This window comes from Muntiacus reevesi, chromosome 20 (assembly GCF_963930625.1).
Source record: "Muntiacus reevesi chromosome 20, mMunRee1.1, whole genome shotgun sequence".
Taxonomy (NCBI): Eukaryota; Metazoa; Chordata; class Mammalia; order Artiodactyla; family Cervidae; genus Muntiacus; species Muntiacus reevesi.
In genome coordinates, this window is record NC_089268.1 from 44,927,877 (window position 1) to 45,072,055 (window position 144,179).

The following is a 144,179-nucleotide window of genomic DNA, read 5'->3' on the forward strand; positions in this document are numbered from 1 at the left end:
TTTTGCTGACTGGATAGAGTTTCTCCACCTTTGGCTGCAAAGAATATAATCAGTCTGATTTCAGTGTTGACCACCTGGTGATGTGCATGTGCAGAATTTTCTGTTGTGTTGTTAAAGGAGGGTATTTGCTCTGACCAGTGCATTCTCTTGGCAAAACTCTATTGGCCTTTGCCCTGCTTCATTCTGTACTCCAAGTCCAAATTTGTTTGTTACTCCAGGTGTTTCTTGACTTCCTATTTTTGCATTTCAGTCCCCTATGATGAAAAGGACATTTTTTGGGGTGTTAGTTCTAGAAGTTCTTGTAGGTCTTTATAGAACCGTTCAACTTTAGCTTCTTCAGCATTACTGGTGGGGGCATAGATTTGGATTACTGTGATATTGAATGGTTTGACTTGGAAATGAACAGAGATGATTCTGTCATTTTTGAGACTGCATCCAAGTACTGCGTTCTGGACTCTTTTGTTTACTATGAGGGCTACTCCATTTCTTCTAAGGGATTCTTGCCCACAGTAGTAAATATAATGGTCATCTGAGTTAAATTCACCCATTCCAGTCCATTTTAGTTTGCTGATTCCTAAAATGTCGATGTTCACTCTTGCTGTCTCCTGTTTGACCACTTCCAATTTGCCTTGATTCATGGACCTAACATTCCAGGTTCCTGTGCAATATTGCTCTTTACAGCATCAGACCTTTCTTCCATCACCAGTCACATCCACAGTTGGGTGTTGTTTTTGCTTTGGCTTTGTCTCTTTATTCTCTCTGGAGATATCTCTCCCCTGATCTCCAGTAGCATATTGGGCACCCACCATCCTGGGGAGTTCACCTTTCAGTCTCCTATGTTTTTGCCTTGTCATACTGTTCATGGGGTTCTCAAGGCAAGAATACTGAAGTGGTTTGTCATTCCCTTTTCCAGGGGACCATATTTTGTCAGAACTCTCCACCATGACCCGTCCATCTTGGGTGGCCCTACACGGCATGGCTCATAGTTTCACTGAGTTAGACAAGGCTGTGTGTTCATGTGGTTCATTTTCTGTGATCCCAGGGTTCTCTGCAATGCAGAGGCCCTAGGAGGGGTGGTGGTGATGCCAGATCGGGAAAGGGAAATGACATTGGAGAGACAGGTTGTGACTCAATCAGAGATGGCTTTAAGTGCTGTACCAAAAAAAAAAAAAGCAACAGAGAGTCTTCTAAGGATTTAGGGGGAACAGTGGCTTGAGCTGGGGTTACTGTGAGGCTCTATCCAGTTCTCTTTATGTAGAAAGGTCACAAGGGGATGCAAGAACCATGACACTTACTGCATAATTGTGCTCTTCTGTGCCTGGCCCTAAAATATATCACTTTATTTAATCTTTAGACTTCATTTATTTTAATAATTTATATAGGATCCTGGCAAGGTAGACTTTCTCATCCCTATTCGCAAGATCAGAAAACTGAGACACAGAAGGTCAAGGAACTTGTTCCTCTTCCCCCACCTAGCAGAGGTAGAACCAGGTACCTAAGTAGGTCTTCCTGATTTCAATGTCTGAACACCTCCCCTCTGTAAGACTGTCTTTACCTGTGGACTGAAGTGTAGAGATGGGAGCCCTACAGCCAGGAAAATTCCAGGCTGACATCTCTTTGCTTTCATTCATTTATTTATTCCTTCATTCAACACATCATTAGAGGTTATAGGTTAGGCAATTCAGAGGAGATTTGAAGGGCACTATTTTAGCATGCCTTCAACTGTCAATCTTCAGATGCAATATTTAACTTGGGTTCAGGTGAATCAAACTCAGTTATAAAAACTACTGATCTGATTGTCATTTGCTCTAATATTTAAACTCTAAGAGGGTAGGGTAGAACGTGTCTACCATATCCCCAAGTGTCTGTGTATGTTAGTCCCTCAATCATGTCTGACTCCTTGTGACCCCACCAGGCTCCTCTGTCCTTGGAATTCTCCAGGCAAGAATACCGGAGCAGGTTGCCATTCCCTTCTCCAAGGGAGAAATCGTCCTGACCATCACCTCATTTAGAGCGAGTCACGCCTTCTACTGAAATAAAGGACACCTTGTTTGTAACTGTCTTCCCATACTGCATTTTGATTAGGTATTTCCATGTCTAAGGCCCCCTAGGTGTAGAAAGAGCTCAGAAGTGATAATTTATCTTCGCATAGCTGACTCCTGGAGAGGTGGCCAGCATGTCACAGGTGTTCAGCAACTGGTGGTTGGATTAATGAGCTTATGGAGTCAATGGAGGGAGGCTTCTGCTTGGCCACCAGCCTTTGGTCCAAGCTTCTTTGCCTGGCTGTTCATTCTGGTTACAGATGGTTCCAGGGCCCTGTATCTGTCACTGCAAGCAAAGGAGAAACTGTTCCTGGATGCTCAGTGTGTATGTTATATCTTTTCAGCCACAAAACCATCCTCTGCTGGTGCTAGTAACCTGGGGTGGTATTTTGGTGACCAGGAAGGAAATTATCCTCTGGGTTAAATCTGAGATGCTAGCCTTTGCATCAGTCTGACCCACTATCACCCTGGCTTTGCTGCTTTGATTAAATGGCCTTGCTGTGCAGGCTAATTTATGAAAACAGAAAACACACAGATGAAGACTCTGTGAAACTGGTGACTGCATGCCATTCCATCAAGGCGCCGTCTAAAAAGGGGGCAGAAAAGATGTTGCTGTTTTTAATGTCCAGAGACATTGAGGATATGACTAGACACATTTCTCCCTTTCAACTGAGAAATACTCCCCCTGTCCTTTGCAGCAAATGGAAGGATGACAGCAAACTCTCATCTTCCCCGACAAGATAACTCAGACGTTTTCCTCAGGGAAAGGCAGCTGATCACTTGGCTCGACTCAATGAGAATGTGGAGTGTAATAAAAGCACTCCTGGGCCCCGCTCCTTACAGCTGCCTCCTTTGAACACATGCGAGACACACAGGATATTCTTCATTAGACAAGGAGCACACTTATGATTTTTATTCCTAAAAGGCTCTTGAGTCCCGGGAGTTCCGACAAGAGGCCATTTCTGCTCTATAATGCAGACCAAAAGAGCTCTTCTCCAGCCCCCAGACGTGACCCTAACCTACCCACTCCGGTCGACATTCATGTCTCTACTCTGAACTCTTAAAAGCTCTTCCTGCCTGAAACATACCGCAGAACATCATGGATTCTATTGAGTCATGTGCCCTCCTCTCATGATTCATATTGTTTCAGGTAGATTTAAAACTTCTGAAGGACAAAGGACCCACCATATGCTTCTTTGGTAACCCCTAGAGTGCCTAGCGCAATGCTGAATACGTACCTTATGCTCAATAAATAATCTGATCAAAACATTTCCAAGCACCAGATATGTAAAGTTGTGTGGGAGAAGATTAATCATATTATGTCAGCTTCTTTTTAGGCAACTTCACAAGAAGCTATCACTGACTTATAACTTCACAGTGTCTCTTTAGGAGACCTAGATAACAAACAGTGTTCCATGATCAATGACTCATACAGTTTTCTGTCAGCCGGAAGCTGGTACCCTAGCTTGGGCTAACATGGTATTGTTTTCAACAGTAGGATTCAAGCAGCATCACATTCTTGAATCTAACCAGTACACATCTACCTGAGGAATTCTGTGTATCACTCTGTTGTCATAACTTAGGAACAATAGTCAGCAGGAACGGACTTCTGTGAGAAGGCATTTTCAAAGAGTAATATAATTGGATGCATTCTTTTAAGAAAATCAGTTGACAAACTACAATTCTTTATTCAGACTACAAAAACGACAATTACATATACAAACTTTCAGTTCAGTTCAGTCGCTCAGCCGTGTCCGTCTCTTTGCGTCCCCATGGACTGCAGCACAGCAGGCTTCCCTGTCCATCACCAGCTCTCAGAGCTTGCTCAAACTCATGTCCATTGAGTCAGAGATGTCTTGTTTTTTGAGTGTTGAGTTTTAAGCCAGCTTTTTCACTCTCCTCTTTCACTTTCATCAAGAGGTTCTTTAGTTCTTGTTCACTTTCTGCCATAAGGGTGGTATCATCTATGTATCTGAGATTATTGATATTTCTCCCAGCAATCTTGATTCCAGCTTATGCTTCTTCCAGCCCAGCGTTTCTCATGATGTACTTTGTATATAAGTTAAATAACCAGGGTGACAATATACAGCCTTGATGTACTCCTTTCCCAAGTTGGAACCAATCTATTGCTCCATGTCCATTTCTAACTGTTGCTTCTTGACCTGCATACAGGTTTCTCAGGAGACAGGCCAGGTGGTCTGGTATGCCCATCTCTTTCAGAATTTTCCACAGTTTATTGTGATCCACACAGTCAAAGGCTTTGACATAGTCAATAAAGCAGAAGTAGATGTTTTTCTGGAACTCTCTTGCTTTTTCTATGATCCAACAGATGTTGGCAATTTGATCTCTGGTTCCTCTGCCTTTTCTAAAACCAGCTTGAATATCTGGAAGTTCTCGGTTGAGTCCTGGCTTGGAGAATTTTGAGCATTACTTTGCTAGTATGGCTAGTTAACTTTCACATACAAAGTTTACCAAATCACAAAAATAAAAATGGAGTGACCACAGGATTACCTATCAAAAGCTGTAATTCTATTAATACCATTGGAAGGACTGATGCTGAACCTGAAGCTCCAATACTTTGGCCACCTGATGCGAAAAACTGACTTATTGGAAAAGACCCTGATGCTGGGAAAGATTGAGGGCAGGAGGAGAAGGGGATGGCAGAGGATGAGATGGTTGGATGGCATCATCAACTCAATGGCCATGAACTTGAGCATATTCTGGGAGAGAGTGGAGGTCAGAGGAGCCTGGCATGCTGCAGTCCAAGGGGTTTTGAAGAGTCTGACACGACATAGCGACTGAACAACAACAACAAAGACACTAGACAAACCGCAGGCTTGGAGAACCCCTCGTTTAGGGATCATAAGATTAAAAACATAAAAAACCTTAGAAGGATTGGAATCAATTAATGTTGCACAGAACCACAGCATATTATTTAAGGAAGTCAGGGATACTTGAGGTTCTGGTGCTGAAGGCCAAATTACCATGTTTTCCCACAAAAGTCTTACTCCCTGGCCTTCTCAGACATATAATATGGAGGGGATGGAGGATATTGTGTTTCCCTATTATTATATGTTTTATTCTTTATCTCCAATTTGAATTTTCTTTCCCTGGATTCCTACAGAATTTTACCTATACCAGCAATATAGTAAGTAATCCATATATGCTGTGCCTTCTATAAATAAATGCATGTCATTTGCTCTACAGAGTTCCTTAGTGACAGAACTAATGATGATAAGGATGATGATGATATAACATAAGATAGCATTTATTCTACTGTTACTGTGTGCCATACTTTAGTGGGTTTCATTGATTCAGATTCATTTAATCACCATGCACTCAGCTTTGCATGTCCATTAGCCCTGACAGTACTAAAATAAAATTATCTGTGAAATCAACAAATGGTAAGTAAGTTAAATTGTTTATTTTCCCTTCAAGTAACCTGGGAACATGGGCAGATTTGTTTGAGATCCAAATACATGACTGGCTTTTCTCCTTTAAAATGTTCAGAAGCCTCTTCTACCATATCCTAAGGGCCAGGCCTTCTGAAGGTACGTTTTCCTCCAAGTCCCTACTGCCACATGGCTACCTGACAGGTTCTCAGAAAATGCCCTTAACTTACTTATTCCACAGCAACAATTACAGTGACTTGGCATAAGCAATGATGATCTCCTGAGGCCACTGCTATGGACTATAGACAGTGAACATGTTACCACTTCAAACCTATAAGCCAAGAAGATCATGAGGGATGTAAGTATACATATGTTGTTTTGGCCATAACATTCACTTGGGTTTTCCCATAACATCTTACAAAAACCCCGAATGAACTTTTTGGCTTACATGTTTCAGGTAAGCCCTGTGATGAGTTTGAGAGGTCCCTGGATGTTTCTAACTAATTTGTTTCTAACTAACTAATTCTAACTAATCTTTGTAACCAATTATGGGAGATAATGAAGGACAGGGAAGCCTGGTGTGGTGCAGTCCAAAGAAATAGTTGGACAGGGCTGAACGACAACAACAAATTCTAGTCAATCCAAAATGTTCTAAAATGCCTGGGTCTGAAACCTTTTAATACTATGAAAATAGTAAAAGAGAAACTGTGTGTGTTATTCTAACACTCTAAAAGGCTTAAAAATAAATTGCAAATATCTGAAAGAAACTCCCACTCTTGGGGAAATTACTAACTTGTGAGTAATGTGAAGACATTCTCAATAGCTTCCTAGTTGCATATCCTATTGCCTTCACTGTTTACTCTTTAATTAAAGTGAGTCCATCCTTTTATCTCTCATGAACTCACAAATACACACAATGGCTTGATAAAAATAATCACTCTCCCTACTCCCCTTTCTGCCCCACCCGTCCTCCCTTCTAGCACTCCTGGGATTAGAGTCTCCTGAACCAATGGAGGTTGGCAGAGAGGGGTGGGGGGAAAGGAAGCCAGGGAACCATGGCAACCGTGAGCTCCCTCACTATCCTAGAAAATTCTGAAATAGCCTATCTTAGTAACAATCTATGGAATTTGCCTCAAAAAGAAAGCTGGAGAGTTTCCTCCTTTTCTGATGAGGGGAATCTTAGATCCTGGCCTCAGAGTTTATTTTTTCTTGGTGTTGGGCGGGAAGTCAAGTGGCTCAATTCCCAAGCCTTCTGGATCTATGTGAAAGTTCTCAGCCTGTACCCAAGCCTTTTTCTCTGCCAAGCGGTGCAATGAAACTTGTGAGAACAGGTTTTTCTTGCGAGGTAGCTGAAGCATCTGCACCCATTTCTGGCAGAAAACCAAAGTAAAAAAAGATTTGGAGAAAAACTTACAAATATCGAAAGGGGCTTGATAGGAATTTGCTCTAGAAATTTAATGACTGCTCAAGGGAATGTGATTCTTGTCTGACCTTTATCTAAGCGGTTTCTCTCCAATCATGGTACTTACACTTAGCAGTAATTCAGCTTTACCAGCCAGGACTTAGGCAAACCACATTTATTTAGATGAATTATAAGACTTCTACTAGTTCAACATGATTAGCATGTGGTCAAGGAAGTCTTTTTCAACAATGACATTCTACAATAATAAAGCCTTAGAACTGTATAAGCACTGGAGACTTCAAAGGCCTTTGACATGAGTTATCACTTTTAATCCTAGGAGAGAATTGCCCCAACTGTCCAACAAATTCATTGATTCTAATACCTCAGTTAAAGAAATATTTTCTGTTTCCTATCTTTTCTCTTTGATAAGAAAAAGAATCAAAAGAGAAATATGTATTCTTGTTCTTTTATTCAGAAATGCATAGGGACACAGCTAACTGCTGCATCTCCTAAGCACTGGGATCTCAACCAGCCCTTGGTGGTGTCAACGGAATCGGTTTTAACTTTTGCTTCCCCTCCACTCAGACTCAAGGACAGTCAGTCACTGAGAAACTGGGCAATCCCCATCATCCTCTTCTTGGTTCTGCTGTAAGAAGGCCACCGTTATCCAACACACACTTGGTGAAGAATCCAGGTAAGCCTCAAGATCACCAACCAATAAGTTAATAAAGACTTATAAAGTGCTTAACTGGTTACCACATTGAATTCTTAAAACAATGCTTTGGGGCAGATACTATTACTTGTCACTTTACAGACAAAAAGTCAGAATTTTAATGAGATTAAAAGTAATGTGTACAGAATCATATAGAGCTTGGACTGAATCCATGTCTCACGGCTCTTTGCTGTTAGGATAAATCCACCATGTCCTTCCTCTTCAGAACATATTCTGGGGATCAGCGGCAATTGTATTACCTGGGAGTTTGTTAGCAATGCAGAGTCTTAGGTCTTCTCCAGAACTGCTGAATCTACATTCCATCTAGATCTCAGGTAGTCTGCATGCACATTAAAATGTAAGAAGCACTGCTCCACAACATGACTATCTCCAACCAGGAGAGAGTTCAGCTGAAGTTCAGGGGAAGTTCAGCTGAAGCTCCAAAAGCAGAATAACCAAACAAGAAGGATGTGTCCTTAGGAGGAACATTATGACCAGCTCATGCTAAGGCTGTATTACTTATTTGTTGCAAATTCCAAGATTTGAATCTTTCCAGCTTTTCTAAGTCTAGTGAAACAGAATCTCCCTTTCTGTGGGGCAGGCGCATCTCTGCTCAATGCCTCTGCTCTAGGGTGGGGGTGGGAGTTGGGAGAGGATGGAAAGCATCATTTTCCTGTGAATCCTTTTGAAGCCCCCCAATGGAAAGAGGCTCTTCTATTAATGCTGGAGTCCTAGCTGATGTAGATTTTTTTTTAAAAATCTGCTTAGTTTGAATGCTATTGAAGATATTTATAGACAAACAATGTTGATTTCTGTTTGAACGAAAGTTAACTGGTAGTTTCAGGGAGTGGGAAAGGGTTGAGGGGAGAGGAAGAGCCCCGGGGATCAAGGAGGAAAGCTGCCTCTGACTTCATTCCCTTGCCCACTGAGCAGCTCCTACAAGACAGAGCTGAGTAGGCTACTTAGGGCCCGCCTTTGTATGAGTGTATGTTTGTTGCTCAGTCATGAGCGACTCTTTGTGACCCCATGAACTGTAGCCCGCCAAGCTCCTTTGTCCATGGAATTCTCCAGGCAAGGATATTGGAATGGGTTGCGATTCCCTTCTCCAGGGGATCTTCCTGACCCAGGGATCGAACCCACGTCTCCTGCATTGCAGGTGGATTCTTTACCATCTGAGCCACTGGGGAAGCCCCAGGGCCCAGCTTTAAGGTGTCATAATCTAAACAAAAAGAGCCAGTGCTTGCCCGCTATCACTTGCATACTTAGATGTATGTTTGAAATGAGAATCCTATTAGAATGGAGCTCCCCAAAGTCTACCTAGTCACATACTGCTGAGAGTCCTGGGAAGTTGGCTTAAATCTATCAAGAGTTTAACAAACACTTAAATCATTTAAGGAATCACAGCTCGTCTTGCTACAATGCTTCAAAAAGGAATGGTTAGTAGAACCTGATCTAGGGTGAGGTACAGACCCTTATTTTGGGGGAAGGAGTCATAGTAGCAAGATCAAATTAAAACCGGAGGCTACGTGGGTGTTCAGAGGAAGAAGGCAGAATCTTGAGGATGTTATCCAGGCACGTGACTCCCAATTGCCTACCTCTTATCCTTACAACCTAGTGTCGAATGATGCATGATCTGAACCTGAACATAAAGAATATTTTCAAGCATCTTATTACAATAAACTCTGGCAAGAGCAGAGCAGGCACTCTGTACAGTAATCTGAACATTTTTTATCAGAGTACAAGACTATATAGGATCTGTCTGTTGGCAAAATACAAAAATACAAAAATGTATTTAATTATGTAATGTCTTATGGTAAGCATTCTTCCAAGATAGGGAAATGCTCCATGTCTCCAGATTCGTGGAGAAGGTTTGTGTGTGCATGCTCAGTTGTGTTTGACTCTTTGCAACCCCATGGACTGTAGCCCGCCAGGCTCCTCTGTCCATGGGATTCTCCAGACAAGAATACTGAAGTGGGTTGCTATTTCCTTCTCTAGGAGATCTTCCCGACCTGGGGATCAAACCCATATCTCTTGCATTTCCTGCACTGGGAGGTGGAGTCTCCCACTGAGCCATCAAGAGGGTTTCCACCTTTCATAGATATATAATAACAATGAGATCTGATTCCTTGAACTTTTTGATATAGAGTGTCTAGTACAAGCTTTCTACTTGGACTAAAAGGTCACCCTTGGGTGTCCTAACTCGTGTGAGAGCAGCAAATACGTAAACATTCAGCAACTGCTACTGAATGAATGGTTTCGTGACTGGAACAGACAGGACAGACTCATTGGATTTTCCAGGTCTCACCACCTGCCCTGAGCTCCCATCTTACACACACAAACCTACCATTTGAGTTGCTTTCAAAGACCCAAGAGACTATAAGCCGCTTCGGATTCTGAGGCATTTCAATTCAAAAGTATAGTAAATATTCCTCAATCTGAACCGCACAGACTGCGTTCATTCAGTCTACTACTTTGGAACAGTTGTTTTCTGTAGTAAGACGCTCAGCAGTTATAAGTAAGAAATAGGGCTCAAGTGGAAAATATTTATAAAGGGAACAAAAGCAAATGGTGTTGTGTTTGCCAATGACATCTTGGAGAACCAGTGGGTATTAAAAGAGGGAAAACAAAGAGGCCTGATATTATAATATGCCTTTCTTTCAAGCACAGAGATACACACAACCAAAATAAGGCAACCCCCTTTCAGGCTCTGAAGGGGGGAACACTTCTGGCAGAAATAATTGCTCTGTACTTACTGCTGCTGGAACTGTGGCCCAACAAGGGAACGGAAGGTACAAGGCAATGAAGGAGAGCTGCCCGGGGGACCAGTGCGCACGGAGCAGTTTACAAAAGGCTCGGTCTGTTCTACCTGGAAAGAGGAGTGTGTATTTTAAAATATCACATTTAATTAACACTTGAAGAGAGGAACCTAATGGCTCACACCAGTAATTCTAGGCAGCTTTTGTATGAAACAGATGAAGGGGAAAAAACCTGATTAGGCACTGGCCGTAAGCACAGTTTCCTTGGATTTCCTTTTTCCTCCTTACCATATAATAACACGGCTGAAAATTAGTTCTGACAGCTAATCAGAGTGAGTGGTTCGTTCTTTTCTTGGAGTGGTTAACAAGTACTGTGCACTATGCCAACATACTGCTGAATGGATGTAGGAAGGAAAGAACTGATTAGTTATTTCACTGCAGCTCTAAACCTCCGTTCAGTTGAATCAGAGGGATTCTGTGTTCCTTGGGTCTGTTATGTGTCTGAGGCCAACCTAGAAGTGTCAGAAGCCACCTCTGCTAATACAAGCAGCCCCTCCTCCCGCCTACTGGCCCCAGGCCCCACACCACCCTTCAATGCCTCCCAGTCAAAGTTACTTCTGTTCCTGATGGCACGTTGGAAAGCTGAACTATGAAGATGGAGTGCTGAACTAAATTTAGGCTGTTAAATGATAAAACAGGAATTAACTAAAGACAAAAGAAGCAGATCAAATCCAACTCCCCCTTTAAGAGAAGAGCTTGGAACCCAAGACGCTGGCTCAGACCAGGCTCAGAATTTGCGTGTAACGGGCAGATGTGAGCTAAGGCCATCCCAAGTGAATGGGCAGGAGTTTCCCTACGCAAGGAGTGTCCTTGAGTTGGCTGAAGGGAGTCTGCTTGCCTAACCAAGAATTTTGTTTTTATAGTTTGGAATGCAAAAGAAAAAAAGAAAAAGATTGTTGCTAAAAAGGGCCGTGATAGAATAGAATAGTGGTAAAGAGCTTTAAGATTTTCCAGATGAAAGCTGTGCAAAGGGGTACAGTGATTGCCCCACCAATTAAAAATAACAGCAACACCAAAAGTGGCCCAAGGGGAGGTGTGTGGGCCAAACAGCCCACAGGATTCCAAATCCTGCCCCAGAGTTGGGTCTCATTTGAAATCCCAGAAAAGATGCCTGAAACTACAGTTCCTGATATGTCCCCTTCCTAGGGGAGGAGCCCAGGGAAAGTGTTATGAGCTTAGCAGGACCACGTGATAAACCAAGGCCTGAATGTGGCACCCCTCGCCCCCCACGAAGCTGAGAGTAGCTATGTCCAGGGAATCAAGCTGGGGTGCTCGGTCACAACCCAGTTAGGCTCTGGGCCTGGTTCCTGGAACATTTCCCTTTTAAGCTGTCTCTCAGGGGTGGAATGGGCACTCATATTCTCCAGGTGAGCTTCCCTGGTGGCTCAGAGGGTAAAGCATCTGCCTGCAATGCGGGAGACCCAGGTTCCATCCCTGGGTCAGGAAGATCCCCTGGAGAAGGAAATGGCAACCACTCCAGTACTCTTGCCTGGAAAATCCCACAGACAAAGGAATCCAGTCCATTGAGTCGCAAAGAGTCAGTCACCACTGAGTGACTTCACTTTCACTTTCATTCTCCAGTTCAGTTCTCCTTGGCCCTCTGGAGGGAGGCGAGCCCCTGAAACAAGAATGAGTCTTCTTTAGCACCAATGTCCTGGCATTTTAGGGCTGTGTTTTGCTATGTGTATGCCAGAAGGTCAAAGAAAAAAGGAAAACCAAAATCACTTCAAACATGCGCAAGTTGGTATTTTGGCTAGATAAATATTTGTCCTTTTTTTTTTTCTAATTGTGATAAAATACACATAACAGAAAACTTATATTTTAATCATTTTGAAGTGTACAGTTCAGTGGTACCAAGTACATTCATAATGCTGCTCAACCACCAGCACCATCTGGTTTCAGAACTTCTTCATCACCACGAAAGGAAACTGCTACCCACTGGCAGTAGCTCCCTCATTTCTACCTCCCCCAGTCCTTGGCAGTCGCTCCTCTGAACACTATTGCTATAGATTTGCTCCTTCCTATGTTTCGTATAAATAGAACCACACTGGCCTTTTGTGTCTGGCTTCTTTCACTCTGTATAATGTTTTTAAGGTTCTTCCATGTTTCGGCATGTACTTCATTCCTTGTTCGGATGAGTAATATTATCATCCATATGAGATGGTATGATGTGGATACCATATCATCCTATATTGTATAGATATGGCCCATTTGGTTCATCCACTCATCAGTGGGTGAACATTTGGGTGGTTTCCACCTTTTGCATGTTCTGAATAATGCTGTTGTGAACATTTGTTGACAAGCTTTTGTTGGAACATTTCTTTGCAATTCCTTTGAGTATAGACCTACAAGTGGAACTGTTAGGTACATATGACAAGTCTATATTTAACTTCTTAAGGGACTACTACACCTTTATATAGATGCTGCACCATTTTACATTCCCATCAGCAATGCAGGAAGTTATCAATTTCTCCATATCCTCACAAACACTGGTTATTTTCTGTTTTACCACAGCCAACTTTGTGGATGTGAAGTGGTATCTCATTATAGTTTTGATTTGCATTTCCCTAGTGACTAAGGATGTTGAGCATGTTTGCAAGAGCTTGATGACCATTTGTATATCTTCTTTGGAGATATACAAATAACTACTCAAGTCATTACCTATTTTGATATTCTTTTGTTGCTGTTGAGTTAAAAGAGTTTTTATATATTTTGAATATTAGACCCTTATCAGATATGTAATTTGCAAATATATTTCTCCCATTTGATGTGTTGTCTATTTACTGTCTTTACTGTCCCATTTTCAAAGAGGGAATACCAAACAAAGCATTCAGATGCTTTTAAGAAAGGACTGCCAAATAAGATAGTAACAATCGTAACAGTTCTGAGCTAAGCAAAGTCTCCCTGCTGTCACTCGTTTACTCTCCTGGCCACAACCCAACACTCCCCGAAATAACTAAACCAAATCATGTAAAGAGCCCATGTGCCAGACTGGGCGCCATGTGCCTTAATTGCATTTTCTGCCATCCTTGTAACTACGTACGCGTTATGACTCCCATTTTACAGATGAGGAAACTGAGGTGCAGAGGTATTAATGAATGACCAAAGGTCTCAATGATCACAAATAGCAGACTCAGTATCTAAACACAGGTCTGCCAGACTCCTTCCTACTCATCCACGTTTGTTAAATTCTTTCTGGGGAGGTTTAGGGCCTGCATGTGGGTGCCTCTGGGGCTTTCCTGAACACAGAGACGGAGATAAGTGAAGGGTTTGGGTCTCTGAAGCCAGCACCCACTCCAACCACAGCCCCTTGGCTTTGATCTCCTTTATAGTTTGGGGCTCAGGTATAGGACTTTGCGGAAAAAAGAGGCTTCCTGTGTTTTAAAAAGAAATGTTTGAAAACCACTGCTGAATCATGCTGTTTCATGGAAGGAGAACCCAAAGCTCTTGCAACTTCTTGTAAAATAGAGGTTTAGTTAAAGGAAAATCAGTTCTAAATGGGGAGCTGTTGTTCGATGGGTATAAAGTTCAGTTATGCTAAATGAATAAGTTCTAGAGATCTGCTATATAACATATGCCTACAGTTAGCAAGACAGAGTCATGCGCTTAACATTTTGTTAGGAGTGTAGATCTCATGTTAAGTGTTCTGATCACGAGAAACAAAAACAAAAGGCTGAGGAATACCAGGAAAGGTAGGGAGATTTCGGAAATGTCTGCTACCTTGATTATAGTGATGGTATATACATCTTTGCATATATCTGAACTCACCAGTTCGTACAACTTAGATATGTGTGTGCATGCTAACAGGCGTTAGTCATGTCTGACTCTCTGTGACCCTATGGTCCGTAGCTTACCAGGCTCCTCTGTCCATGGGATTTCCCAGGCAAGAATACTGGAGTGGATTGCCATGCCCTCTTCCAGGGGATCTTCCCAGTCCAGGGATCAAGCTCGTGTCTCCCATGTCTCCTGCATTGGCAGGCAAGTTGACCAATCTGGGAAGCCCTAGATATGTGCAGTTTTCTGTATACTGATACTTCAATAAAGCAACTTAAAAAAAGGGGGAATTCAGTTTTTGGCTTCATTGATAGAAACCTTTTGTGCTGCATTCACACACACACACACACACACACACACACACACACACACTCACGCATACCCTCTCCCTCCACCGCCCTATTTCTGTACATTCCTCCTTCAGGTGGACAATGCCAGCTCTGCAGGGAGTTGCCTCTGAACACCCACTCACCAAAAAAAAAAAACAAAACAAAACCATGGCTCTTGCCAGCAACTGCGCCCCCACTTTCTGGGAGCCACAATCATCCCCATTCACCAGTCAGGTATGCTGCCTGCTCACCTTTGAGAGCATTCTCACGAGCAGCCAGCCGCAGGGACTCCCCAGACCAGAGTTGCCCTTCTCGTTCTTCTGTTTTGCAACTTAGCATGTGATGACCGTGGTTGGGAACAGAGCCATCCGTGTGGAAACCACACAAGGTGAGGCTAAGTCTTAAGAAAAACAGTTTGCAGGTGAACATCCTACCAGACCGGCGACTGGCTTGGACGGGGAGGTGGCTGCATCACCAGGTAAGGGGCGAGGGCCCTGCCCGGCCCACTCAGCGTTTCTGACCTCTGGGGAAGAGGCAGCCAGTGGCCGGCGGAGCTCTGGGTTGGAAGACCCCTGGCACACAGGAAGCTGGCGGGGTTTCCACTCCCTGCCTTTCATTCTTAGGAAACTCGGGCCGCCGGAGGTGGGCTCCATGCCTGGGAGTTGGCATTTGAGCTTTATCAGGGTGTGAAGATGAGCAGTTGTGGAGAGGGCGAGGGGCCCTCCGGTGGGTGGGCAGTGACGTGGAATTGTGCGGCTTCTTACAACTCCAGCTGGGGTTTCTGAGCATTGATTTTCTGTGCCAGTCGAGTGTTGCCAGATGTCTGCTCAATTCCAGTTCTCCTGTGAAATCGCATGGAGCGGTCTAATGCCTTTTAAACTGCTTTGGTCAAAGATGACGGAGGGGTGAGGGATGAGGCGGTGATGAGGAACCTCCCTGCCCACTGGATACATTGAGATCTAAGAGCAGGATGCCACTTCCTCCTCCACATGTCATTTTCTCCAACTTGAACACTACACAGGGCATCTTGTTTCCCTGTGTTCTTAAAATACCCACTGATAGTGAGTATCTATTATCAAACTCCTATAGGGTAAATGTCAGTGGGGTGTCATCCAGATGTGCTTTCCAAAACCCTGAAAGGCCCTCCTCAGCTGCACATCCTCCCCGATGATGTGCTCAAGGACTACTCCTCCTCCTCCAATCTAGTGAAAACTTTCCTAAACTTTAAACCACTAAGTCACTATTATGTTAGCCTATCAATACGGCACTGCTGCCGCCGGAAGGCCCCTGGCAAGTACGCCTGTCATTGCAGACCTTGTGCTTCCAAGTGGCCATCTCTGGAAGGTCTAGACCGTAAAAGCCCAATGAGGCAGAGAAGAGCAAGCTAAGGTGTGTCCTGCCACTTGCTGCTTTGGTGTCCACACCAACGCTAGGCCACACCCGACCCACCTCGCCAGCCAGGCAGTAGTGGGAGGGCCTCAGGCTCCCAGCATCTGAACACTCCCTGAATCATCTCTGCAACATTGAGTGCATATAAGTTGAGAAAATGCCCCTTTCCTTCATCATTCTTCCTTTCAAAGCCTAGGGGTCAAGCTGTAATTTATTATCTTCTTTACAATCAGAAAAGGGCTTCCCTGGTACCTCAGTTGGTAAAGAATCTGCCTGGAGTCCAAAAGATCTGGATTTGATCCCTTGCTCGGGAACTTGCCCTGAAAAAGGAAAGGGTGACCCACTCCAGTATCCTTGCCTGGAGAATTCCAAGGACAGAGGAGCCTGGCGGGCTACAGTCTATGGGGTCGCAGAGAGTCAGACACGACTGAGCAATGGACACTTTGACTGACAGAATCAGAAAATGTTTCCCCTATACCCTGAGAAAGAAAAAAGCTAAGAGGAATTTAGCATGATCTAGCCTGCCTTATTTCCCGACGTCCCAGGTATTGACATGCACCATGGTGCCTAGTCTTTTGTTCTTCTATTTTTCACCCAACAAGATGAGTTACCACCAATGAGCCAGGGAAACCTGTTGGTGGCAAAGTTTCCAGCTGGGAGCAGCAGAGGGGAAGAAAAGGACACCCCCCCACACACACACTACTGGCCCCTAAGTGCCACTCATCAAGCCTGATGCGATCCACTGCACCCTGTCACAGCTCTTGGGCCTTTCTGCTTACAAGGGATGAAACTGCTAAGTTCTTGAGAAACACTGAAAAAGTCCTGAAGGCGTATGAGAGAGTAGGGAAGAAATCTGTTGTGGCCCCAGAGGGAGGGCAATAGGATGAGGTGATAAACTCACGTAAACCCTCTATATCACCTTGCTGGTTGGGGTGAGTTGTGGTACCTCTGCTGTTAGATTTTCCTGTTGAACTAAATCAGCAAATCTCAGGGATTTGATTTAGAATGACACCCAGAATACTTTTCTCTCAGGACTGATATGCTTTCAATGAGCAGCAGATCATAGAATTCTGCTTGAGGATGTGACTTCTGTGGGAAAACAAGAAATAAAAGACCTTCCTCTCTCATAGCATGAGGGTCTCCCTAAAGCCCTTCGGCAACCCTGAGCCCTCAAAACGTAAACTTTATGCAGCATTTCAAAGTAATCACAGGATGCAATCTTATTCAGAGACTAGATACACAAAATAAGGTTTCTGCAAACACTCTTGCTCAATTAATTGCAGCTTGCCAAGTTAATCCCTATAAGCAAAGAAAGAAGTTCATATTCTAGTGATGCACATTGACTTTTCAAGATCATGCACGTCTCTAAACAAAGAAAAGAAAGGAAAGTGGTGAAAGTGAATATTGAATTGCAAGAAGACTTTACAAAGAGCCTGAATTTGAAATGGTGTTTTATTTCTATTTCAACAATAACTACCATTCTCTTAATCAGCGGGCATACGTAGAATCCTCTCTTCAGAACCATGCCCTGTGTTCATGCTGGTACAGACAGGCCTGGATACGCTCAGAATCTGGGGATTAGGCTCATCTATTTAGGGTCTGCACGCTTACTGGGCTTAAGAGGGTCCTAGGAAGTAAATGATTCAACTGTCTCTGTCCTCCTGATTACATTACCCATCTGTGGCAAAAAGTGAAGTGTACAGTTGGATGTCATAAGCTGTTTGTGTTCTTTTAGCATCTTTTAGTTCTTCTAGTGTGTTCTCTTAGTGTCCTAGTGTCTGACCTAAGACTCACTGCGAACCACAAATCAAGATATCTGATTTAAGCAATTGTTTTGGGGGCGCTGGTGGGGGTGTGTGTGGCACAGTTGTTAATGAGACACGAATTTGCAAATACTTCTTTGGAAGCTTAAGACTAAAAAGGTATAATTTCTAAAGGATTTAGCATATTAAAAATGGATGCATTCAAAACAAGCTTCCTTCTTGAGAAAGAAAATCAATTCTAAAGTGTTGTGTCATAGATAGAAACGCGGTGTTGCATCTGCACACGTCTACCGTCTACACCCACATCCACACACTCCGCCCCTCCGTTTCCCCATTTCTAGCAATTCTGTGACAAAGATCACGCTTCTGAGCAGTTGTCACCATGTTATAAAGTCAAGACTGTTTTACTCACGACTAAGGGCGCCTTGGTGATCACCCATTCCCTCTGTCTCCTCCAGTATTCCTGGAGATACGTGAAGTGAAGTGAAGTCTCTTGGTCGTGTCCGACTCCTTGTGACCCCATGGACTGTGGCCTACCAGGCTCTTCCACCAGGATTTTCCAGGCAAGAGTACTGGAGTGGGTTGCCATTTCCTTCTTCAGAGGATCTTCCCCACCCAGGGATCGAACCTGGGTCTCCCGCATTGTAGGCAGACACTTTATCATCTGAGCCAGATATGAGTACAGCCCAATTACGGACTGCCTGAATGGGAGGGGCGGGGAGGGGATCTTATTCCAAAGGCTGATTCTTCCCCAGACCCATTGAAACAGAATCTCTTGGGTTGGAATCAGAGGGTAAAAAAGATCTCTAGCTAATTCTTATGTACAATGAAGTTTAGTGACCATTGACAGCAAGACTGCAAGTAAATTGATCTATAAAGGAGCCAGACCCAATGCCTTGATTTCACTCTCATATGTATCTCAGCAACTGTAGCTCCAGGTCAGCACCATCCTCCAATGGTCCAGTGATATGAAAAAGAAATGTACAAGAAAGGTTTCAATGTGAAGGAGCAAAATAAGAGAAATAAAACCTAAGTAATTCATGCTAAAATGTGAAACAGGATAATTTTTAACTCTTTTTAATGACACCAAGACATCTAAGACATAATTACTTTCAAAGCCTTTGTGATTCAGGTAACCAAGATGACTGAAATTACAAACACATTTTAATATGCATGCCGATCTAGAGCAAATGAACTAGAGACATGAGAATGGCAAAGCAAAGCAAAATAAAGCAAAATAGAAAGTGGGGTTTTTCTTCAAAATATTTTTATAAATTGCTTTATTAAAACATGTGGATAGACAGTAAAATTCTTAGTTGCTTAGTCTGTCTAACTCTTGGTGACTTTATGGATTGTAGCCCACCATGCTCCTCTATTCATGGAATTATTCAGGCAAGAGTACTGGAGTGGGTAACCATTCCTGTCTCTAGGAGATCTTCCAGATCCAGGGACTGAACGCTGGTCTCCTGCTATGCAGGCAGATTCTTTACCATCTGAGCCACCAGGAGAGCCCTGGGTAGACAGTTCAGTTCAGTTCAGTTCCTCAGTCGTGTCCGACTCTTTGCAACCCCATGAACCACAGCACACCAGGCTTCTCTGTCCATCACCAACTCCCAGAGCTTACTCAAACTCATGTCCATTGAGTCGATGATGCCATCCAACCATCTCATCCTCTGCCATCCCCTTCTCCTCCCACCTTCAATCTTTCCCAGCATCGGGGTCTTTTCAAATGAGTCGGTTCTTTGCATCAGGTGGCCAAAGGACTGGAGTTTCAGCTTCAACTTCAGTCCTTCCAATGAATATTTAGGACTGATTTCCTTTAGGATGGACTGGTTGGATTTCCTTGCAGTCCAAGGAACTCTCAAGAGTCTTCTCCAGCACCACATTTCAAAAGCATCAGTTCTTCAGTGTTCAGCCTTCTTTATGGTCCAACTCTCACATCCATACATGACGACTGGAAAAAAACATAGCTTTGACTAGCGGACCTTTGTTGGCAAAGTAATGTCTCTGCTTTTTAATATGCTGTCTAGGTTGGTCATAGCTTTCCTTCCAGGGAGAAAGCATCTTTTAATTTAACAACTACAGTCACCATCCGCAGTGACTTTGGAGCCCAAAAAAATAAAGTCTCTCACTGTTTCTATTGTTTCCCCATCGATTTGTCATAAAGTGATGGGACCAGATGCCATGATCTTAGTTTTCTGAATGTTGAATTTTAAGCCAATTTCTTTGCTCTCCTCTTTCCCTTTCATCAGGAGGCTCTTTAGTTCCTCTTCACTTTCTGCCATAAGGGTGGTGTCATCTGCATATCTGAGGTTATTGATATTTCTCCCAGCAATCTTGATTCCAGCTTGTGCTTCATCCAGCCCAGCATTTCTCATGATATATTCTGCATGTAAGTTAAATAAACAGGGTGACAATACACAGCCTTGATGTACTCCTTTCCCTATTTGGAACCAGTCTGTTGTTCCATGTCCAATTCTAACTGTTGCTTCCTGACCTGCATACAGATTTCTCAGGAGGCAGGTAAGGTGGTCTATTATTCCCATCTTTTTAAGAATTTTCCACAGTTTGTAGTGATCCACACAGTCAAAGGCTTTGGCATAGTCTATAAAGCAGAGGTAGATGTTTTTCTGGAACTTTCTTGCTTTTTTTGATGATCCAGCAGATGTTGGCAATGTGATATTTGGTTCCTCTGCCTTTTCTAAATTCAGCTTGAACATCTGGAAGTTCACGGTTCATGTACTGTTGAAACCTGGCTTGGAGAATTTGGGGCATTACTTTGCTCTCATGTGAGATGAGTGCAGTTGTGTGGTAGTTTGAGCATTCTTTGGGATTGGAATGAAAACTGACCTTTTCCAGTCCTGTGGCCACTGCTAAGTTTTCCAAATTTGCTGGCATATTGAGTGCAGCACTTTCACAGCATCATCTTTCAGGATTTGAAATAGCTCAACTGGAACTCCATCACCTCCACTAGCTTTGTTCATAGTGATGCTTCCTAAGGCCCACTTGACTTTACATTCCGGGATGTCTGGCTCTAGGTGAGTGATCATACCATTGTGCTTATCTGGGTCATAAAGATCTTTTTTGTACAGTTCTTCTGTGTATTCTTGGGTAGACAGTAGTTACCAATAAATATATATATATTGGGGACAGAGTTCAAAGTTTTTCTTGATAAGAAAACATAATCAAAGGTGTTGGGAGGCTACTGCTTTATTTCATTCCTTCACAATCTTGGTAGTTCAGAGCACTAATAAATTTTTGAATTACAAAATGATACTAATATATGGTCCTCTGTGACCCCTCTTAGAAGATATCTGTATTTTAACAGAGGACAATGCTTACTCCAGAGGAAGCCACTGAAGGTGAGTTTCAGGCTTGCTGGCTGGCAGGTAGATGAGACTTTGGGGTAGAGAAGACTTTCCCATGAAAAGCATATCCAAGGAGAAACTTCTAAGGGTTCTTAACCCTTCCCTTGGCTGGGATGAGGAAATCAAGACAGGTATGGTTTTTCAGTGAATTCACCAGTTACCTTTTATTTTCCCACCTGAGTGGGCTTCAAAATATGCTCACGTAGGTTACTGGTGGTGTCCTCAGGTAGTCTGAGGACAAGTGTCTTGTTGGTGTTTCTGATATTCATATTTTTATTGCAGTTTTACATAGGCTATTTCTGTTTGAAGAATCAACTCCATGATCACATCAATCCCTTCATTTGAGGGAATATTTTATTTGTGTTTTTCTTGGGAAGGAAAACTCAGTTCTTTATATCTTGCCTCTGCGTTTCTCTCCCTTTCAGCCTACACTGTAGCCAGCACATGTCTAATTCACGCTTCCAAAAATGCCAGACATACAAAGGGATCTGCTTTAGAGTGATCAAGTGTCTTAGTTTGCCTGGGATTGTCTTGTTTGAATATCGAGTGTCCTGCATTCCCCGAAGCCCTCAGTCTTGTTCACCCGGAACTACACTACCCAATATGATAGTCACGCTGTTGTTTAGTCGCTCAGTCATGTCCGACTCTTTGCGACCCTATGGACTGTATTCAGCCAGACTCCTCTGTCCATGGGATTTCCCAGGCAAGAATACTGGAGTGGGTTGCCACTTCCTTCTCCAGGGGATGTTTCTGACCCAGGGATTGAACCCACATCTCCTGCATTGCAGGCAGATTCTCTACCACTAAGGCTCCTGGACTTCCGCACTAGCCACATGAGGCAAGTTAAGTCTCAGTAAGTTAAAACAGATAAAACAGCTCCTCACTTGCACTAGCTATAGTTCAGCTACATGTGACTTGTAGTTACCTTATTGGCCAAGGTAGACGTAAAAATCTCCAGTGTTGCAGCAAGTTCTGTTGGGAAGTGCTGAGCTAGAGGGTTTTTCCAGCAATTACCGAGAACTAACATCTTTGAAAACAGTACCCTGGTCAGGCATCACCAGTTGGTTTAGCAAACTCATGTGATGGGGCCTGCCGTCTCAGTGAACTCACAGAGTGTGCTAGCTCAGCAAAGCCTCAATGAAAACTTTTGTTTTTCAGAGTTCACATTTCCTGATGCATCAGGCTTCTGAAACCATGCCCCTAATCTTCCCGGCTCCTGGGGATTCATAAACAGTTGTTGGCATTTAGTGAAAAGGGGAACATGGCATATGAAATGAACATGACAGCAAGAAAAGACAATCTGACTCCTTTTAAATTGTGTCCATGAGGGATGAGAGAGCATACCAATTGCGTTCCCATTTGTGGGTTTTCCCCCAATGCACAGCACAGCAGAGAGGGGAACTGGACCTGACTTAGAGCCAAAGGAGAACATGCAAGAGGAAAACCGTCTTAGGAATAGGTGTCTTTAAGTCAGTTGCATCCCGACCCCAAGCCATCAGCTGGCTGGAGCAAGGGTACTTCTCTTACAAAGTGGCCAAGAGTCGTGGAGGACACAGCACTTTGACAACACCCCTGCTTCCCCAGGTCTAAGGAGAAGTAGAAACAGAAACAGGAATAAACCACCCCTTGATCAGAAGAGTCTTTGCTGCAGAATTAGTCTTTGCTAATTGCGAGCACAGGGATGTATTTGTTTTAATAATAGGTTAAGCACCTCTGTGGGCCCTACTCTTGAGTCGTTCACTGTCTAGTAGGGACGATTAATATGTTCGCTGGCTTTTAAAATATTAAGTAACCAATGGTTGTTTGTGAAGATAATGATGATGATAATGATGACGGTGATGACTGACATTTATCGAGAGCTTTCCACGTGGCAGGCTCTACCCTGAGTCTTTTATGTGAAGAAATAAAAGAAGAACACTTTAGGAATGTAGATGCTGGAAGGACCCCCAGGCGAAGATGTAACAGACTTTCAAAATTTCCAGGAAATTTAGCCAATAAGCAAAGCAAAACTCTCACAAGTTGCTTGAAAAAAATAGCCTAGTAAATCGATTTAGACAATGGATTTTATTTTTCAAATAACCTTCTTTATTTTGAAATGACTTTAGATTCACGCAGTAGTTTCAAAGAAAGCACACAGAGTTCCCATATGATAATTGGTTTCTGAGTCAGAGAGAAATGCCTTTAAGTCCCAGTTCTGCTATTTATTGTTGTGCCCTTGGATAAGTTATTTAACCACTCAGATCCTCAGATGTGGCTTCCTCAATTGTAAAATGGCACAATAGAAGCTACTTTGGGGGGCTGTGGAAAGGAAAACAATGAGAGAATTCATGTAAAGTGCTTTGTACTTGCTTGGGCCACTGATGTGCTTACTAAGCTGTGCATTATTATTTATGTGGATCAGATCTTTGTTCTAATGAGTTAATGAAAATAATATGTCATAATAATTTTAAATGGTCAATATTTAATAGCTGTGGTTTCAGCTGGGAAAGATTGACAGCAGAAGGGGGCGGCAGAGGATGAGATGTTTGCCTAGCATCACCAACTCAGTGGACGCAAGTTTAAGCAAACTCCGGGAGATAGTGAAGGACAGGGAAGCCTGGTGTGCTGCAGTCCATGGAGTTGCAAAGGGTCAGACACGACTGAACGACTGAACAACAATAACCGTGTAGTTTCTGCACTTCAAAGGACATGCTCTATTTCCTCATCCTGTTCCTTTTCTCGGGCAGTTGAAGAGGCTCTCACTCTACCCTTCAACCAGGTTCAGTCCACGCCAGGCCAAAGGGATGCACCACCGCTTTGCCTCCCATTGTAAACATGTCTCTGCCCACCCAAAGAAATGGAAGGGGGACGCAGTGTGTGTACCCACCGTCCTAGAGAGCTCAGGCGGATATAACAAAAACACTGCAGACTGCGTGACTTAAATACAGAAACTTACTCCACGTGGTTCTGGAGGCTGAAAGTCCAAGATCAAGGTGCCAGCAGACCCTGTGTCTGGTGAGAGCCCACCCTGTGGCTTGTAGATCATCGTCTTCTTGTTGTATCTTCACAAGGCAGAGAGCAGGGACAGGAAGCAAACTCTCCCGTGTATTCTTATAAGAGCAATAACCCCATCTTGAGGGCTCCATCCTCGTGACCTAATTACCCCTCAAAGTGTCTCCAAATACCCTCCAACTGGGAACTAGAGTTTCCACATTTGAGTTCTGAGAGGACACAAACATTCAGTCCATAGAATCCATGCAGGATGGGAAGCTGAAAAACCCTCCTCTGGTCTGAAATACCCTCCTCCTCCCTGAGAGGGCTCACACTGCATCTCCTCGGGAGCTCTAGGCATGGGCCCAGGGACCCCTTCTTCTGTGGGCTTGGGGGAAGTTCCATAACTCAGCGTCCCGCTGTCCCCCTGCTGGGCTGGGGCTGGAAGCGGCAGGGCAGAAAGATGGGAGGACCTTTGCAACTTCTTCCTTTTTCTTCCCATTCTACGATCTCTGTGGTCCTGAGAGCTGTTTCTCTGTTTCTCAAACACAGAGAACTCCCAGGATCCTTGGGCCCCTGTATAGTCTATTAGAGCCACACACGTGTGTCCCCATCCGAGTGAAGGAACAGTCACTCCTGCTCTCTGATTTCTACGAAAGAAAATACTAACTAGATAATATTTGAGCTATGAATTCAAAATCAGTTTTCAGAGGCTTCAGAATTTGGTAAACAGTTGAACACACTTGAATTTTTCCATATGTCACTCTGTTAGGAGAAAACTTATGATTATTACTTACAATCCCCCTTGATTAAAGCAAACACACCAGGTCAACACTGAGCATTTACTTTTCTTCTTACCTACCCTTGCCCACATGAACCTGCCCCCATTACACACACACACACACACACACACACACACACACACACACACACACACACAAAGAAAGAGTTGTGATAATCCACAAACCTTGGACTTGAAGTCTATTTCAGTTGCTCTTTTCGATTCCTAAGAAACTACTCAGGGGGCACTGGGAAATTCTGAGTTACAGACTTAATGGAAAGCCCCAGGTCAAGAGTAACAGCTCTTCTACAGTTTAAAAGTTAATATTGACCTTAAGAGAATTCTAAAATATGCTTGAAAATTGTTCCCATCAAATGTTTCCTGGAAAGAGTTCAGCCTTCTTGCAACGAAGAACCTATTGACAGATTTAGCACCTCAACATGCCCTTCACCAAAGATACACCGTGAAAGTTGTTCCTGCTGCCTTCTGCTCCTGTACTTTCTAGCGGTGGGGTACTTGTCAGTTAGAAGGACAGTCTGACCAGGTGGCAGCTGTAAGCACAGACAGCCTGGGAGTAATTCCCATCGTAAAACCTAACACTTACTGAGTACTCACTACCTGACAGGCTCTATCCTTAGCACTTCACATGTACTGTCTCATTCAACCTGGGATGAGTTGGGCACTCTTATTATCCCATTTTACAGTTGAAAAAGCTGAGATTCAGAGTTTCATTCACTTGCTTGCTATCACAGGGGTGAGAAGACGTGAAACTAGAATTTGAAGAAGGGCACGCTGACTTTGGAGCCCACACTCTGGGCCATTAGGTGACCAGGCTTTGCCTCACTTCACTCTGGAGAACATGATTCTTTGGAAGTCAACATTTAGCTGCAGCCAGCAGCCTCACCAAACAGAAAGCAATCTGAGGACCACCCAAATCATCCAGCATCTTGCAAACCTTTCCTCAGTCATCCCCTCTCTCTCAGTATCCCCATGATGATGTCACTGATGGTAGAAAAATGGCAGTGCTGGGACTGAGCGCCGGGTTTTCCCGTGTGGCATTTTTCCCAGTGGCTTCTAGGCCCAGTGTATTCTCTCTTAGCTCCTGAGATGCTACTCACTTTGAAAGCTACAACTAGACTCATGGAACCAGGGATGCTCACGTTAACACCATCAAAAGAGCCAAAACCTTTGTAAAAGCTGTTCTGTGTTATTACAACAGTTGGGAGTCAATAGGCCTGCCGTGAAACAATCATTGTTCCCGAGAACATAAAAAAAGTCACCTCCTCAGCACTTCAGGTAGCTCATTGGCAAAGAAGCCTCATGGTTTGAGGTCAACGTTGAAGACAAGTGGCTAGGCTTCATCTACTCCCTACGTAAGCCTTTTCCATATTATTTTAACATTATTCTCTCTGAATCTTGGAAGGTGGACAGGGAAGGGGAAAAGGCAGAATATCATGAAAAAAGTTTTGATGGCTTTGAAAACGAGTATAGAAAGGGTTGATACTGGAGGAGAGGGTCAGGAAGAGATCTTACCTCTGACCAGCTGAGAAGCAGCTATACTTCTGTCAACAGTAGCTCACAAGCTAGAAAGCATTCTCATCCTGAGAAGGCCAGGCTTCAGAGAAATCTACTGCTGTTGAAGGGAAGAGAGAGATGCTGAGTTTATTGTGCATTGGCATGTGATTTAGTTTTGGCTCCAATAAAAACTGGACTCCCTTTGAGTAGCCCAAAAATGCCATGAACCTTCTGGAGGAGAACGACGGAAAATGTACCTCCGCCAACCAGATAATGTGAAACATTCTAGATGAATAATTGATATATAATGATTCAGACAGAGTTGGCAGACAGAAAATGCCAAAGGAGCCTACAGATTTGACCTTAAACTTCAGCCATTTTGTAAACAAGTGTTCTGGGAGGTTTCACTTCATTTTCATACAGGTCAAGTGTGGCATTTCTATTCAGGGGTCAGTGGAGTAAATTATCAACCAGAACAACTCCTTTTGACCAAATGAGTCAACTTTGCAATAAACAATTTGGCAGTTTGCGTGTGTTTTTGGATCTTTTTGTTTACTTTTTTGTTAAGGGGATTTAAAAAAAAAAACACACACAGCAACCTTTTCCTTGCTTTTATGAAACACTGCCCTATGTTTCCAGGCAGAAAAGCAAAAAAAAAAAAAACTTTCAAAAGGTCGCCTGGTGTCATTTCAGCAATGCAGAAATAAGTAGAAGACCAACTAACATGAAAAAAAAAGATTTATCGGATAACAATCTTTGGCAGATGTCTTAAAGCAGAATATATAAACATGCCTGCCATAGACGTAATACTAAGAGGATTTCACCTTGAAACTCGATAGCTGTAATTCCTTAATAAAGACCACTTGTTTTTCAAGGGCTAGATTAATCTCTGAGCTGGGTTCTACAGGAAATCAAATTCTGGTCCTTTATAGGAGTCTTTACAATATCCTCCCTGAGTATACATTTGAGATGGAACAAGAGGCAAATAAAGCCTTTTCTCATCCCAAGCCGAGGAGTCAGTGCATGTAAACACAGATTGAGATGCTGAGGTGCTTCTGTAAAGCTTCAGGGGAGAGCAGACTCCCGTCTCCCCACAGGATCATGGCCTGTTCCGTATGGAGGACATTGAATTCTTTTGGCTTCTATAGAGTAATGGTCTTCACTTTAGGGGTAATTTTCTCCCCATGAACTTTTGGTAATGTCCAGAGATACTTTTGGTTGTAATATTGGGACCCCTGGTGTCACCAAATACACAAAGTAAATCAAGGTAGCATTACAAAGACTCAGGAAATTAGGTTGTCATTGGAACCATGGTCTACGAAAGTCATGTCAAGACCCGTGTGCTAACCCTAAACAGGGTGACTGATTGCTCAAATAAAAGACTTAAATAGGACTCAGAGAGTCTTAAGATAATAATCAAAATTTCTAGGATGCAATTGAAAACCCTGGCCATACCAAGAACCAGAAAAAGCACAGCTTGAATTCAAAGGGACAATCAACTTCTGCCAACACAGAAATGAATCAGATATTGGAATTATCTGATAAGGAGTGTAAAGCAGCTTTACATTAATTTAATATGAAGCATGAAAAAATGCTTTAATGGGCGATTGAAAATTCTCTTGAAACAGATGAAAAAATAGAAAATATCCACAAAGAAGTAGAAGCTATAAAAAAGAGTCCAATTAAAATTATATAATTGAAAGATACAGTAATAGAAAAAAACCAGAAAACCTCACTGAATGAGCTCAGTACCAAAGTAGAGATAACAGAGGATACAGTCAATTAGCCCCTTTTTAAAAAAAAAAAAAAAAAAGGAAGCTCCATTTATTTACTTATTTATTTTTTAATTGAAGCATAATTTTTTTTTACAGAATTGTTCTAGTTTCTGCCAAACATCATTTCTGGACCAATGTACTCAAGTCAAAAACCAGAGAGAAAATAGACTGGAAAAAACAAAACCTAATTACAAGAGCCTTTGGGAACTATGGAACAACAACTAAAGATCCAAAATTCATGTCATTGGAGATCCAGAAGGAAAATAGAAAAAGAGTTAGATTGAAAGAGCATTTTTTTTAATGGCTGAAAATTTCTCAACTTTGGTAAAAGGTATAAATCCACAGACTTAAGAAACTACACAATCTCCAAATATGGGAAGTCCAAAGAAATTCAAACCACAACACATTGTAAATGCACTTCAGAAAACTAAAGATAGTTTTCAAAACAACCAGAGAGAAATGAAGCATTAACCATAGCGGAACACAGATTCAAATAAAAGCATATTTCTTACCTAAAACAGTGGAGGCCAGAAGGAAGTTACACAGTGTTTTCAAGTGCTAAAAGAAAAAAACTGTTAACAGTGAATTCCGTATCTTAGAAAACTATTCTTTAGGAATGAAAGGGAAATAAAAACATTCTCAGGTGAAGGAAAATTTAAAAGAATTGTGTTACTAGCAGACTTGCCCTTAAAACATGGTTAAAGGAATTACAGTCAGCCCTCCATATCTATAAAGGCCCTGGTGGCTCAGATGGCAAAGAACCTGCCTGCATGCAGGAGACCTGGGTTCAATCCCTGGGTCAGGAAGATCCCTGGAGAAAGGAATGGCAACCCACTCCAGTATTCTTGCCTAGAGAATCCCATGGACAGAGAAGCCTGGTGGGCTGCAGTCCATGGGTTTGCAAACAGTCAGACATGACTGAACATGTCCATATCTATGAGTTCCACATCTACACACTCAACCAACTGCCGGTCAAAGATATTCCCCACCCCCCCAAAATTCCAGACAATTCCAAAAAGCAAAAGTTGAATTTGCCAGACAGAAATTATTAACGTAAAATTTTTTATTGTATTTATAACTATTCATAGACATACCTCATTTTATTGCACTTTGCTTCATTGTACTTCACAGATAATTGCATTTTTTTTTTTTTACAAATTGAAGGTCTGTGGCAACCTTGCATCAAGGAAGTTTATCAGCACCAATTTTCCAACAGATCTGTCACTGTGTGTCTCTATGGCACATTTTGATAATGCTCACAATATTTCAAACCTTTTCATCATTATTACATTTGTTTGATGTTCTGTGATCAGTGAGTTGTGATGTTTCTACAATGACTCACCAAAGGCTCAGATGATGGTTAGCCTTTTTTATTAGTAAAGTATTTTTTAATTAAGATATGTACATTCTTTCAGAAATAATTCTACTGCACACTAAATAAACTATGCTGCTGCTGCTGTCACTTCAGTCAAGTCCGACTCTGTGCGACCCCATAGACGGCTGCCCACCAGGTTCTGCCATCCCTGGGATTCTCCAGGCAAGAACACTGGAGTGGGATGCATATAGAAGGTTGTAAATACAGCTTTTATGTGCCCTGGGAAACCAAAAAATTGCAAGTGACTCACTTTATGATGTTATTTGCTTTATTGTGGTGGCCTGAAACTGAACCTGTAATATCTCCAAGATCTGCCTATACATAGCATTTATTCTATATTAGAGATTATAAGTAATCTAGAGATTTAACATGTACAGGAGGATGTACCTAGCAAATGCTACACCATTTTATATAAGGGACTTGAGCACATTTGGATTTTGGATCTGCAGGAGGTCTTAAAATCAATCACCCAAGGATCTTGAGGGATGTTTATAATTCTAACTGGAAAACAATGACAAAAGGATGAAGCTTGAAGGATGAAAGGATGAAAGAACAATGTAAGAGCAGATATGCAGTATAAATAATAGACCAACTCTTTCTCATGAGTTTTAAAAATTATTTAATGAGTAGAACAAAAGTTATAACACAATCTGATTTCCAAGATGATGATATTTAAAAGTGGGAAAAGTAAAGAGACTAAAATGGAAATAAGAAGTCCAAGAGGCAAACTGTAACACCAGTAGGCTATAATAGGTCACATATGTATATTGTCACACCCCGAGCGATCCTTAAGAAAACTAGACAAACAGATACACTCAAAAATACTATAATTAAACCAAGACAGAATCTTAAGAAGTATTTAATGAACACACAACAGGCACGAAAGGAGGAACAGTGGTTAAAAAAAAACAAACAGGAAACAAGGAGAAAACAAGTAACTAAATGGAAAACTTAAGTCCTAATAAACTAAACACTACCTTAAATGTAAATGCCTAAATATAACTATTGAAAGGCAGAGACTGGCACAGTGGATTAAGAAAAACCTCACAACTAATCTATGATATTTATATGAAACTTGCTTTAATGTCAACAAAATAGGTAGGCTGACAGTAAAAAGATTAAAAATATGTACCATATAAGCATTCATTTCAAAAAGAAAGAATAATAATATTAATATCAGATAAAGTAGGCTTTATCTGAGCAAAGAAACTTACTAGAGACAAAGTGATACATTACAAAATGTTAAAAGGATTAATCACCAGGAAGATAAGTGATTCTGAAGTTGTATATACCAAATAATAGAGTCTTATACACATAAAGGAAAAACTGTGAGACTGGAAAGTAGAGATAGCCGAATTCATAATTATTGTTAGGGCCTTCAATACTGCTCTTCAACAAGTGACATAATTATTAGATAAAAAATCAGCAAATCAGAGAGCAGTTTCTATATACAAATATACACGACTCAAACATGATACTGTACAGACTGCTAAAATAAGGTAGCCAGAGCCTTAACTGCCAACCTTCTTGTGGTGAATGTCCCAGGAAAATAGGCATTCACATGAGTTTGAAAAGGCTGAAACTGGACTTGCTGATTGGCCAATGTTGAATACATTTCTCAACTTTGCTGATGAGTTCAGCATAGAAAAGTCTACCTGAAATATCTGAGTTCTTTCATGTGAAAACTCACACATTTCTGATTAACACAGTTTTTCAAAACATGAAATCTGACATGGCATTTAAAAAGTCATGTTTAGGTACACGGTTTCTCTTTAATAACTTCATCAGACCTCACATAATCAAGTGATAGACTAATTCAAGCGAAAGAAATACACTTGACAATTTTAGAACTTGGGTACAAAGCAAAGGAATCCAAGAAGTAGTGAAAACTCACTGGCCTGGTTGTTAGGACACTTGTGTTCTGGTCATTGCTTCCCCCATTGACAGCTGTGTGATTTGGGGCAAGTCCCTTACCTCTCTGAGCTTTAATTTCTCATCTGACCTCAAACGGTTCTTTCCTGCTCTGAACCTTCAAGACAATGTGAGTCAATTTCATGCTTGTAAACAGGAAGAGTTCTTTGGCCTGGCAACTGAAAATGCACCATCAAAATTATCAAGAGAACTCTGCTCCTTTGAATGGGTCCAAGCAGGTTAATACAGACACTGCTTTCCACTGCGAAAGCAGACCTGGAGATCAGAGAGTAAGGTAGATCTGGATTGGGTTTCCCAACACAACAGCCAACATGGAAGGCCAGGAAAGTTCTCATAGATTGGAAAAGGAAAAAAAAGAAAAGGTTCTGATGCCTTTCAGAGTTGGCTTGGTTTGGTGGTTGTAAACCCACACATGGTTTCACCAAACAGACTTCAGATGGAAACCTTTAATAAATGTTCTAGCTTTGAAAAAGCAGGGCAGTAACAATGACCTCCGAGAGAAACAAGTGCTGTTAGATGGGACAGAAATAACCCAATGGGTGAAACACTTCATTCTAACTCAGTTCTCAGCTGCTTGTATAGCAAATGGATGAGGGACCCTAAGGATGCAAAGTCCACTAGATGAAAGATCCTAGTCTCCCTGAACCTGGCTACAACTGGGCGTGACACACATCTAATTATTTCCAGAAACACCTACTTTTTATTAGGGAAAAGCGCCATTAGAAGACTGTGGGGGTGATATTGGTTCAGAGGCAGCAGGGCTTCTAGATAAATACAAACAGCTCTGGGTGATGAGAGCAGTAATGATCAGGAAATCCAAGGGTAAGAGAAACTTCCCCTGCCCCAGGCAGATATTAAGAAAACCACAATACCAGAACTGATCCATGCAAACAGTTTATTGGCATCTAGAATTTACCTGCTACCATAAACAGTGCTGCCTTCCCAGGTGGCTCAGTGAAAAACAATCCGCCTACCAATGCAGGAGATGCGAATTTGATCCTTGGGATCGGGAAGATCCCCTGGAGAAGGAAACGGCAACCCACGCCAGTATTCTTGCCTGGGAAATCCCATGGACTGAAGAGCCTGGCAGGCTACAGTCCATGAGGTCACAAAAGAGTCAGACACGACTTAGTGGGTAAACAACAAAGTGCTGAGAACCCAGAGGTGTATCAGATACCCCGGGAGGAGCTCATATTCTGATTGGCTCCCCCAGAATTGCAGCAAAAAGAGGTAGCCCTCACTCAGCTGGGAATTTAATAATGGGACTGTTCACTAAAGGGTGGATGGAGCGAAGAGAGCCTGTGAGGGCTGTGGAGGCATAGATCAGCTGTGAAAGGAATGAGCCAAATCGAAATGGCTCTATATAGGTTAAGAGGGTAAGTGGAATACAGATAAGTCCCACCAACTTGTCTTGAAGCTTAAAGGGAATGAGATTTAGTTAGTTTGCTTAGCATGATCAGCTGGAGGGCTTCCTCCTTTGTGCCAGAATGAAACCATAACCCTTCAACCTTTTCGCCATAACCTGAAGAATTCTGAGCTCCACGGCCCTTAAGTCCTGCTCACCACTGTGCTAACTGCAGCCATCTCTGTGAAGGGCCTTCCACTAACCCTTCCACTGTGGTTGGTGCCACGGTATGCCTGGGAGTGGGTGTGCATCAGTGAGGGTGTGGGGCTTCCCTCCAGTCTCTTTACAGGCTAGCCCTCTTCCACTACTCCTTTAGCCCAGTAGACATCCTGGCTTTAGGAAGCGAGACAATCAACATTTCTTAATTGACGGTACTAACCAACACCCCAATGGAAGCCAATGTCTGACCAGCTCAAAGTCACGTAGTAGATGCAAGCCCAGGTTTGAGTCCCTGCCCTTTGCACTTCGTCATTCTGTGACTGGCCTAGGAATGGGTCATCACTTCTGTCAGACAAAACTGTTCCCTGTGTTGGTGGCCATGACAACTTTGTTCGGGGAGATTACATTAATTCTTACTTTCTCCTGCACAACCTCCAGAGTCTCCTCTGCTTTAGTCAATGCATTCATCTTTAACTCTGTCTTCTGTATATTTAGAATGACAGAATAATTTGCAGGCTAATTTAGGCTCCATTAGTATGCTATGGCTGCCTCTATTACAGTACTTATCACATCGTGCTATAATTTTTTGTTTACATACCTGTCTCTGCCACTTGACTGTGAGTTCCTACAGGGATTAGCCTGTGTCTTCCTCACTGTAGTATTTTACCTCCTCCCCAGAAGCCAGAAGCTGAACATTTTGAATGTAGTAGGTTTTTAATGAATGAAACAGCTTCATAGTAAGGTTCAGTAGACAAGGGGCTTTCCTTGTGGCTCAGCTGGTAAAAAATTCACCTACAGTGTGGGAGACCTGGGTTCATTCCCTGGATTGGGATGATCCCCTGGAGAAGGGAAAGGCTACCCACTCCAGTATTCTGGCCTAGAGAATTCATTAGACAAGCACCTCTAGTATGCACATATTCATTTATTCAATAGATATTCATTAAGTTCTTACTGTGTGCTTAGCACTATGCTAAGCTCTAGGAATCAAAACATACCACCTGTGTGTGTTTGAGAGATAATGGGACATTAAAACAATTCCTAATTGCTATAGATGGTGTTTCTCCAAAATTCATGAGTTGAAATCTTAACCCCAAAGTGCTGGTATGGGGAGGTGGCATCGTATGAAGGTGATTACATCATGAGGCTGGAGCACTGGTGATAGGATTGGAGTCACTACAAATGAGGCCCCAGAGAAGTGCTGGCCCCTTCCCACACATGGGCAATGTGACTGTCTGGGAAACAAGCTCTCATCAGACAGGATCTACCGGCATCTTGGCCTTGGACTTGCCAGCCTCCAAAACTGAGATAAATAAGTTTCTTTGTTGATAAGCCACTCCGTCTGTGGTATTTTTGTTACAACACTAAGGTACTAATCATCATGCAATTTGCAGAGATGCACAGGGTATTGAGGAAGACTGGAAGTGGCTATTCAACATGGCCTGGTTGAGGAGAGGCTCAGGTACGGGTTCTAAGAGAAGGAAACTGCTGATCTGCATTTTAGAAAATGGTTATGGGATACCAAGTCAAAGGCATGTTGGGAGGAGGCTACCATGGAGAAGAAACAGTAAGAGTAAGGGCACAGGACCTGACATAGCTGGGTGTGGTTGGAAACTCTGCCAATTTGGTGTTGTAGGAGGAGCATTGAGTATGAGACAAGAGTGAGGCAGGAAAGAGCATCAGAGCTAGGTGAGAGGGGCCACTTCATCAAGTTATGGGACTTGGATATTATTCTATTAATGATACTGACACAGTAAAGGAACCTGAGTTGGGGAGAGATGTTGTAAGGTTGGCGTTTTAGGTTGAATCACTCCCTGACCGTGTGAAGAACACAGTTGGGAGATGAGACTAGAATTAGGAAAACCAGTTAGAAGAGTGTTGCTGTAGTCCTGGAAAGAGATGAAGAAGACTTGAACTAGGGTAGTTGTAGAAGAAATGGAAAGAAGAGGACTCAAGCTGGATTTGGAAGATGAAATTGGCATCTTGAGAGAGAGGAAACAAGGAGGACTCCCAGGAAGGAAATGGGTCCATACTCATAGAGAATGAGTGAATAGCCAGGTTTGGGGCAAGGTAGTGAATTCATTTTATACATCTTGAATTTGGGATGCATCCAACTTATTGAAGGAATATTCAACATGTAATCGAAGATATGTTTGAAGCTTGATGGGGATGGGTAGAGGGTTGGGACTAGAGGTAGAAAATTTTGGTCATGAGCTAGAAAGCAGTGGTAGAGACCAAGATGGTGGCAAAATCACTACAGTCAGTACATAGTGTGAGTTGGACAAAGGGCTGGACCAGCTCCCTGGAAAACGCTGGGGAGATTGAGGTCTTTGTTTCCTCTCTTTTCCCAACATTTCTTCAAATCCTTACCCATCTGCAGACCTGTGCTTGAGATTTTGTATAAAGAGATAAAAGTCCCTCAATCTATGATGATGCTTACTAGGAATTCACCCTGGGAGACAGCACAGGGACCCGCATGTGCATCAAGTTTTAAGACACATCTGATCCTTTCCTGAGAGAATTTTCTGATGGAAGAAGTAGAGGATTAAAGCAGGCTTAATGGGAAATAGAGAAATATTGCAAAGGGAGACTGAGGGTGTACAGAGCAAGTATGGTTCCTCTGTGGTCAGGCATGATGGCTCAGATGGTGAAGAATCCACCTGCCATGAGGGAGGCCTGGGTTCCATTCTTGAATTGGGAAGATTCCCCAGAGAAGGAAATGGCTACTCATTCCAGTATTCTGGCCTGGAGAATCCCCACGGACAGAGGAGCCTAGTGGGCTACTGTTCATGGGCTCGCAGACTTGGACATGACTGAGCAACTTTCACTTCACTCTGGTTAGGGTTCAGACTACAACTCAACCTGCCTCTTACTTTCTGGTGAATGCATTCAGCTTGGGCTTCACTTTCCTCATCTGAAAATGAGGATTACAATAGAACGTACTTCATAGTAGTGTTTAGAGTGTTAAATGAGTTAATTTGCACAAAGCACTTGGAACAATACCTCCCACATGGTTAAGTACTGGATTAGGCGATAGTGTTATACATGGCGTTAACTTAGGCTGTGAACCTGTGTATGGGGTTTTATATCTTGCATTTCCCAGACTATCCTTTCCTTTGGGAATGGTTCCAATGCAGACCCTATACTGTTGGCTGAGGCTTGCTCTTCCCTCGTGGTTAGCGCCTGATGTTTTGGAGCCAGTGATGCCCAGGAGGTACGTTTCCTTGTGTTCTGTGCTCCAGGTCCAGCCTGCTGTTCTTTCCCCAGTACCTGTGAGCTCTGGAAATAAATCCCCGAGCAACACCCACTCCAGACTCACTAACCACAGCAGGACCACTTCCCTTAGGGCTCTGCTCAGAACCCTCAGAGCCAGTTGCCCGGGGGAAGCGAGCTGGTGACGTCACAAGGTAGATGCTCCCAGACCTCTCTGAGGTCCCCTCTGTCGGGCCTGTGTCAGGACCCCATTCTGAAAACTGTGCCCCGTCTAAGCATACTTTGTTCACTCCAAGACAATGCAGAGACCCTCATTTCCTTCCAGTGGTGTCCGAACCCAGGTATGTGGGGGTCACGGACATAGGTCTCTTCCTGGTTCTCTGGCTACAGACCTCTTGCTCTACTTCGTCCCTCCCAGGGACTAGATATGCCTTTGCAAATGGAGTGTGTGGGACAGCTCTCAGTAACTCCTGTTTCTCTAGTATACAGATAAAATCTTGGAGGTGGGGGCAGTGGGGAGGCAGCTAAAACCCTGGGGCTGATCAATAGAGGACCAAAGGTTATTTCAGATTTCAGAGGGCCTCAGAGACCTTCGGAGCAAGATTGCAACACCCTTCCCATGTCTAGTTACTCCCCTCTGTGCTAAACATACCCGCAATCTCTTCCACCAGGTCTGTCAACCTCATTCTCGTTGTCTCCCGATATATTATGGCAACTTCTTCATGCTGTCCCAAAGGAAAGGGTAGAAAAGAGAATAAACAGCCATGAGGATATTTCACTAGACTTGACTTACTGATGAGGTCATTCAATCACGCTCCACCCTAGTCAAATAGTGCAAAGGGCACTTCTTGCATTGCTCCCTGCCCTCTTCAAAGTCTAAATGCTGAAATTCACAAGCAAAGCAGCAGATTCCCTGCCATTTTCTAAATGAAGGCATCTGAGACTCAGCAATAATCCTGTCTCCCACGTTTATTAGGACAGGAGCCTATGAGGGAAGCAAACCCAGCTGTGTTGGAGTTGTCAGTCCCAGAGGGGTGTGTTTTACGGCGCTCCGTCTCCGGCCTGCCTTAGGACTTCAGCTGTGACAAGGACTCTGGAAGGAAGCTGCTCACAGCTCTCTGCTCAGACCTAGCCATGACGAGGATGTCTACGTGTGTATACCACTTGTTTGTCTTGAGCTGGTATATCTTCCTCAACTTTTATATCTCACAAGAAGGACAGGATCCGCGGAAATCCCAAATCTTTCTAAATGGGGGACAATGGAAGTACTTAACATTCCTTAATCTGGTAAGTACGCATCAGGAAGCAAGCTATTTATCTCTAATATCGGCACCTTTGATTTTATCCAGTACAAAATTCCATTATCTTTCTTCTTCCTAGTGTGTGAGTTTGGGCATTCTCTTTTACTTGGCAATTTGCTCTGAGAAACCCACTTTGGGAGTTATCCATAGCTACCTCTTGTGCTGGCTAATTGTGAAACGCTTTTTAAATTCTTTTTAAAAGAATCTTATCTCTTTTTTTAAAAAATTATTAAAAATGGTTATTTTTTTAAAAAGTTTAACTGGAGGATAATTGTTTTACAATGTTGTGTTGGATTCTGCCATACAGCAGCTGAAATTAGATATCAGTCAGTGAGTCAGCTCAGTCGCTCAGTCATCCACTCTTTGTGACCCCATGGACTTCAGCACGCCAGGCCTTCCTGTCCATCACCAACTCCCGGAGCTTACTCACACTCATGTCCACTGAGTCCGTGATGCTATCCAACCATCTCATCTTCTTTCATCCCCTTCTCCTCCTGCCTTCAATCTTTCAAAGCATCAGGGTCTTTTCAAATGAGTCAGCTCTTCGCATCAGGTGGCCAAAATATTGGAGTTTCAGCTTCAGCATCAGTCCCTCCAATGAATATTCAGGACTGATCTCCTTTAGGATGGACAGGATGGATCTTCTTGCAGTTCAAGGGACTCTCAAGAGTCTTCTCCGACACCACAGTTCAAAAGCATCAATTCTTCGGTGCTCAGCTTTCTTCACAGTCCAACTCTCACATCCATATATGACCACTGGAAAAACCATAGCCTTGACAAGATGAACATTTGTTGGCAAAGTGATGTCTCTGCTGTTTAATATGCTGTCTAAGTTGGTCATAACTTTTCTTCCAAGGAGTAAGTGTCTTTTTATTTCATGGCTGCAGTCACCATCTGCAGTGATTTTGGAGCCCCAAAAATAGTCTGCCACTGTTTCCACTGTTTCTCCATCTATTTGCCATGAAGTGATGGGAACGGATGCCATGTCTCTGGAATCAGATATATGTATACAAATATCCCCTCCCTCTTGAACCTGCCTCCCACTCCCCTCTGTATCACCCTTCTAGGTCATCACAGAGCTCCGGGCTGAGCTCCCTGTGTTATAGAGCAGCTTCCCACTAGCTACCTGTTTGGCAACTGATAATGTATATGTTTCAATGCTACTGTCTCAATTCGTCCCACCCACTCCTTTCCCCTCTGTGTCCACACGTCTTTGCCCCAATTTGATGTTTGTTTCTCCTCCGCTCAAGTTCCCTCATGAATATGCATGTTCCCTTAGCTTAAAACTTCCCCAATTTTGGTATTTGTGGAGACACTACTTGAGGAGAGATCCCCAGTGTTCTCTTTATTTGCTGCAGGTAATAAATCCTTCCTTCTCAGGGGAAAAATAAAAAAAAAAGAATTTTACCTTGAAGTGCTTTCAGATGAGCCTAAACGAGGAACTAAAGTCATGGTTTCATGGTTTCATTATGAGATTGACAACATATGCAGAAGAGATTTTGAACTTTGCTTGGGGAAGTCTGTGAGGGAAGGCAGAGTGGCGTATGTTGTGTAGGAAGTGCAATTTCCAGTGGAGGAATAATGCCATTTTACAGCACAACCAGACTAACAGATTTATCTAAGAAAAGCAAATAAATTTTGCCATGTTCAGATCCCACTTCAATTTTTTTATAGGCTCAGGCATCATCATAAAGGACAAATCACCCAACTAAATGGCAAATGCACATTTTCAACCATCCACAAACCAATCACATCGCTTGCTCCTTTCTTCTCTTCCTAGCCCAGCTGACCACAATGGGATGAATGAAATGATGAAGTATAAGTGAACGGGAGAAAAATAGATTTCTAAAAAACATTTGGGGAATATGTAAAATTATTTTTAGAGTTAAAAGCTAAGAATGCTGTATCCTTTGGGGATGCTAATTTAAGTTTTGAAATTTTTTAACCTAAATGTAGGGTGCAATATAAGTATCTGATTCCAACTCTTTGGTATCATAATCCAGGCAGAAGTAATGCATGGTAAGAAAAAAAATAAAAATGACTCTCTGTAATGCTAAGGAGAGGAAATTCAGAAAGCTCAGTTCACAGAGACCTGGAATTTCAGCTTCCTCCTCACTGGTAATCTGACTTTGAGACCTGAAATTTGAGATTTGAGCTCTGTGTGCATGCTAAGTCGATTCAGTCAAGTCCAACTCTTTGCAAACCTATGGACTGTAGCCCACCAGGCTCATCTGTCCATGGGATTCTCCAGGCAAGAGTACTGGAGTGGGGTGCCATGCCCCCATCCAGGGGATCTTCCCGACCCAGGGATCGAACCCTTGTCCCCTGCATTGCAGGCGGGCTCTTTACCGCTAGTGCCACCTGGGAAGCCCGAGTAGAGCTCTACCGTGCTTGAAAAATGGCAAAGTGACTGCCTATTTCCATCACAGAATTTTATGAAAACAAGTTAAAAAAAAAACAAGAACTGATTTTGTGGAATTAGAATAATACAGCAAAAGTCTCAGCTTTCTGTATCGATTTGCTTTATATTAAGAATGGTCAATGTAAAGGGAGCAGGGTCAGCCAGCACTGATGATCTAATCAAATCTAAATTCTAGTTTGGCTGTCCTATCTCACTCTCAGTTCAGTTCAGTCGCTCAGTCATGTCCAACTCTTTGTGACCCCATAGACTGCAGTACGCCAGGCTTTCCTGTCCATCACCAACTCCCAGAGCTTACTCAAACTCATGTTCATTGAGTCCGTGATGCCATCCAACCATCTCATCCTCCATCGTCCCCTTCTCCTGCCTTCAGTCTTTCCCAGCATCAGGGTCTTTTCAAATGAGTCAGTTCTTCACATCACGTGGCCAAAGTATTGGAGTTTTAGCTTCAGCATCAGTCCTTCCAATGAACATTCACGACTGATCTCCTTTAGGATGGACTGGTTGGATCTCCTTGCAGTCCAAGGGACTCTCAAGAGTCTTCTCCAACACCACAGTTCAAAAGCATTAATTCTTCGGCACCCAGCTTTCACTCTAAGTGTGGCTAAGAGCGGATTCATCACCTACTCCCTCAAACCAGCTTACTGACTTCTAGCTCAGTTCCATGTCCCAGAGCCATCACATTTTCAAGAATGAAGAAAGACACTCATCTGTCGAAGACATATTTCCTAGTGCTAATTCCCTGAGTAACAAAAGGAAGACTTTTCTGCATTCCTGAACAGTATAGTCTCTTTGGACGTCTTTGGGCCCTTTGAAATGGGCAGAGAGGGGCTGACCTGTGGCTGTTTCCTTTTTGTTAGGTGTCATCTTGAAAGTGTAACTTCATGAAGATTTTCCAATTGATAAAGATGAGTTAAAAGTGTTTTTAGAGGATTAATTTAAGGTCAGATTTTAAATATGTGACTTCATGTTTGAGCCACGTATGAGTAATGAGCCACCAAACCCTATGTTGTGCCTCTTGCTGGGGTCTCCTCTTCTTCCCGAGTCGTATCGCCCCTCTCACTGCTGCTGCTGCTATGTCTCATCAGTCGTGTCCGACTCTGTGCGACCCCATAGATGGCAGCCCACCAGGCTCCCCTGTCCCTGGGATTCTCCAGGCAAGAACACTGGAGTGGGTTGCCATTTCCTTCTCCAATGCATGCAAGCGAAAAGTGAAAGTGAAGGCGCTCAGTCGTGTCCAACTCTTCGTGACCCCATGGACTGCAGCCCACCAGGCTCCTCCGTCCATGGGATTTTCCAGGCAAGAGTCCTGGAGTGGGCTGCCATTGCTTTCTCTGCCCTCTCACTGTAGTTGCTTATTAATTGGTACCTAGTTGACCAGATCATCTCTTCACTGTCCTCTCACTATCAGTCCAACCATCCATCACTCAGGTTTCAGATTAATCTTCCCGACAAATGGTTTTGGTTTTATTTTGTTTCCAAATTGTGAGCCTGATTGAGAAGTGTGGTCAGCTATTCAAGAAACTAGAGTGGCTCCTCCTACCTCACAGGATCAATCAAAAGTCCTGATCTAGGAGCTCACCTGCCTACTTCGCTCTCTTTCTGGCGCTCCCCTCCCCAGTAAGTCTGGTCCATTCTCCAGGAAGCCCTGCGTCTTCTCCAGTGTTGGTCCCCAGGCTTTCCACAGTCACGCCATCCTTGAACGAAAGGCCCACCTGCTTCTCCACCACGTTGCTGCTTTCCCAGACCACCTGAAATCTCAGACCCTCCTTAAAAATCTCTGCTGAGTCACTTTGTTTTTTCCAGATTTGTTTTTTCCTTTCCCTGAGTTTTTCCAGCACCTGTTAGTCTCTGCTTATTTATGTATTGTTTGCACGTCTCCACCCACATGTGATTCTTAACATTTCAATCAATTTGTAAATAGCTCTAGAACAGGCATTTGATCTCTGAAGTCTTCAACAGCCATAACATTCTATGATTCTACATTGTATTTGCTATAGTGATGGGCACAGATTATCCCTGTAATAAAAACTCGGTGCGTTCGTATATTGACTGGACTTGACCTCAGACTTTTCTGCATTCCTGAACAGTACAGACTCTTCGGACACCTTCAGGCCCTTCAAATGGGCAGAGAGGGGCTGACCTGTGGCTGTTTCATTTTTGTTAGGTGTCATCTTGAAAGTGAGACTTAATGAAGCATTTTCCAATTGATAAACATGGGTTGAATATGTTTTAGAGGATTAATTTAAGGTCAGACTTCAAATATGTGACTTCACGTGAAATACTGGGTCTTAAAATTTCTAGTTCTTGAGGTCTTAAAGGATTGTGTTTCCTAACAATTAGTGTTAGCAAATGACTAATTAACTAATGATTGCATTTATAAAGTCAGGGAGGTCTCATAACTTACTATAACACTCTTGAATCTATTTTACGTAAATTTACTGAAGTCAGTACCCCATCCTGCTTCCAGGAAATTTACACCCCTCCCCTTTAAATGAGGCTTCCCAGGTGGCTTCTTAGTGGTAAAAAACTGCCTGCCAATTTAGGAGACATGAGAGATGCGGGTTCGATCCCTGGGTCAGGAAGATCCCCTGGAGGAGGGCATGGCAACCCACTCCAGTACTCTTGCCTGGAGACTCCCATGGACAGAGGAGCCTGGCGGGCTATAGTCCATGCGGTCGCAGAGAGTCAGACAGGACTGAAGCGACTTAGCATGCATGCACTCCTTTAGACAGCCTTAATTTCTAGTGGGCTGAATATCCATTATGGACCCTGAGGACAAAGTCCAACTTAATACAAGTCAGCATTCTAAGAGTGTCCCATTTCTTTCTGAGGCCAGTTCAGGGGATTCAAAGGATTGATGCCTGGGGCGTGAGGTGATTTATGGGGATTCCACAGAGAACTGGTCACCATGACCGATTCCTGCCTGGTGCCTAAGGAGAGGAGAGGAAGGAGAGAGATGTGAGTCTCCGAGGGAGTAAACTGACCCCAGGGAAGAGGCAGCCAATTCTCCGTGTAGAGGGAAGGCAGGGTTGCCTAGTGGTTATCTGCATGAGCTCTAGGATCACGGGCTCTGTGGGTGGTTCCTCAGTTCTAGCAGTCCTGACCCGGGGCTGGGTATTTCTTTGTCTTTACCTTCCACATCTGTCAGACAGAAATAAATATAGCGCTTAGCCACAGGCTGACCGTGAGGGACAAAGGGCCTGACATGAGGGAAGCGCCCAGAATGGTGTTAAGCGGTGGACAGTGGAATGATAAGATGGGAGAGTGCTGGAGAGTTTCCAGTCATCTCAGCTAGAGCAGGCGAGGTGCAGAGGGGAGGGGGTCTTGCGGGACGTCAGTCCCTCCCGAGCACCATGGGTGGTGGGTCATGGATTCAGGCTAGGATCACCTACCTGCCTCATCGCTCAAGTATCTGCCTCCACGGGCTTCGTGCTCCAACTTCCCAGCTGGCGAAGGCCCACAGTGGAGTCACTGCTTTCTCTACATAATTGCTGCCCAGTGGATGCTCAGGGGACTGGGGTGGGGGGCGCTCTAGGGGAGAGTCTGAAGGCTTAAGGAGAAGGCAGTGAATCCGACCGAATGGGAAAGCTCCCAGAACCTGGGCGTGGAGAACAGGCAGTGCTGTCGGACACTCTCCGGGGGCTCCTGTTGGCGAGGTGTCCAGAGCCTGGATCTTCCACAAATATTACATTCCCTCCTCTTTATCCGCTCCACTTCCATCCAGTGGCAGTCCTGGATTCCCCAGGGAATGCAAGCTGGGGAGAGGAGATAGAGGGAATTTTCAGCTACAGTTTAAACTGGCTTGCAGAATTCAGAGTTTGCTGGATTTTCCTCTTTTTAAAAATAAACTTCCTTCTGAAACATGGTTGGAGGTGGTGCCTCATAATTGGGATCTCCAGGGGAGATTTTGGACAAGCCCCTCCCTGTTTCCCTCGCCTCACTTCACCAACAGAGGCATTGACATTTCTCTCCGCTCTTCATATAAAATTGCCCAAGTCAGGCAGCTCTGCCTCGAATATCATCAAGCTCTCTGGTTCTTTGGCTTCCTTGGTGGCTCAGATGGCAAAGAATCTGCCTGTCAATGCAGAAGACCCAGGTTTGATCCCTGGGTCAGGAAGAACCCCTGGAGGAGGAAATGGCAACCCACTCCAGTATTCTTGCCTGGAGAATCCCATGGACAGAGGAACCTGGTGGGCTATAGTCCATGGGGTCACAAAGCACATGATTGAGTTACTTTCACTTTTGCTCTCAAGCTCTCAGGATGACAACAGCAACTTCAATGCGTAGGTCCTCAGGGATGGCAGAGCAGGGCCAGGGGAAGAGAGATGCTTGGGGACATTTCATCATCCAAAGTCCAAGGTAGCCCATGAACAGTCAGAAGACAAGGATTCATTTACAGTATACAGAGCCCACTTCCATGCTGGGGACCAACCTCTGATTTCCATCATCAGGCTGATATATTCACTCTCTAGCTCAACAGAGTCAGAAATACAGTTAACTGTCTATTCCACAAAAACACTTGAGATCACTGCTTTTACCTTTCAGAGAGTGGAAAGAATGAGGGCTGATAGGAGGGGAGAGTCCGCAACAGCATCCAAATAAAAGAACTGCAATTTATTGAGTAACCACAGCCTCTTGGAAGGTTCACTCTGCACAGTATGAAGACTAGGGGCTGAAGGAAGGCCTGGGTACCCCTCACTTGCTCTGTGCTCCTGAGTGAGTTACCTCCCTTCTCTGAGCCTCGTACATAGCGGCTGTGTGGTGTGGCGCACGGACTCCCACCCTCCCCAGCCTCAAGGTACCCAGTCCCCAGCTCCTGGGAGGAGGGTTGACTGTTGATGTCTCACAGGCGAGCGCCTGTCCCACAGCTGTCCTCGGCAGAAGGGAGCCGCCGGGACCAGGGCTTAAGGCCAGTGACCGGCGGACCTGGGGTCAAGAGCCTGGGCCCCAGGACAACTCTGAAGGCAGAGCGAGCTCCAGAGCTCCTTCCCGGAGTGCGAGAGTAGCTGTGGCAGGCAGCTGCCCTGCCCTTCCGGCTCTCCTGGCTCCCTCCCTCTCTCGGATGCTCCGAGAGCCCTGCTCTTTCAACACTCAGCAGGTAACTCTCAGCATCGCAGATTCTGTTTCTCCAGGAACCCGACCCACAAAATGTGAAAAAGTCAATGTACAGAAAAGGTTCCTCCTCTGCCGCCTCTTTCTTCTTCTTCCTAATAAAGACATATTAACGTAGAGCCTGCCTGGTCTGTATCATGTCTAATTTCTGGCACCTAACAGACATTCTGTGAATGTTGGCTGCCCGAATAAATGATTAAAACATGACTCCCACCGGTAAAAGCAACTTTCTAGAGAAGCCCATCCCACTGGTAAGACAGTCTACCCCACGGCCATCCTGTCCCTACACGGAAGACAGCTGTGATCAGCTGCACAATACGGGCCAAGTACTCTGACAAATACATCTTCCAACCTGTCCCTCAATGCTCTTAATTCCTTCTCTTTGTTTCTTTTGTTCGTATCATTTCTTTTTCCATGTATTTTTTAAATCTCATTACTTTATCTGTTTCCTAAGCTAAATGCACATAAATGAGGACTGAAATAGCATATTGCATGTAATACACACCACACACACACACACACACATATATATATAGGTTGCATCCCACAGTAAGTGGGATCTTAATTTCCTGACCAGGGACTGAACCTGTGTCACCAGCAAGGGGAATGCAGGGTCTTCACCACTGGATCTCCAGGAAAGCCCCAACTCAGATCCATCTGGCAAAGGCTTCCTCTACTTGCCCCAAGCACCACCACCCTGACCACCACAGTTATATCTTAATAAAACTCCTCACAACTAGTCCCCATTTGCTGTTTTGTTCTGGATTAACCTCCACTGTAAGTGTTGCATCATTCTGAAGGCGAGACCTGAGAAAGTCCCGGCCTGTCTGAGTCAGGCAGGGAGCGCTGAGCTGGGCGTTGTATTACTTGACTCATTCAATCAGAGCTGTAACGTCTTGCTCAGGAAACTTGTGGAATCTCTCTCTGTGGAATTGTTTTTAAATGAAGCAATTCTCATTTCCTGGGATAGGTTAAGAGGGTTCTGGCTTAAAGCAAGGAAAATAAACTTGATGGCTTAGAAAGGTTAATAAGCTTCTGTGCTCTCAAGATCTCTGTGAATCTGGTGACGTACAAATGTAAAAACGGAATATCCTTTAGCTGTGGTTTCTTAAATTGCACTAGTTATAAAAAAAATGTAAATTAAGCTCTCCCAGGTGGTTAAGTTTGTCAGCTAGCAACAAAAATGGAAGACTGCGGACAAACTTAGATCAGCAGCATTTTGGGAGAAGGCACCAAAAAACCAATGGAATTAGGGAAGAAAGGATAAATCAGAGGGCAGCAACTCTGAAGTAAACCCTGACTGAGAAGATACCATCAGCTCTGCTTTTCTGAGCAGCCGAAATAGCTGAGGAATGTAAACAACAGTAGTTTTGTTGTAACAGCCATAAAAGGTGGCCAGTTGTTCTATCTTCTTTGAATGCTACTGTATTAATCTGCTGCTATAACAGCCCACGACAGGCTGGGGCTCTTGAATAGCAATTTCCTCAGAGTTCTGGAGGCCAGAGGTCCACGACCACGGTGTTAGCGGGGTTGCTTCTAGCAGCCTCTCTCCTTGGCTTGCAGATGGCTGTGTCTCCCCCTCTTCACGTGGTCTGCCCTCCGTGTGGCTCTGTGTCCTTATCTCCTCTTCTCATAAGGACACCGGTCCTAGTGGGTTAGGGTCCACCCTCCCGTCCTCATTTTAACTTCATCTGCTCTTTAAAGGCCCTGCGTCCAAACACAGCCCCTTTCTGAGGTACTGAGGGTTATAACTTCAACATGTGAATTTGGGTGGGGGGGTGGGTACAGTTCAGTCCATAACAGTTGCCGTGTTCCCCCTTGACTATTCTTTCTGTGAGTGTCTTCTCAACATTCCAGTGTATCGTCCTTGGAGAATGAGCAGACCAGTGTCCCATTTTGCGAGCTGATTCAAACCTGGCCTTGAGGCCCTCCGTGAAGCCTCCCTCTCCTCGCTCCCAGCTCTGCTGTGGGCATCCGCCAGGCCCTGTGTGCATACTCAGTCACTTCTGTCCAGTCCAACTCTGCGAGCCTGTGGACTGTAGCCCAGCAGCTCCTGTCCATGGGATTCTCCTGGCTGGAATACTGGAGTGGGTAGTGATGCCCTCCTCCAGGGGATCGTCCCAACTCAGGGATCAAATGCGTGTCTCTCATGCCTCCTGCATTAGCAGGCAGTTCTTTACCTTTGAGGGCTTCCCTGATAGCTCAGTTGGTAAAGAATCCACCTGCAATGCAGGAGACCCCGGTTTGATTCCTGGGTTAGGAAGATCCCCTGGAGAAGGGATAGGCTACCCACTCCAGTATTCTTGGGCTTCCCTGATAGCTCAGCTGGTAAAGAATCCACCTGCAATGCAGGAGACCTGGATTCGATCCCTGGGTTGGGAAGATCCCCTGGAGAAGGGAATGGCTACCCACTCCAGTATTCTGGCCTGAAGAACTCTATGGACTGTGTAGTCCTTGGGGTCGCAGAGAGTCAGACACGACTGGGTGACTTTCACTTTCTTTACCTTTAGGGCTACCTGGGAAACCCTCAAGCCCTCCTTCTCCCTTATTTATTTCTCTTGGCAACCCCCTCTCGCCTGCCTCCTGGGCTCCTCCGCAAGGGCCCCTTAGAGATTCCTTGTTAATGCAGACGGTGGCGCATCACTGCAGGTGGCGATCAGTGGAGACGAGGCTGCCTCACGTCCACAGTGGGCATCTCTCCAAGGCAGCGTCCGCCTGCGAGCTGCGGGGAGAGGGAGAAGGGTTGGCGGGTTTGTGGCACGGACTCAAGTTGTGTCGGAGAAGGAGGAGCCCCGGAGGCTGTGAGTAAGAGCCGGCGAAAGCCCAGTTTCCACGTTCCGCGACGGAAAAGGCAAGAGAAAGTCAGGACGCGCCTGACGTGGGATGACACGAGGAAGGTCCCGCTGCGGAAAGTGGTCACATGGACTTCACATGCTGGGCGGAGGCCGCTCTCCCCGAGGAGGGAAGACCTGGCAGCCGCTCAGCGCTCAGCGCGTGATGAATTGCCGCGCTGACAGACGGTGCCGGCCTCCTCACCGGGGCCCAGGCCCCCCGCCGGCCCTCCCTGACGCCAGCAGCTGCCTGCGCTGTCCTCGGGGGGCGAGCTGAAGGCCGCTGGGGAAGAAGGAGGGACAGGCCCCCGCGGCCAGCGTGCACAGGCAGAGGCTGCCCCCCGCTTCTGCAGCCCTGCAGGGGCCAAACAGCAGGAGTGGATGACAAGTACGGAGGGGTGGCAGCCTCTTTGTGGCCTTTAAAACTGTTGCCCACGGGGGTGCTAGTGGCAAAAAACTCGCCTGCCAATGCAGGAGACTTAAAGAGACACAGATTCGATCCCTGGGTGGGGAAGATCCCCCTGGAGGAGGACTTGGCACCCCACTCCGGTATTCTTGCCTGGAGAATCCCATGGACAGAGGAGCCTGGTGGGCTAGGGTCCAGAGCGGTGCAAAGAGTCAGACGTGACTGAAGTGACTTCCCACGCTTTGTCGCACACCCACCCTCGCTGGAAGGACCCCTTCTGGCTTGAAGCTTCCTCCTCAGGGTCAGACAGGGGTTCTTGCATGTTCCTGCTTTTCTACCATCTGATCATTCTTGGCTACTTTGCGGCCCCTCCTGCCCCTTAGAGGAGGGCGTTTCCTTAGCCTTTGCAGCCCACTTCTCTCCTCTTCCCTCTGTCGTCTCTTCAGAAACCTCATTCCACTGTGGAGCTTCACTTTCTGCATCTCCACACCCCCGCCTCCCTGGAGACCTCCAGGTCTGCATTTGCAAAAGCAAATTCCTCTAGACAAGTGATTCTCAACTTTGGCTGCTCTGATTAGAATCACGCGAGAGACGAGGTTGCACCCCCAGACTCATCACCTTAGAATCTTTGGGGGCTGAGAATCAGACTTTGGTATTTTTTGAAATCATTTTTAATTCTCCCACCTGGAGATAGTGGTCTCTGTTCTGAGCTCCCAGGGTGCTTTCATCTTTGTTCTTAGAAAACTGACCCATGGTTTGTATGTTTGTTGATTGTGAAGTCTGGCTCGGAAAACAAACTTTGGGTTTCCCGGCCTTGATATTTATCAACCATGAGACTTCAGGCAAGTTTGTTCAGCCTCAGTTTTCTCATCTGTAAAATGGGGTGCAGAGAATAATAATACTACTTACCTCATAGGGTTTTTACAAGAAATTGAAAGCTTCGATCAGTGCCTGGCATAAAGCAGGAAATCAATAAAAGTCAAATATTACCCCCCAAACCTGTTATCATAGTTTTGAGTAGTCAGTATGATTTGTAAATGATAAATTACATCCAGTGGTTCTAGAAGCTAAGCCTTTACAAAGATCACCTGAAGAGTTTATTAGAAAACTAACTCCTGGCCCTGTCCCCAGACTCTGATTTTGCAGGCTGGGGGCCGGGGGGTGGGGAGGGGCTGAGCACCCACATTTCTAACAGACCGGGAGGTGCTTCAGGTCTGAGGACCCAGGTGGGAGCGTCCCTGGCCTCTTCCCCCAGCGTCCTCTCCTGCTCACCCCGTCTGCCCGAGGAGTGGCAGGAGGCCAGCTCGGCTAGAGGTCTTCTAGGGTTCCGGACACAGAGGTTGTTTTCCAGCTGCCGACGTGGTTGATCATTAGTCCAACTGCCCAGGTACCAGAACTTGCCTGACTCAGACTTGGAGCAGAGTCCAGGCTGTTCCTTCCGTACCAATCAGAGCTCTCGAGGAACAGGATGGATTCTGAGGCAATAACTCAAAACCAGCTCCTATGCTGTACAGTCATGACACTTTTTAGAAGCTGTGGGTTTGTGGCAAATTGTGAGAATGGACAGAGTCTGCTCCGATTGTGATCTATGTCCTCGAAAACGGCCCTGCTTCTTTTAAAAAAAATGTATTTTTAATTGAAGGATAGTTGCTTTACAATATTGGTTTCATTTCTTTCATACATTAGCGAGGGCTTCCCTGGTGGCTCGAATGGAAAAGAATCTGCCTTCAATGCAGGAGACTCAGGTTTGATCCCTGGGCTGGGAAGATCCCCTGAAGAAGGGAATGGCAACCCACTCCAGTACTCTTGCTGGGATGGTTCTGCAGGCAGAGGATCCTGGTGGGCTACAGTCCCTAGGGTCGCAAAGAGTCAGACACGGCTGAGCGACTGACCCTTTCACTTTCACTGCCAGATAGCAGCCTGAATTCGCCATAGGTGTACATATGTCCCCTCCCTCCTGAACCTCCCTCCCACCTCCCACCCTTCCCCTCGAAGGCGAGGAGAACAGACTTCTGGAGACGGGCAGGGGGGAGGAAGGAGAGGGTGAGACGAACAGAGAGAGCAGCAGGGAAGCACATACACCGCCATATGTGAAACAGATAGCCAGTGGGGACTTTCACTATGACTCGGGGCCCTCAAACTGGCGCTCTGCACCAACCTGCTTCTGTCTTACCCTCAAGGCCCTCAGGGTACTCAGAGCTTACCCGAGCCCACCATGTACTGTAGCCCCATGGATTGAAGTCACTCCCTCAAACAGATAGTCTCTGCAAAGCCTTCAGATTCCCCCTCTTTTTTTTTTTTAATTTTCTTTTTCTTTTAACTTTTTTAAGTTTATTTATTTTAATTGGAGGCTAATTACGATATTGTAGTGGTTTTGCCTGACATTCACATGAATCAGCCCCTCTTAATGAGGCGGGCAGGGGGCACTCGCCTCTTCCTCAGACAGGCAAGATGCCGATGTGTGGGTCTCCCCTGGGGGAGCACAGGGCTCCTTCATGGTGCGCTTGACCCTGATTCTGGCTTCTCTAACCAGATTGCAACACCAGGCACTTAAAGCGATTTGCTTCCTAGGAAGGAGCCAGAATACAGCCACCTCTGAGTCTGGTGCTGTGCCCTTGTGCTGTTTATTTGGTTTTCCCCTCCTCTCTGCAGCCAGGGTATCTATCTCATTACATTCTCCTGGTAAGCTGACTCTATTCTGTTTCCATTTTCGCTCAAGTCCATTACGCTAACTACAGTACACATTATTATCCCCTAAACAACTTCACACAATCCGTTTTAGTGAGCAAGGTCAGGGCCCACTGAGCTGAGAGACCAGCCTTCCAGTTGGCTCCCAACCAGAAGAGCCAGTAGCCCCCTGCTTCTCAAATCAACCCTGCTCCCAGAGGGATGGCGCTTCACGTCAGTGAAGAATGTATTAATTAAAGGAAATGAAAATGTGCTCATTTGTTGTAATGAATTTAGCTCTTGCAGGCCATTTTCTTCGGGGTGGCCTGCCTGGAAGATGTGCTGAAAAGAACCAAAGGGAAAAAAGACATTAAGTTCGTAACGGCCTTCAGAGACCTGCTTTTCACCACACTGGCTTTTCCGATATCCACAGTAAGTTACAAAGACATGCAGGTGATATAATGCACACGTCATATGGACCAAGGCTTCTCCTAGGCAGCAAGAGCCCATTACTGTAATCCATGGCAACTGTATTTGCATAAATGGCCCGAGGACTGCATTGCACTGCCCAGTGTCTTGGGGAAATAAGACACATCACTGCCAAGATTTATCATTAGCGTTGGTATCTTTGTGAATGTTTGATACGAGATCCTTATTATTGTCGGGCAGGGAATTCTAAAGGACCTTTCTTAACCAAAATACAACCAAGATAACCTTGGTTCCATTGGGATGATGGGAATGGAGGGTGTTAAAGAGGGAGATGGGTAACTTACCTTTCATACATCTGTTTTCACTTGAACAGTAAGCATTTGTTAATTTTGCAATTGGAAACCATTTTTCTAAAAAAGGTATGAAACCTTTCAAAGTTGACATTTTGAGAGGAGAGAGACAGTGTCTGAAATACCTGGGGTGGGACCCACAGTGCATTTTGTTGAATGAATGGACATTGGGAAAAAGCAAGACATATGCAAGGGACAGTTGTAGCTGGTACTGTCCACATTTCTACAACATCACTCACAATTTCATTCATTAGTTAGAATTGAAAACAAACTGAAGCCAGGCACACCAGCGGCCCAGCAGGGCCTGTAATGAAAAATGACTATCTCCTTCCACCTGTCATCGTCCTGCTTCCTACAGTACTGAGACTTTAAACTTAAATCCAGAATGAAACTCTCCAAGCACTAACAAGGTCTCAGATAGCAGAGCAAGTACTGGCATTCCAATCTCACTTTGCAGGACACCTCCTCCTCCACCCCCAAAAATCTTCTAAAGGCCAAATTGCTTAACAATGGAGTTTATTCATTTTTTTTTAAGACTTAGAAATTGAGCCTTTGGAATTTAAGGAGATAGGACGATCAGAAGATTAATAGTTTTTTTTTTTTTCATCTCTGCATTGATTTTGTAGCATGGAAGACAGAGACTTTGAAAAGATAGCCAAGGGGTACAAGAGGATGGAGATCAATCCAGAGTTCTGAGCAAGAAAGAGATCCAACTGGCAGTTAGCTAGCTTAGTGGATTATCCTGGGGGCTTGTCAGTTATCCACCCCCCCAAACCCCTCCACCCTCGAGCCCAGTCTTCCTGCTTCCCCTGGCCACACCTACCTAGAGAGTGGGCAAGCCATGCGTAAGCCTTAGCTACTCCATTTGGCTGCTTTCAGGCCTCCTGGGGAAGTTTAGAGAAGAGAGAAGCCATTGGTCAAAATGAAATGACTTAATGGTCTGCGAATCCTGTTTCTCTACATCCTCTCTGCCTGCCACAATGACAACTGATTCCTAACTCTCTGAAGTCCCCAGAGACTGGGCATTGTAATTCTATGATAAATAATTTTTTCCTTCATTTAATAATTCTATATAAGAATGTATCTTTAAAACTGGTATCTATTTTTATTTTGATATGTTTTCTTGACTATCTTAGGAAGCTCTGATTGAAAATAAACCTAATGGTGCTATTTTTCTGTTCTATTTTGCAGTTTGTATTTCTGTCATTCTGGATTCTCTTTCTCTACGACAGAGAACTCGTTTACCCTAAGGCCCTAGATACCATCTTTCCAGTGTGGTTGAATCATGCAATGGTGAGTAAAAGGCAAATTTAGTGAATCCTGAAAAGCAATAGACTCTGTTCTGAGAACTCCAAGTGCCTCGTTTATGTTTCCAAGCTTCTCAGCCCCCAGCATCCCGTTCTCTCCTCCCTCTTCATCCTGTCACTGTTTATTTAAAGAGCACATTGAGAATATGAAATGAACAAAATGGTGCTGTAATCAGAGTCACTGAGAGCAGATGGGATGTCCAGGCAAAATTCTTTGCCAAGTTGCTTATGAAGTCATTGAAAAGACATGAAATCATAAGGACAGGCAACTTCTTGGAGGTTCCAGTCCTGAAAGAGAAGCAACTTCAGCAAATATTAATAACATGTAATAAGATTCCTACCTAGGAATTGAATCAAGCAAGCTTTAAAATTAATCCATCCTGAATGTTAACTAGACTTACTGTGGTGAACATTTTACAATACATACAAACATCAGATCATTATGTCGTACTCCTGAAACTAATATGTAATTCATGTCAATTATACTTAAACACCTCCCCCACCAAACCACCCAAATGTCCAAAGCTTATGTCACAGCTCAGAAGTAATTTATTAGCCGATACCTGATCAGGAACATTTATCACAAATGTTCTGCATAGTTCTGTTTCCCACTTGATTTTTTTATTCACGCATTTATTTTTGAGGAGCTGAGGAGTAAACAGGACTTGTTCTGAGTTATTCAGGTCACGGTATCTGGATACCAGTGACAGTGGCCTGGACAAGCGGAGCTGGAGGCGGACTGCCCAGGTCTGGGATGAAGGAGGAGGTCTGAGTCATGGGCAGCACATGCACGAAGTAATCATTCAGAGTGCTTGCTCCACTTCTCAATATTTACAAAATGTGTTTCCACATTAGTCAGGAGTTCAGAAGGAGGTCCGAGAGGTCTGTGAAGCAAATGACGTTTAAAAACCTCCGGGAAATCACAAGGGAGGAGCGTGTCAAGGCGAAAGGAGAAGAGGGTAGCAGAGGAGGAGACGGTCAGATAGCATCACTGACTCAATGGACATGAATTTGAGCAAACTCCGGAAGATAGTGGAGGACAGAGGCCCCTGGCATGCTGCAGGCCACGGGGTCACAAGGAGTCAGGCTTGACTGAGCAACTGACCATCAGCAACAAAGTATGCCAAGGCTCCTCGGGTTCATAAACTTCCTTCTACCCTCAACTTTTCCACTGTCTCAAAACTTACATGATTAGCAGTTTGGAAAAGCGATTCAGTCCACTAACTCTGCTCCACCACGTGGCCTTCCCCTTAGGAAAAAGAACACACTTTCACTTTAAGTATGTTCTCAGTGAGATACTAATTATTAACTAAGGTATATGATTCCCATCTCATTTAGAGTTCAGGACAAAAATCTATGTATTAAATAAATCCCAGCTCTCAGAGACCCCTCCTACTACCTTCTTTTTGTCAGATCACCTCCTCACCTTCCCAGCTTCCCATGAGAATTAATCTGAAACCCTTATATAGGGAATATTATGAATATTTTATGGCATTTACACTATGTTAAATGGGCTTCCCAGGATGCTCAGTGGTAAAGAGTCAGCCTGCCAGTCTGGAAGACACAGGAGATGTAGATTCAGCCCCTGGGTCAGGAAGATCCCCTGGAGGAGGAAATGACAGCCCTCTCCAGTATTCTTGCCTGGGAAATCCCATGGACAGAGGGGCCTGGCAGGTTACAGTCCATAGGGTCAAAAAGAGTAGGACATGATTAAGAATGTATGCACACACACATACACGCTATGTTAAGCCTCTTCCTCAAATAGGAGCCTATTTAATTCACACAAATTTCTTTGAATAACAACTACAATCCTGACTTTTTTTCCAAATTAAAAAAATACTCAGAAAATTTAAGTGATTTACCTGGGGCCACTGAACCCATAAGTGGGACAGTATTTAAATCCAAAGCTGATTCACACTTCATCGCCTTATATTACAGTAAGTGCAGAACTTTCGGTTCGATCTGGTTTCATAATTCACCAGGCAATCAAAAAGGATGTCACTTTGCTTGATTAACATAGCAAAGTGAAAATTCTCACTTAAAAAAATCCAAAACCCCCATCTGCCTGCTAATAAGCCAAAGCACCACTTAAGAAAATGAAGCTATTTGAGACAACTGACTGAGCTAGACGTTACTGAAATAAAAAGGCAGAGTAGTGAAAGTATCTTTTATCTGGAGCCAAACACATATATCAAATAGATACCTTTTCAAGGTTTTCTTAGCCCAGCTAGTAGTTTTCCTACATCAATTTCAAGCTTCCTACCTCTTTGGGGTACCATTTTCCCACTTGCAAGTAAAGTTAGGTTTCTTCCAAATAGTTGTGATGGTGATGCCCAGCACTTGTGAGCTTGCTAAACAGCCATATGGATTTTTGGTACTTTTGGAAGCAGACAGCTTGATAATGTACATCCTATTCATCATTTAATTAGCAAGGCAGATGCTATACAACAGAGAAGATAAAATAGTTGCACACCTTCACAGCTGGGCGTTTCTTTTGACCCTGCTTCTTGACTTTTGGCCAGTCAGGTAACCTGAATCCTTTAAAGTGAAAGGGCTAGGGTCAAAAAAGGTGGGATGAGAGTGAAAAGGAGAGCAAAAAAGGCAACCTGCCCTGGATCAGACACAGACTCTTCTGTGATTCTGTTAATTTAATTGGAGGATCTATCAAGAGAGCCATTTCTAGTGAAAATGTTGCCGTCAGCAAAACCAGCATTGGGGACTCCCTGTGGGGTCATCCCCAAACTTCCAGGCTTCCTTTTTCATGTCTGATCCACATCCAATGTGCTCTCATCCCTCTCCCCCAACCTGTGACCCTTACTCTGGACATTTTCTGTCCTCAGTATTAAAGTCTCCTGGTCCGTGGCCTCAAGGAATGCTCTCTGGTACCAATTCCTTGGTATTGGTATTTATACCAATACTAAATATTGGTATAAAAGAATACAGAAATGACTGTTACTGGGTTAATTTGTTAACACTTCCTACATTTTAACAGTGTCCTTGCATGACAACTGAAGTGAGTAAATACCCAGAAACCACCACCGTGGTGGCGAAAGTGATGATGGGTAGTCAGACCAGACATTGGTCTAGTTGCCTCCACGTGGGGCTGGGCCTGGCCTTAAAAGGAGCCGGTATTGTTCCTTTTATTTTTCCTTCCACAGTATAAGAATTTCTACTGTGTAAAACCAGTGTTATGCTTTCCTGAAAGGGTCTTTCATTTCACAATAGCATTTATGTTTGCTATTCCTTAGCTTTGGAATATTCTTCCTGTTGCCATTTGCATTGCTGCCCTGGGTTTTATGAGTAATATTTGTCAAATTAAGAAATACTGCTCTCTCTTTTGACACTGCGTTTGAAACCTTTATGTTTCAAGTCTTTGGTCTCTTTCCTGTCTAGCCCCTCTAGTTCATTATAGACTTGCCATTGCAGTAAGACTGTTTGAAGCTGATCATCATCTTTAATTGACATTTTTCTATCCTTGCTGTATATTCAAACCAAACAGCAACATCAGTGAAATGCCTACATCCACCATGGTCAGGCTGCCTTATTTAAAGTAGATAAACCCGACTGTTTTATTGCTAAGCATTCTCCAGTCTTCATGAAAGAAGAGAAAGAGCAACAAAGTATTCCACCAGGTTTTGCCAGGAAAACATTAACTCCTTGGGTATTATCTAAATGACTACTAAAGACAGAACCAGAAAAGACAGATTTAAACAGCAGGAAGAGGACTCAGTAACTGAGAAAACAGTTAGATCCTAACCTGGGCTATCTGGGGAACTTATTTCTCTAGAAATCAACCTACATCATTCAGGTTTCTCCAAATGAAAGGTGGAAATATCAGAGAAGCCCCTCCCAGAGGCCCTCTACATTTGAAAATACCACATGATTATTGAGCATGTGTATATAAGCACCTTGTAAACTACCAAGGGCTGCATAAATGTCAATAGCTGTTATCATGTAAGACACTCCGTCCATGATCACAGAGCTTTAGAACTGAAAAACCTTCATTTACATTGATGGAGATTTCAAAACAATCTGTTCTTATGAGATAGGCCTTATCTTGGCTCTTTAAATTGGAGTAAATACCAAATCCAGCTACCTAGTTATTTAACATGTTGTCATTTATTCGTCTGAAAAAACAATGAAGTAGTAATCATATGGATAACCCCATGATGGATATCTGACAAGAGTTTTGACTTCCGGCACCCTTAAATCCTGTTGAGCCTGGTATACATGCACAAGGCTGAGCTAATAGAGATAACAGTTATACTAATACACAGGTGGTTTTGTGCAGCGGTATGTGATAACCGTCAAGTGGACAAGGTAGATGGGAGGGCTGCTATGCCCCGTGTGTCCCAGCCTGGCTGAGGGTGGGCAACCTGGAAAGCCTTTGAGCCCTGTCTGAGAGCTTGCTGGGGAAGCAAAATGTCAAGGAAGTGAAACTCCAGTCCTTCCAGTTTCCTCCTCATTTACAGCTTGCAGGACCTTGTCCATCACTAAATCCAGGCTCAGTGTCAGAGTTTTCTCTCCCACCTGTAAGCTTGGTGTGAAGCTGTCGGGCTGCCGGGCAGAGGCAGGCGAGTCCTGATGAGTATAGAAAGAAGGTCACCTGTGGGAAGATCAGTATCAAAGAGCCACCCTTTGTCCTCAGCATTACAAGCCCCTCACCCATGCCTCCCTGGTTCCTCACCCCAGCCTTTCTGGGCAGAGGAGACCCACAATCTAGCTATCTCTGGATAGCTCAATGGTTTTCAGCCTTTAGGAAATAGAACCCTTTGTGAATCTGAGGAAATCTCCGAACTCCTTCCCAAGGAAAGCTCAAATAACCACAAAATTTTGTGCAGACTTGTAGAATGCTCATAGACCCTCAAAGTTCCATTTATGGATCTCAGATTAAAAGTTCCTGATATAACTGAACATATACTTGAAAAGCGGTCAAGTAAAAACGTCACCGTAAGATGATCACTGGATTTGCAGTGGTGAGCTCTGGGGACTTGCACAAGAGAATTTTGATGAAGGGGGCCAAGGAGAGCCTTGGTATTGCTGTATATTAGTTTCCTGCTGCTACTGTGACAAATGAACACAAACTTAATGACTTAAAACAGTACAAATTATTATTTTACAGTTCTAGAGGTCAGAAGTTCAAGGGGCTTCCCTCGCAGCTCAGTTGGTAAAGAATCTGCCTGCAATGCAGGAGACCTGGGTTTGATTTCTGGGTCGGAAAGATTCCCTGGAGAAGGAAATGGCACCCCACTCCAGTACTCTTGCCTGGAGAATCCCATGGACAGAGGAGCCTGGTGGGCTACAGTCCGTGGGGTCGCAAGAGTTGGATATGACTTAGCAACTAAACCACACGTTCAAAACGGGTCTTAAATGGGGTAAACTCAAGGTGTCAGCAGCAGCACTCCTCCTGGAAGCTCTAAGCAGAGTTCGTTTCCATGCCTTGCCCATCTACAGCCTGGCATTCCTTGGTCCACAGTCTCCTCCTCCTTCACATCTTTTGCACCATTAAATTCTTAAATCTCCTCTGAACATTTTGTACTCCAGACCAAGTCCACGTTAGAAAGAGAAGCTGTGACTGCCAACAATGACCAGAGGATGGGGTTGGGAAATAACTTGTCATGTGACTCTGGAGAGGGAAGAGCGGCTCTAGCCAAGCCAAAGACTGGATGCGTCAATGCTGTAACCACAGGAAAGAGCCTTTATCAGAGCCCTGTCTTAAAGCTCCTGGGCAAAAATGAAACTAGAATCATTCATCACACTTTGATATTTACGTGGGTAATTTTTCAGGTTTGATCACTACAGTGTTATTTATAAGTTGTCCTCTTGCTTTAAAATACCTTTTTCTTTCCATTCACCTCCTAATCTAAGGTAGATTAGGCTCTCCAATGGGACTAGAGAAACACTGAGAAGTTAAATGAATGCTTAAAGCTCAGCAGTGAAATCAGAAGCTAAGCTGGGATTAGAAGGCAGAGTGAGTCGAGTAAGGACAATGAAGCCATCTTGCCCCTCAGGAAGTCTTAAGGTAACCAGAGGAGATTCTGATAATGAACTTCCAAAGGATTACCAGTCCACTTAAAGGTTTATATAACTAGAACCAAGCAATCACAGTGCCTGCTTTCTTCATCACTTGAGAGCAGGAACCAGAATGGTGAAAGTATATCTTTTTTTTTTTTAATCCCAATTCAGAGAACTTCCAATGTGTGCTAAAGAGTAACTTGCTTTTACAATCCAGTGATGCTCTATCAAGGGGCTGCCTTTTAAATAGAAGAACACCAGAAGAAAATACAGGAAAATACATACCAATTTCAAAATCAAGGTCAAAGATTTTTAATGATCAAAAATTATACATGTCTTCTAAGAAGTTACTGGTAATTTGAATAACTGAAATCATTTGGTGCCCTTGAGGGTTTGCTAGCAGGCCTCCCCTCCTGTGTGATATAATTAATCCCTACTTCCATGGCAGCCATGTGCCATACCACCAAGAGGATGTTAGAGAATAACCAGGATGGAGAAACTCACAACAGAAGATCCTAAACCTCTCTGAAATTCCAAGACAAATAAATAGAATCTAAGTAGGTTCAGTTCAGTTCAGTTCAGTTGCTCAGTCGTGTCCAACTCTTTGTGACACCATGGACTGCAGCATGCCAGGCTTCCCTGCCCATAACCACCTCCCAGAGCTTACGCAAACTCATGTCCATTAAATAGGTGATGCCATTTAACCATCTCATCCTCTGTCATCCCCTTTTCCTCCTGTCTTCAGTCTTTCCCAGCATCAAAGTCTTTTCAGACGTGTCAGTTCTTCGCATCAGGTGGCCAAAGTATTGGAGTTTCAGCTTCAGCATCAGTCCTCCCAATGAATATTCAGGACCGATTTCCTTTAGGATGGACTGTTTGGATCGCCTTACTGTCCAAGGGACTCTCAAGAGTCTTCTCCAATACCACAGTTCAAAAGCATCAATTCTTCAGCACCCAGATTTCTTTATAGTCCAACTCTCACATCTATACATGACTACTAGAAAAACTAAAGCTTTGACTAGATAGACCTAAATAACAGGGGAGTGTTAAAGTCCCCTGATCTCAGAACAGAAGTGAAAATGCCCACGAGCAGTCTGCTGGAGGGTGGGAGAGCCTTCTCTGATAGATCTGAATGGACATCCCCTTCCTGATCAGGGAGCCAGCGCAGAAAAGCCCCTTCATGCTTCTAGTTGCTTCGTAACCCGGCAGCAGACACTCGGACAGCTGCAGAGTCCTGTCCTTGGACAGGGAGCTGCTGACAGACTCTCAACCAGCGCCCACATCTCTTTCCCTGGTCTCTTTATCATCTCTGCCTACAGAGCAATCACTTGTGCCTAACTGGGAACTGAGCCTCTCCAAGTCCTCTAATCTTACTCTCACCTCCAGGTCTTTGGATTACCAACCAGGACATGATTTCTATGAGCTTCCTTGGTGATTCAGTGGTAAAGAATTAACCTGCCGGTGCAGGAGATACTAAGTCCATCCCCGGGTCGGGAAGGTCCCCTGGAGGAGGAAATGGCAACCACGGCAGTATTCTCGCCTGGGAAATCCCATGAACAGAGAAGCCTGGTGGGTTACAGTCCATGGGGTTGCAAAATGTCACATACGACTTAGCAACTAAACCACAACAACAACAAGATGATTTCTATAGAGAATTATCTAGTCTATTTGATGGTGATTCCACTTGCCCACATATTATACACCCATCACATGGTTTTCTAGCTCTCACATGCTTATAATCAAAGTTTTGAATTCCCAGCCCTGCCCTCCACCCCTCCCAACCCAATGGGCACATTCGTGTTTATATAGGTACTTGCTTGCCAGCTGCTTCCTAAATCTCAACAGCTCTTCCAACCCACCCTAACTTACTTACCAGCTTCATCCCTTTTCTATCACCTTCATGTATTCACTAGGCTCATTTATTTTCTCTAAAAGTTTATATTTAGAGCAAAGCTGAAGAGGAGTGAGAACATGGAGATGAGAATGAGCTCTTTCTCTAGGGACCTAGGGAGTTTTTGAGTGTTGAGCCACGCGAGACAGGGGTGACTGCCAGAGTCGACGAAAGTGTGAGCAAAAGGTTTGCTCAAAGAGAAGATCCTGCTCTTACTCAGCGATTCTACACTGAGTGCTGAGTGTATATGCAGTCTTTTAATACTGGTCTGGCAGCCAAAACGGCCCAGAGGCCATTAAAGAGCATCTCCGTTAAGACAAAAATCTATAGGCATGTAGTGCACACTCCACCTATTCACTCAAAGAATCAGCTATCTAATTATGAATGTTTAATAACAGAATAAAAACTTGATGTTAGAAATAAGGCTGCTGATCAGGAGCAAGAGGTCATGGCCATTGCTTGAAAATACCGTTTTTGCTGTTGTTTTAGGACATGTGACTAACAGACAATAATATAGTGATATTTCCCTTTTTACCCAATTCGTGCTTGACATTCTTTTGTAGCAGAGATTGGCAGAGATACTAAAATACTTAACCTATCAAACAGTATTTAATAAAAGTCTTTTGTCTCCAATCAACCCAGGGAGTTTAGTTTGAGGCTTATCTGTGGGAACATTTTAATTAATATGCATACTTTTTCTGACATATTTTAAAATACTTTGCAAACCTAATAATGTCAGAGTTAGTGGCATTAAAATATCACAGTGATCACAGACATTGTAAGCTTAGCAAAAAAGGTGCTTAAGAAATATTTGTTGAATGATATTTGACAACTGGAATATTAAGCTGCATATCCAATGGGAATGACACTTAATATCTTTTGAGACAGTGACTTTTAGAGCTTGGTATATACAGTCTAAGACAACTTCAGATGCAGATCATCAGGAAATGTGCCATCTGGTGAACCAAACTCTATCTTCACAAAAGCCCTTTCACATCTGTTAAGGTTCTTCTTGGCCTAAACATTTGGAAGGGATAAATATTAGGAAGAAAGGTGCTGGACCTTGATCCCTAAACCTTAGTGGGAATGAGTGGAAGCAAAATGTCTTGGCTCTGTGTCTCAGTTGCAGAAATGGTTGATCTCAGATCAACAAGTTTTCTACAAGTTAAAGTTTGATTTAATGTAAAGATTTTACTTAGGTACCAGAAAACCTCAGTTCTAACCGCATTTCTGGTATTGTCTTGCAGTGTGGTGTTTGGAAAAGTTAATAGACTTACATTGGTTATTAATTCCTTAAAATAGGTGTGTTTACTCTTCTTAATTCTCCCTGGTGCTGTTGTTCAGTTGCTAAGTTGTGTCTGACTCTTTGTGACCCCACGGACTGCAGCACACCAGTTTCCCTGTCCTTGACTGTCTCCCGGAGTTTGCTCAAACTCACGTTCATTGAGTCTGTGACGCCATTCAACCATCTCATCCTCTGTCGTCCCCTTCTCCTCTTGCCCTCAATCTTTCCTAGCATCAGGGTCTTTACCAGTGTGTCGGCTTTTCACATCAGGTGGCCAAAGTATTGGAGCTTCAGGTTCAGCTTCAGTCCTTCCAAGGAATATTCAGGTTTCATTTCCTTTAGGATTGACTGGTTTGATCTCTTTGTCCAAGGGACTCTCAAGAGTCTTCTCCAACACCACAGTTCAAAAGCATCAATTCTTCAGCTCTCAACTTTCTTTATGGTCCCACTCTCACATCTATACATGATTACTGGAGAAACCATAGCTTTGTTGACAAAGGTGATGCTATTAGGAGCAAATAAAATAATATGTGTGCAACATAAAATGCTAGCAGTGATATGTAGCAACCTATGCCAAACTGTTGTGAACTTGGAATCATCGTCACCCCTTCTCCATCTTCCTCTGTTTGGCAAGGGGTAAACCTGGAAACACGTGGCAGCTCTTAGAATCCCTTTCTCCATATGGTTCCAGGTAAGAGTCAGCCAATGAGAGGCGCACTCGTGAGATGTAAAAGTGGAGATGTTTACATAGAAAAGGAAGCCATTTTTATCCAATGTGCATTGGGAACGGATGTGCAGACTCAAGGTCAGCATCAGCTCCTGGACAGGCACCCAGGAATTGCAGGTTTTATACTCAGCAGCTAAGTTCAAGGGAGGCAGTGCCCCGAGGCCGCTGAGATTTGCCACAGCTTCTTGGCCAGCTCCCTCGGTCCTTCTCTCCTAGGCAACGTCTCCATGACTTTTACTGCTTTACCCTATCCAGTAACTGCCAAAGCCTCTAACACCTTCATGCTTGGACTCCCTCCGTGGGCTCCCCTGTTCCTGAGGGATCCCGACTGATAATGAGAGTGAACGCCTGCATCTTTCCAAACCATGCCCTCAACCCTTAACAAGAGTCATTCATCCACAGGAAACAAGGTCCTGAGTGACGGCAGTTTCTGGCTACAGAGAGCAAGAGTAGCTTGAAACACACACACACACACGCACTTTACAAGACACCTCAAATGTCAAAAAAAAATTTTTTTAAATATTAGTAAACATTTGAATTACAAGAAAATAATGGAAATTTCCCAAAGCTAAAGTAAAATAGAAGAGGAGCTAAGGAAGAGTGATGTGAGGGCAAATATTTGAAGAGAGAATCACTCATTAGTTCTTGGAATTTATGAGAAATTAATCCTCGGGTTCAAAAAGTGACATCAAGACACACAAACACACACAGGACACAGAGCAGACATCCATCTCTTGTATGACATCACAGACACCTTAGACAAAATGATCCTAGAAGTAGCCAGACTAATAAAATGCATCAATATCAACAAAGAAGCCAGAAGAGGTGGAATCATAGCTTCAAAGTATCGAAGAAAAAAATGGCCAACCTGTTTACTCACTGAAAGTACCTTCTGAAACAGGGACAAAGTAAAGACATGTTTAGACACACTACTTGTCACCTGCAGACCCTCAGTCATGGAAAATGCTAAAGGTTAAACTTCAAGAAGATGGAAAACGGCCTCAAATGGGAAGCATGAGATAGCAAAAGTGATGACAAGTAACGTGTTCAGTTTATGGTGATTTAAAGAAGAGTGAACTAAAATCCTGGATGAAAATAGGGTAAGTTGAGAGAGAGCCGATTAGAATTAAGTTATGCGAAGCCTCCTCAATTTCTGGTGGGGAGGGGCTAGAAATAATGATTTATATTAGCCATTACCACATTAAATAAGCATGTTTTAATGTCTAGAATGGGCTTACCTGGAGGTGCAGAAGGTAAAACAATCTGCCTGCAACGCAGGAGACCCAGGTGTGATCCCTGAGTCTGGAAGGTCCCTTGGAGAAGGGAATGTCTATCCACTCCAGTAGTCTTGCCTGGACAATCCCAGGGACAGAGGAGCCAGGCGGGTTATAGTCCGTGGGGTCCCGAAGAGTCAGACACAACTGAGGGACTAACACTTTCACTACGCTAATGTCTAGATTAGCCACATGGAAATGGAGTGTATGAATTCTGCATCAGTAGAAAGAGGAAGAAATGAATAGAAAAGAAAAACTGATGAAAATTCAAATCCATAGTGAGAGGCTCCTTTACGATGTGGAATCAAACATGGGAAGTGGACCCAGTGTAAAGTAGATTCAAAGGGAAGGTCTGTTCTGCAGGATTAAATTCCCCTTGCCCCCGGAAGCTTTGCTACTGTAGTGCTCTTGAAGGCACAGATCTCTAAATCATGTAACCAACTCCTAACTGAGCTATTCCAGTTAATAATGGAGTCAGATATGCTGGGGGGTGGGGAGGTGTGCAGTGGCATTATGGGAAGGTCAGAATATATTTGAAAGGGAAACATGAAGTTTTCAGAGGGGTAGACAAAAGCAAAGAAAGAATTGATGATTAAATCACCCTTTTTGTTCATCCATTTATTAGGGACAAGAGCCCCATTCCCTCAGGCTTATTCCACAGGCTGCTATTTAATAATACTAAATTGTGATTATAGATGAATTTGGTGGTGTGTTCACCTTTCTACTTCGGGCGACTGTCCCTGGAGAGGAGGTCTTGAGAGTTTTCTGGCAATTAAGAAAAGGCTCTTGATCCTAAAGTGATCTCTGGAGGTGATCAAATTGCCTGCTTTTCATACTAGGCAATGTAACAATTAAGCACAGTTTTTTTTTTTAATATTCTGGTACATGCTATGTATTTGTTTGTATATAAAGTTTCAGGATTGGGTTTTAAAGTCCCAGGATTGCCTGATTTACCTTCCTGTGTGAATAGGGGAGTTCTGCACACACACCTGCAGAACAATCTGGACCTACTAGTGAGTGGAGGGCTGAAATGCGTGTCCTACTTGTTAACCCGGATTTCTCCCACTGAGAGATCTGACCGGAAACCAGGCTCTCAGCTCTCCCCTGAAGTTGCCCAGTGCCCCCATATGGGGACTTTACCAACGAGGCGTGCGTGCATGCCAGGTCCCGTTGATCATGTACGGCTCTTTGCAACACTACGGACCGTAGCCCGCCAGGCTCCTCTGTCCCTGGGATTCTCCAGGCAAGAATACCAGGGTGCGTTGCAGCGCCCTCCTCCAGGGAAATCTTCCCAACCCAGGAATGGAACCCATGTCTCCTGTGTCTCCTGCATTGGCAGGTGGGTTCTTTAACCACTCGTGCCACCTGGGAAGCCCTCTGGGGGCTGTGAAAGAAAGTGAAAGTGAAGTCACTCAGTCGTGTCCGACCCTTGCGACCCCATGGACTGTAGCCTACCAGGCTCCTCTGTCCGTGGCATTTTCCAGGCAAGAATACTGGAGTGGGATGCCATGTCCTTCTCCAGGGGATCTTCCCAACCCAGGGATCGAACCTGGGTCTCCTGCATTGCAGGCAGACTTACTGGGGGCTGTGGGGTTGGCTAATGAGGAGTCTCTTTCAGGGCAGATACTGCTATTCCAGCCACACACACTAGGAGCAGGTGTGCCTTTCCGAACAGAGCAGCGCCCAAGAGCACTGCCCCAGACCCGCATGTGTTGGCTGTACATTCTGCTCATCCCTCTTGCTCTGCTCACCAAGCGTTCCCACGCCGCCAAACCCAGGGCTCCTGCATCTGCCCCCATCTGCACTTTGGCCTGCTGCACTTCTCTTTCCCTGAAACTCTGCTTTTTTGGGCTCTACTGATAGCAGACCGACTAGTTCTCCTCCTGCCTCAGCCTCTGACGTGCCCCCTGCCTGCCCTGAACGATGGTGTTCTTTAAGGCCAACGCCCTGGTGACCCCCTTCACTCCTCATCTAGACCACGCGACACCTCCAAACTGGTCTTCCTGCTTCTATCCTCAACCTTCTCCATAGAGCAACGCAATAAACAGGGGACCGTGTCTCTCTCCTAGTGCCTGCAGCGGCTTTCCATTATCTTAGAATGAAGCTCGAACTTCTCCTGGCCCCGGCTGAATGTTCTAGACTCTGGTGGAGCCTGTCTCCCCTGACCCTGTGTTACAGCGGTTTCAGCTCTGCTTTTTTCTGCGTCTGTCAGAGCTCTTTCCCAAACGAGGACCTCTGCATATGCTGTTCCCCGTCCCTGGAATGTTCTCTGTCTGCTCCTCCATGCCTTGCACTTATCATATAAATCCCAGCTTAAAAACAACCTTTTCAGAATGACCTTCCTGGACTGCATTATGGAAAGCAAGCGCCTCCCTCCACTTTCCTTCCAGTGCGTAGAGTCCTGTTTGTTTCTTTAGAGCACTTATCATGACTGGAATCTATGTGGTTGTTTAGTTGTTTATGGAAAATCTTGCTGATTAAACTGTTAGGTCTAAAGGGGCAGGGCTCGTATTTGTCTACGTTTAATCCTAGCACCTCGTGCAGCACGTGGCCTGGGGTAGACATGTCATGAATTCGGCTGCACGAAAGAATGAATGAAGTCTTTCCTTCTTGGCCTGGTGGCTTCTGGGTGCCCTTGACTGACCCCAGAGTTCCTCCTCAGGTACAGGGGGTGTGTGGGGCCAAAGGGCGTTGAAGGCGGAGAAAAAGCCTTTAGCAGCCCTGCCTTCAGAGTCTGTGGCTGATATTGTATGATTAAAACTTTGAGGTGTTCTTTTGTACAGAAAGTTATAAGTGACGAAAGTTCTAGAGAGATTATTGGTACCTTGAAATATCTCTGGTGCTTTTAGTTGTTATATCTGAGATTTAGGACTGATTTATGCTCAAAGAGTTGTACAGAGTCATAGTAATGACATATATTTTATTAAAAAAGTTGATATTTGTTCTAATTTGGACCAGACTGTGGCTCAAAAACGGTTCTGGAGAAACCATTTCCAGGCTTACACTTTCCTCTGCTATCACCATTCTCAGCTGTTAGCTAGGAAACTGAATATTCATGTAGCCAAAGAGAGTTCAAAACGCCATTAAATCAACGAGGAAGGTTGGCAAAGGCTGAACTTAAGAAGAGGGATGAAGGAATGACCACGGGGGTAACCAGATGAAAGGAAAGCGGTCAAAGGGAAGAGGAGGAGAACCAGTTGCAAAAATAGCCTCTCTATTTATTTATTTATTTTTGTAACTCTATGAAAGTGTGTGAAAGGTCAGTTTCCCCTTCCTCTTTCTGGCTGGGCTAGCCCTGGCTCTGAGACAGATTCTTGATAAGATCCAACCAAGGGTTCCTGTTAATGGGCAGAAGCTAGCAATGGGGTGCATTAGTATATGTGAAAAGTAAGCCCAGTAACGTGGAATTCCACCAATAGATAAAGAACAACAACGCAGGTGGCTGCATGGAACCTAAGGTTTTAAGAATGCCATCATAAAGAAGAGCCTTACGTTGAGGGTAGAACAGAAAGTGAAAAAAAAAAAAAAAAAGGAAGGCCTCCTAAAGGCAGGGGAGATTTTCGCATTTCACTTCCCTTACTGAGAACAGAGTTTACCAGTGAAAATTCAGATCTGAAAGCTATAAAAACTAAACTGAAACAAAACAAAAACCTTTGTGCTATTTTCCCCCTGAGTTTGGAAACCAGAAAATGCAAAATCATTTCAGAGGGGCATCCTGGAGAGCTCTGCTAGCACAAACTGGTTGGGAATAAAAGCTCGTGTGTTTTGAGCGTCTCTCTCCAAACGCATCTAGGAACTCATAAAAGCCACATTTTACTATTCCGTGGTAAGAGGGAATTTTGTGACCTTTTGAGAAACTTCGTTTTGTTTTTCCTAAGAACACCACAATAAGGAAGTCAACCACTTTTCTTGGCAACGGGACGCTATTTCAGTCCCCCAGGCTTGCATTCCTGGGAGTGGAGAGGGCTCTGAACAAGCGGACTTGTCATCAGCTTGTTCCACATGTAGGCTCCCAAACATTACACTTACAAACATGTCTAGATTTCCGCCCACTCCTGGGGTCTATAGGACAGAAGGTCATGGCAGCATGAGGCATCCTTATGTTAACCTTCCCCCAGACCCAGGGGCTCCAAGGTCCAAGTCTAACAATACTATGAAGAGGAGGTTGAAACCCAAAGATGCAGGAAACTGTACCAGAAACATGGGAGTCAGCCTAGAAGGAAGAAGGAGCAACCGGGGACATGGTGGCAAGCTCCTTTCTGCTCACCACATGTTCTCAGCCCTAAAAGCAGGGGCGCTACACCTTTCCTTGGCATTGAACCACATCTTTTTCTCAAAATACTCTCTGCCTTTACCTAACCACAGGTTGTCTGACACTCCCTTCCAACTACCTTTGCAAGATGGACTTCTTTTGTCCATCACTTAAATCAGGGATTTTCAACTGGGATTGCTTTTGCTCTCCAGGGAACTCATGGTGATATGTGGAGACAGTTGTGATTGTCACAACTAGGGCTGGGGGTGGGGATGGGGCTCCTGGCTTCTAGTGAGTTGAAGCAAGGACCATGCCACACCTCCTACAAGGCAGAGGCAGCCCTCCATGACCAGGTATTTTCTCTTCTTCAGCATCAGTGGTTCAGAGATTGAGAGACAATGGCTTTCACAGTGTTTACTTCTAGATTCCTTATTATTATTCTCACTCTCACGCTTTCTTTGGTTTATCTCATCAACTACCACTTCAAAGTTGTCCTCAGTCAGATGGCTCGCATAGCTCTATCTCCAGCTAGCTTTCTCTTTTGAGCACCAAACTTGTGTAGCTACTGTCCTACTGGGCTTCTTCCGTTTGCTCTCCTATAAAGGTCCCTTTTGTTTTCACTGTTGGGCTTTTTGATGCTCAGCAAGAAAAATAATTGTTCATAACTGAAAAAGTGGTCTGTGATTACAGTTATCTTCTTTTAATAAAAGAGAATGAAGATTGGCTTTTATTTTGAGAGAACAAGACACAACTTAGTGACCGTCCATGAGACGTTAAGACACAGATTGTCTTCACACTCCTTTTCTGGGATGCCTCAAAAGCTGTTGGGGAGAAACCCTTGAGTCTCTTAGGTGCGATGAATTCTTACCTAGTGTGTGAAGGAGAAGCAGGTGGTCCTTGCCGTGAAGGACAACTTGTTCTCTTTGGTTGTGGACTTCAAGGGCTCAACCCAGTGCCGCCTGCTGCTGCTTAATGCTGTCAAAGCCTCCACGACAGAGAGCCTGCCCAGGTCTACGTGCAACATGCAGTCTTAGAGTCGGTGTAAGTTGAAATTCATCAGTATCTTTGTGAGTTTCAAGACCATATCTTCTGGACCTTTTAATGGTCTGGAATGTTGAAACATCTCTGCTGCTCATGAGGTGGTTGAAGGACATCAAATGAGGGTATTTCCCAAGCAAACTTTTCTTTTGCTTCCAGATCCCACTCCGATCCATCTCTTTCCTATATGGGGGAACCCCCACAGTGAGCCCAGGTACCCCCTCTCATACAGACTAACTTACAGGCTAACCCTCAATCAACCTCTTACATACATCTAGGAAAATCCTCAGTGAGCAGCTCCCATTCTTGCCAAACAGCGGGTGGGTCTCTTTCAGAACACCCCAGTGGGTCAGCAAGGAGAGCCGGAGGCAGGAAGGAGACAGTGTGGAATGCTCCACCGCGGGATCCGTCACCTGAAGAGTTTGGAACTTGGCCCCCAGTGCCTGCGCTCACTGGGTGCTTTGCGGGTTCACTGCAGTCTCTAGGGAAGCCAGCTGCCTCCACTTGGACACCTTTAGCCACACGGAGAGGAGAGAGTCGTCCAGGGGACAGGACAGCGTCCTGAGAGACGGGGGCTCTAAGGCAAAGGCAGATTCTTGCGCCTCTCAAACTCTCTTTCTTGAAAAGAACAGTCTCCTTCCTCCAACTTGGAGCAGCTTTCTAGAGAGCTGCCCATCTGTCTATGTCTTAAAAGCAAGTCTCCGTGTGTGCTGCATGGAGCCCGGCACAGAGGCACGGAGGAAGCATGGATTACAGAGGGACAGAGAGAAGGGGTGCAAGGAGGACAGCGGACAAAACCTGGTGAGTTTCCAGCTGGCCCAGTCTCAGAACAGAGGGCCCCAGCCAGCGGGTCCCAGAAAAAGAGCCTGCTGGCTCAACACCTCCTGACGTCCTACGGGGCTGCAGAGAGGGTCACATCTTTGTTGAGTCTCTGATTTAGTTGCCATCGTGTGGGCACCCAGAGGTTGTCCCCAGGAGTCACATTTTCTTATAGGTGCTCCTGTGACCCACCACATACCCGTTTTCAGGATTTGGGGTGCCATCTATAGCTTCCCTGGTGGCTCAGTGGTGAAGAATCTGCCTGCAATGCAGTAGCTACAGGAGACGCATGTTCGATCCCTGGGTGGGGCAGATCCCTTGGATGAAGGCATGGCAACCCACTCCAGTGTTCTTGCCTGGAGAATCCCAGGGACAGAGGAGCCTGGCGGAATGCAGTCCGTCGGGTCGCAAGGAGTCAGACGTGACTAAGGCCACTCAGCACACGTGCACACACTACAGCCATGGCAGAGGGTAAAGGTGGCCCGCCTGGAGAGGGGTTGATTCTGTGGCCCCGCTCACCCCGGGCACAGCCTAATCTGCGGCTGCCAGGGCCGGCTGAGTCTAGCCTGTGGCTGCTGTCCTCTCGCTCCAGATCACTGTTTCCCCAGGCTATGCAGAAGACCCTTCTTTCTCTTCTGTCCCACTCCACTGTTTCACTGATTCAAGCGCTCATGCCACAGGTTTTCAGGGGCCAGAGAGGTTAAGCCCCGTGTTAGACACTGGAGATCACCTGGAGACAGCCCTCGGCCTTGAGCTGTTTCCATCTCTGGAAGGTCTGGCTAGAACTGGGTGAGAGAGAGTGCGATGCTGTGATGTAGGTGAGCACGGGGTGATCCAGCCTTGCCAAGGAAGGTCGCCTGCCAGAGGTTCGGTTTTGCCCTGGAGGCCGTGATCTCTATCCCGAGCCCTACAAGGGGAGAAGGCGGAGGGGGCTGAGGAAGGAGAGACATAAGTGTGTGTAATGTACCAGGGGTGAGAACAGGGACCGTGGGTGGAGGGCCGTGTAGTCGGGGGGTAAGGGCCGGATGAAGGTCGTAGGACAGGGGCGCAGGGTAGGGAGTCAGATGGGGCAGGCAACCGGATCATGGGGAGCTTTGCAGGCCATATTAGGGTTTAATTCTTCTTTGTACCACACAGGTTCCAATGAGGAAAACCTGTCAAAAAGTATGTATTGATCAGAGGGTGAAAGGGAGTCCTGAAAATAAATAGGAGGTGAGAGCTTTGACTTTAAATTGTTTATAATCTAACTGAGATTAGAAGAAAAATACATGAAATTCACAGTGTAAAAACTGAAAACTGCATATAATTTAGCACAGAAGAGCCTAATGTAAACCAAAAGAGCTGCAGGAAGGGCAGGGGAGAGTCCGCATCTCATGCAGAAGCAGGATGTGTCAGGGGTGTGACACGTCTGTGACGTGGGCCCCAGAGGTGGCAGGAAAAGCTGGGCTCTCAGCTCAGAGAGGCAGGATGGTTTCTGTGGTGAGGCTGCTTATTTGCATTAAAAGAATGTCAGCACCACCACTGACTTTGAATTCCTGCAAGCCTTTAGGTCTCTGCGTCATCGACAGTGTATAATACCTACACTCTAGGGTCTAAACAGAGAATGAAACACTGGCTGTCGTCTGACTCACAGAGGGAAAGCAAAGGCACCCGTGGCAGAGATGCTATTTCTGGAGTCCCGCTATTGCCCTGATCCTTAGACGCCCAGGTACAGTGTTATCCCCTTACTGGCAGAAGCCCCTTCAAAGCATGTTTTATTATTTTGCTTCCAGATTGTATCATTTTAGGGTACTTAAAAGGAGATGTACCTAGGGCCTCTGAAATGTTCTGCTCTGGGGACCCTGGGGAGACCAGTGCCCTGTTACTACAGTCAGTTCAGTCACTCAATCGTGTCCGACTCTTTGCGACCCCATGGACTGCAGAACGCCAGGACTCCCTGTCCATCAGCAACGCCCGGAGTTTACTCAAACTCATGTCCTTCAAGTCAGTGATACCATCCAACCATCTATTCCTCTGTCGTCCCCTTCTCCTCCTGCCTTCAGTCTTTCCCAGCATCAGGGTCTCTTCTAATAAGTCAGTTCTTCGCATCAGGTGACCAAAGTATTGGAGTTTCAGCTTCAACATCAGTCCTTCCAATGAATATTCAGGACTGATTTCCTTTAGGATGGACTGGTTGGATCTCCTTGCAGGCCAAAGGACTCTCAAGAGTCTTCTTTAACACCACAGTTCAAAAGCATCAATTCTTCAGCACTCAGTTTTCTTCATAATCCAACTCTCACATCCATATATGACTACTGGAAAATCATAGACAGATTTTCTGTCATAGACATTGACTAGACAGACCTTTATCGGCAAAGTAATGTCACTGCTTTTTAATATGCTGTCTAGGTTTCTCATAGTTTTTCTTCCAAGGAGCAAGAGTCTTTTAATTTCATGGCTGCAGTCACCATCTGCAGTGATTTTGGAGCCCAAGAAAATAAAGTCTGTCACTGTTTCCATTGTTTCCCCATCTATTTGCCATGAAGTGGTGCCATGAAGATGCCATGATCTTAGTTTTCTGAATGTTGAGCTTTAAGCCAACTTTTTCACTCTCCTCTTTCACCCTCATCAAGAGACTCTTTAGTTCCTCTTTGCAATAAAATGCAACAGAGAAAAGTTCTTCAAGGCCTAATTACTAGTGGAAAAGCTTAATTTCCCCTAGAAAAGGAACTGTGTACCTTCTCTCTCTCTTTTCATTCTGGCTCCGGAATGGAACTGTTAAGTTTGAATCTTGATGCAGCTGTCCAGCAAACCTCTGGCCAGCAAGTTCCTGTTTCAGTCTTCTCCTGGGTCCTCGTGACCTTTCACATCTTCTCATGTTAATGCGTGTGCTTTTGGCTGGGAGTCATCTCAAAGGTGTGTGGGTCTGATGTAGAGGGAAGAGTTGAGAAAAGAGTTAGGTAGATGAGAAGAGGGAGGAGTTCTAGAGAAGGAAACCGAATGGAACACAATAAAGAGGGGCTGGGTTGAGTGGAAGCCTGTTGAGATACTGTGGCAAATGTGAGAGACAGATGAGACCAGAGCAGTGGACAGTGGGCTGAGGGAACAGGGAGCCACAGAAGTAACGTGAAACCTGCCTTAAGAGACTTGGTCTAATTGCAACGCTGAGTATGTGCCAAAATAGCGAGATGATGCTGGGGAAGATAAAAAGAATAGGCGGCCATGGGAAGCATCTGAGGGGGAAAGTGAATCGAGTTTGGATTGAGAAGGAAAAGAAATGAGTCACTGATTACAGCTGGTGTCTGGGGTGTTATTATTGCTGGAAAGAGTCAGCTTAGAGGAAGGGGTTTGGGTGCTTTGCAGAGGCAGGGACAGAGAGGAGGAGAACAGGAAGAGGCAGGTATATTCCTGACTGCAGGGTCCTAAGAGACCAGATCTTTCTTTTGTCTCACCCTTAACTGGATAGAATCTAAATGGGCACTTCTTCACCCGGCTGGACACCATCAGAGCCAACTAGCTTCCTATCAATAGAAGAATGCTGCTTTGAAATGTTGGCTAAACTACTTTTTAACCCAAAGGACAGTAGCGTAGTAAGTAAAAAATCACTTAGGAAGTTCAGAAGATTCAGAAAGTTATCTTTTAACTATAAAAGATTCAGAAAGTTATCATTTAACCACCTGCTCAAGTCACATACAAGTTCATAAATAATGGCATGCTTTTTCTTCCTCAGCCCAATGGAGCATTCATTTCTCTTTCCAGGTCAATAAGACTATTCACATTTCTCCCAACATTTTATTAGGAATATTTTTAAACATAAAGCATAGCTGAAAAAATTTTATAGAGAACACCTGTAACCTGCCCGTTAGGTCCTGCTATTAATCAGTTCAGTTCAGTCGCTCAGTTGTGTCTGACTCTTTTCGACCCCATGAACCACAGCATGCCAGGCCTCCCTGTCCATCACCAACTCCCGGAGACCATCCAAACCCATGTCCATTGAGTCAGTGATACCATCCAGCCATCTCATCCTCTGTCGTCCCTGTCTCCTCCTGTCCCCAATCCCTCCCAGCATCAGGGTCTTTTCCAATGAGTCAACTCTTCGCATGAGGTGGCCAAAGTATTGGAGTTTCAACTTCAGCATCAGTCCTTCCAATGAACACCTAGGACTGATCTCCTTTAGGATGGAGTGGTTAGTTTACTGTATTTGCTTTGTTATAAATCTATGTATCTATCTATCCATCAACTCATCTTATTTTTGGTGCAGTTCAGTTCAGTTCAGCCGCTCAGTCGTGTCCGACTCTTTGTGACCCCATGAACCGCAGCACGCCAGGCCTCCCTGTCCATCGCCAACTCCCGGAGTTCACCCAAATCCATGTTCATTGAGTCGGTGATGCCATCCAACCATCTCATCCTCTGTCGTCCCCAATCAGAGTACATTGCAAACATTACTACTCTTCTGCAATAAATAAAACTATTGTTTTTTAACTTCTGTTCTCTGAATTTTAACCTGACTGGACTGTGTCAGCCCACCTAAGTAGACTTAAGATCAAAGAGAAGCATTTAACTCTTTCCGTGGGTGGCTTATCTTCCCAGTCCCTCATACCCAAGCATTGACTCTTTAATTACAGTAGTGCCTTATCTGTGCACTTGAATTCCTAGAAAGTAGAAAAGGGAATTTTTACAAAACCAATTATCTTCCATAAACTCTCGTATTTAAGATGGAAAACATTCCTGGTTGAAGAGTGAAAAAAAGTCCGTAAGATAAATAAGTAATATAACCTGTGTCTACATACCTAGATTACCATTCTTGCAGCCAAACTGCACCTTTAGTAACATCAGGGCCACAGAGAATACAGGTGGTCTCTGCTTTTGGATACAAAATATTCCCAGAAAGACCATCACCCCTGTCCCAAACTGTGGGATCTAGAGGCAGAAACTGAAGTGAGGGAAGCTGGTGAGGAGTCAGGTCAAGTTTTTTAGCTGGCAAATGGATACTATCAAAACCAGAGGTTGCCTTACTAAGATTCACAAAGCAACCATTGACTGTGTGTTTTTCACTGTGTGTAGTTTCCAAGCTTAAGGAACATGATCTGCCATTGTAATAACAAGCCTGGGTACAATGGTGTTCTATTAAGATTTGTTTTGCCTCCATTTTCATGTCTATTGTTTTATTATGTTTAAGTTTTAATTGATGTTTTGACCATGTGTTTGCCCTGAGGAGATTTTGTGAAGGCTTCCATTTTGAAACACATTTTAAAAATAATATATTTAATATACAGTAAGCAAAAATATTCTTGTGTATGTACCCAGAAGTAAAATCTTACTGGTGCACTAAAACTTCATATTAAACATCTATCCATTAGTATGATAAACAAACCAAAGGCGTGAGCTTAAAGACTCGGGAGAAAGAACCTCAGATTGGGGAGAGCCAACAGGAGGAACTAATTCTCAGATCCAAGTGCTGCCAAACAGAGAGGAAGGAGGGAGAAGACTGAAGCAAATGTGAACTGGGCAATGTTGCATCAGCTCAGGACTAGAAACAGCACATGGAGGAAAAAGCCTCTCAATGACCAGTCTGAGAAGGTGGAGGCTGGCATATTTATATTGGTCAACTCTACCTAAGAGCTGATGTCATAAGGAAATGAAATAGAGGAAAGAGGCAGAGAACTTGCTTTAAAATGGTATTGTCTGGTTTTTAAAAAGTCTCGGCTCTCTAAGTTTCTTTCGCTGAAAACAATTAAGTGCTCTTGGACCTCCAAGAATCTTGGAGATAAGAGTGTGGCTATCCTAGCCTTCCAAAGGAGGGAGATTTGTCGCCTCCGTGGGTTATCTGAGTGATAGAGACTTGTGTCTTTCTCAATAGTCAGGCAAATGCATCCTGTTTTAATTTGAGCCTCAGACACAGAGAAGCTATTTAGAGCAGCTACTTGTCTACTGCTATGAAGTTAGTAAAAATAAGTGCTCATTACTTTCCACGTTGCCATTCATATAACCTTATAGGTTATATGAATATATATATATAATTATATATATATATATATATATATATATAGTCTCTATAGGCTGGCAAATTTTAGCACTTATCTGGAAGGCTACTTTGCAACCACGGAATCTGAAGTGCAATTATTATATAAATAATTAAATCAGTCTTTCATGCTTATAGTTCTGTCTCCAAGATGTTCAGATGGAAGTAGGTATCACACAAAGGATAGGAGGAAAGGTGTAACTTAGTAGAAAAAGATGGAAAAAAAGAACAACACTTGCCTTTTAACCAATGCTCTTGGAATGAGGTATTTAAAGAAAAATCGACCAAAATGATGGCTCAGTTGATGAGTAAAGATAGCTTCCTCCCATCCCCTCTGTTTACGCATACTATTGTTTCAGCCCATGATGTTTTGTTTACTTTGGAAGGAAATATTTTACCCCCTCTGAGATAATTAATTTTTGTCAGCTTCACTGTTTATAAGGGAAACTGAGAAACTGTTAATTGAAATACAGAATGAGTCACTGTTTTCAGTAATTTTTGGCAGCATTCTAATTTGTGTCAATCCCAGCCTAATTATTAGATTTTTTGGAAGCAGAAAGCATATTTGATTTTTCTCTTACTAAATTTCTCTCTTGTTTTTCAAAAATATGTGCTGCCTGACAAAGGTTATGTAATTTATGTCAACATGAGGTGAAATGCCAGTACCTCTGGAATACCGGGAGGTTTATGGTGTCACGCCTGACTCTTCACAGTAGCTCAATATTTAGAAAGCTCACAGAATACAATCTTCCTCTTTTCCTCATTCCTACCCCCCAGTCCTGACCAAACAGTGTGATTCTTTTAAAGACCTTTCAGTTGGTTTTAAGCCACAGTATATGGCCCATCACTAATGACATCACTGAAGCGAACTTCCCAGAAGCCATCATGGAGAATTCATTTGGAAATCCAACTGAATGTCAGATGCAAAGGGCAGGCTCCTAGAAGAGGCAACCACTCATGCATTCCTGAGTTATTTGTCGCAAAAGCATTAATCACTGTGAACTCATTTGCTCCCGATGCAGACGCGCTGCACTGCGGCACAGGAATTCTGTTCCAAGCGATCATTAACATAGAGAACAGAAGCTTCTGACTGTGGGCAGGGATAATAAACTCTGTCAGATCAGTGGCCAGCATAATGGGACTGCTAATGGTTCCTAATAGAAGTCGGACCTTCCTGACGGAGTGAAGGCGGGGCGGAGAGGCAGGCAGCCCCATCTCTGGCCTGCTGGAGGGTGAAAGGGGCATCAGTGTCGGTCGCAGAGTATTGCGAGGGCTCCGAGGTGGCCATCGCTGGGCACACGGGCACCAGTCATGGGTCGGGGAGGGACCCGTGGAGACGCAACCACACCCCAGCCGATCACCGGCCACAGGCGGGGTTGCCGTCGGACGTTTGGCGCTGTGGACATCCCAGAACCTTGAACTCACGCCACTCCACACTGCGTCACCACTGACAGGGGGATGGCAATCACGGGGACAATAGCACAGCCGGGCACCCGAGCATGTGATGCGGCTCTGTGGCATTCCTAAGCCCCGGCCACTGCTGACACGGCCGTCTCGGGGCTCAGCAGTGGGGCTCGGATGGAGCTGGCAGGTGCATCTATGGATGCAAGAGGCTTCCAAGAGCCGAGGAAACTGGGGAGCAGGGATGGAAGAGGGGTGATCGCTCTAAACATAAAAAGTGTAAAACCCTAACACTGAGAGATGTCTGCCAATAAGCACGGAGTACCACAGAGGAACTGAATAAACGCATTTAATACATGAAAGGACGTTGCCAGTAGACTCCAGCCACCTTTCCCAGGTCAGTTCCCAGAAGCCAGAGCCGAGTGGAACACGGCAGTCTTTGTGCCAGAAAACACCACTCATCCTCGATTGTGTCGTTTAGTGAAACCTAGTGTTCCAGAGTTTGAAAGATGTGAGAAAACAGATGGTCATAAAGAAGGAGGTGCAGCAGGGAAGGCGCGGGGAGAGGACAGTTTTCAGAGGAGCCTCTCCCCGCCGCCAGCCCAGCAGCCGGCACCGTCAGCAGGACCGTCCCATGGAGCCCGGTGCCCGCGGCAGGCAGAGACGGGCTGATGGCCTCTCGGCCTCTCCCGACAGAGCCGACGGACACGCGCCGAGAGTGCTAGACTCCACGGCACGGGCTGTCCATGCAGCAGGGAGAGAAACCAGCAAGAGGGGAATTCAGAGACAGCGGCGTGGAGGACGGCGCTGGCTGTGAACAGCGTGGACGAGATGAACCCGGGGGGTGGGGAGGGAAGCACGCTCCACACAGACCGTCGAGGCATGAACAGGAGTGTGAAGGGGGAGCAGACACGCTGAGTGCAAAGAGGGAAGGAAACAGCCTGGGTGGGTGGCGGAGTGTTGCATATGCGCGCGTGTATGTGTGTGTGTGTGTGTGCGCGTGTGTGTGCGTGTGTATGTGTGTGTGTGTGTGCGTGTGTGTGTGTGTTAGGATAGCGGAGCAGCAGGCGATACGCAGGACTAGAAGGGTGGTCGAATGTTACAAAGAGCCTTGATGGCCAGACAGAGGAGTCCGGATCAGTGTGGTGGGCAGTAGAGACCCGCTGTAAGCCCTTGGCCTCTAAGGAGCAGAGCCGAGCCAAGTTCTGGAAAGTTTCATCTGGTGTCTGTGTAGGAGGGGAGGCTGGAGGGGAAGAGAGAACTGGGGGCGCTGGGGGCAGCCGGGGCGCCCTCACTTGACAAGCTCTCATCCTTTCTCCTGCAGCACACGTTCATCCTGCCGTTCTCGCTAGTCGAGGTCATCCTCAGACCACACTGCTACCCGCTGAGGAAGAGAGGACTCACCCTGCTGGCTGCTGCTTCCCTTGCCTATGTCAGCAGGTAAGACTGGCAGAGAGAAAAATCAGCTTGGACTGGTCATTCCAGACTGTGAAGAATATTCCAGAGGCAGCACGCTGTTCTATAAGCGTGCCTTTATCTTGGGACAGCAGGGATTTCACCATCTTTTAATTTGCAGTAAAAAAAGAAATGAATTTTATTATGTGCTTTTGCTGCTCAGGGAAACATCACATGCCCAAGAATATGCAGGTATGCATGCATGCGCACACGGCAGGTCTCAGCTTTCCCACCCCCTCACGAAGAATCCATCATTGTAAAGCTATGCATGTTACTTTCCCTAGGAAAACATTGATCTTTGGTTCCATCTGTAATTAAAGTGGCTAAATGATCTAGGGCATCTAAACACATTCCATCTAAGAAGTCATTTGACAGGTTGAGCAGCCAAGGTGTGGTTCATCCCTCTTGCCTGGATCACTGTGGGCTTATTTGCATCAACATCTGGCACTTGAGCACCAAGAGGGCATTTGGGCAACTGCCCAGGGGCTTGCAGAACAGCCTAGCTGGAGGCCTGGGAGATAATTTAAGTAGCTGGCCTAGATTTCATCATTCAACACCTGGCGACACAATTCTCAGAAGTTTTGCTCAATGTCTGTAATCAAGGGAAGGTGCTTGGCCATGCACCCGGCCCTGGGGACCCCCCCCCTTTCCATTGCACAGCCTTCTCACCCACGGCAGGCTCTGGCTCTACTGGGAGGGGCGTGCCAAGCAAAATACCTGCAGACTGGATGTAAATCTTGGTGTTCCTACTGTAGCTTCGTCTCACCTGAGCTTCTCACATCTGCCAATCTGGCTAACTCCCCGACCCCCACTGGGGGAAGGCTTCACCCAGGGCAGTGCTCCAGTAGAGACAGAAGCCTGAAAGGGAACACAGCCCACAGGACTTGGTCTCCAGCAGCACCTGCTTCCCCAGCCTTCGTCTTAGTGCCCAGAACGCAGGTGCGTTCCTCGCTAGCCTTCCCCTCCCTTTTGCAAGACAGCTTCCTCCCATACTTCTGCAGCCTTCATTCCCTGAAGGCCAAGTCCTTCAACTTTCTCCTGTCCCTAAGAAATCACTCACTCAATAAATCCACCCCAGCTCTCCACTGACCGACACTGTTCACCAAGCCGGGCCTCTGCCTTTTCACAAAGGACAGTTTGAAAGGATAAGGCATAAATTTGGGACCTGCTGGTAGCTGAGATCTGGAGCACAGTGTCAAGGGGGATTCTGGGACCCTAACTGGATCCATAGATGCAGACCCAGGTTCAATCCCTGGGTCTGAAAGATGCCCTGGAGAAGAGAATGGCAACCCACTTGTGCTATCATCTAGCAATATCTGCCAATAGTATGTGACTGGAGAGTGGTGGGACATGTGCTATGTATTTTCCAAGTCTGGCTTAACTAAAGAAAGCAAGCTGTGGTGCATATACACAATGGAATATTACTCAGCCATTAAAGAGAATACATTTGAATCAGTTCTAATGAGATGGATGAAACTGGAGCCCATTATACAGAGTGAAGTAAGCCAGAAAGATAAAGACCAATACAGTATACTAACGTATATATATGGAATTTTAAAAGATGGTAACGATAACCATATGCAGGACAGAAAAAGAGACAGATAGAACAGACTTTTGGACTCTGTGGGAGAAGACGAGGGTGGGATGATCTGAGAGAACGGCATTGAAACATGTATATTATCAAGTGTGAAACAGATCGCCAGCCCAGGTTGGATGCATCAGACAAGTGCTCAAGGCTGGTGCACTGGGAAGACCCAAAGGGATGGGATGGGAAGAGACGGGGACAGGGGATCGGGATGGGGAACACATGTAAATCCGTGGCTGATTCATGTCAGTGTATGGCAAAAACCACTACAATATTGTAAAGTAATTACCTCCAACTAATAAAAATAAATGGAAAATAAAAGAAAATAATCCCTAACTACAGAATATCTAGGACCTGGGGTCGGGTAAACATATGCATAAAAGATACATTTTTTTTTCTCTTGTGTGTGTTGAGAAGAAGCAGGATGGTAGTTGGTTGATTATGCACATGAATTTCCATACTGGGTTTGTTTGGTTTTTTTGGTAGACTTTCAGCTGATTTTATTCTTTCTTACCAAGGGTAACTTTTAGACTTTGTATATAAGATAGCAGTTTTGGTCTATTAATTTTTTTCTGCCTAAGGACTTGGGAGTTGATCATCAATCCTCACATCTACCCTCACTCTTTCTCCTCAGAAACCAAGGAGATAAAAGAGCACCTAAGCCTATTTGGAGAGAACTGTGATGCCCGTAAAGATGAAATGCAGTGGTCAAGAGGGTTTGGCTCGTAGCTGCCCGGGCATGTACTCTGACAATGCAGGGAACGTGGGTGTTGGAGAAAGGAGGTGTAACAAGAAGGCACTTCTCCCTCAGTGCCAGGCATTGAGCAAAGGTATGCGGACACAGAGATGTGCAAGATACAAGGCTGCCTTCAGGGACTGCCTGAGACAGAGGAAAGAAAAGAGACGGTCAGACAGGGTGATGAGACCCTAAGCACAGGGTGCTGGGGAATGGCAAGGACTGGCTTCTCGAGGGAGGCGGTGTCTAAGCTGAGGCTCAAAGAGTAAGCAGAAGTTAAGTCAACAGAGATGTGGAAAGGAGCTTCAGGCAGAAGGAACAGCATACCTGAAAGGCTGGAGGAGCTGAGGGCATGCTGAACTGGAAGACAGGGAGGAATTAGAGCAAGAATTCACATCGGTGAGATCAGACTTCTAAACTGAGGGGGTTTTCTCTGTGAAGTTTCCGCAGACAGGTGAAATAACGTGGCTTGTGGAAGAAAGATGACTAGAAAGATGATTCTGGCTGAAAAGTGTGGACTTTAAAGAGGAACAAGACCGGGAAGCCAGTTTGTGGCATTTGCAGTAACTCAGGAGAGTTGATATTGGCTTACAGATGGCAATATCAATCAATCTGCAAACAGAATCGGAAACGGTGGGTGGTGGAAGGCTCAGTGGGTTAAATGACGTGGCCAAGGTCACATGGCGAGGAAAAATCAAACCTGAGACTTGAATCAAGGACTTTCAGATCCAGGTCTCCTTTCAGTGTATTCAGATGGCCAGGTATTTGTTCACTCCCTGTTTGGGGCTTCCTTGGTGGTTCAGATGGTAAAGAATTTGCCTGCAACGTTCGATCGACATGCAGGTTCAATCCCTGAGTCTTGAAGATCCCCTGGAGAAGGGAATGGCAACCCACTCCAGAATTCTTGCCTGGAGAATCCCATGGACAGAAGAGCCTGGACTAACACTGTTTGTGTAAAACATACACTACTAAATGCTGGAAGGTTGAGAATGCAAACAATCTTATCATCATCTCTAGCATCTAAAAGCTTGCATGAAGTCGTTCTCAGGTCTGTGCTCAACCTGTTCATTACAGTGAAATAATGGAGCAAATGATGGGAAGGGACAGGGCCCTATTACCAGCAGAAATGTAGGCGGGTGGACCCTGACAGGCAGCTGAAGTGATTTGGGATTTGGTTTTCCTTTTCATTACTGAGGGGCTTTCCAGGAGGCTCACTGGTAAGCAATCTGCCTGCCAATGCAGGAGAGGCGGGTTCAACCCCTGGGTCGGGAAGATCCCCGGGAGAAGGAAATGGCAACGTGCTCCAGTATTCTTGCCGGGGAAATCCCATGGACAGAGGAGCCTGGTGGGCTACTGTCCATGAGGTCGTGAAAGAGTCGGACACAATTTAGTGATGAGACAACAACAATAGCAAATCGTTAAGGAAGTATAGAATCAGCCTTCTGGACAGGAGGCCTCGTTTTTGCTGGAATGGAGCAAAGATACCTGAGTGTGGGCTTTCCACGCTGCCCTCCTGTTTGACAGCGCCCCCACTCTGGCTGTTCCCTCGTCAGGGGAGCTCAGACTCATTGCTGCCAGCTGCCTCCACCCTTACATAACACTCTGGGGGCACATGGGTCTTTGCGGCCACAGATGGCCATCAACAAGTCCCACAGACTGTGGATATCCATGGAGATATTTTAGGGTCATCTGTCAGGCGTGTGTGTTTGGATGCTCAAATAGGGAAACTGCGTAGCAGGAATGAGGTAAAGAATATGGTCCCCAGCCAGAGAGAGCGTGGGAAACCAACATGAATTGAAAAAATGGCAACACCCCTGACCCGGGAAAGCATTTCTCTGCTGAAACCATGTTACAGTGACTTAAAAATAGCCCCCGAGACCATGGGGACGGCCTCCTATGTGGCACTTGCTTTTTTGTTATTTTTCAGATTGCAAAATTGGAGGGCTGGCCCCAAAGAGGGAAAATAAAGCTTCGCAAAGTAGTAATAACTGTAAATCTTTCATTTCCTTTGGAAAGCATTAGTCATCTATAAATATGGTAGCTCACTCACTCCTCCCTTCTCTCTCACCCCGGAACACATCACCTAGCTCTCTCTGAGGCCATGCTGAAGAGCAGGAAACAGAAATGTTCCTCCTGCTGGCTTTTATTCACTCTTTTATTGAACAAATATTTCCCCTAACACAGGACTGGTCCTGCTGGGAAAAGCAAAGTTACATGAGGCCAAGCCCCAGCCTGGAGAGGGTTTGTACTTAAGTGGAGATGAGCCATGCATACAAATTATAAGAACACAAGATGGGAAGTGATAAAATGTCATAACAAGTACAGAGGGCCAACAGGAACACAAGGAGGAAGCGGTTACGTCTGGCTGGGCCGTGTGGGAAGGACTTCATCAAAGGTGTCGCTGGATCTGGACCCTCAAGGACTTGGCTGGGTTGAAGCACCAAAAAAAAAAAAAATAATAATAATAAGAGAAAGTGAACACCACAACACAATCGCAAAGCCAAGAGGACACAGATCATCTTAAAGCAATGGCTTCGCTTTAGCCAGACCTACTAGTGAAAGAAACTAACAGGAAATGCCCCTGAAATTGCCCGCTCAGTCTTGCAGATGGCAAGCTGGAGGGGGTTGGACGCCGTATAGACTGTGAAACGTGGCTGTCGCTGATATTTGTTTGCCGTGGCGTTAGGAGTGAGAATTATAACTTGGCCAGAGAGTTATGCTTTAAAAAAGACTATCTTGACCACAGGACCTATAATGGATTGAAGCGGCAAGACGTGGAAAGCAAAATAGAATCAAGCAATATCCGAATAAAAAGTCATCCAGAATACTCTGAAGTCATCTAGCTCAGTCGCGATGGTTTATTCTTCATCCAAGGATATTTCACAATGCCAGCGTCACCCCATGTCTGGACGCTTGGAACATCCTTCTGCAAAGGGGTCTGGTCCTCCAAGACCTCCATCTCTAAGGGATCTTAATAACTCAGTGAGTGTTCACACACGGCCCTGTGGACACTGTCCTGAGCATCCCTCTCCCTCACAGACTGTAAAGTCACAGTAACGATCGCAACCTCCAGGATCCAACACCGTCCCCGGGACCTGCCTTAAGGCCAGTTACCGCCCCATCGCTGTCACGGCCCACACTGCCCCGCCCACCAGTCTCCTCTGTCGGCAGAAGTAGAACGACGCCAAGGGCTACTGCAGCAGCCCCGGCTGGCCCGCAGTGCACCAACACCTTGCTCTTGATAGACCAGAAATCCGCTGATGCGGTCGGTGTCTCTGCCAGTGTGTAAGGTATTCCATGCCAGGTGCAAATGTCACACAGATATGCAGCTATAACCCAGCCTGGGGAGAGAGATCTGTAAAGTCCCTGCTTAACTGCAGTTCTTAGGGGGAAAGAGACATGATTCCTTTCTTTCTTCGGTTCTGTGCTCACTCGGGTGAGGACCCAGAGCCAAGCTGTCTGGTCACTCCAAGTGTAATAACCCTCTAAGTTTCTGCACCCATTTACACATGCAGTTACACACATAGACATCTTACCCAGAGAAGACATTAGAAATTGCCAGAAGGGCGAACTAACCTGAGTTCCAGGATCAGCCTCCTTGTTATACACGCACCAACAGTCCTCTCCCACTCCCACTAATGCACTGTGTGAGTTCCCTCCCAGAGCCACCCTGACCCTTTCCTGAAATGTGACCTTAGTCCGGGCCCATCGAGATGGCACCATTATTTTACAGCCTACAAAGTTGGGGTCAGAATCCTAGCCTCATTTTCCACAGAAGAACTCCTTAGCCCTCATGTAAGTTAATACAGGAAAATAAATATGAAGATGCCACGCAGCTTCCCCTGTTATCAACATCTGGGGTCCAGGCCAGCCTACATGCAAACTGAAGAGGAATGGAAATGGAGGGCTAGGCGTGGAAATGACTGTCTACACTTTTCACTCTTCCTGTGCAAATCTCAGTTCCTGTTCCCCCAAACTGCCTGCTACAAAAGTGAGAGATAAGAAGAGCCTGAAAACAGATATAGCTGTAAATTAGGAATGAGGGACATACCTGAAACACATTGTTGGTGGAACAGAATAGGGTTTTATGGATTGATTGGTGTGTAGTAGTAGCCTTATGAAAAGAAAAAATCAAGGAGAATTCTCAGGATTTTCAGCTGGTGAACTGGGAAGATGGTGATTCCATTAAAAGATATGGAGAAGTTAAAAAACAAATAGTTTTGGGGCATAATGTCAGAAAGTCAGTTTAAAAGCCCATATCTGTGTCCCATTCCAGAAGATTCTAGTTTAATTGGTTCAGGATATGTCCTGGGCATCAGAATTTTTAGAACCCCCAAGGCAACTCTGGACTCAGCCTGGTGGCTCAGACAGTGAAGAATCTGCCTGCAATGCAGAAGACCCAGGTTTGATCGCTGGGTCGGGAAGAGCCCCTGGAGAAGGGAATGGCTACCCACTCTAGTATTCTTGCCCGGAGAATTCTGGCAGGCTACATGCAGTCCACAGGGTCACAAAGAGTCAGACATCGCTGAGTGACTAATGCCCCAAACACAACTCTAAATCTTCAGTCAAAGACGAGCCGCTTGTCTAGAGGAACTTGCAATTGGAAATGCAGACCCGGCAGTCTCCAAGGAGGTGCGACTGTGGAGACGAAGGAAGTGGAGCCCCGTGGTGGGATGAGGTTTCTCAAGAGAAGACAGACGGAAGAGGAGAGAAGTGGGCAGCAAAGGCTGAGGAAACGTCCTCCTCTAAGGGGCAGGAGACGCCACAAAGTAGCCAAGAATGACCAGATGGTAGAAAACCAAGAACATGAAAGAACTCTGTAGCCCTGAGGGAGGAGGAATCTTTGAGCCAGAAGGGAGCCTTCCAGCGAGGGTAGACAGCAGTTTTAAATGCTATTAAGAGGCTGTCACCCCCAACAACTCTCATTAATGCTGATATTTTAAACACCCACCCAGGTAAACTATTTATCTAACACTCTAGCTTCACAGTTTCTTTTCACTCCTTTAAAAAAAAAAATGTATTTATTTATTTATTTATGTTTTTTTGCTTCCCACCTAAGATTTATTTGAAAGTAAATCATGCAGGAAATTTATTTTTAGGGCAACAGTAGAACTTCACAACTTAATATTTAAAAAAATATTTAGCTCTTGTAGTTATTAAAGCTAGGAAAGTGGAAGTGTTAATAGCTCAGTCATATCTGACTCTTTGTGACCCCTTGGACTGTAGCCTGCCAGACTCCTCTGTCCATGGAATTCTCTAGGCAAGAATATTGGAATGGGTTACCATTTCCTTCTCCAGGGGATATTCCTGACCCAGGGATCAAACCCGGGTCTCCGGCATGGCAGACGGATTCTTTACCAACTGAACCACCCGGGAATATCATCCTTCATATGTCATTAGGAACAGAAACCCTGGACAGATAAGTGAACTGAGGCAGGAGTTTCAAAGTCAGTACCAGTTCCACCCCCACGGTAAGGAGTCACCAGGTAATAAGTTCTCAGGGGCATTTTCAGGGCAGGAAGTCCTCTGCAAACTTGTCAAATTTATTCGCAAAATGTAAACGTGGACTGTGCTTGCTTTCTGGCATCTGATGTAACTGTGACCCTCTCACAGGGTTATTTATGAAGACATGGAACCAGAGGATCCTTTTATTCTGTTTATTCTGCTGGTCTCAAAAGATATGACATGAGAATTAAAACGTTAAGAATTATGTGCCTGAAGCCGACCAAACCCCTAGTTATCTGCTAACCTCTAACCCAACAGACTTCCACTATTGATAAGACACAGAAAATACAAATTTCATGATAATCATTTGATGCTACGAGATTTAGGATGAGGAGATTATAAAAAGATTAATGTTTGGCTACCACTTTATGCCCTCCTAGCCTGACTCACATAGATTCACGCGGCAGACAGCTCCACATACAATATTCATTGCTGAACTGAGGGTCAGAAGCATTGGCCTCTTCAAAGTATTAATAAAGTGAGCAAGCAATTAACTGCTACTTGGAAGGCTACTGCTTACACTTCTGCGGTGTTCTTGAGGCAGCAGCAGCCAAGGCCTGCCCGTAGAAGCCACGGTGAACCGCAGTTAAAGGAGACGCTGGTGTTTGTCGGGCCACCTCAACAGCCATTTATCTAAATATAAGGAACTTGGGAAACAGCTACACATATCAGACAAAATCCCCGTCCTCACAGAGCTCCCAGAAAGGCAGGCAAGAAAGACAGGCAAATATGCGGCCAGGATAAATTCATGGTCGGGGAAGCCCGTGGCGTGACAACCTAATCAGATGGGGGTTGTGGGAACTGTGAGAAGAACGGGCAGGAAACTTTTTCTGGAGAAATGAACTTTTAAGCTGAAATGCAAACGTGAGGAAGATTCAGCTAGGGACAGAGTAAGAGGTACGTCCTAGGAAGGGTGAAGCTCAGAGGTGTTCCAGAGACAATAGCCCGGTGCAGAAGCTGCAGGGCTTGGTTCATTCAGCCCGCAATGGTGGGGCTGCGGATCTGAGCGTGGATGGGTGGACGGGTGGGCAGGGAAGGGCCAGATAGGCTGGGGGAGGAGCGGGGCCTTTTCCTCAAGCAGCGTGGATCCCCTGGGAGGAGGGGGAGCGCCGGGAACAGATAGTTTTCTTCTAGAGACGTTATTGAGTTGCTGCGGTGTGGAAAGTGGACGAAACGGAGGATCCTGGATTGAAATCATGAAATGAGTGCACTGCAGAAATACCTAAATAGGATTCTGTGGGATCATATTGGCAGCTAGGGAGGACCTAGGGCTTCCCTAATAGCTCGGTCGGTAAAGAATCTGCCTGCAGTGCAGGAGACCCGGGTTCGATTCCTGGGTCGGGAAGATCCTCTGGAGAAGAAAATGGCAACCCACTGGAGTATTCTTGCCTGGAAAGTCCCACGGACAGAGGAGCCTGGCAGGCTACAGCCCATGGGGTCGCAATAGTCAGACACGACTGAGCGACTAAACCATCACCACCACCACCACCAGGGAGGACTGACGCGGAGGGGGAGGACCGAGACGATTCAGCTGCACACAGGCTGAGTGCCTTTCCCTCCCTCCCCCACGCCTCCCATCTTCCACCCTGTCCTTCCTTCTCTCCCTCCCTCTCTCTCTTCCCTTTTTACATATATTCTGGCAAACCATAAAGAGGTAATGCCCCTGAGCATGACTATCTCCTCACTCAAGCCTCTCTGCAGACCGCCCTGCATTAAATTGACTGCCATCTCCCCTGACACTCTATTTGTATTTACATTACTTTCCCCGCCGCCGGTTATCACACTTATAACTTTCTCTGCACCTTCTCGGGGAAAGCATTAACTTACCTCTGGAACTTTCCTTTACAAACCTTACTCTGGAGGAAACAAAAAGTTAATAAACAGAAACTTGCCAGGCCTCTAGGGGAACGTCCTTACTTGTCGACTATCTTATATAAATGTACATGGAAACTAGGAAGCCTTAACTTCAACTCTAGGAAGTAAACAAAGCAAACTAATTAATGCAACCCGTTTGGAATCTATTTGGAGCTCCTCACCGACCCCACACGCCTGGCCCTGGGTACCTGAGGGTGTTTACTTTCTGTCCCTAAAATGTTCCTTTCTATCCCTCTCTCTGTCCTGTCATGCGATATAGTCAGGCAGGAAAGAGGTGTCATGGGTGTCCTTCTATAATGCATCCACGGGATACACGTGTCACAGAATTCCAGCACTAGTCATAATGCTAATAACTATCATTGTTTTCAATCCAGTCTGCTTTTGAGGACATGAAAGCAGCATCTAAAGAAATCCAGGGCAGCAGAGTGACACCACCAGGGCCTGAATGGGGGACATACACAACATGAAATTTACCATTTTAAGTACACAGTTTAGTGGCATTAAAGACATTCTCACTGTTGTGCAACCATCACCACTATCCTTTTCCAGAATGCTTTTCTTCCCAAACTGAAGTTTTGTACCCCTCACACAGAAACTCCCCATCCCCTCCACCCCTCAGCCCCATTCGGCTTGGTCTCCATGCGTTTGATGACCCTAAGTGCTTCATGTAAGTGGGATCACACAGTATTTCTCTCTGTGTGACTGGCTTATCTTACCTAGTATCCTCAAGTTCCATTCATGTTGTAGCATATATCAGGATTTCCTTCCTTTTGATGGTTGCATACGGCTTCCCCGGTGGCTCAGCGGTAAAGAATCCGCCTGCAATGCAGGAGACTTAAGAGATGTGGGTTTAATCCCTGGGTTGGGAAGATCGCCTGGAGGAGGGCATGGCAACCCACGCCAGTATTCTTGCCTGGAGAATCCCATGGACAGAGGAGCTGGTGGGCTACAGTCAATAGGGTTGCAAAGAGTCAGACACGACTGAAGCGACTTAGCACGCACGCATGCAAGGGTTGCATAATATTTCATTGTGTGTGTTTACCTGTACCACATTTTATCTGTTCATCCTTAAATGGACACTTGGGTTGCTCCCAATTTTAATTATTGTGAGTAACGCTGCTATGAACATAAGAGTACAGATATCTCTCTGAGTCCTTGCTTTCCATTCTTTTGAGTCTGTGCCCAGAAGTGGAATTGCTGGATCATATGGTAATTCTAGGTTTAATTTTTTGAGGAACTGCCATACTGATAGCAATTACACCATTTTACATTCCCACCAACAGAGCACAGGGGTTCCAATTTCTGCACATTCTCTTCAGCACTTGATGTTTCTTTCTTTCTTTTTTTAATAGAAGATAGTCTAATGAGTATGAAGGTAGTATCTGACTGCTGCTTTAATTCATGTTTCCCTAATGATTAGTGACACTGAGTATCTTTTCCTGTATTTGTTGGCCATGTGTATATCCCCTTTATAGAAAGATCTATTCAAGTCTTTTTTCCATTTTTAATTGGATTTTTAAATTTCCTGTTGAGTTCTAGGAATTCTTTATATATTTAGATATTCTGGATAACAATCTTGTATCAAATGCATGATTTGTAAATATTTTCCCCTTTCTGTAAGTTGCCTTTTATATTCTGTTGGTTGTGTCCTTTGATGCATAGAGGTGGTGAACTTAGGTTCACCTCCCTCACCTCACCCTTGTCCTGGCCCTGATATTAGCCCTTCTCTCTTCCAACAAAGCATTTGACAAAGTATTTGAAACAACCAAGAACGCTTGCATTCTAAAAGTTGAATTAAGTGCATAATTTTCATTCCTTCATCTGAACTTCTATGACAACCTGGGATATGCAAATCTGAACATTGTTTCTGAAGCATAACCTAGGCTGTGCTAAGTTTTACAAGGGATGAAAAGCCATAAAGAAATTGCTGAGGCATGCCCACTGTGCCAGCCCTCGGAGAAGAGAAGCTTTTAAACTCTTAAAGAATGATTACGATATGCCAGACACTGTTGTGTGCAATTTGCATGTGTTAAATTAACACCCTTAATCTTTACAATGGCCTTATAAGGTGTATGCTCTGAGCACCCCCAATTTATACAGAGCTTAGGGGGAGAGGAAAGCTTAATAAGTTAGTGAAGGCAGCATAGCCAGTAGGAAGCAGAACTAGGATCTGAATCAGAAGCCTGGTTCCACATTCTGTACTCTCAACCAACTATAAACTGTAGCTGATATATCATCTTCCCCATATTTAAAGAGTTATTTCAGACTCTGGCATCTTCTGGTGCCGCTTGCTTCCAGCAAACTGCATTTTTAGGCTTCACTTAGACATCACGGCTCCTCTCCTAGCATTTCTTTTACTTCTCTTGGCTGACAGAAATGTCTTATAGTCTATCCTCACAAGAGCAAAATCTGGGCCTCCTGGAGATCCATCCATTCCTGCTTAATACTCTACCCGTGGCTATTTCCCCGAGCTGAAATCTAGGCCAACAATGAAACCCCAGGCCTACTGTGTTAGAGTAGTGGTGCTCAGTCTCTGCCCCTCCTCCCCCAACGGGCTTGGGGGAGCTAATGGAAAACCATAGTTAACTCTTAGGTACAGAAAAGCAAACCCCACTTGCCTGGCTGAAAGTGAGCATATTGGGCACCATCTTAGCAAGCTCAATGTCTCAGCAGGTCGTATCTCTCAGGGGAAGAAATAATCCATGTTCTTATACATTTTGTTTAGCTAATGATGTGTACAATGTTTTCCCATATTCGTTTACAATCGTTGAATTTTAATGGATTGGATAAAAGAGCCCAGTCCAGCGCATAAAACAGAAGGTCTCAATGAAACAGTCTAGTTATTCAGGAAATACTCACTTCTGTAGCTTCAGAAAACACCTCAGCTGTTAAAAAAAAAAAAAAGTCCCCTGGGGCATCTTTTCCTCTGCCTGGATTCCAGGATCTCATTGGTCTTGAAGGGGCTACAACTTTCTCCCCGCTGCTGTCCTAACCATAGTGATTTGTCATTTTTTGCAGGGTCCTATGGATCTACTCTGAGACGGGTACATGGGTGTATCCTGTATTTGCCAAACTCAGCCCAGTGGGTCTAGCAGCCTTCTTCTCTCTCAGCTACGTCTTTACCATCGGCATCTACCTATTTGGAGAGAAGCTCAACCACTGGAAATGGGGTCAGTTCATTTCTCTTTTACCTACAGAAACATTTCTTTGTTATGTGTCTTTACTCCTCCTGGGAACAGAAGGAGAAACTAGTAAAGCAGAAGGCAGTAATGTTTGATGCCTTTGTCCAAAGTAGGAAAGGTAAAGCCTGGGGGAAGGTCACACTTTGTCAGAAGACCCCATCAAATTATCTCCCCCACTGCTCCTCCAAACAGCACCTCATTTAACTTTACAGCTAAACGCCATCTACTTTAGAGAGCTTCGGATCCAAAGAGCACCGTGTCACCGTCCCCTCCATGAAAAAATGGACTCAGAACTTCCTTCCCTTGAGTGGGGACTTGAGATTCACAAGCTCTTCAATGTCAAGATTTCCTCTTCGACTGAAATGGGTTCAGATGACCTTCTGAGCTCCTCCCACCCTCTGCGGTGCCTTCCCTGAAGAGTTACCACCCCTCTCCCCCAGGTTGCTTCTCAGCCTTCAGTAAAGTGTCCATCAGGTAAAACCACACCCTGTACTTGAGATCAGAATTCTTGTTGGAGGTTTTAGGCAATGTGAGTATTTCAGAGAGCTGAGTTTTCTAATTATAGGTAGGCAGAACCACGTTGCTTCTTCATAGCAAAAAATAATCTTAACTTAGTTGGTTTTAAAGTGGAAGATTTCATTCTCCTCCCTGCTTCCCCTACTGTGCCCACCCCCGGAATATTTTCTTTTGGAAAAGTAACCACGGAAAAGTCAGGTTGTGAAATATCTGTGATTTGTTACCTACCCCAGGAGAAGTGCAGCAACACCACTCTGATTTCGTACATAAGGAAGACAAGAGTCACACACAGTCCCCCACCACACACCCACGAGCCATTCTGTTCTATTAAAATAGAAGTGGCATCTTCCGCCCAATCTATGAACTGGTGTGAAAACATAAGCCTGTGTATGCAAAAAAATTAAAAAGAAAAACCAACAGTTTCAGAAGGTTCAGTACAAGAGTATGTATTTCTGGGATGAGACTGAGACCCTGGAGAAATAAGCATACAACTTGGCTTTTTCGCATATTTTTGACTCTTGGAGAATTTAACTGGTTGAGAAAGGTTCAAAAGCAACACTCTCCTTGAAAGCAAACACTTTAAAAGAAAAAAAAATGGAATACTAAACATTACTCAAGAAATCAGGATTTCAAATCACAGGAAATTATCCAGGAAAAAAAAAAAAGTGTTGACATTTCAGATGTGCTGACTTCTGATTCTAACTAGTTTTGGCTTCCTGAAGTTCTGGGTAGATTTTTGATGCCTTCCCAAAATCTATATTAAAAAAAAAAAAAAGAAAGAAAGAAACTAATCCATTTAAAACTTGGCAGAAAATGTGCAGAGAAAAAAGTGATTACTCAGAGCTTGGAGAACAATAACTTTTTAAAATCAATTGTATTGAGTTCAATGGGATTAATTTTAAAATTGACTGTCTACAGTGACTTTTAAACATTTTATTGAATTAAAAAAACAAGATTTTCACTGTATTCATATTATTGAAATTGCTGTTTTCAACACAAAGCCCTTTTAATAAGCCTCATTGTTTAAGTACTATATCCAGTTTTCCACAAAAGCCCCAGTGAGCAGACGAGCTAGCGTCAACATGTGGTCGCTCATTTGCATCAGGAATATGTGAATGTTCATCTTAGCGACAGACACTAATATTAGTGGCTATGTGTCTCTCTTCTCTCTAGATTTTTAACTCCTTAAGAATACAATGACTATTATATATGAATTCTATGTAGCATTGGAATAGGATGTGTTATATTCTGAACTGATCTTAATTATAAATGGTTAAATAAGAAATTAAAAGAGAAATTAGATCACATAAAATCCCAATGGCAGTGAACACCAGCTTGCATGTTCATTCACTCTGTCATGTCCGACTGTTTGTGACCCTATGGACTGTGGCCCACCAGGCTCCTCTGTCCATGGGATTTTCCAGGATCGAAACTGCAAGTCCTGAGTCTCCTGCATTAGTAGGCAGATTCTTTACCCCCCGAGCCACCTGGGAAGCTAGCCATGTCCCCAGTGAACACTTAAATCACCTACAACAAAACAGAGCTAAATATGTGAAAACATTTCTCACTTCTTATTCTGCTGAAAGCCCTGTAAAGAAAGTGAAAGTGAAAGTCACTGGTCATGCCTCTTTGCAACCCCATGGACTACACAGTCCATGGAATTCTCCAGGCCAGAATACTGGAATGGGTAGCCTTTCTCTTCTCCAGGGGATCTTCCCAACCCAGGGACCGAACCCAGGGACCAAACCCAGGTCCCCCACATTGCAGGCAGATTCTTCACCAGCTGAGCTACCAGGAAAGCCCAAGAATACTGGCGTGGGTAGCCTATCCCTTCTGCAGCAGATCTTCCTAGCCCTGGAATGGAACTGGGGTCTCCAGCATTGCAGGCGGGTTCTTTACCAACGGAGCCATCAGGGAAGCCTGAAAGCTCTGTAAGCCTTCCTCAACTGACAGATGAAAATCTGAGTCTTCAGAAGGCTCACAAGGGTCTCTGTGAGCCAGGCCCTGCCTTGACCCTTGCTCACCTATCTGTGTTAATGCATTCAGGTCCTCAGTGATAAGATGACCTGTATAAAGGGCAATTGCACATCTCAGTTTGCCCAGGACAGTCCTGGTTAAAGCCTGCTGCGCCCATGGGAACAGAACTTCACCCTGTCCAGGCTTGAACAACACATCCTTCTATCTCTGAGTCCCTCTCCGAACCCTCTGTTCTGGATCTATGGAAACATATAAGTAGCCACCTACTCTGTCCAAATTGAGGGCTAACTCTCCTTTCTAGTCTTTCCCACAGCCTGAGCTTCCTTGGATGAGAACAGAAATTCAGAAGAGTGCTTTGATGATGTGGTGGGAGGCAGTGGTTAGGAGAAAACTTCTGTGCCTGATTGCCTGGGTTCCTCCCTTGGGATTACCACTTACAGACCTGTGACCCTGGGCAAGGCACTCCATGTCCTCGCATTCTGGTTTTCTCTTTTGCATCATGGAGACAATTTTAGTACCCTCCTCATGGGATTCTGGAGGATCAGAAATGACTTGGGAAGTGTCAACTGCCAAAAACAGGGTCTGGCACACAGGGATAGTCACTACTGCCATAATAATTTCATCATTGCTATAATAATTTCATTCTCACCAAGGAAAAATCAGTAACCTTCTTTTCTGTGTGGATATTCCAATCATCTCCTTCAACGTCATCACACATTATCAGTTTTCCCCAGCTGAAGGTGATTATAAGTAGCAACCACCCAACAGAATGCAAATTGACAGAGGTAGTGTAGTTCCTAAAAGAACTTACAGAGTGAAATGGGAGGTCAGGCTAATTGAGGCTAAAATGAATTGGAATCTCTGCTACTGAAATCCTGAGCTACCTGGTTGGGAGTCACCAGCCAATTACCAGGTGATCGAGAAATATCATTTAAGACCCAGGTCATATGCAGGTGTCTCTCTAGTAGTAGGACTCAAATGTGACTATAGATTTACAAAATCACCAGCGGAATTTCAAGAATACTAATTCCCAAGCTGACCCCAGACCAATTAAATCTATCCATGGAGACTGGGACTTAGCGTGGGTATTTTTCAAAACTTCTCAGTTATTTTAATTTATGGTCAGGCTCAAGAACCATTGTCACAGGACAGTGCCTCTCAAACTTGCATGCACCTGCAAATCTTGTTAAAATTAGGCTCTTGTTAAGATGTAGACTCTCCTTCAGTAGGTCTGAAGAAAAGCTTGGAATTCTGTCCTTCCAGCATGTGCCCCGGAGAGACTGACACAGCTAATCTGAGAGCAAGGCCTGGTGTGCACAGGACGCTGGACTCCTCCCAGCTGAGACGTGTATCTACTAGCTTCTCTGTGCAATGTGGTGTTCTCCCAAGTCAGCTGCTTGGATGAGAAGCGTGTTGGTAATGATGGTCATGTCTATCCACCTTCTGCCTCCTCATGTGTCCTGTCAGTGGGTGAAAATGAGGAGAAGCTTTAGAAGGGCAATAATCATGAGTGACACCAGGAATCAAATGTAGCCTTGGAAGTGTGTGACATTTTGCAGGGGCATACAAATGCAGAGAGCAAGCCCTGTGCACCAGGGAGACAGCTGCCATCAGGCCCACGGGAAGGTGCCGCTGGCCTTCAAAAAGATGCTGCTGCAGCTCAGAAAGCTCTCCAGAGGTTCCAGAGGACCAACCTGCTTGAGTTGTTACCATTTCATCCTCAGACCTGTACTAGCTGTTCTGTGTCATGAAGCAGAGGGGTGGACAAGCACTGAGCCAGTTACTGGGGCCAGAAACCCACTGGGTAAGAGTCATTTTCTACGTTGCAGGCAGAGTGAGGTGGAACACAGATTTCCATCACTGATGGAAGCCAACTTTGGTGGATCACTGAAAGCTTGGCTCACCATGTCTGAGCACCTAGAGAGGCTCTAGACAGATTACTTCCACTCTGAATGCTCGGAGACAGGGGCTGTCATGGGGTCCCAACACAGGCCCCCTTCTCTGCCACTTAAGTATTTAACTTTGCTTTTGTTTTTCCCCCTTCTTGATAAGACATAAAGATGCTGACGCCAGGACACAATCTATCAAGAAGAAAAACCCAACAACCCACAAGATATATCAGGCATGAAGGGGGCCAAGTGCCTCCAGGTCAAAATGGAGAGCCTCTTATATGTAGGTGCGGCTGGAGAGGCAGTCAGCTTACCTGTGGCCGATGGTCCCTGTCCTTACACTCACATGAGGGCTACATGCCAGGCGTATCCTTTGTCAAGGCCCAAGGCCACAGATTCTTTCCCCACCAGGATAGTTTATAAGCTGAAAATTCCAATCTGGCCAAGTAACCTTGTAATGGTGCCTTGGACAGAATGATATTAAAATCTTCCTTTAATATTATTTCCTATAGATCAGATTTATGTACAGGAGATTTTATTATTGAAAGCTACTTAGAGGCCATCTAGTATATCCCCTGTTTTATCCATGAAGAGATTCATTATAAGGCCTGTCTATCTTGCATATTGTCCCTGATCATTTCACAAAAAAGAATCCTACCATGAGTTGACTCCATATGCATGTATAAAGCCTAACCCCACTGGGCACCATTTAGTCAAAAAGAAGACTATAGCTCCTTTTTGCATTTCTTATCCTAACTTCATCTCTCTAAGCTCTAAGAGAGTCCACTCAGGATTATTACTTCTCTCTCTTCCTCAGCCTCTTTTTCCTCGAGGATTTCTCCAGCCAGCACTCAATTCCATCTCCTCCCACTGCTTTTTGCACTGTGACTTGTACTCATCTATGTTCGAATCTCATTCTTCTAACACCTCATATCCCCCCAACAATCTGCCTTCTCACCCTTTTCCAAGCCAAGCCTCTGAAACTCAACAAATGTTCTTCAGATTTTCAGCTCTAAGTCTGTCAGTAGCTTTTATGATTGTGGATACATAGGTGTCAATTTTTTGAAATAGTATGATTTTACTTATCCTGTGTTCCAACTATACGAATAATAGGGTATACAATGACGTATGTGTCCATAGTCATGTTGACTAAAGGAGTGGTTTCCTTTACCATGCAAAAAAAAAAACGTTTGAATCTTGCATGAGACGAACATTAAATGTTTGGCTTAAAATATCTCTCCTCCTTGGTACTACCAGAGGATAAAGAGAGGCCTGAGATAATTCAGGAGGGGAGGAGATCAAACTGGGATCGTAGGAGGACGCTGCGCTCCCCTTCCCTCACATCAGAACCACAGCTACATATAGAGCGACTCTCGCTGAAATCAACCTGCGGACCAGCCGAGCAGCTCTTCTCCAAGCCAGGCTGTAAAGAAAGATCCACGCAGACCTGAGGAGGGAGGCAGGGAGAAGCAATCTGCTCAGGGCCGCCCCTCACTGCTGGAGGACACAGAGGAAGGGGAGATATCACGGGCAAAGGGATCCTCCCTGGGAACGAGGACTTTGAACCACGTGTCAGGCACCTCAGCCCTTGGGTCTGACATGGGGAAGATGAGCCCGCCTGGCTGGCTTGAACACCAGCGGGGTTTCCTAAGGGCTGTAAGACTGAGACTCCACTCTTTGGGCGTGCACGCACAGGTCTGCTTACTCCCAACAGCACAGAGGCGACTGGTTGCAAAATGCCTGGGGACCGCCTCGGGGTGCCCCCCCGGCCCGCACCAGGCTCCGGCTCCAGCGCCTCTTGCTCTGCCGGCACTGGTCTCCACTAAGGCAGAGGCCACTGTTGCCAGCGAGAGCGTGCATACTCGAGGGCATGGAGCCAGCCTGGACCCTGGCCCTGCTCTGAGCGGGGTGGAGGCAACCACTACCAGCGCATGAATCCCTGCCCACACCCTGGAGGGTGAGTGCCATCGCAGCAGGACAGATCCCCTCTGGGGGTGCGGGGGGCGGTGGTCAGCTCGGTGGCATGGCACCAGCCTCTAACTGAGGGCACACAGGGGAGAAAGTAAAGCCAGCACCGCAATACAGCCCCAAGGCCCTAGGCTCTGCCCTTGTGCCAAACCAAGATGGAGACTGCCATGACAACCGAGAGAAGACAGCGCCCTCTGGGGTCCTTGCTCCAGCCCCTCGCCCCAGCCTCCCCGCCTCCCGCAGAGCAGAGACAGTCGCTGAGCACAGAAGGAGCCCGGCTTGCACCTGCTTCTGGCTCTCGCCCCTCTACCCCCAGCCCTTCCGCCCACCAAGGCCATGACCACCCGCACACCCTGGATGGAGGCATGCTCACTTCAAAGCCAGCTCTCCGCCAGAGCCAGCGGGGCTCTCCCACCAGAGCTGATGGGCTCACGCGGACGACGAGGGAATGCTCCAACACAGGGCTTGACATCAAGACAGAGGCGAGCATCTGTTTCACCTGACTTCACACAGACGAAGAAAGGTAAACAAAATGAGAAGACAAGAGATGAATGAATCTCTGTCTCTAATGAAACAGAGATGAATAATTTATCTGACAAAGAATTCAAAGACATAGTCATAAGAATGCTAAACTGGAGAAAAGAATGGATGGACACAAGAAGAATTTCAACAAAGAACCAGAAAATACAGGAAAGAATCAGAGTTGAAAAATGCAATGACTGAAATGAAAAATACACTAGAACGCTTGAACAGGAGATTACATAGAGCAATGCATAAGCAATCCGGAAGATAGAATGAGGGAAATCACCCAAGCAGAACATCAAAAAGGAAAACGAACTTAAAAAGAAAAAGAAGAGAATACTCTAAGAGACCTGTGGTACTTTATCAATCATACTAACGTTTGCGTCATAGGGTTTCCCAGAAGAAGAGAGAAAAAAGGGTATAAAATGTATTTGATAAAATCATGGTTGAAAACTTCCCAAACCTGAAGAAGGAAATGGATGCCCAGGTACAGAAGCACAGAGAATTCCAAACAAGTTGAACTCAAAGGAACTTAAACCAAGACATACCATGATTAAAATGGACAAGGTTAAAGACAAAAAGAGAAGTCTAAAGGCAGCGAGAGAAAAACGGAGCATCACATACAAGGGAACCCGCCTAAGGCTCTCAGCTGATTTTTAGCGGAACGTTTGTAGTTCAGAAGAGAGTGACATGATGTAGGTAAAGTGCTTAAAGGAGAAAATTACAACCTAGGATACTCCTCCCAGGAAGGTTATCATTCAAAATTGAGGGGGAGAGGTAAAGAGCTTCTCAGACAAGAAAAAATCAAGAGCTCATCACAGTGCTAAACTAGTCTTCTCAGGTGGCTCAGTGGTAAAGAATCCACCTGCCAACATATGAGATGCCGGAGACGTGGTTTTGATCCTTTGGTAGGGAAAATCCCCTGGAAGAGGACAGGGCAACCCACTCGTGTTCTTGCCTGGAAAATCCGTGGACAGAGGAGCCTGGCAGGCTACAGTCCATGGGTTCACAGAGTCGGACACGACAGAGCGCACAGAGAAAGAGAGAGAAATTGATCTTACAAGAACTGTTAAAGGGTGATCTTTAAATAAAAAAGAAAAGGCTATAACAAAACATAGAATTATAGGAAGGGGAAAATCCTACTAGCACAGGCAAATATATAGTAAAGGCTGTGGATCAACCACTGACATAAGATAGCATGAAGCTTAAAAGATAAAAAATATAAAATAAGCTGTAACTACAATAAACAGGGAAGGGACAGACATGAAGATATGAAATGTGACATCAAACACACAAAACATTGAGATGAGAGGGGAAAAATGTAGACCCTTTAGAATGTGAATATTCATTGGAAAGATTGATGCTGAAGCTGAAGTTCCAATACTTTGGCCACCCGATGTGAAGAACTGACACATTAGAAAAAACTCTGATGCTAGGAAAGATTGAAGGTAGGAGGAGAAGGGGATGCCAGAGGATGAGATGGTTGGATGGCATCACCAACTCTCTGGACATGAGTTTGAGTAAGCTCTGGGAGTTGCTGATGGGCAGGGAAGCCTGGCGTGCTGCAGTCAATGCGGTCGCAGAGTCGGACATGACTGAGCAACTGAACTGAGTTGAACTTTGGAATGTGTTTGAACTTATAAATGACTACCAGTTTAAAATAAATGGATATAGTTATAGATCAACATGTATGAACTCCACAGTAACCACAAGTTAAAAAACTACAATGTATATACAAAAACCAGCTATGCATTGTGAAAACATGGTCAGAGATAAATTCTGAAGACTCAAAGAAATCTAGAGACTATTGAGCCCCAGGAGAATTTGGGACTAAGAACCCATCCTTACCTTCTAGAACCCAACAGAAAAATATGATTGCTGTGATATTCACAGGGTGTGAGTCCCCCCAGAGCTTCGTGGTGTTGGACATGGAGACTCTGACCCAGTGGAAGGAGCCATCTGCCTTCCTTCCCCTGAGGAACTTCCCACCACCACCTCCGCTCCTGGTCCCGCTGTTTCTCTCCAAGCTGTCGTGTTCTGTTGTTATCTCTTGACTCGAGAAGGAATCTCCAGTCCTTGGCACCTGGGGTTGAAGCAGTGAGCTTTTGATTACAGTTAGACTTGAAGTGCTGAGGGTTGGTAACAGCATGGATAAACAGTTTTAGATTGCCTCAGAGAGACCCTGGAAGGAACAACTTAGAGAAGTTTACGATGAACAAGCTCTTGAACACAAGAGAAATAACGTGTTGTTTACCTGAAAACAGATTCATTAAAGGCCCTAAGTGTATACTTCAGAGAAGAGAAGATACTGTGCTTATGTCTACAGACCTAATGCAGAGAAGACCTAACTGGGGAAAAGAGAATTCACATCAAAAATGTAAAACAAGTGGAAGCATCAATGAAAAGAACGTGAAACATGTAAAGCTAGATAAATCAGCAAGGCTTCACTTAAGTTATTGGATGTGGTATGGATTGACAAGAAATTGAAGAAAGAAGACTGTGCTTAAAAATGCTGAGAGACATGAATTCAAAGGCGGCTGTGGGGGCTGGGTGATCAGGAGCTAGCCACCCTGGAAAATCAGTGTGACGACGGGGCTACAGGAGGATCTCATGTCATCAGTCTAAAGCCTCTGAGAAGGGGAGTTCCCGCAAAATGCAATGATGAGCTATTTAAAGTTGACTGTTAAGGATGTAACTGATGGAGGGGTCAGAGTTTGAAGAATAAAGCCTGGAACTGCAAGCTGAGACTGTTGTGGTAATACGAGCCAGGAGTAACAGGGCTCTAGAAGGTCTGACAAGAGGCTGAGCTGAAAAAAGACTGCATTTGGCAACAGACGGGAAGGACAATGAGTTAATGAAGTTTCTGAAGTTTCAAAGTTTATGCAAAGATTTGTGATCATTAAAGAGGGAGGTACCAATTGTTGGCTAAATGGAAGTCATTCTAGAAATCTAATGCTACAGTTTCAGTGTAATAGACCCCTCTAATAAGCTTACTAAACACTAATCAACATGCCAGTACTTTTCTACCCATGCCAATAAACGGATTTGGTGAAAGGTCACAGAATGGCCCCTAGTTAGGTGAGTAGCCACTCTACTATTTCCTCTCTCATTTGATTGATGTGGTCTCTTCATCTTCATCTGCAAAGTCTCAAAATTTGTTGATGGACTGTGTGCAGCCTACAAACACATGCCAAAAGCCACAGCCATCCGTGGTTCACAGGAAATGTGCAGAGCCACAGGAGGCAAACTGCCCCTTTGGTCAGCTGGCCAGCTGTGAGCCAAGCCCCAAGCAGGACAGCAGAAATGTCCCCTCCTGTCCTTGCAGCAGTGCTGGTGGGTTTCAGAGCTCCTCAAGTACATCATCTCGCCTGTGGAAAAGTTTCCTCAACTCTCCACTGTCCCAGGTCAGGGCGGATGTCTACCCACATGAGAATACCCATTAGGGAAGCCCTGAAGGCTAAGATCTCTTTCTGTTCTCGTTTGCGCAGGTGATACAATGCAACCGAGGAAGAAGAGGAAGTGATCAGACACTGTTTTCCAAGAACTAAGAAGGAAGAAAACATGAGAATTTTTTCCCGTCTTTTTTTTTTTTTTTCCTGGTAGGGGAAGGTGGTAGAGCAACGTAGGAAAGTAGAAAGGATAGGGAATGATATATAAATTTTAAAAGAGGGTAATGAAGGTAGGCGATTAATTTGAGGACTTTTGGCTTTCTGAAATGTTTACCCCCAAAACAATTCTTGCTCTCTCAGAATTTGTCACCTTTGTCTGACCTCTGGGGAGGATGGTCTGTGGTCTACGTCTTGCCAAAGGCCAAAGAAACTCGTGTAAATGCGGTATCAGAGAATGTTTAGAGAAATGCAGTGTCAGAGAATGTTTAAGGAGAAAGGAACTTAGGGTCATCCACACTCTTCACAGAGAAGGAGCCTGAGGACCTAGACGGGAAGTTACCTCATGCAGCCAAAGCTTTAGTGTCAGAACCAAGACAACCACTTTTATCTCTCAGACCTACTTGCCAACTCCCAGTCCTGGCCCATTTCTGAATAATCCCAATTTTCCTCAAAAGAAGCACTGTCATAAGCTAGTTATTTTCATGGATTTCTCATCTTTTTTTCTCCCCCGTAAATGGAAATGTAGGAAGATGGCTACTGCTAGAAAAATTAACTGGGGCAATAAGAAAATAAGTTATAAAAATATTGGGAAATCTGTCCCTTTGTGAGCATTTGGGGCAAGTAAACACGGAACACAGGGACGTGGTTAGAATCTCTTAAATGGGAATACTGAATGATTCATCAAATAAATGTACATTTTACTTGGGAAATAATCTGGATGGGAAGTGCTGTGATTGTGAGGACTGCTGAGACTGCTTCGGCACGAAGCACTTTGCCGAGCTGTTACTGTTGCTCAGTCGCTTAGTCGTGTCCGACTCTTTGTGACCCCACGGACTGCAGCACGTCAGGCCTCCCCGTCCTTCACCATCTCCAAGAGTTTGCTCAGACCCATGTCCATTGAGTCAGGGATGAGTCCATCGGACTCATCTCGTGGCGGAGTTAGGTTATGGTTTTAAAAAGCTGATTGTCAGCTGATTAACGAACGTGTTCATAAACCTGCTTTAATTTTCCTAGAGAGTTTTTCTGGGTCTTTATTTTCAGACACCTTTTATAAAGAACACACATGATTAGTGGTAAGTAAACATTTTCGAGTCCATCGATAACACCATCAGACCCATGTGGGTTGGGTGAATTGTACTTGGGTTTTCCAGTCTAACATGATACAGGAGAAATACGGTTAAAATGAACACCAAGGGCGATCTGATAGACTTAGGGAAGAGAGCAGAATATTCCGATAGGGCAGGGAGTCCATGGGAAGATGAGGATAGGCACCGAGAGACCCGCTGGATCTCCACTCCTCTTCAGTTACACAAACACGAGCCTCGAGTCTTTGGTTCTGAAGCTGGGAACACTGCCTCCTTTCCCACACCAGCTGCATCTTGACTGCTGCACACACCTGGCCTCAGCGGGAGCCCAGAAGCAGTTGTCACCGTGGAAATTCTCCAAAGGTGAAGCCCACAGGAGATCACCCAGACTTTCCACACACCCCCGAATGACTCGGGCTGCATATTTCTCAGAGTCGTAGTAAGCTCCTGGCTGGGATGAGCCTGCAGATTTCTATTTGTGACTTCACTGTCCCCAGGACCAAATTAAACTCTGCTAGCTGCATGACTGGCCACGGTGCAGTATCTATTCCAGCCCTAGAAATACCTCAGAAGCATTCCCCACTGAGCACAGACGTAATCACACGGTACTTCCTTGGTGCTGCTGTGGCTTAAGAAAAGAGAAGCTTCAGAACACCCATCATGAACACTGATTAAATGTTCATTAAAAGGGAGATAGTATCAGCCACCTACATAAAGCTGTGTCAGACCCTTAGTGGTTAGAGAACAATACAAACGAAATGATAACGATGAGAAAACTGGCAATAATATTTGTACAGTGTCATCAATTCAGAGCCACTCTCACCTCCAAGACCTCATTTTATCTTGGTTGCTGTTCAGTCGTTCGGTCGTGTCCGACTGTTTGCGACCATGGAGTGCAGTCCACGAGGCTTCCCTGTCCTTCACCATCTCCCAGAGTTGGCTCAGGCTCATGGACTGGTCCATACCCGTGCTTACATTCTGGAGTTGCTATCTCACATGTGACACCAGTTCTGAGTCTGGGGAGAAGACTTACCTTGTTTGCCTAAACAATACATTAGCCCCATCCTCCCTGCGAATGGGTCATTCGTTTCTCAAGCTATTTTTGGCTCCTCTCCACCTACTTGCTTGCAATACTTGTCATTACAGGAAGTCAGTTTCATATACTGTAATCCCCAAACACGTGGGGCCGGCATGTGGAGAGTGTGGGGTGTGGGGGAAGAGAGGTTGAGGAAAGAGTGAGGAGGCCAGTCTCCCAGAAGACTGCCTGGCTGAGCACTGAGCCCGTCCCAAGTCTGGGTGCCCCCACCCCAAGGGCACAGGTGTCAGAGACCTGACTCCATATCCAGACTTCATTTTCCATTCTCATGTAGCTGGTGGCTCCTTTTTTTTTTTTAATAAGAGCGTTTGAGTAGGCAGCAAAGCCAGCCAGAACTGTTTATTTATAGCAGTGGATTTTCAATGCTGTATAAATTAGACATCATTGCTGAATGAGGCCGGCGCCCACTCACACACGCAGGGCCGCTATCTGAGAGTCCTTTCACACAGTTTGACTGTACACAGTCTAAAACGGGAGAAAATGACATGCTCCGAATCAAATGACGGAGTCACAGCTAAACTGCCAAGCAGAAAACCAGCAATTATTTTTCTCCAGCACAATATGGGGAGGACGACAGGTGCAATTATCCAATATTATTTAACAGCACCGGTTCGTGGTGTAGGGAGAAAATAAAGGTTTCTGTGTCGAGAGAAAAAAAGAAAAAGGGAACGAACTTGCCTCCAGCTCCTGTTTCTGTGGATTAAGCTGTGTTATGTAAATTGAAACTGGCCTGGATTCCAGAAAAGGAAGGAAGAAGTACCTGGCTCCCTCAGCCTGGCTCCCCGGAAGCTCTCCGCTTGCATCACCAGGGACTCTTGAGAAAGGCCCTTTCCTGGAGATCCTGAGCCTCCTTCTCAGAGGCAGTGGCTCCAGGTAAGACTGCGTGGAAGGCTAAGCTTCCTGAACTCCTGTCCCTTAGAGGGAAGGCATCTCTGGCGATGATTCCTCCACCCTCAACCGAATTAAGATTCAGTAAAAGAGAAGGCAGACCACAGGAATAATTTTCACTCCCTTAGTCAGATCTCCAGGATTTTGTCCTTCAGCACACTTCTATTTCCACTCGCAAGCCTTTCCTTTCTTGGCCATCCTATGGATAGGTTGGATGGCATCATCAACTCAATGGACATGCGTTTGAGCAAACAGTGAAGGACAGGGAAGCCTGGCGTGCTGCAGTCCATGGGGTCGCAAAGAGTCGGGCATGGCTGAGTGACTGAACAGCAACAGACCTGGAAAGACCTCCCTTCTTCCGGCTTCTATCAAATAAGTCGTCCTTCGTGGCTTCCGACTCTGTCTGAGTGTCACTTAGTTCTAAAAAGCTCTCTTGCCGGTCCAGGGCAGTGGGCTCTTCCTCTGAGCTCCCACCGCGGGCCCCACCCCGCCTTCTACTGCTCTCCTTCTCACCTCTCCCCCTTGGATTCTGTTTCCATAACAATATGGAATGCTGAAAATAACATAAGCATCAGAACCCGGTCAGACCTGAATTTAAATCCTGACTCCACCACTCAGTATTTATGTAGAACCTGGGGAAAACAGTTTACTTTTCTGAGTCTTGGTTCCTTAAAATCATGTGATAATCCCAATCAAATAAAATGACTTAAAGTGATGCATGCAAGCGTTTGGCATCCAAGGTTCTCTCCCCATTCCACCTCGCTTAACTGCAAACTCCTGGAGCCCAGGTAGTTGTCTGTCTCCCCCGTAATGCCTAACTTTATACCACGAGAAAGTACTGAAAATACATGCAGACTCACTTGAGGATTACTTACACCTTCCAAATTTTACAGGCCTAATCACCAAATAGCTTCCTCCTTTTCCAGAAGCTGAGAGTCCCAGCACGGGTTTCACTGTTTCATTGAAGATACTTTCTCCATTGTAAGTCCCAGAATCCTCCTGACAATGATGATCAAATTTTTACATGATACAGCAGTGGAAGGCATATGGATAGAATGGGACCTAGGATGAGTAAATTTTTATAAAGAAACAAAAAGAAAGATGAGGGAAGGCCTGAAGAATAAACATTGCATACAGGTGACTCTCCAGATTGGGCTATCAGAATGACACTGATTAACCCAAGGAGAGCCCATGGGACACTAGGATTCAAGTCAGGGAGATTGACCTTTAAAAGGTGGGAGGGAGGGCATCAAAAATAAATCATGTTTAGCTCTGAATTTATTTTCCTTTAGGTGCCTGCCCACCTCTTCCTTACAGATGATACCTGCTGTCATTGAGGCATGGTCTAGTTTAACTCTTACTTCATCATAACTAAGACTTCTTCAGTCACTCTGTGGTATGAGTCTTCAGGGACCTTGGAAAGGGGACTCTGCCACCCCAAATATCTTGCCAATTGACAAAAAACCTCCTTCACTAGAAATTAAAACTTTTCGTTTTACATGGAGAGACATATTGAACTTTAACACTTATGAGGCCTTACCTGGTGGCTCAGATGGTAAGGAATCTGCTTGCAATGCAGAAGACCCATGTTCGATCCCTGGGTCAGGAAGATCCCCTGGAGAAGGAAATGGCAACCCATTCCAGTATTCTTGCCTGGAAAATTCCATGGACAGAGGAGCCTGGCAGGCTACAGGCCACAGGGTCACAAAGGGTCAGATACAACTGAACAACTAACACTTTCACTTCTTAAGAGAGAGGTAACCTATTGACTTACACTCATCCATGTCCAAGTATCAATGAAGGATATTTGATGATTTAAAAGTAAGTTTTAATATGGCAAGAGGCATGCTTGGAAGAATAAAAATGGGGATATTGTAAGAAAAGGAGCGGTACAGAAAGAGTCAGCCACAGACTCAGAGGACAAACCTTACTAGTCCACAAGGTTTTTACCACGTGGCTGCCAAGAAATGACTAGCTATGTGTGCCGTGACGCTCACCCCTCCTTCCGAGCGCTCATCTATGGTTGGAGTACCCCCAAATAGAATAGACAGTGATCTTAGCCACTGATGGGTCAGAAAAACTCTGCATCCCTTTGAGGAAGCACGGCTGTGACCCACCACACTTGATGATTCCAGTCTTGACCAACTGGCTGCACTACAAGAATTTAAACTTGCTTTATGACTGGGGAGAGAAGTCACTGTCAACATTCGTAAGAAGAGAGGAGACAGCAAGGACAAAAAGGGATCCCCCTGGGTCCTGAAGCAATGCTGATGCCTTCAGAAATGCATTTTACAGCATGACCCAGTCGAAACACACACACACACACAAAACACACGTCTAATATGTGTAATAGACCAGCTTATTTTCTATCCTATTATTTTCTATTATTTGAAAGATTTTCTGATAATTCAATTGACTTCTTAATACAATAGCAATAGCATTGCAACCAATAAGTTGAACAACTCTGTACTCCATCATATTGTGGGATTCATTCACTCACTGAACAAGTAATTATAAAGTGCCTACTATGTGTATGAAAGTGAAGGTGTTTGTCACTCAGTCGCGTCCGACTCTTTGCGACTCCACGGACTGTAGCCGGCCAGGCTCCTCCGTCCGTGGGATTCTCCAGGCATGATTATTGGAGTGGGTAGCCATCCTCTTCTCCAGGAGATCTTCCCAACCCAGGGACTGAATCCAGGTCGTCCGCACTGCAGGCAGATCCTTTACCATCTGAGCTGCCAGGGACACTATGTGTATGGGCCTGGCCTTGTGCACGCCGTGGCCTGAGGACAGGAACGTGGTGGCCGTCATTGCATTAGGGTTTGGGGTGTGCAGCCTTTTATCTTGCTGCACCCCTGGGGATACAGAACCAAGCCTTGTTTTTCCAGTTCAGTCTGTTAGCAGCTGCTTTGCCAGGCTCAGCTCCTCTGAGATGCTGACAGGAAGAAGAGAAAAAACACTTCCACTACGAGAGCTTACAAAACCTTCCGCTGAGGCTTAAGTCTGGCCTGAGCCAATATATTTGGTTACACTTTGGGGATTTGTTTTCACTCAACACTTAATTTTATTAAGATTCAGATGATGAAGTTAGATGACGCAGAGTTAGGAAAACAAATACTATACGACTTCTACCTTGCCAGGAATCTGGTACAGGATTCTGAGAACTCTCAATCTAGGCATGTTTTATTCCATTTGAAAAGTTTTCTAACTAAATTCTAAAATGCACTCGTTGGACATTTTATATACATGCATTAATGCAACTTTGCCAATTCTTAAAACCATGAGGTTAAATAAAATTCTTTTTACTGTGAAATAAATTGCATTGGCACTGCCTGAATTTTCCTCGGCAGACTTCCTGACATTGTGAACTTCCAGTGCCCTTATATCACCAAACCAAAAGGAAGAGGCCAAGAGCTCTATCTGCACCCAGTTCAGTCACAGCTGCCTTGCTCAGCAGTGTGGGTAAACCTTACATTAACGGAAAGAAAAGATGGGTGAAAAATATTCTTCCCAGTTACAAATGAACCTCTCTTGGGCCCACCTTAGACCCATATTACGGGGTCCATATTAGACTGTAGGCAAGAAATGAATATAGGGGTTACTTGTGTGATTGTATCAACACTGATGAAGAGGACTTTGCTATCATTCTAGTGGGTTTAATGAAAAGGCTATGTGCTCATTCTGTGACTGCTCGTTAGGACAGAGATTGAGATCACAACTCTAGAAGCAGATGTCCGAGGATGAAAGCCAACAAAGTCTAAGCTGTTGTTGTGTGCATGTGTTTATGTGTATGTTACAAGAGTTGTTCTTGTGCACCTGAGATTCAAGGGCAGCAAGCCCCTTTCCCCTGGTTGGTGGGTGGAGGTGCCCAGGGCAGGCAGCAATTCAACATTTCCTAATTGCCTTCCTGCCTCTCCCCTTTCCCCCTCTACACAAATCACTCATTATTTCATGCATCTCTCACACAGTCACCCTTGAAGACCCTCCCAAGTGCTAGTGGTCTTGGCCCCTAGCATAGAATGTCATCAGATAGGTCGTTTATCCAGTATCTAAACAATCCTACTTAACATTTAGCTAAAAGAAGAAGGACAGAGGATGAGATGGTTGGATGGCATCACCAACACAATAGGCATGAGTTTGAGTAAGCTCCAGGAGTTGGTGATGGACAGGGAGGCCTGGCATGCTGCAGTCCATGGGGTTGCAAAGAGTCGGACATGACTGAGCGATTGAACTGAACTGAACTACCATTTCTAATTTTAATTGTATTTACAGTATAGATTCATTTACAGTTGCCATAACCCAGAAGTACTATATCACTTACTGAATTAGTTTCCTAGGGTTATCATAACAAAGGATCACAAAGCAGGCCGACTAAAAACAGCAGAAGTATATCCACTCCGAGTCCCAGAGGCTAGCAGTCTGAAATCAAGGTGTCAGCAGCACCACGCACCCTCGGAAGGCTCCAGGGAAGAATTCCCCCTTCTGAGGGCTTTTAATGATCCTCGGCTTGTGGCCACAACACTCCAATCTCTTCCAGCTTCAAATGGCATTTTATTTTGTGCATCTTTGTGTCTCTTACCTTAGGGGAAATCTGGAATCTGTGTTCAAACTCCCCTCTTGTTTCTTGTGTAAAGACAGCAGTCATTGGTTTTAGGGTCCACCCTAAGTCCAGGATGATTCCATTTTGAGACACTTAACTGATCACATCTACAAAGACCCCATTTCCTAATAAGGTCACATAGTGAAGTGCCAAGGGCACATTAATATTGGAGGGATGCTGTTCAACCCAACACATTATCCCTGTTTTACAAATGAGAGAACTGAGGGGCCAAGTCATTGGACATCAGATTTTAGCTTTTAATTTCTCTCTCTTGTCTGTCTTAAGCCAAGCAGTCACCAATACTTTATACATCTCTTGAGTGCTCACTATAAAAATGGCCATTTACTATGCATTATCATCTAGTTTATTGATGCTTTTGAACTGCGGTGTTGGAGAAGACTCTTGAGAGTCCCTTGGGCTGCAAGGAGATCCAACCAGTCCATCCTAATGGAAATCAAACCTGAATATTCATTTGAAGGACTGATGCTGAAGCAGAAACTCCAATACTTTGGCTACCTGATGCGAAGAATCGACTCATTGGAAAAGATCCTGATTATGGGACAGATTGAAGACGGGAGGAGAAGGGGACGACAGAGGATGAGATGGTTGGACGGCATCACTGACACAATGGACATGAGTTTGAGTAAGCTCTGGGAGTTGGTGATGGACAAGGAAGCCTGGTGTGCTGCAGTCTATGGGGTCACTAAGAGTCGGACATGACTGAGCGACTGAACTAAACTGATCTCTCTAGTCCTTCCCTGTTTGAAGGGCAGACATTATTATCCCAATGTTAAGGATAAAGAAACAGACTCAGTGAGGTTGACGAATATGACCAAGAAAGAAAGTTACCCCAGAAAAATGCAGCACAAGCCCAGTCTGATCAGCTCGGATGCCTCCATTTCTTTACACCATCTAACTTCTACCAAATCTTGCTTCTGCTTCCTTCATGATGTCTTTCCCTCATGATCAGTCCTTCCTGCTGACTCCTCGAGATCATTTTATGCCCTCTGATATGACATGGGAAGGTACAGGCCCCAGGAAAATCACATAATAGTGGAAAACTCTCTTTTCAGAGCCCGAGCAGCTCAAATGGCCATGGAAATGACTCACATGGACATTGTAGGGAGCCTCATACAATGTGGGGAGGTGGAGAAGGAAATACAGCTGACCCTTGAACAATGCAGGGGTTAAGAGTGACAACCCCACACACAGTGGAGAATCTGAGTATCTTGCATAGTCAGCCTTCTGTATCCGAGGTTCCTCTGTACTCACAATTCCACACCCATAGATTTAACCAATAGCAGATCATGTGGTACTGTAGCATTCACTACAGAAAAAAAAAATCCATGTAAAAGTGGACCTGTGCAGTTCAGATTTGTGTTACTCAAGGTCAACTGTAGGGCAAAGAGCTGCCGGATCTGTATACAGAAGAGCTTTTCAGTCTTGCCTGCATATTTGGAGTCACCTGGGAAGCTTATAAAAATACTTTTGCCCAGATCCCTCCTCCAGAAATTCCAAATTGTTCTAGGCTTTGGATTAGGCATTGGGAATTTTAAAAGCACTTCTAGGTCATTCCAACGGGGGTCAAAGTTGGAAGCACGGATGTACGGGAATTCTGTTTGAATATTATTTGGATGTGGCAGCAGCTGAGGCCTAATTGAATATAGTGGGTTTTGATTGCTTTAAACATCACCTGGGAGAGCCCCCGCCTTCTGTCCTCGCTGCCTTCTGAGGCCCTGCCGTCCTAGTACCTGGCAGATCGGGAGGTTTCATTGATGGTCTGCTCCGTTTGGATGCAGTATCGGAGGTGACTCGGGCAGAGTGCGGGGCCAGCCTCTGAGGGTGGTTCACAGTCCTCTCCAGAGCTTTCTGGTGGGGTCTTTTCACAACTGCTCATAGATCTCAGTGTGGTTCCCTAGCAGAGACAGAGCCCGACGGCTAGAAGCCCGTGGAGGCTCCTGTCGGGAACTCTGCCGGCAATCAGGCTTTGGATCTGAACTGCGGCACTGGTTCATCTGGATCTCCAGCCTGCAGGCCCACCCTGCAGATTTTGGACCTGCCAACCTCCATGATAGCTGAGTCAACCTCCATGAAACCTCTCTCTCTCTCCACCCACCCACCCTCGCAGACACACACATACCCACCCACCCACCCAGACACACACCCACACACCCACCCAGACATACACCCACCCAGACACACACACACCCAGACACACACACACCCAGACACACACCCACACACCCAGACACAGCCACATCCACCCCCACACACCCCCACCCATGGGTTCTGCTTCTCTGGAGATCCCTGGCTAGCACACTCCTCTCTCTTCCCCTCCCAGGCCTCACTTCGTCCCTCCTTGTCTGCGCCCCCCCTTCCCAGGCCCCGCTCCACGCCTGCCCCTCATTCACTCACCCATCTCTGATGACGCCTGCAGCCCCTGTGACTCACAGGCCTATAATAAGCCCTCAGCTCCGGTTTGACAAATTCTCTCTCCTCTCTTCATTCAAGACTCTCCTCAAATCCCACATCATCCAATCAAGGAAACAACAGTCTGTCCTTCCTCGGATGAGTTCATTCAGTAGAACAGATTTCAGAAAAAAACCTAATGCATGAATGTTGCTTTGAAAATTGAATTCTGAGACTGTTCCACACATGACCATAACAGACCTTGGTGTTTCAAAGTTCTCTGCTTTAGGGGCCGGGCTGCAAGGGGCTGGGTGTGGACTGCAGAGATTCATCCTTGGCACATCTTCACACGTGCTACTGATGCTCATGGGGCCATGGTCTTGGGTGTGACTTCCCGACTGAGGTGCTAAAGGCCACTGCCCTCCATGGCTACAGATTTTATAAGCAACCTCACCCTACCTCTGTTCATGTGGCACTGCTTCCCAGGTGCACTGGGTCAGGAGGAGTAGAGCGGTCAGGACAGATCCATAGCATATGTTCTCCTGCCTTCTTTCTGGGGGCAAAGCCCATTCTTACACAGTTCAGTTCAGCCACTCAGTCGTGTCCAGCTCCTTGCGACCCCATGGGTTGCAGCACGCCAGGCCTCCCTGTCCATCACCAACTCCTAGAGTTTACTAAAACTCATGTCCATTGAGTAAAGAAGTCAGGAGTAAAGGAGTAAAGGGGTCAGGACAAATCCATAAGCATATGTTCTCCTGCTTTCCTTCTGGAGGCAAAGCTCATTCTTACACAAATGATCAGTATGTTACAATCACTCTGGTGCCTCGTCAGCCCCACCTGTGCTTTACCTACAGATCATTCCACAGTCAGAGGCCATTAGTATCTGAGATAAGAAGAATGAAGGGAAAGGGAAAGTTTCTCAGTCATTCTGACTCTTTGTGACCCCATGGACCATACAGTCTATGGAATTCTCCAGGCCAGAACACTGGATTGGGTTCCCTTCTCCAGGGGATCTCCCCAACCCAGGGATCGAACCCAGGTCTCCCGCATTGCAGGCAGATTCTTTACCAGCTGAGCCACAAGGGAAGCCCAAGATGAGAAGAGTCGCCGTGACCAAACCATGGCAGTTATTGCAGAAGCTCTGCAAGGGTCTCATCATGGCCCCCTGCATGGTGGATGATGGAGGGCTGGGGGGGGGGCAGCATCCCTCCCTTTCCTACTGCACGTGCAGAGGGGCCTCGTGGTGCTACTGCAGCTGCCGTCACACCACACTCTCAGCAGGCATTGCAGGGGCTCATTGCAGCAGCTACTGAACATACTGCTCCACCAACGAGGTGCACGTTCAAAGACTCCTAAATGGTCTGGGGAGACGAATCCTTGGGTAGCCAGGGGATAAAGAAAACACGAGGTAAGGGCATAGCAACCCACTCCAGTATTCTTGCCTGGAGAGCCTTATAGACAGGGGAGCCTGGTGAGCTACAGTCCATAGGAATGCAGAGTCGGACACAAACTGAAGTGACTTAGCACACACACACGTGTGCAAGCTCATACTATTGAGGCTGGTCTGAAAGACGATGAACTTCACAGGTAAGCAAAATTCAGTGAGCCCACAGCATTTACCATCTTGGGTGACTTTTCAAATCTGGGTTTCCTCCTATATAAATTGAGAGAGCAATACTTACTTCATGTTAGAGTTACTTTAGGGATGGACTTTAATAATGAAACTAGAACACAGCCCAGTGTGTGGCCCCCAATAAACTTCCATTTCCTTCTCTGCTCTCTTAACTCAAAGGCTCTATTAATCCAATGAGGGGTTAATAATGGGGGTACCAGGGGTCAGAACATTTTAATGGGACGGACACTAACTTATCACCTGCACAACTTCACAAAATCAACAAAAGGGTTGAAAAATACAAATAAGAGACCATTACAAATGATCCAACAATATAAAAATCAGAGAAGGCAATGAAAACTGTAAATGCCAACCCAGCAATCCTAGTTTTACACTCCTCTAAGTCTTGACAAAGGACTGAAATTTTAGCGAACATCATCACTTCAAGCCCCATTGTAACTCTCCTCTTCCTTCCACGCAACACATGGGAATACCTCCCAAGTGGCCCTTGCATTATCATAGGGCATTAGAGATAAATTCACTTTTCAACTAACAAAAGACAACGAGGCCATCCTGGACATTCAGAGACAGAGTGTTTATTTATTTATTTATTTTATAAACATGTCTTCAATTTATTACAGTAACAGAGAAAAGGGAGTGTTTCTTCTAAATATGACTCTGGACCCCAAAAGCAGCAATCTTAAACCAAAACACATCTGCTGTGGCACACAGTATGGGACCTACTCAACTAATGCACTGAAGTCCTTTAATTAGAAAGTATCTGGATTATCAAAGTCCATCAAAATTCAATAGGTTAAGTACACCTCTGGGTTTGATTTCATTAAAAATTTGAAAACAGAGACAGAGTGTTTAAAGCACATTGGCTAGTTTCAATTCTCTCATCTTGTAATAAGACAACTTGGCAGGATGTCTTTGCAGCGGTCATGTCCATCTAATGGAGTGGGAAACCGTGCATCCTCCTCTGGTCTTCAGATGCACTTTTGTCTATCTCATGAATAGTTCTAGGCCTGCAATTAAATGGAATGATGAGAGCCCTCTGGTGGCTAAATTCACTCTTCCCTGTTCTTGGAGATACTAAATTCTCTTACGTTTTGAAAGTCCTATGTATGAGTTATTCTCATTAGCAACTTGCTGCATGAACTTCATCGTTTCTCTACCTGTGTCCCCTCCCCCTCCGATAAAGAGATGATGAGGTATTTTATTTTCCACCTATCTGATGTTCTCACTCTGCAAATACCTGGGCAGATATTTAATCCTTCTGAAAAGATAAACCACATTTTGAAAAATTAATTTTCAGACATTTGTCTAACATATCTATTGAGCATCTATAGCAAGTCAGACACCACATGATATACTACAAGAGATACAAGGAAATTTAAAATATAATCCCTAACTGCAAGGAGTTTATTAAACAGTACAACCAAGGCTCCGGCTGGTCCATGGCATGTGGAATCATATTTCCTGGACCAGGGATCAAACCCATGTTGTCTGCGTTCCAAAGTGGACTCTTAACCACTGGGCCACCAGGGAAGTCCCTGGACATTTTTATCTTCTTAGGCCTAAAGGAGAAGATGGCAACAGAGGATAAGATGGTTGGATAGCATCGCTGACTCAATGGACATGTGTGTGAGCACAGAAGATGTTGAAGGACCAGGAAGTCTGGCTTGGTATAGTCCATGGGGTCACAAAGTATCAGATTTGATTGAGCCATTGAACAACAACAAACTTATGTTTGGCCTCAGGTCAAAGGACAGGGAGGGAACACAGCCCTGCCCATGAACAGAAAATTGGATTCAAGATTTACTGAGAATGGCCCCACCCATCAGAACAAAACCCAGTTTACCCCGCATTCAGTCTCTCTCAACAGGAAGTTTCCATAAGCCTCTTATCCATCAGAGGGCAGAGAGTATGAAAACCACAATCACAGAAAACTAATCGAACTGATCACATGGACCACAGCCTTGTTTAACTCAATGAAACTATGAGCCATGCCACGTAGGGCCACCCAACACAACCCAGCGTGTGACCCCCAATATGGGTCATGGCCCCCAGTGTGGGTCATGGTAAAGAGTTCTGACAAAACGTGGTCCACTGGAAAAGGGAATGGCAAACCACTTCAGTATTCTTACCTTAGGAACCCCATGAACAGTGTGAAAAGGCAAAAAGATGGGACACTGAAATATGAACTCCCCAGGTCAGTAGGTGCCCAATATGCTACTGGAGATCAATGGAAAAATAACTCTAGAAAGAATGAAGAGATGGAGCCAAAGTAGAAACAACACCCAGTTGTGGATGTGACTGATGATGAAAGTAAAGTCCCATGCTGTAAAGAGCAATATTGCATAGGAACCCGGAAAGTTAGGTCCATGAATCAAGGCAAATTGGAAGTGGTCAAACAGGAGATGGCAAGAGTGAACATCAACATCCTAGGAATCAGTGAACTAAGATGGACTGGAAAGGGTGAATTTAACTCAGATGATCATTATATCTACTACTGTGCACAAGAATCCCTTAAAAAAAATGGAGTAGCCATCACAGCCAACAAAAGAGTCTGAAATGCAATCACATTGTACTTGGATGCAATCTCAAAAACGACAAAATGATCTCTGATCGTTTCCAAGTCAAACCATTCAACATCACAGTAATCCAAGTCTATGCCCCGACCAGTAATGCTGAAGAAGCTGAGGTTGAATGGTTCTATGAAGACCTACAAGACCTTCTAGAACTAATACCCAAAAAACATGTCCTTTTCATTATAGGACTGGAATGCAAAAGTGAGAAGTCAAGAGATATCTCCAGTAACAGGCAAATTTGGCCTTGAAGTACAGAATAAAGCAGGGCAAAGACTAACAGAGTTTTGCCAAGAGAACGCACTGGTCATAGCAAACAACCTCTTCCAGCAACACAAGAGAAAACTTTACACATGGACATCACCAGACGGTCAATACCGAAATCAGATTGATTATATTCTTTGCAGCCAAAGATGGAAAAGCTCTATACAGTCAGCAAAAAAAAAAAAAAGACCAGGAGCTGACTGTGGCTCAGATCATGAACTCCTTATTGCCAAATTCAGACTGAAATTGAAGAAAGTAGGGAAAACCACTAGACCATTTAGGTATGACCTAAATCAAACCCTTACAATTATGCAGTCAAAGTGACAAGTAGATTCAAGGGATTCAATCTGATAGAAAAGTGCCTGAAGAACTATGGATGGAAGTTCATGACATTGTACAGGAGGCAGTAATGAAGACCATCCCCAAGAAAAAGAAATGCAAAAAGGCAAAATGGTTGTCTGAGAAGACCTTACAAATAGTTGAGAAAAGAGAAGTGAAAGGCAAAGGAGAAAAGGAAAGATATACCCATTTGAATGCAGAGTTCCAAAGAATAGCAAGGAGAGATAAGAAAACCTTCCTCAGTAATCAATGCAAGGAAATAGAGAAAACAATAGAATGGGAAAGACTAGAGATCTCTTCAAGAAAATTAGAGATACCAAGGAACATTTCATGCAAAGATGGGCACAATAAAGGACAGAGACTATATGGACCAAACAGAAGAAGATATTAAGAAGAGGTGGCAAGAATACACAGAAGAACTATACAAAAAAGATCTTCATGACCCAGATAATCATGACGGTATGATCACTCACCTAGAGCCAGACATCCAGGAATGCGAAGTCAAGTGGGCCTTAGGAAGCCTCACTGTGAACAAAGCTAGTGGAGCTCATGGAATTCCAATTGAGCTATTTCAAATCCTAAAAGTTGATGCTGTGAAAGTGCTGCACTGAATATGCCAGCAAATTTGGACAACCCAACAGTGGCCACAGGACTGGAAAAGGTCAGTTTTCATTTCAATCCCAAAGAAAGGCAATACCAAAGAATGTTCAAACTACTGCACAATTGCACCCATCTCACACGCTAGCAAAGTAATGCTCAAAATTCTCCAAGTCAGGCTTCAACAGTATGTGAACTGTGAAGTTCCAGATGTTCAAGCTGGATTTAGAAAAGGCAGAGAAACCAGAGGTCAAATTTCCAACATTCACTGGACCACTGAAAAAGCAAGAAAGTTCCAGAAAAACATCTACTTCTGCCTTATTGACTATGCCAAAGCCTTTGACTGTGTGGATCACAACAAACTGTGGGAAATTCTTCAAGAGATGGGATTATGAAACCAGCTGACCTGCCTCCTGAAAATCTGTATTCAGATTTAGTTAGAACTGGACGTGGAACAATAGATTGGTTCCAAATAGGGAAAGGAGTACGTCAAGGCTGTATATTGTCACCCTGCTTATTTAACTTATATGCAGAGTATATCATGTGAAATGCCAGGCTGTATGAAGTACAAGCTGGAATCAAGATTTCTGGGAGAAATATCAATAACCTCAGATGTGCAGATGACAACACCCTTGTGGCAGAAAGTGAAGAAAAACTAAAGAGCCTCTTGATGAAAGTGAAAGAGGAGAGTGAAAAAGTTGGCTTAAAGCTCAACATTCAGAAAACAAAGATCATGGCATCCAGTCCCATCACTTCATGGCAAATAGATGGGGAAACAATGGAAACAGTGAGAGACTTTATTTTGGGGGGCTCCAAAATCACAGCAGATGGTGACTGAAGCCATGAAATTAAAAGACGCTTACTCCTTGGAAGAAAAGTTATGAGCAACCTAGACAGCATATTAAAAAGCAGAGACATTACTTTGTCAACAAAGGTCTGTCTAGTCAAAGCTATGGTTTTTCCAGTAGTCATGTATGAATATGACAGTTGGGACTATAAGGAAAGCTGAGTGCTGAAGAATTGATGCTTTTGAACTGTGGTGTTGGAGAAGACTCTAGAGAGTCCCTTGGACTGCAAGGAGATCCAGCAAGTCCATCCTAAAGGAAATCAGTCCTGAATATTCATTGGAAGGACTAATGCTGAAGCTAAGGCTTCAGTCCTTTGGCGAAGAGCTGACTCATTTGAAAAGACCCTTATGCTGAGAAAGATTGTAGGCAGGAGGAGAAGGGAACAACAGAGGATGAGATGGTTGGATGGCATCACCAACCCAATGGATGTGAGTTTGAGTAAGCTCTGGGAGTTGGTGATGGACAGGGAGGCCTGGCGTGCTGCAGCCCATGGGGTCGCAAAGAATCGGACACAACTGAATGACTGAACTGAACTGAACTAACAGAAAATAACGGCCTTTAGTTTTTTAAATTGTGACTTTCCCGTAAAACATAATCATCTTATCAAATACACGTATTTTCCTCTAAGAGATACACTCTTCGGTGTTGTCTTTTTCTGCTCACTTGGGCACCTGCAACAGGAATGTAAGCACCATCCTGGACACTTCCTTCTTCCCCTCGCCTTTCCAATTACTCACCAGGTCGTGCAATTCTACTTCTCTTTGTTTCTGTTGAGCCCAGCCTAGCTCAGGGCATCATGATTCGGGGTTATTCCTATATATTTTTTAAAATATTTTAATTACTTTCAAGTGATTAAATCATGTACATATTATAAAGTTCAAAAAGTACAATGAGAATACATGAAAAGTAGGTGTCTTTCATACCCTTAGTTCCCTAACTACCCAGTTCCCCTCTATGAAAGCAAACTACAATCCCCATCTCTTCCATGTGCTTCTAGAGATACTATATTCATGTACAAGCATATACATATTTTTTTGCATATACATATTTTATCACAAGTAGTGACATTGTGTTTTGCACCTTGCTTTCACATCTTCCACTCATTTTGGAGAAAATCTTAAATATGTGTAAAGAGGGCTGCCTCGTTCTTTTTTAAGAGATTAATAGAATTCTCCTATATGTGTGCTACCATAATTTATGTAATCAGTTCCCTATTGATGGAAATTCAGATGGTTTCCAATCTTTTGCTATTATAAGTTGATGCTGCAGTAAAGATCTTCATACAGACATCATTTTGCATATGTGCCAGAATATATTTAGGGAAAATTCCTAGAAGTGGAAGTGTTGAATTGAATGAAATGTGGTTTTTTTTTTTAAACTACTGAGTTATTGCCAAATTACTCTTCAAAGACATTTTACCAATGTCTACACTCACTGACAAGACATAAGACCCTGTTTCCCCAAATTCTCAACAATACAGTGGGTTATACAACCTTATGGGTAGAAACAGTGTCTCAATATAGTTTTAATTTACATTATCCTTATTTTGAGTGAGGTTGAGCGTCTTTTTATGTTTAAGATATTTTTTAGTTTGTGTCATATATATGTATTTCTGTGAACAGACTTGTATCTTTCCTCCATTTTTCTGTTTTGAGGGTTTTTTTCCTTAGTGAACTGAGGGCACTTAGAGCAGGCAGCTTCAAGGTTGACCCCAGATGACCCCCACCTCCTGATACACACATCCTCGTGTAATCCTCTCCCATGTCTTACCAGGGTTGGTCTCAGGGAACCACTACAATACGGCAGGAGTGATAGTATGTCATTTCAAGATCAGCTGTAAAAGCTGTTGTGATTCTCTCTCGGTGGTCCACTCTTCTGAGTTCCTTACTCTGGCAGAAACCAGCTGCCCTCTCAGCCAACTGCTGATGGAGGAGGCCAGGGTTGAGGAACTCAGGCCTCCAGCAGGCAGCCAGTGAGGACCTGGGTTTCCTGACAAGAGTCACATGAATGACCTTAGAGGTGGGTCCTCTGGGCCCAGCTGAGCTTTTAGATGAGGCTGTGGTCCCCACTGACAGCTTGACTGCAATCTCATCATGAGAAACACAGATCCAGAACCACCCAGAAAAGCTGCTCTCAGCTTCCAAATCCTTAGGAACTGAGAGGTAATAAACATCTGCTCTAAGCTGTTAAGTTTTGAAGTAATTTATTACATATCAATCAATAATAATGTAGAACTCCAAGTATCTTAAGAAATCAGTCTTTTCCTTTGAGTCTAAGCTCTTTGTATGAGTTTCAAATACTTCTCTCCATTTGTTGAGTGTCTACTGGCCTTTGCGTGTGTGTGTTTTTTTTCTTTTGTTTCTTTCCATGCAGAATTTTTAAAATTCACTATGTAAACATAGTGAAATTTACCAATTTAGGGGAATGCTTCTATACGCAGAAAACGGTGAAAAAGAGACTATCAAAAACATTCCAAATTTAATTTTCCTCCTTTTCTAAGAATACAGGGATGGGCCATGTGCATCACCCCCCCCCCCCCGATAAAGATTTAAAAAATAATTTTCCTAAAAGTTTGTAAAATTTTCCAGTCTCTTTTAAAAGCATCAAAGGAATGATAAGATAATGAAGAATTACCAGATCAAGTTCTAAGAGAATCTAAAACCCCAGAAAGGCAAGAAAAACAACCAAGGCCTTTTGCCCTGAGGATATCTGTGGGGGACTGGTGTTACGGTTTTGAAGACTTGACGAAGCAAAAGAGACCAGTCAAAGCTTAGGGTCCACCCAGGTTGAAAGGCCAATATTACATACCACCTCTATTAACCTAGAATCCTGAAGGAAGAACGTGCCACAGGACAAAGGTGAATCAGAAGTAAAACTACCTACTTCTCATTCCCAACTTCAAAAAAAAAAAAAAAAAAAAAAAACCCACCAAAAACCAACAGTTCAAAGACAAAAATGTCTTAATAGAGCAAAGAAGGGAAACACACATATACACACAAAATCTGTCCTCCAATAGTTCTACCCAGAGACCAGTCCCCTGAGAATTTATAGAGTAAATTCAAAACCCAGAGTGGTCCAGAAAACTTCAAGGCATGACTTTAGTTTGAACTGGTTACAGAGAAGAGTTGTTCAGTCACTAAGTTCTGTCCAACTTTGTGACCCACATGGACCGGAGCACGCCAGGTTCCTCTGTCCTCACAATTTCCCAGAGTTCTGTAGTGCCCATAAATGTCTGGAAAGGCAAAGACAAGACTGTCTGGAGAATGGCTCCTTTCCCCAACTCACAGGAATCACCAAAAACTATGTCTAATGGACAAGGAACACTGAGAAGTCAATGACAATCAAGTCACAAGAAAAGAAGCTATGATAAGAAAGAAACATCAGTAAAATAAAAGTACCAAATCATATAAACAGACCCTGAAAGTCTTCAGATCCCAGAATAATCAGAGACAAGTTATGAAACACCTATGTTTCAAAAAATAAAGATAAAAATCTACAGTAAATAGGATCTTGAAAAAATGACCTAGCAGATTTGAAAAAGAACCAAGTAGGACATCTAGAAATGAAAAATACAAAAACATAAGTGAAAAACTCAATTGATGAGGACTTCCCTGGTAGTCCAATGGTTGGGGATGCACCGTCCAGTGCAGGGGACTGGTCAGGGAATGAAGATCCCACATGCCCTTGGGGCAAGTAGACTCGTTTATTGCAACTACTGAGCCTGAATGCCTCACCTAGAGAGCCTGTGTGCTGCAAACTACACAGAGCCCAGGCCCCACGGAGCCTGCACACCACAACTGGGGAGAAGCACGTGCCACAGGTAGGACCCAAGGCGGTCAAAGTTTTTTAAAAAATTTAGAAAACAGAAAAGCACTACCAAATTCCCTGGTCACCCTTTGCCTCCTCCCATGCTGGGGGTTACCATTAATGTTAAATCAAGATAAGGAACCTCAGGGTGACAGGTTCCTCGGGGATAAACATGGCCAGGCCTGGGGCCGTCGCCACACTGACCCTCTAAGCCTGTCACCCACCTCAGTTGGAGTCTGATGCCGTGGAGGTCAGAGGGCAGGCTTCCTGTTTTTGCTCTGCTTTTCCCGCAGCTGCTGCTTTTACCACCAATGCACTCTGTCCCCACCCTCCCCACCCCCTCCCACTGACTGTCACTTGGCTGCTGGCTTTCTGGTACAATCAGCATTTCTGTTCCAAGGGTTACAGGTAAACTGCTACCCAAGGTTGCTATGTTTACTCACTTTTACAGCTTTCTCTACGAGGTCGTGTTGGCTTTTTCTCTATTCAGGAACTTAAATGAAGTCCTCTGGTTGTTTCACGGGGGAAGCTATTCAGCAAAGCACCATGCAACAGCCCAGCTCCTCTTCCTCCTACCATGTTCCCTGTGCTCTAAAGAGAACTCTTTCTCTGACGGCCTCTAGCCCCTAGTAGGACTAATAGTTCACCAGAGCTCTCTGGCCATGAGTCAGAGGCAAAAACCTCATTTCTCCTTCCTGGTAACTAGATGCTAATGTCATGAGTGGAGAAAGTCAGGGTTGTAGTATTTTCCCTTTAACTTCAGGGGACTTTCTGCATAAAAGTTTCCCAGAGCCCCAGTGGCCATATGTAAACTAACCCAATGGCCCTGGGTTTAGACAGTCAAAAGAAATAGATCAGCCATCAAGTTCTTTCAAACTTTTATAGCCTCCAAATCCTAACATGTTAATTTAAGAGCATAGCTGCAAGGACTATGTGTGATTAGCTGCCCAAACTCCTACCCTCTGAGGTGGCGCTGATAAATGCAGTGGTTTTTTTTTTTTTTTTTTTTTTTAACTATGCTTTTCAATCATTTCTTTTCAAAGATGATATTTTCCATTGCATTTATTCCTCAATCTGTACCTTTAAGCAGCAGGGATACAGGAAATCTGTGAGGATAAGTACAGATATGTGGTTCATTGCAAGTGAAGATGTGATTTTCAATCAACTGGAACATATGCTCACTAGACTCAAATCCATTCAGAAAAATGGTCAAGGAAGGATCTTCCCTGGAGACCCTCACAGTAGCAGACACTTGTTTTCTAAATGGTTCCAGGCAGACAGAGATTGCTGTTTGATCTTTGAGTGTGACTGAAAGCGTGTCCTTAAACCTAAGTTTAAGCCCTACAAATTCCCAGGAAACAGTCCCTCTTTATGACTTCCTAAATGTTCTGAATGAATTTTTTTTTTTTGCTAATAATCTCATCTTCACACAAACTTCCACATTACTTCTATTTTTTAAAAATAAACATAACTTTGTCCATTGGAATGGCAGCATGAAGATTGACACCAAGAATTATAATAGCTTGGAGAGAGACAAAGGTCAAACATAGAAGCCTGAAGGAAAGTGAAACCAGAGAAATAATTAAAATGATAGTTATGCTTATACCGTTTGCCAAAGTTTACAAAGCACTTTTACATATATGATCTATAATAATCTACAATAAACTTGGAGGCAAATAACAGACATGATTCCTGACTAATCACAGTGGAAATTTGTCAGACTCTTCACCAGACTATGCCAACACTGGGATTCTACCACCATTGCCACCATTCTCTGGGGCTGACCTCTAAAACCACCCGAGTCTTTGTATCCCTCCCTCCAGACTCAGAGTTCCAGGTGGACACATCCGATCAGTTAAGCCGGTGCCCCAGCTGCTAGAGGGATAAGAAAGGCAGTCTCCACTTCCTTCACCCTCACCTCTTGGTATTCAGTAGTGAGTGTATTAGTTCCTACTGCTGCATAATCAATTACCACAGACTTAGAAGTGTGAAATGATACAAACTGATTATCTCACAGTTTCTATGGACTGAGGATTCTGGCATCGCCTTAGTTGGACTTTCCATTCAGGGTCTCATAAGGGTGTAATCAAGGTGGCAGCCAGCTACATTCTTATCTGGAGAGCCAATTGGGAAAGAATCTGTTTCCAAGCGCCCACAGGTAGCACAATTCAGGGTGTTTGTCTGAGGCACACACCAGCCCAATTACAGTTGTGTGTCTGGGGCCCCTGATTTCTTGCTAGCTGTCTGCTGGGAGCCATTCTCAGCTGTTAGAGGCCACACTCAAGTTCTGGCCATGGCCACAGGTCCATCCTTTGTGGGAAGTTCACAGTCAGACTGCTTGCTTCTTCAGGACCATCAGGGAATCTCAGGCTTCATATTTTCCTTCAGGGAGGCCTCAGCTCTCTTTTTGGAGAAGGCAACGGCACCCCACTCCAGTACTCTTTCCTGGAGAATCCCATGGATGAAGGAGCCTAGTAGGCTGCAGTCCATGGGGTCGCTAAGAGTCGGACACAACTGAGTGACTTCACTTCACTTTTCACTTTCACACATTGGAGAAGGAAATGGCAACCCACTCCAGTGTTCTTGCCTGGAGAATCCCAGGGACGGGGGAGCCTGGTGGGCTGCCGTCTGTGGGGTCGCACAGAGTCGGACACGACTGAAGTGACTTAGCAGCAGCAGCAGCTCTCTTTTTTTTTTTTTCAGTGGGTTTTGTCATACATTGATATGAATCAGCCATAGAGTTACACGTATTCCCCATCCCGGTCCCCCATCCCACCTCCCTCTCCACCCGATTCCTCTGGGTCTTCCCAGCCCACCAGGCCCGAGCACTTGACTCATGCATCCCACCTGGGCTGGTGGTCTGTTTCACCACAGATAATATACATGCTGTTCTTTCGAAACATCCCACCCTCACCTTCTCCCACAGAGTTCAAAAGTCTGTTCTGTACTTCTGCGTCTCTTTTTCTGCCCTGCATATAGGGCCATCGTTACCATCTTTCTAAATTCCATATATATGTGTTAGTATACTGTAATGTTCTTTATCTTTCTGGCTTACTTCACTCTGTATAATGGGCTCCAGTTTCATCCATCTCATTAGAACTGATTCAAATGAATTCTTTTTAACGGCTGAGTAATATTCCATGGTGTATATGTACCACAGCTTCCTTATCCATTCATCTGCTGATGGGCATCTAGGTTGCTTCCAGCAGCTCTCTTTTAAGAGTTCACTGGCTTAGGTTAAGTTCACCCAGGAAAATCTCCCTTTGCATTAACAACTCTACTTAAAGCACTGTGGTGACCTTAATGGGAAGCAAGTTCGAAAGGGAGGTAATATATGTATATGTATGACTGATTCATTTCGCTCTATGGGTGAAACTAACACAACATCGTAAAGAATCTATGTGTGCTAAGTCACTTCAGTCATGTCTGACCCTTTTCAAGCTCATGACCTGTAGCCCGCCAGGCTCCTCTGTCCATAGGATTCTCTAGGCAAGAATACTAGAGTGGGTTGCCATGCCCTCCTCCAGGGGATCTTCCCCACCCAGGGACTGAACCCCAGTCTCCTCTAGTTCCTGCACTGCAGGCGAAATCTTTACAGCTGAGCTACTGGGAAAGCCAAAGCAACTACACTATAACAAAAATTAATTTAAAAACCAAAAATATTTTTTAAAGGAAGATTAAAAAAAAAAAAACTTGGGGACAGGGAGAGAGATCCTCCATACTGGTTAGTATGAGAGCTGAAGTCTGCATTCTTACTGTAGCTATTAAAAAGTCTTTACTCATCACAAAGAGTGGTTATTTTCTAATTGAAAAGAATAAAGCTGAAATAGAACCAAAAAAAAAAAGTTCACGGGAGTAAAACCTCATCATATTCACAGGTGTCACCCACACTCAAGGAGAGAGGGTTACACAGGGTATGCAAATCAGGGGTGGGAATCTCTGGGTCCATCTCTGCATTCTGTTCATCATACTTAGCAAAAAATGACAAGAACCCTCCCACTTCACCTTATTGGAGCAGCAGATCAGGCAAAAAATTTCTAATTTTATAGAGGGGGAAACTAAGACTCTGAGGAGTCAGGGGATTTGGCTACAGCCACAGAGTTAATATTCAGGAGGTGCAGGTTCGACCCCTGGGTTGGGAAGATCCCCTGGAGGAGGATATGGCAATCCACTTATATTCTTTGCCTGAAAAATCCCATGGACTGAGTAGCCTCGTGGGCTACATTCCAAAGGGTGGCAAAGAGTCGGACACAACTGAGCGACTTAAGCATAAGCAGAGAGTTCAGAAGCAGCTAAACAGGAACATGACATCCAAGCCTTTGACAGTGCTTTTTTCAAAGACACATGGAAAAAACAGAAGCAAATGTAAACACTCATGAAAATAAATGATTTGACCATTGATGCTACAAGTTCTGATGGAAATAAGAAATGAAAAGTAAAGATGGAGAGTTTTGACTAATGAGCCCACGCCTGCTAAGGGAGGCTGGTCTTCAGCCACGGGAAACAATGCCAACAAAGAACATGAGCTATCCGTTTGATGTCAGGGAGAAGGACATGCACCTGTGACTACTATTTTTATAAGCAGCAATTGAGAGCAGGTTTCAAAGGTGAATATTCAAGAAGACAAAGGTCTCCAGAAAAGACCACGCAGGAGCTGGAGAGATCACTGCCAAAGCCCTGTAGTTTCACCAGCCCTCCTCCGATGTGTGTTTTTTGCTTCCTGTTCACCCTTCACAGTTCAGAGACCACCCTGTGTTCAAGGAACCCTCCTTGGGCAGGATTCTCAAAGAGAAATTGGGCTTGTGGCAAGCTGATCATGTTGTCCCCTTCATCATCATAGTGAAAGGTTACCAAAGCAGCTTCTGAAAGGCAGGATTTAGAAAGATAAAAGAGTTAAGGTCCTCAAAAACTTAGTCTGATACTCTACACATAACAAAATTTTATTGTCTAAAGATATATAATAGGTCTTTATATTTAATATTTTTAATATTTTATATTACTTGTAAAATATATAAAATATATTTATATTTTATATTAAATATAAATACTTTATATTTAATAGGTCTTTGAGTTCATGTCTGTGAATGAAAAAAAAGCCTAAATGTATAGACGAGAGCAGTTTTAAAAAAATATATTCAAATGTGTCTGAACACATAATAACATATTTAACCACATCTATTAAGGAGCAAGGAGATCAAACCAGCCAACCCTAAAGGAAATGAACTCTGAATATCCATTGGAAGGACTGCTGCTGAAGCTGAAGCTCTAGTACTTTGGCCACCTGACTCAAAGAACTGACTAATTGGAAAAGACCCTGATGCTGGGAAAGACTGGAGGCAGGAGGAGAAGGGGATGACAGGATGAGATGGTTGGATGGCATCACTGACTTGATGGACATGAGTTTGAGTAAGCTCTGGGAGATGGTGAAGGACAGGGAAGCCTGATGTGCTGCAGTCCATGGGGCTGCAAAAGAGTCCAACATGACTTAGCAGCTAACCAACAACAAAACAACAATTCACATGTATACCACATGCAGTGAGTAACAATAAGGTTACTGGGAAACCTCTGTGCTAATTTAGACCCTGCCGCCATCCTGTTGGTAATTTAATTTATTGGATATATCGAATCCAATATATCCAGCTTTGGATATCACCAATCCAATATTGAATATCACCATCCTTTTGGAGATATGATTTAACCTAATAGAGGCCTCAATTTTCTACTGTGTAAAAAGAAGTGAGAAAATGTGATTTCTAAAAGCCCCTCCACCTTAAAGTCTCAGTAATTCTTCAATTGACTAGATAGTGTGCAATAGTCAATATTTGGGGAAGACCATCTTTTGATGGAAGGATGTTACTTCACTTTGATCATGGGTGACAATGAATTTACTCACAGTTTGAGTTACATTCAACTAAGATCATTATCCGGAGAAGGCAATGGCACCCCACTCCAGTACTCTTGCCTGGAAAATCCCATGGATGGAGGAGCCTGGTGGGCTGCAGTCCATGGGGTCGCTGAGAGTCGGACACGACTGAGCAACTTCACCTTCACGTTTCACTTTCATGCCTTGGAGAAGGAAATGGCAACCCACTCCAGTATTCTTGCCTGGAGAATCCCAGGGATGGGGGAGCCTGGTGGGCTGCCATCTATGGGGTCGCACAGAGTCGGACACGACTGACGTGACTTTACCCAGCCCTTTTTGTTTTGGGATATCTGCCTGCTGTAGAACAACTTATCATAGCTATATATCTTGCTATCTAGAATCCCCCTACCAAAACCCACACCATAATATAAAGGCAACACAGAGACCAGGTTCCACAGAGCAGAAGAAAGGAGTAGCTGAGTTAGCAGAGATCTGCAGAAGGAGAAAAAAATAGAAGAAATAGTACACAGCTTTCACAAATTGACATTATCCATATGGATCACCATTAATTATATTAATCATCTCCTTTTACGACAAGTATATTGTTTGACCCTACGCCCATGTTTTCTTTCTTTTTTTTTTTTTTAGCATTTCTTTTCTCCTTTATTTTCTCCCTTAGGCTGTTAATTAACTGCAGCGAAAGATGAAAGGTCTCCATCACATGATCTTTTTGGCCTGTCTCTGCTCTCTACTATCTTTAAAGATGCCCAGCGCTTTTACAATCAGCAGTCTGTTTCAGCATAACCAAGAAGATAGCCAGATCTCTTCTCTTAACCCCTCGTGTTCAATTTTAACAGCAGAAGAACAAAGTACAGGAATGCTAGACCAGAGTCCAGACTCTGAAACATAAGTGGAATATCTGGGCCTTGTGCCCATTTTGCTTTTCCAATCTGTGCAAGAGGAATGCATATTCCTGCTAGGACCTTCTTAAAAGCCAGCTGTATTCTCTTTAAAAGAGATACAGAAACATCTTTTAGGAAAAAAGATATTTCCATTTTGTTGCCACTTCTGCTTCACATATTCCATCAACCAACACAGACTGAACATCCTATAAAGTCTTTTTCATTGAGGTAACTTCCCCACTTAACAAATGGTATTTCAACTTTACCTATAATTCAAATTTCAATGACTCCCTACTTGACTCCCTACTTACCTGCTCTCTTTATAGCCAAAAGGAAAGGAAAAGGAAAGTGAAGTCACTCAGTCATATCCGGCTCTTTGAGACCCCATGGACTGTAGCCTACCAGTCTCCTCCATCCATGGGATTCTCCAGGCCAGAATACTGGAGCGGGTTGCCATTTCCTTCTCCAGGGGATCTTCCCGACCCAGGGATCAGACCCGGGTGTCCCGCATTGCAGACAGATGCTTTACCCTCTGAGCCTCCAGGGAAGCCCTTATAGCCAAAAATGACCTATGAATTGACTTGCTCCGTGGGCATGGTGCTTTACTACCCAACCTGTGGTCAAGTCACCGCGAAACCCTCTCCCCTCTCGGTGAAATTCCCTCCTCCTTGGTTCCTGAGCCTTCTCCTTGTCTGTCCCGTCTACCACTCCAACTGCTCCTTTTCTGTCTTTTGGGGGCTTTCTTCCTCTGCTTGACCCCAAAATGTAGGCACTCTTCACAGCTCCCTTCCATGGCCCTTTGCTCCTCTCATTCTTCATACTTTTCAGGATTACATTCAAACTCACTTACCTCCCACTCAATGACTGCCTCTATATCTATTTCTCCAACAAAGGCCTGAAACATCTACCGGAAAGCATGAGTAAGATGTTCCCCAGATACTTCACACTCAACTGGGCTGTCTTGGTGTGCTCAGGCTGCTCTAACAAAACACCACAGAATGGGTGGCGTAAACAACAGGAATTTGTTTCTCACGGTTCTGCAGGCTGGAAAGTCTAAGATCCAAGTGCCACCTGACTGAGTTCCTAGTAAGGGCCCTCTTCCTGACTGATTCAGTTCCGTTCAGTTCAGTCGCTCAGTCGCATCCGACTCTTTGCGACCCCATGGACTGCAGCATGCCAGGCCTCCCTGTCCATCACCAACTCCCGGAGCTTACTCAAACTCATGTTCATTGAGCTGGCGATCCCATCCAACCATCTCATCCTCTGTCATCCCCTGCTCCTCCCACCTTCAATCTTTCCCAGCATCAGGGACTTTTCTAATGAGGCAGTTCTTCACATCAGGTGGTCAAAGTATTGGAGCTTCAGCTTCAGCATCAGTCCTTCCAGGGAATATTCAGGTTTGATTTCCTTTAGGATGGACTGGTTGGATCTCCCTGTGGTCCAAGGGACTCTCAAGAGTCTTCTCCAACACCACAGTTCAAAAGCATTGATTCTTCGGCGCTCAGCTTTCTTTATAGTCCAACTCTCACATCCATACATGGTGCCATACCTCTTGCTGTGAGCTCACATGGCCTTAACTTGGTGCCTCTGTGTGTGTGTGTGTGTGTGTGTGTATAGAGAAAGAAAGAGATTTCTTTGTCTCCCTTTTCTTTTAAGAGCACTGATCTCATCACAGCCTCTAGACCTCATGTAACCCTAATCACATCCCAGAGGCCCCATCTCTAAAATATCATCACACTGGGGATGATAGTGTCAACATGTGAATTTGGAGGGGACACAGACATTCCGTCTATAACGGCAGCCAAAACCAAATGCCTCACCCTCGCACTTACATAGTTGCCCCTCTGAGGTCCTCATCTCACTGGGGACAGCAGCACCCAGTCAGCTGCCTAACCGGGTAACTGGGAGGCCACCTTCTAGGTTCTCCAAGTGTTTTCTCATCTGTAAAATAAGGATTCTAACAGTATCTATGAGATTAAATAAGTTAATACACGCTAAAATGCTGATATAACGCAGGACACAAAGTAAGCTATTGGTAATATCGTCTATCACATTTTTCCTTAAGTTTCTTCTTTTTATTAAACCCACAAAAATGCTTTAGACCTTACCTTCTGTAATATCCTTGGACGTGCAAACTCCCCAGCTCTCTCTCTAGTACCTTAACTTTGGGCAGTTAACTGCACATGTGGTACGCTGGAATTGCCTCCTAACTAGTTTTTCTGCGTTCTCTCAGCTATCTGTCTAATCTTTTTGGCACACAGTTATGTGAGTAATCTTTTCAAATTACAGTTATCATCATCACAGTTCTCTGGTCAAAAGTCTGCAGTGGCTCCTCATGCTTTCAAAGTTCAAATTCCTCATTGCTGCCTAAAGTTCCCTTACTGCTCACCCCCTTGGCGAGGAGGACTGGATGGTTGACTGCTTCCATAAACAGTGCTGTGTTCTTGGCTTTGGCTTTCTCAGCCGCTGTGCAAACCCACTGAATGGGTAGCATCCATCTAGGTTATCATGTCAGCCGTGGGGGACACAGAGGGGAAGGAAAACCAGTGTACATATGCTGATGCTCATGATGTTTGCTAAACCATTGACAGTGAAGTCCTTTGCCTCTGACCTAGGAGTTCTGTGTCACCTGCCAGCACCCAGGAAACGGTACCCAGTTAACTTGTTGCCCTCCAAATAGGGGGAAATTCCATACCCTTCACTTTTTGACAGCCCCATCTTCCTCTCTTTCTGGTTCTGCCTCTTGTCCTATGCTCCAGTTGGACTGAACTAGTTTCTGCCCCTATGATTTAAAAGCTGCTTGTCTCTCTACTCCAAATCTTCTTTCCCTTCTTTTCAACCAGCTAATGGCACCACTTCCTTCAGGAAGCCTTCCAGACTTCTGGTGAGATTTGAACCCCTTTCTCTCCTCTCCCACAAAGCCCTGTGCACATCTCTACAGAGCTCTTGACGTGTTGTACTGTGGCTTATTTCATTCACACAGCTTCCCTACTGGACAGAAAGCTTCTTGAGGGTAGGGGTCATGTTTTATTTGTTTTTTGTATGCCTTGTTGTCTAGAGACTTTGTATCCTGCAATACCTGGCATGTAACTGTTCAATAAATGGTAAATGCCTGAATGCATGACTGGACCCTAATAGGCCGGACTCATTCTGAAAAGTGAGCTTAGAAACAAATTAACTTTCTATCTCCCTCTTTGTCCTCCACATATTTTTTTCCTCTTTTTAACCTTCCCATCTCCTTTTTTCTATTCTAAGCTGCACCCCATTCTACGTGCTTAGCTAGACGCAAATAGACCTAAGGGAGGCAGAGAAGTATGACTGCAAAGCCATGAGGTGGATTCCATGCACCAGATGGGAAAACTAACCTCACCTTATATAATCAGGGCCTAAAGAGAGACTCAGACTTCCTTCCCTCTCTCCAATTTCCTGAGAGATTGCAAAAATGGATTAAATAGCAGGGATGAGGTAGTGTTTCTATTTTTTAATATTTTTAAATCAATCTCCCCCCAGCCCCCTCCACACACACACACATACCTTCTGATAACAGAGAATGGGTCACGGTGAAAACAAAACAAAACAATCCTTCCAGGCTTCTGACAAATTTGCTGCTACCACGTGGAAAACTCAACTTGAAATGAGCCCCCTTTTCTGCAGACAGTCCCCAGGCAGCAACACCATAAACCTAGATGGTACATCTTGATGTGTGCTACATAAATGCATAAGCTGATAAATAATGCTCATGGTAGAAATGACCAACCCCATGGACACGACTGTAGAAATAAAAATTTTCATAGAGAAACGAATAATATTTTCCTTCCAAGGAAAAGTCTATGTCCTCCACTGCTTGCCTTAATTACCGTCCTAATCCTGACCATGCTTATAAGTGTATCTGTGATAAATGGCTCAGACTCCATCCTAGCACGCTTCGTCACTGAGTCAGTCACTGAGCCACTCTCTCTACGTGAAATCCATCCTTCCATACTTGGCCCTGTGATTCTGGCCCTGTCCTGCAAACTCCGTCTCTGCTTTGCCATCCCCTCCATGTTTGCCTCTTCCGTTGGGGCTTAATCGAGAAAAGAGGGACTCGCTCCTTGTTTGTTTCCCGTTGTGGTCAGTGTCCCCCAGCCTCCCTTCCTGGGGATTCAAAAGAACCTAGCTCTCCCGTAAATGGCACAGAACCCATCCCCACCCCGGGGACAGCATCTTCACCGTTTGCTCTCCTGTTGGCTTCTGCTGGCCGACGGCACTCATGGCCCCGCTCTCCTTCCAGTCATTTGCTCACGCTTGCCTCTTCCCTTTCTCCTCTCCCTTTCCCAGCCCTCTGTGAGATCACAGCACTGTCCGTTTATAGGACAATTGCTAAAATAGCAACCGAGGTGAGACCAAAAACTGGCAGCCAAGAAATAAATATTTGTGCTTGCATGCTTAAAAATAACCCATCTGGAATGACACAATAGGAAGAATCCAGATAAAACAACGCTCGCCCTGCTATGAAATCACAAGTGGCTTTACTGCTGGAAGCATTTTTTTTTTCCTGATGGTACCACAAATATTTAAAAACGAAAATAATCTCCTGCATGCCTTAATCTTTCTTCTCTCCAAAACACATTAAGAAATTTAAAAAATTTCGTTTAGTGTCCAGCATTACTTTTTCCATTTGGAAGAAGGATAAATTGAGAGGCTGGCAGTTTTAGTGTAAAGCTTGTCATTTTCAGCTCAGCCAGAAACATAAAAGCTCCATTCTATTTCTTGAAGGGATGACACAGAATTGGTGGGGTGTGTAAAAAAATAAAGGAAAAAGAAAAGCAGAAGCGGTGACCACCACTGATGCCACCCCCACGACTGCTGCCGCAGTTGCTTGTCAGGTGGGTCACCACCTCGCTCTGTCCCCTGACCCCCACAACCCTCTGTGTTCTAGAAGTACATGGAACACTGGTGAACTGTCTTCTCAATGCTGAGCCGTGGCCTGGTTGTTGTCCCCAGAGTTGTCTGAGAAATCTATCCTAGGGCTCTGGTCAATTTTTCATGGGTAAATGACTTGAATAAGGATATCAATCACATACTAAGCAATTGTAAATGACAATTGATGGAAACACGAGCTAAAACTTTCCATGGGCGAAGGAGAGTCCAAAAAGATCTCAACAAGCAGATAAACAAGCTTAATTAGGACATTTAGGTCCCAACTAATGTGTCAGATAAGGGAACTTTGGTACACATGATAGATATGAGGCAGTTTTACTGACTGAAGATTCAATATAAATCATTCATGTGTGTGTACTAAGTCGCTTCAGTGGTATCCAACTCTTTGCCATGCTATGGACTATAGCCCGCCAGGCTCCTCTGTCAATGGGATTCTCCAGGCAAGAATACTTGGAGTGACTTGCCATTTCCTTCTCCAGGGACTCATCCTGATCCAGCGATCGAACCCACGTCTCTTGCATTTCCTGCATTGGCAGGCAGATGCTTTACCGTTGAGCCACCGGGGAAGCCCCGAATCATTCATACAAGTGGTTATTTACATGATCACGCATTTGCATGTTAGGAACCCCTTCTATGAGTTCTCTCTGCTTTTGGCTGAATCCTATTACAATGCTCATCACGCAGTACTGCAGTTGTCTAACTTCCCCACTGCACTATAAGCTCTCAGAGCTTTTTTTTTTTTTTTTTTTTCCTGTCTTTTTTCTGTCTTTTTTCTTTCTTTACTTAATCCACAAGTCTAGCATAGCATGTAACCCATTGTGGGAACTTCGTGTCAACTCTCAAAATGAAGTGGACAACAGTTTTTAACTACAACACTCAAAACCACTTATACTGTAACAAAATGAAGCTACTCGAAGACTGCAATACTATTTGTATTGTATTTAAGGTGAAGTCACATGAGACAGTACAGTGATTAAGCGTGAGTGCTCGGAAAGAGACGGCCTTGGTGCTAATTCTCTGCCACTTACTGGCTGAACAACCTTGGTCAATTTCCCTAGGCCTGTCTATCCCTCGGTTTCTGTGTCTATAAAGTGGGGTATATAGTAACCATCAATTTCCTAGGGCTTTTGTGAGAAGTAAATGAGGCAATACCCTACAGTACTTAAGTAGACCTGGCACAAGCGGTGTGCGTGCATTAGTTGCTCAGCTGTGTCCAACTCTTTGCGACCCCGTGGACTGTAGCCCACCAGCTTCCTCTGTCCATGGGATTCTTCAGACAAGAATACTGGAGTGGGTTGCCATGCCTTCCTCCAAGGTAAGCACTCAATATACTTTAACCATATGGTTATTAGTAACAGTTTTAAAAAGACGGTGATAATGATGACAATGACTATAACTGAAGTTATAAGACAGGGACATACTAGAATACAATATTTGCAACAACTGGAAAAAGGAGCGGCATATAGTATATATATACATATAAGGAACTTCAAAATTACACTTAAAAAAATAATATCAAAGAATGAGGAAAAGTGGGATTTCCCTGGCAGTCCAGTGGTTAAGTGCGTCCAGTGCAAGGGGAGCAGGTTTGATCCCTGGTGGGGGAACTAAGATCCCATAGGCCACTCAGTTAGACCAAAAGGGGAAAAAAATGAAGAAAATTAATAAAAGGCAACTGGCTGAAGTAGAAACACAAATGGCCAACAAATATTTAAGTCCAAGCTTATCAATAGTTTGGAAAATGTGAAGCAAAATCCATGAAATAACATTTCTCACCTATTAAGTTGGCAAAAATGTCAAAGTCTGATGACATCAAATGTTGACAAGCAGGTAGGGTGATGGGAATGCCTATACCCAGGGGATGGAAGTAGAAATTAGCCAAAAATACCTTGCAGGGCAATTTGGCAGTATATATTAAAATTGAACATATTCAAGAATTTGGTGATCTTCACACCAGGGTTATTCAACACAGAGTTTTACTGAACTGGCCTAAGGACCTGCCCGTGTTCACAAAAGCCCTTTCCACATCCGTCCCAAATCTTACTTCAGGGTGTTGTTCCTGAGTTTAAAAACCTTCAGATAATTAAATAAAAGAGAAGGTTGCTTTCGTGATTACTTAGAGTACCATAAAGCCCTTGGTCTTCTTGTCTTTCCTATATTACACACATTTCTGTTAAGAGTGAAGTTTGTGGTTAAAATGGAATATTCAGTTATACAGTAGAGAGGGGTAGAAGAGATAACCTCTGCATTTTTACATCTATTATTTTGCCTCTACTATTCCTAGACTAATGTCAAAAATTGCAACTCTATTGGCAGTGGTGGGGTAGGGGCAGTTTATGAGAACAAATCACAGGTAAAATATTTTTAATACTCTGAGTTTTTCATGTATAGGCAATTTCATGTGTAGACCTTTCTTTTAGGCTGTCCTCAATATTTTTGTCCAAAATATATCATCAGCTGGAAAGAAAAGTAGCTTTGAATAACCAGAGGAATACATGTTAGTGACTTGGATTTGTTTTAAATGCACTTGAAATGTTTTCCTGGAACTACCAAACTGTGCAGAGTAAACTGGATAAAACCCACAAATGAAATATAATTCCTTTCTGACTTGGTGTGTGAACTTCAATAAAGCAGCTAAAATGCATGTGATAAAAGCTTATCATTAAACATGTATTACAGTTGAAGAAAATTCTCATATAATTTTATTTATAAAGCACTTAATCCTTTCTACTCCTCTAACAAAAATATAATAAAATTATATGTTTGCTTCTAGATCAGTGAGTTTCAGCGTAGGTACTTTTTCCTTCCTTTAAATACTAGGAAAGTATCTTAAGATCTAAAACTTAAAGTGCTATCTATGTATGATATTTATACTTGCTTCTAATTTAATTATTCCTCATAGCAGAATGCCAACAATCAATATGTGTACACAAACACGTTTGCCAAAGAAACACCATGCTTTTTTTCACATACCTACTTCAAAATAACTTATTTTTTTGCTAAATATAGTATGTTACATTACTATAAATTAAATAATGAGAAACAACATCTCAATTCATTATCTTGTTTGCATAACTTCTTATAAAGTAAATAAATTAATTATATTACATCTGCATTTCTTAAAATCTCTTTTTACAATATGCATTCTGAAATTTATTTCTTAGTTGTGGTAGTATTTAATATTTACTCAGTATTACGTTCAAGGAATACATAATGAGAATTTTTTAATCCAGTATTAACATTTGAATTAAAAATGAGGTTATAACATTCCTGTCAGAAAATAAATCTTATCTTGCTGATAGGTTTAACAAAGGGTACTGGTTTTATTTACACTGGGATAACCTTTTTTTTGAAATAAATTAAATGAGATAAATCTGCCACTTAAGTTTGATGAAAATATATTTTAAAATATGATAAGTATTTTATAAAATATGATCAGTAATAAAATTAATGTTTTTATTTTTCAGCTATTACAGAAAGTATTGATGTTACACTGAGTATCCTAGTGGACTGGGGTCATCAGTTGGTAAAGAATCCACCTGCAATGCAGGTTTGATCCCCGGACTGGGAAGACACCCCACAGAAAGAAATGGCAACCCACTTCGGCATTCTTGCCTGGAGAATCCCATGGACGGAGGAGCCTGACAGGCAAGAGTCCATGGGGTCTCCAGAGTCAGACGTGACTTATCAACCCAGCCACCACCACCGTCCTGAGGCCCCGCTCTGAGCTCACTTCACCTTCCAGTGCAAGGGCCCAAGTCTTTCTGCTTCTCATTCGTTACTGCTATAAAAATGAGGCTGGGGCAAAAAGAAAATCAATGCAGGAATCTGTATTGTTCTAGCAATATGCCATTCATCAATGGATTTAAGAATTAACTAGAGAGACAAGCATTATTTCAGAGAAACATTTCCAGTAATGCTTTATTTTTTCTGTTCAACAAATCACAATAGAAAAATTATTTTATAAAAAAAAATTTATCTTTGTCAATTGTATTAACAATAATAATTGCAACCACTCAATGTACAAGAAAGTTTAAATACAGCCTTATGATCCCAGGAAATAAAACATATTTTAAAACTTCAATTTCCATTCACTATTTTGTTAAGAAGTATGATAGGGTGGTTCAAAAAGAGACTTTCTGGCATGAAAAATGTATTACATGAAGATAAAATTCTGTGGGAGAATCGGAATGGAAAGAGAAAATGGAAAGAAATAAACTTTCCACAGGAAATTATGCATGCATTTTTCATAATGGATTATGGTTATTGAGTCAAACTGTTATGGTATTTAGACTCCTTTGGATACACTTAAAAGGGTAACCGTTTTATTTTCAAGTGTTAATATTTACAAAATGTCAGAAATTTTATTCTTTGGAACAATTTAAACCTGTGATCTAAATCCTTAAATGCCAATGTTAAGCTGTGTGAGGGACACGTAGTTTTTCCAAATTCTTTAAGGGTTATGCAAAAAACAAACTTGAAGACTGACAGTTTGGATTGCGTCCCTCCACCAAATTCACTCATTTGAGTCCCAACCTCAGCACTGCAGAACATGACCTTACTGAAGATGAGGACTTCATGTCTGCATGCTCAGTCATTTCAGTTATGTCTGACTCTTTGGGATCCTACGGACTGTCGCCCGTCAGGTTTCTCTGTCCATAGGGCTCTCCAGGCAAGAATACCGGAAGGAGTTGCCATTCCCTCCTCCAGGGGATCTTTCCAACCCAGGGATCGAACCTGCGTCTCCCGCATTACAGGCAGATTCTTTACCGCTGAGCCACCAGGGAAATCCAAGGCCATCAGAGAGGCAATCAAGTTAAAATGAAGTCATCAGGGTGGGCCCTGATAATAATTAGTGTCCTTATAAAAAGGGAAATTTGAACACAGACAGAAAAGACAATGTGAAGAGGCAAGGGATAAGATAGCCATCTACAAGCCAAGGAGAAAGGCCTAGAACAGGCTTTCCCTGACCACCCTCAGAGGAAACCACCCCTGTTAGCACTCTGATTTTGACTTCTGCCCTCCAAAGTTGTGAGAATCACATTTCTGTTGTGTAAGCCTTCTAGCCTGTACTCCTTTCTGACAGCAGCCCCGGCAAATCGTGCAAAGACCACTCTCCTGGAGAAACTCGCGTGCGGTCAAGGGGAGATAGACATCATTCACTCCTTGCGTTAGGGGATGGATAACTGAAACGGTGTCCCAGCATGCCCTGCGTATGCTGGGGATGGGTTCCTGGAAATGGGAATGCAAAGCCTGGTCTCTCTGGTCTTATCCCTTTGGATGGACAGGGAGGCCTGGCGTGCTGCAGTCCATGGGGTCACAAAGAGTCGGACCCGACTGAGCGACTGCACTGAACTGATCCCTCTGGAGTCATGTTCCTGGGTATCTAAAACTGGCAAATGCTCTTCCGTTCTTTTCAAATATCCTAAAGGCACGCAGGCTTTGAACCACAGTTTCCTGTAGCTTCTTTCCATGCAAATGTCTGGCAATCTTTGGGGTTCCAGGGAGCATCCCTGACTCACTTCATCATGCCAAAGGACTTCTGCAGTTTGTAAATTGGAGGCTAGTTTTTATCCTTCGCATCCTTCTAAATGCGCCCCTTCCCTCACATCTATAAAATTTCTATTTTAAAATCCAGCACGGTTCTCTCCTTTGGTCTCTTTGCAACAAGGGCTGGCTCTATTTTCTATTACATTAAAGGGCAAAACTGGCAGTATCTAAAATAAATGACAGGACTCCCCTGGTGGTCCAGTGGTTAAGAATCCGCCTACCAACGCTGGCCACATGGGTTCGCTCCCTGGTCTGGGAAGATTCCACATGCTGAGGGGCAACTAACCCCGCGTGACACCACCACGGAAGCCTGCGCACTCCACAGCACGTGCTCTGCAACGAGAAAAACCACCGAAATGAGAAACCCAAGCACCGCGGGGAACAGTTGCTCTCATTTCCCCCAATAATGGAAAGCCCGGGCATGGCAACAAAGACCCAGCACAGCTAAAAATAAACATAAATTTTAAAATAAATGACAGAATTTTTTTTAAAAGGTGGGTTGATGTGAAAAATGATAGAATGGATAGACAGGCAAGTATATGATAAACTGTGTGAAGTAAATATGATGAAGGGAGTGTGGTAAAAGACCAACGGTATCATCTATGTCGGAGAAATGTGTTAAAATAAGAGAAACTATTATAAAAACTTAAACCTTCAACTTTTCTGTATGTTTTCAAATTCTCAAAATATTGGAAAACAAAAATAAATGGCAGGCTGGCTACAGCACAGAGTAAACAACACAGATTACAGTACACATTTATTAATAACTCAGGTGACCGAGGTTGATGTCAGCTGTAGTAACTCATATTAATGAAGTGTGCTTGATGCGATGTGATGAAAATGATAGTTTACCCCTGTGATTTTCCTACCACAGAGAATCCCAGTGTAATCATGAGAAAAACATCAGACAAATCTCAATTCAGAGACCATCTGCAAAATACCTGAGCAGTGAAACTTAAAACCTTAAGTGCATCAAAAACAAAGAAAATCTGAGAAAGTGTGGCAGCTCAGAGGAGCCTAAGGAGGTCTGAGGACAAAATGTAATGTGGCATCATGGATGGGACCTTGAAACAGAAAGAGACACTGGGTAAAACCTGTGGAAATCTGAATGAAGCATGAACCTTGGTTAATAATAATGTATCAATACTGGCTAGTCCTTTGATCAAATGCACCACAGTAATGTGAGATGTCAACCCCAGGAGAGGCTCAGTATGGAGTAAACAGAAACTTCTGTTCTATCTTCACAATCTTTCTGTAATTCTAAAACTGTTCTAAAAGTTTACTTTAAAAAAAAACGCATAAGAAGGACTTTCCTGGTGCTCAGTGGTAAAGAATCCGCCTGCCACTGCAGGAGACACGGGTTCAATCCCCGATCCGGGAAGATCCCACATGTCACAGAGCAACAAAGCTCACGTGCCTGTGCTCCGGAGCCTGGGAACTTCAAGGAATGAGTTCACGTGTGGCAACTAATGAAGCCCAAACACCCCAAAGTCCACCCGTGCTCCACAATGAGAGCAGTCATCGAAACGAGAAGCTTGCACGCTGCAGCTAGAGAAAAACCTGAGCAGCAGCAAAGACCCAGCACAGCCAAAAAATAAGTAAGCACATAAATAAAAACTATATTTAAAAAACTTAGCAAATAATTACCTAAAGTACTTAATGTCACTTTGCAATTATACTATAGGTGCTGTTAGATATATAACTCTCTAAATGCAATTGTAAGATCCTTATTTGTGAGTCCCTCAAAACAAATGCTTTTATTCCCAAAGCTGACCATTTAGTACAAGGCAAAAGCAAGGTCAACACAGGAGTGACATGTGGAGTTAAAGCATCTAGTCAGCGCAACTGGTATCATCAACTTGTGTGTGTGTGTGTGTGTGTTTAGGATGGTGAGATAGGGAGATGATATTGAACAAGCAATTAAATTAAAATGGAAGTAATGGCATTTCCCCAGATTTGAACTGGTAATATGTCTTATATAAATTCAAACACATTAATAGAAAAAGTATTTTATGAGAATGCCAAGAGTATTCTTTGTTTATAATGGGCATGTACAAGATTTCAAAGTGCATAAATGCTTCTATAATACTTCTAAGACACCCATCCTTATTGCATTTTAAATCTACAGAAAAAACAGCTTTAGAAGTAATGTCCTTCTGGGAGTCAGTTTTCCCGTCACCGCCCTCCTTTGGGCCCTCTGCTGGCTGCTTCCGAGCCTGCCATCTAGACACTTCTGTCTGGTCACTGGGCTTTCTCCCTCAGCCACTTACCTCTTGCTTACTCTTTTTTTTTTTAACCAAAAGGCTCAGCTCTAAATTTTTATGGGTGTTTAAAAAACTAACATTTCACATTATACTGAAAACTGAAAAGCATTTCCACATATACAGTTTTATAAATGTTATTTATAAATTGCAAAATGTTATTTTTTTAAAAATCCATAAAACTTTGGAACTGAACCTTTTGAGTTGGGAAGATCTCCTGGAGAAGGGAATGTCTACCCACTCCAGTCTTCTTGCGTGGAGAATTCCATGAACAGAGGAGCCTGGCGGGCTACAGTCCATGGGGTCGAAAAGACTCGAACATGACTTAGGAACTAACACTTTCGCTTTTACTTTTCACATATGTGACCTTCTTTGATTGCCACAGAAGTCTTAAGAAATACTCCTTTTTTGGCCAAGGAAACTGAGACACCGAGGGAAAGCTGAAGGGCATACCTGACTCTCACCACTGACCGTTCTTCCTCTCATCTACACAACACGCGATTATCCTTGCAGCCTGCAGTGACTCCTCCGTCTTATAAGGTGAGCACGCATGTTCTGGGCCTCTGTTTCAAAGTGTATGCTTTTGTCTGGCTTTTTTCACCCAGCATAATTATTCTGAGATTCAGCTTGTTGCATGTATCAATAACTAACTCCTTTTTATTGCTAAGCAGTATTTCACTGTATGGGCTACCTAAGTGGCCCCAGTGGTAAAGAACCTACCTGCCGAGGCAGGAGGCATAAGAGATGCAGATTTGATCCCTGGGTCAGGAAAGTACCCTGGAGGAGGGCATGGCAACTCACTCCAGGATTCTTGCCTGGAGAATCCCAAGGACAGAGGACACTGTGGGCTACAGCCCACAGAGTCACAATGAGTCGGACATGACTGAAGCAACTCAGCGTGCAGGCATGCATTCCACTGTATAGAGAGACCGTAAACCGCATATTCATCTACTGATAGGCGTTGAGGTGTTTCTGCTTTGTTTTGCTTGGCTTGTTAGCTTGTCTTTTCATTTATCTGTCTGCGTCCAGTCTTGGTTGCAGCTCCAAGTCCTTGTTGTGGGGCCCGAGTTCTGTAGCTGTGGCCTGCAGGCTCATCAGCGGCACTGCTCGGGCGTAGCTTCTCTGCGGCATGTGGGACCTTGGTTTCCTCGCTAGGGATTGAACCTGTGTCCCCTGCACTGCAAGGCAGAGGTTTAACCACTGGGCCACCAAGGAAGTCCCTGGTTGATTCTTTATCGGTTTCGATTCAGCATAAGACACCCAGCACCTGGTACAGTGCTGAGGACACACAACTCCCTCTTTCCCGAAAATGGATGAATGAATGACGCGGGTTAGGTTCCTTGACTAAGGTGACGCAGTGATAGTGAGGAAGCAGGAACTGGGTTTCTGATTCCTGGCTCAGTTATCAGCTTCATGTGGCAACTAAATTAACAGTTGGAAAGGACTTCTGAACTGCTGACAACCTCCCATATCTGTTCTGGAGATGTTGGTAATGATGCCCAGCCTGCAACTCTCTTAAAAGGGTCAGTCCCTCCATGCCCCATGGTCAGTGTGGGTGCATTTGGCCTAAGGAACTGTTACGCTCTGAGGTTATTTTTGGGTGACTCCAGTCTTCAGGAATTTCAGTTGATCCAGTAATTGGCCTAAGAATTCGTTTTTGATGAGTTAGCCATGCTCCTAGTGAATTAATGATGGCTAATGATAGGGATTTCGAACTGACACTCCCAGGTATTTAGCTGTTTTAAATAGCACATTAAATAATGTAACACTTAAAGTTCATGTGCCTTAAAAATATTTTATGAAAACCCAGGAGGTGAACTATAAGTGTTGGATTAGTTGCACTAAGAACTGATTTTATAGCTCAGAGGTGGGGCCAGAAGCAATTCTTTTTCCTCTAAATGAACATGCCCTTCACTAAGAACACAGGCTCATAATGACTAAATAGCTGAATACGCATTCCAGCTCCCAAGTTTCCAAGACACAGGGCCTAAAAGGGAGAAGCATGCAAAACTGAATTTAACCATGAGTAAAATTCAGATCAACTCATATTGAGAGACAGGTCTCAAAAGTATCAAGGTGATGAAAGGCAAAA

At 44.3% G+C, this 144,179-nt stretch overlaps 1 protein-coding gene across 1 annotated transcript; it reads left to right on the forward strand.

Moving 5' to 3' along the window:
• The first annotated feature begins 37,005 nt into the window (after positions 1-37,005).
• Positions 37,006-106,209, forward strand: ADTRP (androgen dependent TFPI regulating protein). The gene is made up of 6 exons (XM_065912616.1): positions 37,006-37,396; positions 51,146-51,280; positions 52,819-52,920; positions 78,962-79,077; positions 91,812-91,963; positions 102,336-106,209. Exons 1-6 carry the CDS (start codon positions 37,244-37,246, stop codon positions 102,368-102,370), a joined length of 693 nt encoding a protein of 230 aa, XP_065768688.1. The 5' UTR covers positions 37,006-37,243; the 3' UTR covers positions 102,371-106,209.
• Positions 106,210-144,179: the final 37,970 nt, after the last annotated feature.

What these genes read in the sequence shown, in the direction of transcription:
- ADTRP (XM_065912616.1), top strand. Translation starts at nt 37,244, where the DNA reads ATGACGAGGATGTCTACGTGTGTATACCACTTGTTTGTCTTGAGCTGG. An exon ending in ACTTAACATTCCTTAATCTG is followed by an intron (nt 37,397 to 51,145) that starts GTAAGTACGCAT and finishes TAATGAATTTAG; the next exon opens with CTCTTGCAGGCCATTTTCTT. An exon ending in TCCCTTGCCTATGTCAGCAG is followed by an intron (nt 79,078 to 91,811) that starts GTAAGACTGGCA and finishes CATTTTTTGCAG; the next exon opens with GGTCCTATGGATCTACTCTG.